At 47.9% G+C, this 119,663-nt stretch overlaps 1 protein-coding gene across 1 annotated transcript; it reads right to left on the reverse strand.

The window, feature by feature from the left end:
- Positions 1-5,639: 5,639 nt before the first annotated feature.
- On the reverse strand, positions 5,640-79,347 carry LOC140429409 (protein limb expression 1 homolog). Its single transcript, XM_072516349.1, has 6 exons — positions 79,195-79,347; positions 58,705-58,868; positions 19,236-19,376; positions 14,275-14,370; positions 10,926-11,003; positions 5,640-9,785 (listed from the first exon to the last, which is right to left on the reverse strand). Exons 1-6 carry the CDS (start codon positions 79,274-79,276, stop codon positions 9,483-9,485), a joined length of 864 nt encoding a protein of 287 aa, XP_072372450.1. The 5' UTR covers positions 79,277-79,347; the 3' UTR covers positions 5,640-9,482.
- Between the last annotated feature and the right edge of the window lie 40,316 nt (positions 79,348-119,663).

Here is a 119,663-nt window from a genome sequence, read left to right on the forward strand (position 1 = left end):
TGACCAGCGGGCGATGGGCGGTCTCGACGGTGAATTGAGGAAGTCCGTAGACATAATCGTGAAATTTTACAACATCAGTCAGAAGGCCCAGGCATTCCTTTTCTATCTGCGCGTAGCGCTGCTCCATGGGGATCATCGCACGTGATGCATATGCAACGGGGGCCCATGATGAGATCTCATCATGTTGAAGGAGCACTGCCCCAATGCCGGATTGGCTGGCATCGGTCGAAATTTTGGTCTCCTTTGCTGGATCAAAGAAGGCTAAGACCGGGGCCGTGGTCAGTTTTGCCTTGAGTTCCCTCCAATCGTGCTCGTGGGCAGGGAGCCATTGGAAGTCTGTCGTCTTCCTGGCCAGGTTCCTGAGAGGCGTGGTATGAGAGGCGAGGTTAGGGATGAATTTCCCTAAAAAATTGACCATGCCCAGAAATCAGAGGACCGCCTTCTGGTCCTCGGGTGTTTTCATAGCTGTGATGGCAGCTACCTTGTCCGCATCCGGCTGCATACCCAATTGGGAGATATGGTCCCCGAGGAACTTTAGTTCTGTCTGACCAAAAGAGCATTTGGCCCTGTTGAGGCAGAGGCCATGCTCATGTATACGTCTGAATACGCGCTGGAGGCGACTAACATGCTCCTGCGGGGTGGTGGACCAGATGATTATGTCATCGACATAGACGCGAACACCTTCAATACCTTCCATCATTTGTTCCATAATCCTATGGAACACTTCTGATGCAGAGATGATCCCAAACGGCATCCTGTTGTAACAATATCATCCAAAGGGGGTGTTAAACGTGCAGAGTTTCCTGCTGGATTCATCGAGCTGGATTTGCCAGAATCCTTTTGAGGCGTCGAGTTTGGTAAAGAGCTTGGCGCGAGCCATCTCACATGTGAGCTCTTCGCGCTTGGGAATTGGATAGTGCTCTCTCATAATATTGCGATTGAGATCCTTGGGATCAATGGAATGTCTCAATTCGGCGGAAGGCTTTTTTACACATACCATGGAGCTGACCCAGTCGGTCGGTTCCGTGACTTTGGAAATCACTCCTTGGTCCTGGAGGCCCTGCAGCTGCTGCTTGAGGCAGTCCTTAAGGGGTGCTGGGACACTGCGAGGTGCGTGCACCACAGGCGTGGCATTCGGTTTTAATAAAATCTTGTAGGTGTACGGGAGCCCTCGAAGACGTCATGGTACTGGTTGATAATGGTGTCGAGCTGCACCCTGAAGTCAGTGTCCTGAAAGGCAGACGCGTCAGCAGGAGAGAGAGAGTGAACTCTCTGAACGAGGTTCAACAGCTTGCATGCCTGCGCGCCAAGCAGGGAGGCTTTCGAGGCGCCCATGATTTCAAAGGGAAGGATGGCTTTGCGTGACCTGTGCGTCTCTTCAAGGTGGCATGAGCCGCTGGAAGGAATGGCATTGCCATTATAATCTAATAGCTGGCAGGCTGATGGCAGGATGGCTGGTTTGACACAAAGGCTTTGGAGGTCAGATTGGCGGAGGCACCGGTGTCCAGGCGGAATCGTAATTGGGACCGGTTGACCGTAAGGGTGGCACACCACTCATCGTCCGGATCGATGCTGTATACCGATAGAGGCTGGATTCTTTGCTTCGGGGAAACCCTGTTGTTTGTGATGATACCGACTCGAAAAGGCGCCTTCGGGTCCTCGGTGTCAATATCGGGTAGCAGGTCCGAATCGGGCTCGGTGACCGTGTGTTGAATGGCCCGGACATCCCTGCGAGGCTGGCTGGAGCGACGAGAGTTGGCAGGCTGAGCTGATCTGCATAAAGCAGCATAGTGGCCAAGTTTGCCACATTGCAGGCATCGTCGGGATTTGGCAGGACATTGCCGCTTTAAATGGGTGGAGCCACAGTTGCCGCACATTGTAGCGTCAGTACGTTCGCTGCGCCATCGCGCATGCGCTGTGCGGTCATACATGGTGCGCACCTGCGCAGTATGTTCGTCGACGTCGCTGTCCCCTCGTTCGGTGCGCACAAGCGCGGGAGTCCGCGAAAAGCGCGCAAAATGGCCGCCCTCATCCAGGCTGAGGTCCTGGAGTTGCTTGATTGCTTGGACCCGTTCTGCCTCGTGGGGACCCTGTCGTGTCGTTTCAGCCGCTTGAATGTGGGAATACCGACTAGTGGCGTGGCGTGTTGATGTACCACGCAGGTCTTGATGGCAATCGCTAGTGTGAGCTGCTTTACCTTGAGGAGCTGCTGGCGTAGGGGATCCGACTGAACACCGAAAACGATCTGGTCGCATATCATGGAGTCGGAGGTGGACCCGTAATTGCAGGACTGCGCAAGGATGCGGAGGTGGGTGAGAAAGGACTGGAAAGGTTCATCCTTGCCCTGCAAACGCTGTTGGAATACATAGCGCTCGAAACTTTCATTCACCTCGATGTCGCAGGGACTGTCAAACTTAAGGAGGACCGTCTTGAATTTTGATTTATCTTCACCATCAGCAAAGGTGAGAGAATTGAAAATGTGGATGGCATGTTCCCCGGCCGTGGATAGGAAGAGAACGATCTTCCTGGTGTCTGAGGCAGGTTCCCGGTCTGTGGCTTCAAGGTAGAGCTGGAAGCATTGTTTGAATATCTTCCAGTTGGCCCCTAGGTTACTGGTGATGTGGAGCGGTGGCGGCGGGCGGACGCTGTCCATTTTGCAGGATGGCTGTATGCTGGTGGAAGGCAGATCACTTGCAGGTAGGTCTAAGAAGTTCTAACTTCTTGGGACCAGAGGGGTACCAATATCCTGGGGGGGAAATTTGCTAATGCTCTTCGGGAGGGTTTAAACCAGTTCAGCAGGGGATTGGGAACCTGAATTGTAGCTCCAGCATATAGGGGGTTGAGAGTAGTGAGGTCTTGAGTAAGGTTTCAAAGTTGTAGGAGTGTACCGGCAGGCAGGAAGGTGGTTTAAAATGTGTCTTCTTCAATGCCAGGAGCATCCGGAATAAGGTGGGTGGACTTGCGGCATGGGTTGGTACCTGGGACTTTGATGTTGTGGCCATTTCGGAGACATGGATAGAGCAGGGACAGGAATGGTTGTTGCAGGTGCTGGGGTTTAGATATTTTAGTAAGCTCAGGGAAGGTGGTAAAAAAGGGGGAGGGGTGGCATTGTTAGTCAATTGACTGGAAATGCTATAGTTTGAGTACTTTAGATGGGTCCGTTTTGGTCCAATGTGTGCAGGAGGGTTTCCTGACACAGTATGTAGATAGGCCAACTAGAGGCGAGGCCATATTGGATTTGGTACTGGGTAATGAACCAGGACAGGTGTTAGATTTGGAGGTAGGTGAGCACTTTGGTGATAGTGACCACAATTCCATTACGTTTACTTTAGTGATGGAAAGGGATAGGTATATACCGCAGGGCAAGAGTTATATCTGGGGGAAAGGCAATTATGATGCGATGAGGCAAGACTTAGGATGCATCGGATGGAGAGGAAAACTGCAGGGCATGGGCACAATGGAAATGTGGAGCTTGTTCAAGGAACAGCTAATGCGTGTCCTTGATAAGTATGTACCTGTCAGGCAGGGAGGAAGTGGTCGAGCGAGGGAACCATGGTTTACTAAAGCAGTTGAAACACTTGTCAAGAGGAAGAAGGAGGCTTATGTAAAGATGAGACACGAAGGTTCAATTAGGGTGCTCGAGAGTTACAAGTTAGCGAGGAAGGACCTAAAGAGAGAGCTAAGAAGAGCCAGGAGGGGGCATGAGAAGTCTTTGGCAGGTAGGATCAAGGATAACCCTAAAGCTTTCTATAGATATGGCAGGAATAAAAGAATGACGAGGGTAAGAATGGGCCAGTCAAGGACAGTAGTGGGAAGTTGTGTGTGGTGTATGAGGAGATAGAAGAGGTGCTAAATGAATACTTTTCATCACTATTCACACAGGAAAAAGACAATGTTGTCGAGGAGAATACTGAGATTCAGGCTACTAGACTAGAAGGGCTTGAGGTTCATAAGGAGGAGGTGTTAGCAATTCTGGAAAGTGTGAAAATAGATAAGTCCCTTGGGCAAGATGGGATTTATCCTAGGATTCTCTGGGAAGCTAGGGAGGAGATTGGTGAGCCTTTGGCTTTGATCTTTAAGTCATCTTTGTCTACAGGAATAGGGCCAGAAGACTGAAGGATAGCAAATGTTGTCCCCTTGTTCAAGAAGGGAAGTAGAGACAACCCCGGCAACTGTAGACCAGTGAGCCTTACTTCTGTTGTGGGCAAAATCTTGAAAAGGTTTATAAGAGATAGGATGTATAATCATCTGGAAAGGAATAATTTGATTAGAGATAGTCAACACGGTATTGTGAAGGGTAGGTCGTGCCTCACAAACCTTATTGAGTTCCTTGAGAAGGTGACCAAACATATGGACGAGGGTGAAGCAGTTGATGTGGTGTATATGGATTTCGGTAAAGTGTTTGATGAGGTTCCCCACGGTAGGCTACTGCAGAAAATATGGAGGCATGGGATTCAGGGTGATTTAGCAGTTTGGATCAGAAATTGGCTAGCTGGAAGAAGACAAAGTGTGGTGGTTGATGGGAAATGTTCAGACTGGAGTCCCGTTACTAGTGGTGTACCACAAGGATCTGCTTTGGGGCCACTGCTGTTTGTCATTTTTATAAATGACCTGGAGGAGGGCGTAGAAGGATGGGTGAGTAAATTTGCAGATGACACTAAAGTCGGTGGAGTTGTGGACAGTGCGGAAGGACGTTACAAGTTACAGAGGGACATATATAAGCTGCAGCGCTGGGCTGTGAGGTGGCAAATGGAGTTTAATGCAGAAAAGTGTGAGGTGATTCATTTTGGAAGGAACATCAGGCAGAGTACTGGGCTAATGGTAAGATTCTTGGCAGTGTGGATGAGCAGAGAGATCTCGGTGTCCATGTACATAGATCCCTGAAAGTTGCCACCCAGGTTGAGAGGGTTGTTAAGAAGGTGTACGATGTGTTAGCTTTTATTGGTAGAGGGATTGATTTTCGGAGCCATGAGGTCATGTTGCAGCTGTACAAAACTCTGGTGCGGCCGCATTTGGAGTATTGCGTGCAATTCTGGTCGCCGCATTATAGGAAGGATGTGGAAGCATTGGAAAGGGTGCAGAGGAGATTTACCAGAATGTTGCCTGGTATGGAGGGAAGAACTTATGAGGGAAGGCTGAGGGACTTGAGGCTGTTTTCGTTAGAGAGAAGAAGATTAAGAGGTGACTTAATTGAGGCATACAAGATGATCCGAGGATTAGATAGGGTGGACAGAGAGAGCCTTTTTCCTCGGATTGTGATGGCTAGCATGAGGGGACATAGCTTTAAATTGAGGGGAGATAGATATAGGACAGATGTCAGAGGTTGGTTCTTTACTCAGAGAGTAGTAAGGGCGTGGAATGCCCTTCCTGCAACAGTAGTGGACTCACCAACACTAAGGGCATTTAAATGGTCATTGGATAGACATATGGACGATAAGGGAATAGTGTAGATTGGCTTTAGAGTGGTTTCACAGGTCGGCGCAACATCGAGGGCCGAAGGGCCTGTACTGCGCTGTAATGTTCTATGTTCTAACATCCCTCAACTACTGGTACCATGATGTGTTGGGTGTTCTGGATCCGTGGAACACATGCAGGTCACCAACACTTAAAATAGTACAACACTATTTTATTAAGCTGGAAACTGTTGAACATACTTTCACTGTGGGTTAACACGATGTTAGATTAAACTAAAGACCTATGCCTGTCCTAACCAGTCTATGCACTCAGCACATGGTGAAGATCTGTGCTGTAAGCTGTAAGCTCTGTCCTTCTGAGAGGCTGCATCCCGAATGAGCGTGAAAACTGTCTTTATAGTGAGTTTGCTTCAACTGGTGATTGGCTGCGGTGTTGTGTGTGTTGATTGGTCTTGCTGTGTGTCCATCAGTGTGCGTGTCTGCACCATGATATACTGCTGTATATTATGACAACCCCAGGGAGTCCTCTCTGCTGCAGAAGACATGTAGGGGACTGGTGTAGCTGGTGAGCTGCTCTGGGGCAGCCAAGTGGCTGCTGGCCTCTGTACAGTTCTTCTTATTAATAAATACCTTTTGTGTTTCTAATGAAGTCTGTGAATGTTCAACATTACAGTCCCCTAGTCCTAGACTCTCCAGTCAGGGAAATTACCTCACAGTATCTACCCAGTCACTGTTGCTAAGATTACCATATATTTCAATGTGATCACCTTTATTTTATAATAATAATAAAAAACTTTTATTGTCACAAGTAGGCTTACATTAACACTGCAATGAAGTTACTGTGAAAGCCCCTGGTCGCCACATTCCGGTACCTGTTCGGGTACACAGAGGGTGAATTCAGAATGTCAAAATTACCTAACAAGCACGTCTTTCAGGACGTGTCGGAAGAAACCGGAGCACCCGGAGGAAATAAATGCAGATACAGGGCGAACATGCAGACTCCCCACAGACAGTGACCTAAGCTGGGAATCGAACCTGGGACACTGGTGCTGTGAAGCAATAGTGCTAACCACTGCTGCCGTGCCACCCTTTTAAACTCGAGAGTAGACAATTTTACTCATAGGGAATTGATCTAGTGAACCTTTGTTGCACCTCCTTTAGGGTGGTTAATAACCTTCCATAGGTACAAGGGATTATAACTATACACAATACTCCAAGGGCAGAATTTTCCCAGGATTTTGTGAAGTGTCAGGCTCACAAAGAAAACTGGTGTGGAACTACCAGTTCCGCTTTCACACAGAATTTTTAAAAAAAAACATTTTACGGGATGTGGGCGGGAAGCGGTATACCAACGTTGAATGTCACTGGGACGGTAGATCAGCAATGAATGTCAGGGGGGTGGAGTGGGGAGGGAAGACGTATGCTGGAAATGAATGGTTGGGATGGAGGTGAGGGGAGAGCCTCGAGACCTCCGTGATGTGGACTGGGGGCCATTTGGCTGCAGAGCTTCAAAGATGGCGCCCTGATCTCTTTGGAGCCAGTTCCCAGCTCTAAGAGATCCTGCCCTGCCAGAGTGAGGTCATAAACCATGCCACTCTGTTTTTTGGCAAAAAGGCTCAGGACTGGCACAAAGGAAGTTGGTTGTGATGGTTGGAGGTCAATCATCTCAGCTCCTGGACATCACTGCCCGATTTCCTCAGGGTAGTGTCCTAGGCCCAACCATCTTCACCTGCTTCATTAATGCTTCCATCATAAAGTCAGGAGTGGGGATCTTCGCAGATGACTGCACAATGTTCAGCACCATTCATGACTCCTCAGATAATGAAGCAGTCCATGCCCAAATGGATCAACACCTGGACGATATCCAGGCTTGGCTGAAACGTGGCACATAACTTTTGTGCCACATAAGTGCCAGGCAATGGCCATCTCCTACAAGAGAGGATCTAGCCATCACCCCTTGACATTCAATGGCATTAACATCGTTGAATCCCCCACAATCAACATCCTTGGGCTTACCATTGATCAGAAACTGAACTGGACTAGCTATATTAATACTGTGGCGACAAGAGCAGATCGAAGTCTAGGGACCCTTTGGCTAGTAACTCACCTCCTGACTCTCCAAAGCCTATCCATCATCTACAAGGCACACGTCAGGAGTATAATGGAATACTGTCCACTTGCCTGGATGAGTGCAGCTTAAGCAACACTTAAGAAGCTTGACACCATCCAGAACAAAGCAGCACAAAAGATTGCTCCCCCTTCCACAAACATTCAACCCCTCCACCACCAACGAAGAGGCAGCAGTGTGTACCATCTTCAAGATGCACTGCAGTCACTCACCAAGGTTCCTTAGACAGCACCTTCCAAATGCACGATCACTACGGTCTAGAAGGAAAAGAGCAGCAGATACTTGGGACCCCCTCCCCCTCACCTGGATGTTCCCCTCCAAGTCACATACCCTGACTTGGAAATATATTGCTGTTTCTTCCATGTCGTGGGCAAAATCCTGGAATTCCCTCCCTAACAGGACAGTAAGTATACCTACACCACAGCGGGCAGCACGGTAGCATTGTGGATAGCACAATTGCTTCACAGCTCCAGGGTTCCAGGTTCGATTCCGGTGCGGAGTCTGCACATCCTCCCCGTGTGAGCGTGGGTATCCTCCGGGTGCTCCGGTTTCCTCCCACAGTCCAAAGATGTGCAGGTAATGTGGATTGGCCATGCTAAATTGCCCTTAGTCTCCAAAATTGCCCTTCGTGTTGGGTGGGGTTACTGGGCTAAGGTGATAGGGTGGAGGTGTGGACCTTGGGTAGGGTGCTCTTTCCAAGAGCCGGTGCAGACTTGATGGGCCGAATGGCCTCCTTCTGCACTGTAAATTCTATGATAATCTATGATAATCTATGACATAGGCTGCAGCGATTCAAGAAGGCAGCTAACCACCATCTTCTGAAGGGCAACTAGGGATGGCCAATAAATACTGGCCTAACCATGGACTATATAGGTGGTTGAGGGAAAAGTGAAGCGAAATTTGAAAAAGATGTGCATGTGGCATTCGAACTGTTGCTGAGGCAGAGGGTAAGCACAGACTGGGGGTACGATTCAATGGAAAAATTTCTATGTCCGGTTTTGGCTGTTGTTTTGGGCTGAGCTTGCCAGTGCAGGAAGAGTATTCGCGGTTCGGGGCACCAATTTTAAAGGCAGCCCCACCTCCCGACCCATCTCAGTGACCCAAAGCAGCCTCCAGACCTCCCCACAGCACCCAACCTACGTCTTACATGAGCATAATGGCTTATTTAAATATGCATATCTGCATCTCGCCCAGTGACAGCGAGATCCCGATCACGACGTCTCGTGAGGTGAGGTTGAATCTCGCGGTCGTGCCACTAAATCGGGCATGATAAGGCCATTAAATTGCGTCTTGGGTGTGGAATTCTGAATGCAATGTGAATCTTTGTTTACCTTGTAAAACTGCTTTGTGCAATGAGAACCGCTGAATCAGGTTTGGACAATATATGGCATAAATATTGTATTATAACCATAATGATAATAATATAAATATTATGGCATAAGCAAATAATATGAGTAGAATCTGATAATATGGATACCAGGCCTTAGGTGGTTTCATTGAGTAGATTATTCCTAGATTAATTATTACACAGTCTTGTACGTGTTCCTGACATTTGCATGTTACTGTCGCAATTGCAAGGTTTTCTAAAGATAATGGTCTCCAGGGTCAGTCGAGGTGTCGGTTCCAGATTGAGTGAAGCAGTTATAAAGGGAAAGCACACTTGATCAGAGCTATTAATTCTGTCTTGAATGGTCAGGCAGCACAGTGGCGCAGTGGTTAGCACTTCTGCTTCATGGCGCCGAGGTCCCAGGTTCGATCCCGGTTCTGGGTCACTGTCCGTGTGGAATTTGCACATTCTCCCCGTGTTTGCGTGGGTTTCACCCCCACAGCCCAAAGATGTGCAGGTAGGTGGATTGGCCATGCTAAATTGCCCCTTTATTCAGAAAAAATGAATTGGGTACTCTGAATTTTTTTTAAAATCCTGTCTTGAATGAATTGTGCTAGGTTTCTAAATTTGTGCACAATCCTAGCCAATTGGGATCACACATGTTCTGTTCACACATTTGGCCACCAACAAATCCTGACCCGATCTGGCTGAGGGCAAGTGTCAGAATTTCTTTCTTTTCTTTGTAGAAACGCAACTCATGGCCAGTTTCCCTGGCCTTCTCTAGACCTTTGAGGGAAGATTGGAGTTCCTGAGCTAGAATTCCTGACATCTTCTTCTCCTTCAAAATCCAATCTAGTGCCATCTGACTTCTCATACAGTCATCCAAAGATTGCTTGGAATAATAGGAAATTACATCCTGTGGAAATGAAAAAGAGAGGGCCCTTTCAGCAAATAGTGCATTTGATATATAATGTAGGCATTGTCACCCATGGTAGAAAAATCAATTAGAATGTTTTGAAATTATTCAGCTTATAATAATAGATTCTAATGTAAAGCAATATAGGTTTCACAATATTTATTTATAAAGTGGTTATTATTGTATCATTTTTCACTTTTGCATTGAGTGTCTTTTTGATAAACAATTATACCAAACTTTATTCATGACTGTTCTGAGTTTAACATGCATTCTGTGCTAATAGGATACTGAACTCCACTTTATGTACTGAAGATTGTGACAAGTATGCACAGATGTGAGAGCCACATTTAGATATATCCTTTGCTGGATGTAGCAGCAACATAAGGATAAATTGTCGAAAGGTGAGGTGGGGTTACTGGGTTACAAGGATAAGGCGGAGGCGTAGACTTAAGTAGGGTGTTCTTTCAAGGGCCAGTGTGGACTCGATGGGCCAAATGGCCTCCTTCTGCACAGTAAATTCTATGATTCTATGTATTGTTCTGGGCTGTTCACCAGTTAAGGGATGATGATAGAAACCAGGGAAAGGATGCAACAGTAAAAAGAAAGTTGAAGGGCTGAATCAGAGGTAAGAACATTAGCAGAGGTCACAGTAAAAGAGCACCAGACTGACCGGGGAGTGAATCAGAAGTGAATAATGATTTAAAGTTGCATAGAATTTACAGTGCAGAAGGAAGCCATTCGGCCCATCGAGTCTGCACCGGCTCTTGGAAAGAGCACCCTACCCAAGGTCAACACCTCTACCCTATCCCCATAACCCAGTAACCCCACCCAACACTAACGGCAATTTTGGACACTAAGGGCAATTTATCATGGCCAATCCACCTAACCTGCACATCTTTGGACCGTGGGAGGAAACCAGAGCACCCGGAAGAAACCCACGCACATACGGGGAGGATGTGCAGACTCCGCACAGACAGTGACAGTTAACGGCTATTGATCATACCCATTATTTGCAGAATGGATATTGAGGTTCCAATGGTTTAAGAAGTGACATGCTAAGCTCTAATCTGTTCAGTTTGGTGGCATGAGCATCGGCAGCTAATCATTTCTTCGTGCCAGGATTGGTAGCTGAAACATTACCTGACGGGAACACTTTCTTTCTCTCAGAATTTTCAAGCTTCCATTCCAGTGTAACAGTTGAAAGACAGTCATCAATTCCTGCAAAAGGAGGAAGATAACAAGTATTGTTTAAATAAGAAAATAACATAAGAGCTGGAGTAGACTGTTCGGCCTTCTTAGCCTGCTGTGCCATCCAACAAGATCATGGCTGATCTTTTATTTCAATACCACCATCCTGCACTATTCCCATATCCCTTAATTCTCTTAGTAACCAAAAATCTGTAGACCTCTGACTTGAATATACACCATCAATCAATATCCACAGCTCTCAGGGGTAGATAATTGCAAAGTTTCTCAAGACTTTGAGTGAAGAAATTTCTCCACATCTCAGTCTTAAATGGCTAACACTTATCCTGAAACTGTGACCCCGTGTTCTAGATTTCTCAGCCAAGGAACTAATTTTCTTAGCATACCCTTTCTAGCCTCTTACGAATGTTGTATGTTTCAATTTGATTTCCTACTATTCTTTTAAACTCCAGAGAATGTTGATGTTAGGTTAACTGGTCAATAGTTCTCTCTTTGTCTCTCTTAAATAGTGGGATTATTTTCGACCTTCCACCCCTTTGGAACTGTTCTAGAAATTAAGGAATTCTGGAGGTCAAAAATCAATGTATCCACTGTCTCTGCAGCAATTTCTTTCAAAGCCTTAGGATGCAAGTTTCAAGAGCGGGATTTGGTCTCAACTTTATTCTATTAATTCCCCCAGTATTGTCTTTACTTACACTGATTTCTTTAAGTTCCTTGTTCACTATTATATTTGGATTTTTTTTTGTATTTTCCACTGTGACGCCAGATACAATCTATTTGTTCAATATCAATGCCATTTCCTTATTCTGCATTAGAATTTCATCCCTCTTGCCTCTGATGGACTCATACCTGTTTTTACGAATCTCTTCCTATTTACATCCCTACAGAAATGTTGACAATATTTATTTTGCCTCTTGTTAATCTGCTCGCGGATTTCTTCCACATGAATTTAAGCACCAGTTGAATATTCCTTACAGACCAACACCAGGCGTTAAATCTGAATCATCATCAAGTTTCCCTGTTGCTCCCATTTGCGTAACCTAAGCTTTGCTTTGTCGAGATAAAACTTTCTTGCTTCTTTTTCTCTCTGCAATTCATGGATTTTCCTTTCAAATTTCTCCTGTGCTCTTTGAAACTCAAGTTTTTGCATTTCCCTTTCTTTTTCTCCTTTTACTTTCTTTCCATTTATAATTCAAGCTTTTGTTTTAAAAAGCTCCTCTGTTTTAAAAAAGGCATTAAATAGGCAGAGATTGTTGAAGTATTGATTCAACATCTGAACCTTGAAGAATTGAAAATTAATCCAGATAGCCCGCAGGTTGAGGTAGCTCGAATTCACTCCAGTACTCCACCCTCACCCCAGCCACACCAGAATAAATCTTCCAGATACCTTTGATTGCCATGGGGTGCAAATAAAATACCTGGAATTGAATTTAGTAAAGCAGAAATTTGAAGAAGAAAAATAAATTTTAAAAGCAGGCTAACCAGTGGTCAAAGGCGGACGTAGCGTTGGCTGCTTGAGGGCTCAGCTGCAGGTGATCAGGCTTGATGTGGAGATCCATCATTTTAAAAACATCTTTGCTCAATAAATTGATTCCTTATCAATTATCACAAAGACAAGAGTAGTGGAATAATCGAGGCTTTATTGAGCCTCCTGTAGCTGGAACCAGAATGGCTGCAGCACCGGCGGGCACACACATATATACGCCACCTACTGGGCAGAGCCAGCAGGCAGGGATTTATCCATGTACCTCTACTATAGGGGCAGAGCCATAATGCATGTAATACAACTAGTGGTGACTACCACAAACATGTCACTGAATTCTTTCCCATTCATTTAACTAGTTAACAGTTAAGCAAATGTTGAATAATTTAACAAGCTGGTACACAAAGAACTTGGATACACAGTACTGTTGCTGAACAACATGAATTCCTGCTGATGTAGGTAGATGTGTTCACAAGTTACACCGGTAAGCAATGTGATTATACTTAGAAGACTAAGGAAATTTGGCATGTCAGCTACGACTCTCACCAACTTCTACAGATGCACCATAGAAAGCATTTTTTCTGGTTGTATCACAGCTTGGTATGGAGCCTGCTCTACCCAAGACCGCAGGAAACTACAAAAGGTCGTGAATATAGCTCTGTCCATCATGCAAACCAGCCTCCCATCCATTGACTCTGTCTACAATTCCCACTGCCTCGGAAAGGCAGCCAGCATAATTAAGGACCCCACGCACCCCGGACATACTCTCTTCCACCTCCTTCCGTCAGGAAAAAGATACCAAAGTTTTAGGTCACGTACCAACCGACTCAAGAACAGCTTCTTCCCTACTGCCATCAGACTTTTGAATGGACTTACCTCGTATTAAGTTGATCTTTTCTCTACACCCCAGCTATGACTGTAACATTATATTCTGCAGTCTCTCCTTCCTTCCCTATGTACGGTATGCATTGTTTGTACAGCATGCAAGAAACAATACTTTTCACTGTATACTAATACATGTGACAATAATAAATCAAATCAAATCAAATTTATTCACATGGTAAGTGTCTGATCCCAGCTGAGACAATTAACAGGAGGTATACCACCAAAGGGGCTGGTTTAGCACACTGGATTAAATAGCTGCTTGTAATGCAGAACAAGGCAGCAGCGCGGGTTCAATTCCCGAACCGACCTCCCCGAACAGGCGCCGGAATGTGGCGACTATGGGCTTTTCACAGTAACTTCATTGAAGCCTACTTGTGACAATAAGCTATTATTATTAAATAGAAACCATCCACAGTCCATGGAGAGAGAGAAAAAGGCCAGATGAATAAGGGGCCGACTGATCTGAAAGAAACCAATCCCAATCTTCCTAAATAATAATAATAATCTTTATTGTCACAAGTAGGCTTACATTAACACTGCAATGAAGTTACTGTGAAAAGCCCCTCGTCGTCACATTCCGGCGCCTGTTCGGGTACACAGAAGGAGAATTCAGAATGTCCAATTCACCTAACAAGCACATCTTTCGGGACTTGTGGGAGGAAACCGGAGCAGCTGGAGGAAACCCACAAAAACACGGGGAGAACGTGCAGACGCTGCACAGACAGTGAGCCAAGCTGGGAATCGAACCTGGGACCCTGGCGCTGTGAAGTAACAGTGCAGAAACCCAGTGTATTGGATCTCTTCCACTATTTTTCTTTATGCTCAGGAAAAGGTATTCTGGGAATGGCAAATGTCAAGAGAACCAGCCATAATGAGCTTAAAAAAATGAGACAGGAAAGACAAAGATCGAATTACCTGGAATTCCAACATTGTTTTGCCTTTATTTGCCTCGAGCATATAGTGATAAGCCCCGATGCTTGTGGTAGGATCCTCTGCATCATTTGTGCTACCCTTATGCAAATTTAAACAAAGGAAGTTACAAAATTAAGAATTTTTGGTATCTGCCCCATCAAAATGTTAACATTGAAGACATTCAACACGTCTGAGTTACCCAGGGGAGTAAAGAGCATGAGACAGGTCTTAGTGAAAACAGTAAACAATCTAGGCAGCAGTGTAAAAACCTGATACTTAAGTGGTCTCATAAATGTGATCAGAATATCTGGTTGAATTTATAACTACCTAACTAGCTCATTTAAAAAATATATAAATGGTGATAGAATTTTGGATACTGGGGGATTAAGAGATATGGGGATAGTGCAAGAAAGTTGAGTTGAGGTAGGAGATCAGTCGTGATCGTATTGAATAGTGGAACAGGTTTGAAGGGCCGAATGGCCTACTTCTGCTCCTATTTCTATTGTTCTTATGTTCTTATAGCATTTCATAGAATCATAGAATCTACAGTGCAGAAGGAGGCCAATCAGCCCATCGAGTCTGCACCGGCCTGTGGAAAGAGAACCCTACCTAAGCCCACACCTCCACCCTATCCCTGGAACGCAGTAACCCCAACCCAACCTTTTTTCTTTGGACTCTATGGGCAATTGATCATGGCCAATCCACCTAACCTGCACATCTTTGGGCTGTGGGAGGAAACCGGAGCACCTGAGGAAACCCAACCAGACATGGGGAGAATGTGTAGACTCCACACAGACAGTGACCCAAGCCAGGAATCGAACCTGGGACCCTGGAGCTGTGAAGCAACTGTGCCCTTTAGTGCGGCACAGTAGCACAGTGGGTAGCAGCACTGCATTTAGTGCATTGTGCTTGCATTCCCATTGGCATTCAAGGACAATGATTTGCGTGTACATGTTTTTGGGGCCACTTGGTGCTGTTGTTGGTCAGCAAGATATTTCGGTTTTGTGGCATGGAACATTTTGCATTACTACACTATTTTCTGACTTCAGTAGAAATAAATTCAGATAGAATGCGAAACAGGTTGCTGATTCACTCTACCCTAGTTTGGGCTACGTATGGAGAGTAATTTTACCCCCAGAAGGAAAAGAACTTGCAGTTAATAGCATCCTGCTACATCCAAATCATTACACAGTCAATGAGTTACTAAAAAAATATAGAGGCAAAACCCTAGATTTCCCTTCTCTTTACATTTTTAGGCAGATTTGGGGTGACTGGAAAAGAGAAAAGGGTTAGGGAATCAAAATGTTAAAAACCCTGCCCATTACAAACTCTGTTGAAATGTTCCTCACCACACAATGTGCTCCCTGAAATATTGTCCACCACATGCAGATCATATTTAAATATCCCTTTAATATGTAGTGTGGAGCTTCCCTCCTCATTGACCATAGCCTGGTTCTTGAAATTAAAGTAACATAAGAAGTACATTTGAGTGGACAACTGCTGACTGCTCCAACTGCTAAAGACTATTCTGAGGTTCTGCACTGGTTGTTCCTTGCTGATAAATACTCTATGAAAAGGAAGACGAGGTGGATTGGAAAATGTCAATCAAATGGAGGCCAGGCTGATCAGCTGCTAAACGAAGCAACTGGCACTCACTCATATGTAGCCATGCCTCTGTACATTTCTCAGCCTCAGCAATTAGCAATGCTCAGGATGCACCACTCTCATGAGAATGAATCTATTTTCCCTAAATATACAAGCCGTCTACAAAAGAGGGACTAGATTACCAGACAATGTTGTTAGAAGCATCGGCCATACTGGCTGTTCACCACTGATGCATTAATTGTTGATACATTACAATTCATAATCTTTCCAATGCATAGAGTGCATCAGTGTTGTGGTGTTGGGTGCTCTGAGGTACAGATGAACCAACACGGTTGCGATTGGTACAACGCAGTTTTATTCCAACTTGTTATTTACAGATCTGTCTTGGTACTCAGCACGTGGTGACTGTGTGAGTGTCTTGTTAATGAGGTCCTGGCCTTGTCCTGTCTCCAGATGGACTGGCCACCAGGTGTCGTGTTTCCTGTCTTATACTGTGTCTGCTCTTGTCTGTGATTGGCTGTCGTGTTATGTGTGTGCTAATTGGTCTGTTGGTCTGTCTATCATGATGTGTGTGTTTGAATATCATGACAAGTGTGAGATATCTATCAACGGACATTGAACGACAGATTTCCCTCAAGAGAAAGTTAACTGCAGCCATAATACCATTTTCTTTTAAGAATGTTATACATTCTCAATAGGAAGGAGTTTCACTCCATCTGTGTACTGTTGAGGCAGAATTTTCTCCCTGATATCGGGATGGGAATGGAGGCAGCTGCTTGCATAATTTTGCATTTTCACGATGGTGAAAGTTTGAGAAATCTTCAGAAAAATTCAGCAACACCACTTTTATTTGAAATATATATTGCTGTCATAACATAATTGCCAGAATTGGGAAATAAATTAGGAAGTAAAAGAAATTTAATTTGCAGTGCTGATCTCCATTGTTGCAATGCAGAATTGGGACTTGTGTCTGCTGATTCACTCTGGCACAGTATAAATCAGCATATTTGCCTACCCACTGGTTACATGAGTGCCACTCATGTAATATACAATGGCAGAAATTTAGCAAGACTCATTAAGTAGCTGCTGCTGAGATTGCTGCCCGAGTCAGGATGGCCAGCACCCCCAGGAGCTGCCAATCTAAGCAGAGGGCCAGCTGTTCAGAAGCCTCAGCAACACCACCAGGACAGGTGAGCACTGTTGTCACAGGCAGGGGCCCTGCAACATTGAGGGAGCACAGTGAAAAAAAAATTATAAGAATAAATATTCAAGCAACGGAGAAGAAACCTCTCTGAGGAAATTGCTCAGGCCGCAGGGGCTGCCTTCTCTCTGTGGCCCCTCTGTAGTTCTAACAATACAATCCCATCCCAGGCTGCCACTGGGTGGGAAGGGGCCCTTAATTGAACACTGCCTGCCTGTGGTAAACCACTGTATTGTATTGTACTGTTGTACTGTTACATGCCTGGGCTTGTCCCTGCTGGGTCCGAACCACTGTAGTATATAATCTGTGCAATGTGGTAAACTGCCACTGTATTATATGTAATGTGGTAAACTACTGCCTGCTGGCTCCGCCTTCCCCCGGGCTCGGTAAAAAGGTGGCTAGTCTCCGCCGCTGCCTCAGTTCAGGATCCGAGGCCAGGAGGCTTTCTGTTTAGTTTATTAAAGCCTCAGTTACGTTCACCACTTGGCGTGTGTTCATTGATGGCATATCACTGCCCTCACTTTTGGGATGAGGGCAGACAGGCCAGCCTCGGCCTAACCCACCTCCGATAACATCAGTGTAACCCTCGCCACTAACTGGAAAGGATTAAATTTGGCCCACACTGCAGTTGGGCAGAAAGCTGCCCTCAAATGGATATTAATTGGCCAACAGGAAGTGGGAAGCCAATTTGAATATACAATGACTCTATTGAGGGACATTTTACCCAGCAGTCAACATTTTGGGGATCAACCCTGTCCCCCATTTCACCGCCCCCACCCCCCACCCCCCCCCCCCCCCCCCCCACTCCAGCCGTGTGGGGAAGTTACCAGGTGAATGCAGGGATGAGGTTGGGGGAGAGGTCTGAGAGTTTAGCCTGTTTCGGCAGGAAGCGTGGGTGTTACCTCACTCACAAGACCCCCTTTCCTGATTGGGCACTCCAGAAGTTTGCCCTCCTGGGTTTCTCCCCCCGTACCAACCTTCAGCCAGGCCCTCAACATTCTACCTCAGGGCTTCCTAACCCTGTCCCCACCAGAAGCCCGCCAGCACTCCCCTACTGTCCCGCCCCTGACTTTCCTTTGTTGGGGACTGAATGTGATGCTGGGACTAGAGAGCTGCTGGCCAATCAGATGGCTGGTAGCTCTCTGAGGTGATACTTCCTCCCCAGATTGGGGTGAAAGGTCCGCCTCTAGCCAATTAATACCCCACAGAATGATAAATGTCTGCGGGGCAACAGTCAGGAGCGATTTGTGTTCCTTGCTGACTTTTTGGTGGTGGGTCAGGAAACCCCAGCATCCAACAAATCTAGCCCATTGAGTTAGGAAAGATGCATAAGCAGTTAGGATTTGGGTGCGCCAATAGCACAGGAATTGCACTTGAATAGGACCAGCAGGCAAGAGAGGAGCTGCAGAATGATGAATGGTTGTTTTGGTGAGCAAGGCACTTGGAAATGAGAAACACTCATCATTAGTTCAGCATGGCCCCACATGCTGAGATTTTAAAACAAAATTCATGAGCCTCTCACACTTGAGATTAAGTGAAGGTTGAGATCTGTGCAGGGGAAAAGGGTTGTGGAAAATTGCTGCCTTTCACTTTCGGTCAAACTATCTGTATTTCTTTAGCTGCACATGTCAGAAGTCATGTATGTACGTCAATGTCTTCTCTTTCCAAACACTTTGCTCTGAATTCCTTGGGCTTGTTCTGCCTCTGGCACATTCCTCTGGAAATCAGCTGGAAGTGGGGTTCCTGCCAGTTATGACAGCAGAGCAGGAGAGACTCCAAGGAAATTCACTGCCCAGATACATGTGGCACATTTGAAACGAACAGCTTTGTAACACAGCATGTACAGCAATAGAATCATAGAATCCCTACAGTGCAGAAGGAGGCCATTCAGCCAATCGAGCCTGCACCAACCCACTCCCCTATCCTATCCCTGTAACCCCACCTAACATTTTGGACACTAAGGGGCAATTTAGCATGATCCACACAGACAGTCACTCAAAACTGGAATCGAACCCTGGTTCTTGGCTCTGTGAGGCAGCAGTGCTAACCGCTGTGCCACTGTGCCATCCAAAACGAAGTTGCCTTGCATTGGCCGGGATTTCTGTGCATAACGGTGATTGCTAGTTAAAGAGAAATCAATGCAAAGTAGTTTACTTACACTGACTGAAGCAGCTGCTTCTTCTATGCTGTTTCTGATAAATTCCATTGTGATTATACGCGATGGCTGTTCATTGAAGACAGAGTTTACCAGGGCTACTCTGGCTGCATCTCGTCTGGCTTCTGCCTTAGTTGAACAGTACTGTACAGAGGAATGATAATGCCAGTTAACAGAACTAACAAGATGACATAAATGCCAGAGGAAAAAAGGTTAGCCAATAACTCCCCTTCCAGCATTCTGAAGGACCATTTCCTTCTTAACACCCTGGTCCGCTCCTCAGTCACCTCCCGCAATGCCTTCCCATTCATGCAAGCACAGTAGGTGCAACACTTGTCATTTTACCCCTCCCACTTCACCATCTGCCACAAATATCCCTTTTGGGTGAAGCAGAGATTTACATATACTTTTGATTTGGCTTAATGTATTTGCTGCCCCCAAAGCTCTATAGTGGGCAGACTAAGCACAGATTGGGGGAGCAATTCTCTGGAAAAAGTGCTGCCTGGGACAAGGTGGATGTGCCGGGGGTGTGATCAGGAGGACTGGAACGACCTACACCGGGTGGCACAAATGAGTAGACCCCCCCCCCCCCCCCCCCGCCCCGCGTCTCATAGTCAGCACACGTGACATGGCGGGGGAGTGGGGAATTGTTACACACAATAAACACCTTTGTGCATGATGCGACCATCAATTCACACGAGACGATTAGTAGAAGTAAACAGTGGTTTTAATAAGCTAGATCTGTGCCTGTCTGCGACTGCTCTGTACTGAGTGCCGCCTACAGGCTGCAGATCTATATACTACCCCGAGGGGGCGGAGCCCACAAGGGCATCAACATAATACAATACAATACAGTGGTGAATTGTAGCAGCAATATGTTCACCTCAGTGCACAACTAGTATGATGCTTCTGTCACTTTCTTCCACAAGCCAACCTTCAAACCCTTGGCCCATCTCTCCAGGCGTCAAAATCTTGTCACCCACATCCTCCACCAGTACAGATTCTCACGCCTCAGCGGGATTGACTAGTAGGCATTCTTTTCGGTCACTCACTGGTGAGCACCTCACAGCTGATGATCCACAGCAGGTGGTGGAAGGAATGTCCCAGGGATCTGGCACTTAGAAGGATGCTGGAGACCAGTATTCTGCTGAGCCCCTGGCTGATGATATTCCTCTGGGTCCGGTTGTCCCAGAGCTGCTGGAACTGCAAAGGCATCAGGAAGGGATGCCGGCATCACTCGGCGGACTGCAAGGTTGACTGCAGGAGCCCCATCGCCTTCTGTCCGAGGAGATGATCTCATCACTCCAATGCAATGAAGCCAACACTGTGAGGGTGGCATCCACAGTGGAGACCTTGGTGCAGTCCACGGGGAGGAATGCCCACTCCATGGCTCAACTCATGACCTCCATAGCTGAGGGTATGAGGTCAATGGTGCAGGGCTTCAATGCCATGGTGAAGGCACCGCTGGGAATACACGACTGTGAGCGCATGAAGCTCTTGGGGCATCTGTATCTCACTCCAGCTGCCCCTCTGTCCCATGGAAGAGCCCAGGAGCCCCCGGACACCCGAAGGGAAGAGAATCGGTAGGAATGCAGCACGGGACCCTCCACCTTGGGGCTCTGGGTATGTCCACCCCATCTGACGCCCCTCCCTGTGAGTAACACATTTCCAGCCCAGCATACTGAGGAGGGAGATTTAAAAAGAGCGGGAGCTGAGAGTCAGAGCGAAGATTTTAAAAGAGCAGTTTTGAATGAGGAGAGCAGGGAGGTAAGCAGGTGGTGAAGATTAAGGGGAAGTAGGAGGGGGAGCTGGGAGGGGAGGTAAACTGGGGAGTATGGAGTGAGGCATTTCGAAGGGTAAATGCAACCTCCTCGTGTGCAAGGATGAGCCTGACACGGTTCAAAGTCCTACACAGGGTACACATGACTCAGGCAAGAATGAGTGGGTTCTTCCAGGGAGTAGCAGATGAGTGTGAGATGTGTGGGCGGGGACCACAGAATCACGTGCATATGTCCTGGGGCTTCAAAAAGTTGGAGAGATTCTGGGCGGGAGAGTCTGCGGCGCTAACAAGGATAGTGGGGGAGGAGGTGGATCCGGACTCTTTGGTGGCGATATTTGGAATATCGGAGAAGCCGGAGCTATTGGAGGGGAGGGAGGCCGACGTTGTGGCCTTCGCCTCTCTGATTGCCCGGCGAAGAATTCTGTTGGAGTGGCGGTCGGCATCGCCACCGGGGCAGCGGCCTGGCTGGGTGATCTCTCTAACTTTCTTTGGCTGGAAAAGATCAGGTACGAATTAATGGGTCCAGCGGAGGGTTTTGAGGCAAGGTGGGGGATGTTTGTGGCTGTGTTTGAGGAGCTTTTCGTGGCAGGGGGAGGGGTGAGAGGTGGAGGGAAAAGGGGGGTGAGAAAGGGAAAAATTGCATAAACTGTATAGTTGTTTGTTGGGAAGTTTGCTCCACGAATTGTTTATGTTTTGTAACCTTTTATAGAAATTTGGAATAACATACATTTTAGAAAAAGAGTTTGAAAAACAATCCAGGAGAGACGTCTATAGGAAAACGATAAGTTAATTGGCTGGTAATTGACTGTAATATGCATGACCTATTTTAAACTGCTTTCAGATTAAAGGTAAAAAAGATAAATATTTTATAGATTTGAAGGCTAAAACTAGCTGGAAGTTTTTAAAAAACAAGTTAAATCTAATTAAATAAAATGGAGATGCAGGGCCAGGTGAAGTGTGTTTCTGCATGATGTGGGAGCGGTGGTTCCCAGTTTCCACATCTGTAGTAAGTGTTGGTTACTCGAAGAACTCTGGCTCAGTGTTAATGAACTGGAGTCTGAGCTTCGGACGCTGCGACACATCAGGAAGGAGGAGAGGTACCTGGACACTGTGTTCCAGGAGACAGTCACACCCTTTAGACTAACTAACTTGAATATGACCAGTGGTCAGGGACAAGAGGGTGTGACTGTGAATGAGGCAGGTAGAAGGATCAAGGAGGTAGGGTTGCAGGAGCCTCAGCCCTTGACCTTGTCCAACAGGTACGAGATTCTTGCTCCCTGTGTGGATAGGAACGGGGACTGCAGGAAGGATGAGCAAACTGGCTGCAGCACCGTGACATAGAGAGCCATTCAAGTGGGGAGAGAGAAAAGAAATGCAGTCGTAATTGGGGATAGTATAGTTAGGGGCATTGGCACAGTTCTCCGTGACCAGGATTGAGAGTCCCAAAGGCTGTGTTGCCTGCCTGGTGCTCAGGTTTGGAATATCTCATCTGGGCTGCAGAGGAATTTGGATTGGGAGGGTAATGATCCAGTTGTCGCGGTCCACGTAGGTATCAATGACATAGATAAAACAAGAATAGATATTCTGCTGAAGGAATACGAGCACTAGAGACTAAATTAAAAAGCAGAACCTAAAAGGTAATAATCTCTGGATTACTACCTGAGCCACGAGTCAATTTGCGCAGGGTCAATAAGATTAAAGGGGGAAATGTGTGGCTCAAAGATTGGTGTTGGAGAAATGGGTGTGAATTCATGGGACATTGGCACCAGTACTGGGGAAGGAGGGAGCTTTTCCGATGTGACGGTCTTCACCTGAATCATGCTGCGACACCAGAGTCCTGGCGAATCGCATAACTAGGGCTGTAGATAGAGCTTTAAACTAAATAGTGGGGGGGGGGTTTCAGTTGTATGGAAAATTAGAAAATCAAAGTTAAAGGGGAAGGTGAGAGTGCAGGTTAATGATGAGACTTTAAAGTAGTTAAAGGGGCCGAGGGCACAGAAGATGTTAGTAAAGTCTCCAGAGCGCATAATAGAGCAGAGAGTGTAGAAAGCAGCAGGAATCCAATTTCAGGCACAGCAAAAAAGGGGACAACGATGAGAAAGGGGGCAGTCAACACAGGACTGAGGGTGTGGTACCTAAATGTGCACAGAATATGATACAAGGTGAATGGGCTTGTTGTGCATATTGAAAGTGGCGGGTCCGATGTTGTGGGCATCACGGAGACATGGCTACAAGGGGAGTCTCTTCACTAAATTGCCTAACCGAGGTTAGTGTCACCGGGATGGTGGAGGGTGGAGACAGCAGTGTCGGGAAGTCAATGTCGTCCCCGGACTGGTGCTGCAGGGTGTCTCGGGCTGTGGTTCGAGGTCTCCCATCGCTGTCCGTGTCCTCTTCCTCGCTGCTATCTGCTTGAGGTTGGCGTTGTGGTTGGGGCCGAGGGCAGGGAACGCCAGAGGGACCTGCCTCATCGCCAGGAAATCCTGCAAGAGACAAGTCATGACGCATGATTGGCTCGCAGGTTGGGGTGGCAGGTGGTGCTGAGGGCAGTGCGGGGGTGTGGGGTCATGTGGGGGTGCTGGTGGAGATGGGTGTGGGGGTGGTGACACACATGCCATGGGGAACCGCAACTCAGTGGGGTCTCGCTTGCTCGCCCGATGCCGACCTCCGCCCCGGTGACAGCCCTCTCTCCAGACCACCAACCAGGTTCAGTGCCCACTGGTCTGCTGTAGTGAGAGGGCCGCAGGTCCGGCAGTCCCCCTCCAGTCTTTCCCTCTCCTGGATTTGGGCCGCCTTCCCTTGGGGGTGCGGGGGAACAAAATCGCAGTGTTAGACAGACAGACGCATACAGCACAAGGGGTGGGTAGCTGGTGGCCTTCGTGGCCAGGGCACCTGGTATGGGTGCTGGAATGTGATGCAGGGTGAAGGTTTGGTCGGACTCCCGTTGGGGAGTGGGGGGGGTTGGCGGTTACGGGTCTGTGGGACGGGAGCTAGTGCCGGGGCATAGTGCTACATTCTCACCCTAGCAAACCTGCGGAGCTTGTGCAGTTTTTTCCAGCACAGGTCTGGTGTACAGTTGGTGACAACCTCATTCTCCCCCCCCACCCCCGGATAGAGGGTAGCCCGCCTCTCCTCCATGGCGTCTAGCAGGGTGTCCAGCTCTGCGTCCGCAAACCAGGGTGGCGCTTTCTGTGCTGCCATCTTGTTGGCTGCGTGTGGGGAGTGGAATGCTTATATGCGGCTGCAGCTTGTCATCCCCTCGATGTGTCAATCCCGACCAGAGCGAATCTGACACCGTTTTTCATTGGAATTGACCGTGTTCCACGTGGCACTGGTGTGGCCCATTAACGGTTGGTGAATTGGTCCGGGAGCAGCACCAATTATGATGTCGTAGAAGTCCACCGATTCTGTCCTGGTGTCAACACTTAGGGTTGGATTCTCCGATCTTGCGGCTAAGTGCCGACGCCGGCGTGGAAACAGTGGCGTTTTACAACGCCAGAATTGGCGCCGAATCTTCGCCAATTCTGGGACTAGTGAGGGGCTAACAGCGGCGCCGGGTGAAACTTCTGGCTGCCCCGCCAAAAATGGCCGGAGAATGGCTGGGTCTGCTGTCCGGTCCTGGCTGTGTGCGAACTGCGATGGCCGCGCGTGGACCCGGCCTGCCAGATAGTGCCCCCCCGTAACTCCCCTCGCCAATCCTGGACCACCCCCACCTGTCCCCCCAGCCCCCGCCGAAGCCCCCCAGCCAGGTGGAACGGCTCCCCCCCCCCGACTCTGGCGGCGCTGGACACAGTCCGCAGCTGCCACGCAATGTCACCAAAAACTGTGAGCACACATGACCGACACCATCAAGAAGTCGGCCCATCAGGGCAGAGCATCGGGGAGGGCCTCAAGTGGCGTCCTGAGGCCGTCCCAACGGCGTGCGGAGTATTCAGCGATTACGCCGTTTTTGAGGGGGTGGAGCATCCGAAAAACAACGCCGCTCCCGATTTCAAAGTAAAAACGGATTCTCCAGCCAATCGCGAACACGATTTTGCCATTGGCAATCGTAGAATCCCACCATGGTCTCTGAAACCGAGAATCCCGCCCACATTTCCACATGTCAATCTGTAACTCACTAATCTTATTAACCATGTATTTACATGCATGCGCATTAACCTGATTTATACCTTAATTTGCCCATGTCTAAGGACAATTTCAGCTTCACTGGTCACTCCACACAACTGGGACTGGATTCTCCGCCCCGCGCGCCACCTTTCTGCCCCGACCCGCCGGCGGGATTCTCCGTTACTCCGGTCAGTCAATGGGGTTTCCCACTGTGGGGCAGCCCCACGCCGTCGGGAAACCCACAGGCGCCGGCAAAACGGTAAATCGCACCAGCGGAGAATCCCGCCCCTGAAGTCCGACATCCTTGGTACCATTCTACTATATATACTCCAAGGCCTTGACATCCTAAATTATGTAAAGTGATTGGACATAATACTCCAGCTGAGCTCAGAGGATGGCATATGAAGGTTTAGCATCACTTCCATGTATTTGAACTTTATGTGTATATTTACAAAGCCAAGCACCCATTTTCCTTAGCAGCTTTATTAAGTAGTCCTGTAACCTTAAAAAAATATCAGTACCTGAATCTCCAAATGTCTCTGCAACTGTTTCAAAATTGTATTAGTTTACTTTGCCCTCCTCATTCTCCCTCCCAAATGCAACCCTTCAAACATCTCCACGTTAAATTAAATCTGCCTGTCCATTTCACAAGTCTACGTCCTCCTGACATTTGTGACTGTATTTTTCATTGTTTACTTTTCTGAATCCTGTGCCATCTGCAGACTTTGAAATTATATTCTGTATACCCAGGTCCAATTGATTAGTATATATCATAAAGAGGAGTAGTCTTAATACCAACCCCTGGAACTGACATACCTGAATAGATCCCTGATAACAACTTTTCATCACACAGGCAGCTCAGTACAACCCACACTAAAGTAACTTTTGGCACATTCTAATTCATTTTTGTTTACAATCTTTTCTTAAGGAAGTACATTTCTTTGCATAAAAATACTTAGGCTAAAGAAATGGGTTTGAAGTTGCACACAGACAAACCGACTTAAGACTTGATTTTTAGGCCCAGCTGGAGCATGCAAGAGAGGTGGTTGGATGCCAATTACAGGGTATAGCTCGTTGACAGGTTTGCCCGGCTGTATCTCGCTCCTGGGTCGTTTTCATGGAAGCGAGATCGATGGATGGCAGGGTTACATGCGCACATACACTGGGTCGCCAATCAGGCTTGTTAAGGATGATTTAAGGCAAACTAAAAGAGGCCAACTGGAATTTTCCATTTTGCATCTAGGTGCAGCAGGCAGCTGGGAACTGGAACCTGGAAGCAGCTCCCAGTGCAAAGTTAAGCTGAATCTTTAAGTAACTCTGGTTAAGCCACAACTAGAATATTGCGTCCAGTTCTGGCCACCACACTTCGAGAAGGATGTGAGGGTCCTTGAGAGGGCGTACAGGAAATTTACCAGAATGGTTCCAGAGATGGGGATTTTAGTCACAAGTTGGAGAAGCTGGAGTTGTTTTACTTAGGACGAAGGAGATGGAGGGGAGGTTAAATAATGGTGTTCAAGATTATGATAGGTTTGGATAAGGTGGACAATGAAAAACTGTTCTCAAACTGATTGTACAAGAACTAGGGGAAACAGATTCAAGGGGCGGGATTCTCCCCTACCCGGCGGGACGGGGGGTCCCGGCGTAATGGAATGGCGGGAGCCACTCCGGAGTCGGGCCGCCCCAAAGGCGCGGAAGTCTCCGCACCTTTAGGGGTCAAGCCCTCACCTTGAGGGGTTAGGCCCGCGCCGTAGCGGTTTCCGCTCCACTGGCTGGCGGGAAAGGCCTTTGGCGCCACGCCAGCCAGGGCCGAAAGGTCTTCGCCGGGCGACGCAGGTCCACATATACGCGGGAGCGTCAGCGGCTGCTGATGTCATCCTCGCGCATGCGAAGGGGAGAGGGTCTCTTCTGCCTCCACCATAGTGAAGACCATGGTGAAGGCGGAAGAAAAAGAGTGCCCCCACGGCACAGGCCCACCCGCGGATCGGTGGGCCCCGATTGCGGGCCAGGCCACCGTGGGGGCACCCCCCGGGGCCAGATCGCCTCGCCCCAACCCCCCCCCCCCCAGGACCCTGGAGCTCGCCCGCGCCATCTTGTCCCACCGTTCAAAAGGTGATTTAATCCACGCTGGCGGGACAGGCATTCCAGTAGCGGGACTTCGGCCCATCCCGGGCCGGAGAATCGGTGGGGGTGGGCCCGCCGACCGGCGCGGCGTGATTCCCGCCCCCGCCGAATCTCTGGTTGCGGAGACTTCGGGACACAGCGGGGGCAGGATTCACGCCAGCCCCCGGTGATTCCCGACCTGGCGGGGGGTCGGAGAATCCCGCCCCAGGTTTTGGATAAGAGATGCAGAGGATTTGATGAAGAACCTTTTGATTCTGTGTGTGATAATGACCTGGAACCACGAGGTTGATGGAAGCGGAGACAATCAATGATTTCAAGGAAAATTGGATGAGCACTTCAAGGAAATAAACTGGCAGGGGCTACAAGGCTTAAGTGGGGGAGTGGGATTGACACAATTTCTCTTCAGGGAGCTGGTGTAGACCTGATGGGCCAAAAGACCTCTTTCTGAGCCAAAAATGATTCTGTGGAAGGAATTTAATACGAAGAGCGCGGTTCCTGGTGGTGAGACCCAAAATGGACATCACTTCTGCTCATGTGCCAGGAGCCAAACGCACGCAATTATGATGCAAATTGCATTGTGTAATTATGCTACATAGTTGGCATGCAGGTGGACGATTTGTAATCAAAGTGATGATGTGGATTATCATCATAGGGCCTCTCATTAGAGGATCTAGTGGAGTGGTGTAACGACAACAGTCTCTCCCTCAATGTCAGCAAACATAAAGAACTGGTCATTGACTTCAGGAAGCAAAGTACTGTACACACCCTTGTCTGCATCAATGGGGCCAAGGTGGAGATGATTGACAGCTTCAAATTCCGAGGGGTGCACATCACCAAAAATCTATCCTGGTCCACCGATGTCGACGCCACGATCAAGAAAGCCACAACAGCACCTATATTTCCTCAGGAAACTAAGGAAATTCAGCATGTCCACATTGACTCTTAGCAACTTTTACCATAGTAAGCATCCTATCTGGCTGCATCACAGCCTGGTATGGCAACTGCTCGGCCCAGGACCGCAAGAAACTTCAGAGAGTTGAGAACACAGCCCAGTCCATCACACAAACCCACTGTGGTGTTGGGTTCTCTGGTGCACAGATGAGCCAACACAGTTGTATGTGGTACAACTCTATTTTATTTTAACTCTTATATACAGTTCATTCTGGATACTCTGCACGTGCTGTCTCCCTGAGTGTGTCGTGTAGCAGGTCTGTCCTGGTCCTCGTCTCCAGCTAATACTGACCACCAGGTGTCGTGTTTGTGCTTTTATATCTTTCTGTGATTGGTTGTGGTGTTGTGTGTTCTGATTTGTCTGTTGGTGTGTCTATCATGATGTGTGTGTTTGAATATCATGACATCCCCCCTTTTTACAAAGATATGTGCCTACGTGGTTATAAATATAATCGTGTCGTGAGTGCATCTAAGAGTGTGTGTGTTGTGTACAGCGTGTGTATATGACGTAACTATTTACATGGGGCGATGTCGGGTGCGTCACACTAACAAGGTTGTACCATAACAAATCATGAATGCGAGAAAAAAAAACAACTTGAACAGTGGTCCGGTCAGACGATATCTGGAACGATAAACAACAACAGGTTATAATACAGAAGTGTTTGACTTTTTGAACGTATGAACAGCGTTATAAGTCCAGTCTAATGGGTGACCGCCTCAAGAATAGGCTGGTCCTCAAGCCGGTTCAGCTGTGGAGATTTGGGTTCACACTGGTTCACCTTGGACTGTTGGAGGTGATGCTGTTGCCGAAGTCTCTACTTTTCCATTTGTTGTACATCGTGCAGTGCTTGGTTTTTCATTCGTGCAAATATACCATTCAACATCTTTGTTAGTGTTGCCTTGGCTGTGGTTTGGTTCTGGTGGCGATGGAAGGGGCATGATCCGTGGCATCTCCACGAAGTCATCCTTGGGAACCAGTGGAGGATCCGGCGTGTGCGTACGGTTCAGTTGCGAGCGTGGAAGGCGGCGCAAAGCTCGCTGATTGCGCCTACGCACCAATCCATCCGCCCTGCATGCCAGGAACAAGGTGGAGTCTTTTTTCTTTTTATGTTTGTGGTGGACGGCATCTTGTAGCCGATGGGTCGTTGCCATCGAAGAAGCACCATCACTAATATCATGCAAGGCGATGACTGTGCCAGATGTGGAAGTTGGCCAAGACCGTGCACGTTGGTTCCGGCCACCTGCTGTGCCGGAAGGGCGACTCCGCAGAGAAACGTCGAAGCATGTCGCCTTGGAGAGAGAATTGTTGCTCGCATCAACGTCTGGCGATGGCGCGAATTGGTGTGTCCATCTTGGACTGCCGGTGCTGGTCGCCACTGCCGACCCAGTGGGACTGCCACGCGATCCATTCCCTGTCGCCGTGGCATCCGCCGTCACCCTGAGCGTGCCATCACCGAGGCCGCGACACCGCCCGTCCGGAGCAAGGTCTGGCGTGCGCGAATCAGAGTCGGCGCTTGGCTGCTCCCCATCTGGAGTCCGGTCTGCCTTCCGTCGATGCTCCCCGTCCGGAGTCCCAACAGGTTCACTGGAGGCAGCCGAGATTCCCTGAAGCTGCACTTCTGGAGTCGGAACATGCAGGAATGCACCGACCAGTGGAGAGGCTCGAGCCATCGAGGGTGGAAGCGGTGCACCGCCACCGCAGTCATCAGTGGTCCCACCGTGATCGTCGAGTGCCTCGGTACGCACTAGGTGAGGTCTGTCACCTTGCACCTTTTGCATGGGAAGTGGGATGCTGTCGTCACTCGTCTCACATCCCGTGGATAGATCCTCATTAGCAGCTTGCTGTTCACTAGGGTTGGGTAAATTGTCAGAGTTTTCATCTGGTGGTGCACACCATGTCGGTGGACTGTCATTGTCTTGCCGTTGTCCTTCATTTGGGCTTTTCTCCTTTGGAATTTTAAATCTTCCCCCAGACATTGCAGAACCTTGTTTATTACCCCCAAATTCTCCCATATGTATGGTCTCGAATATAGGATCCAATGTTTCTATCGACATTGTACTATTTTCCAAAGAACATTCCGTTTCACTTTTCTTCTCAGGTACCTCATATGTATCTTTGTCTAATGTACATGCCTTCATGGTCTCTGGGTCTGATTTTGCTGGGACTGGCATGGTCACAGTCTCTCTTTTACTGTTCTCAATTGCCCACATTATATTCCCCATACATAACTGCTTAATCACTGGGGTTAGTGTGGTACAATGGATAATCGGGTCGACCTTATCTGCATCTTCACCATTAGTGGAAAGCACACTTGGTTCACTTGAAACTGCTGCGGGTTTTAAATTCGTTATCTGGCTACTCGATGTTGATGTCCTCAGGATTCTTGCTCCAATGTTCTGCTCATTTATCAGTGGAGTGTGTATAGGTTCAATGCAATTAATGTTCCCCTCAAGGTTTGAAGAGTCATTACTGACTAACTGCTGGTCTCCGAAGTTGGGACTTTGCGGCGTTGTGTTGAAGGGAGACATTTGTCCCTGCTGTAGATATGATTCAGGTTGTGTTATTTCCATTACCTGAGGATCAATGTCTTGTCCATTTTTTCGATCCGTACTAAAACACTGGCAATTCTCAGTCTGCTCCTTGCAAGTTAAACATTCAATTAATTTCTTTAGCAAATCCTCAGCATCCTTCTGTGACCGTGCAGCATTATTAATCTCTGTTCGGCTATAATGATCCTGAAGGTCAGCGCATAAACCTTTTTTCTTTGGGCTTGGAAGAGGCGATTCCTTTGGCTTGTCTTCAGTTGGGCTTGAACAGTCTTCAGCGCTATGCACTTCATTGTAGCATGAGAGACCGTCATGGTCATGCTGCTGTGTAGTGGAGCATGGTAGGCTGTTATAGCCTTCTTGCTGTTCACGTGAGCATGGCAGACTTGCATCGTCTGCCGCTGGTTGGTCAGGAGAGGTTGCTAGACCCTCATGGTCTTGTTCCTGCAAGGACCGCACATTGGAGTCTTGCATTGCTTCTATCGTGGAGGCTGTCCACGAGCTCTCTGTGGAGGCTTGTGACACTGGAGTCACTTCTTGTTCGTGCAAGGACTGCGCTCTGGAGTCTTGCGTTGCTTCTATCGTGGAGGCTGCCCACGAGCTCTCTGTGGAGGCTTGTGACACTGGAGTCACTTCTTGTTCGTGCAAGGACTGCGCTCTGGAGTCTTGCGTTTCTGCAACTGTGGAGTCTGTCCACGAGCTTGCTGTGGAGGCTTGTGACTCTGGAGTCACTTCTGGTTCATGCGAGGACTGCGCTCTGGAGTCTTGCATGTCTTCTTTCATAGAGTCGGGAACATTGAGCGGGACGTGGACCACGCTCTGTGTGGCAGCAGGGCGCTCTCCGTGTGCTTGCAGCGCTCCCTGTCTGTTAATGTCAGGCTGCAGCATCATCCGGTACTGATAAGTTGGGACGTCATATCTGCTGGGTTGAAGATCCTCAAATCCGAAAAATGAATCCGCATCTGCGTCGGATTCAATGTGGGGGCCGCCAATGTGTAACACGAAAGGTTCGTCCGAGTCATAGTCGTATAGGACCACGGAGCTATCATTGGGCTCGCGAGGTCCGGAAACACTGTAAAGATCGTCATCGAAGTATTCGAGGTCGGAATCATCGGCTTGTGCGTAGGTAACTGCTTGTCGGAGGGTTCTTCGGAGGTCAAATCCATCTCCTGGGTCAATTTGCGGCAATGTGCTGTCATTCCAGGTGAGGGAAGGTTGGTTTACAGCTTTAACAGATTTTTGTTTTTTTTTGATTTGGGACGTTTCCCTTTTAAATTGGATTTGGGACATTTCCCCTTTAAATTGGTGCAGTCTGGGGCCTCTGACATCCTGACGCTCGGTATGTAGCACGTAGGAAGCGACTGCGCATGCTCAGATCGCTGTTCCTTTACCGATGGCCGTTTTCTTGACTGCGCATGCGCAGCATCTCGCGCATGCGCAAACGAAACTTCCGGTTCTGCGCACTGCTCGCGCAACTGTGCTAGCGTGATACCTTTAGCAAGATGGCCGCCGACCTCGACCCAGCCCTCTCTCAGGCCCGGGATTTCGGCCTCTGGGAATTCGGGCTCCGGGATCCCGACCACGAGGTGAGTACTGCCGCTTTTCTTACCTTTACTTGCCGATTGGATTGCGTTTTCTTCACAGTACTTGGAGAATTTGTCCAGGACTGCCTGGTAATCATACCTTTGCTGCCTCCTGAAGAACCTGAACCTTGTGAATATTTCTCTTGCCCTTGCACCGGCGATGGTGAGGAGAAATTCAATTTTTTCGCTATCATCCAGGTCTTGGAGTTCAGCTGCCACCAGGAACAATTCGAACACTTGCCGGAATCGCCGCCAGTTTTCGCGTAGATCGCCGTGGCACTGGAGCGGCTGCGGAACCGGGAGCTCTAACATTTTGCCTGGGCACTGCTGGTTGTCTCTGTACACTGAGGTATGCCGGCAGGTATCGATCCACTCCTGTACCATGTGGTGTTGGGTTCTCTGGTGCACAGATGAGCCAACACAGTTGTATGTGGTACAACTCTATTTTATTTTAACTCTTATATACAGTTCGTTCTGGATACTCTGCACGTGCTGTCTCCCTGAGTGTGTCGTGTAGCAGGTCTGTCCTGGTCCTCGTCTCCAGCTAATACTGACCACCAGGTGTCGTGTTTGTGCTTTTATATCTTTCTGTGATTGGTTGTGGTGTTGTGTGTTCTGATTTGTCTGTTGGTGTGTCTATCATGATGTGTGTGTTTGAATATCATGACACCCACCTCCCATCCATTGACTCTGTCTACACCCCCTGCTGCCTTGGGAAAGTGGGCAGCATAATCAAAGACCCCTCCCACCCGGCTTACTCACTCTTCCAACTTCTTCCATTGGGCAGGAGATACAAAAGTCTGAGAACACGCACTAATAGATTCAAAAACAGCTTCTTCCTCACTGTTACCAGACTCCTATTCAACTCACTTATGGACTGATGGACTTATGGACTGATCTGATCTCTTCTAAGTAGTACTACACTCCTGTATGCTTACCCGATGCCTGTGCCTATGTATTTACATTGTGTATTTTATGTTTGCCCTTTTCATGTATTTTCTTTTCATGTAAGGAATGATCTGCACTCAGAACAATACTTTCCACTGTACCTCGGTACACGTGACAATAATCCAATCCAATCCAATCATGAGGATATCAAGCCAAGGGACTTTGCAAGTGGGGAGAGATGCCAGGCTGGGAAATGGGAAGTGTCCACACCTGACTCAATTTCAGTTGGAGAGGGGGATTAAAGACCCAGATATGCAAGTATCCAGTTCTGCAGGTAGAGAGAATTAGTGCCAACTTTGATTACAGAACCCTTTAGAAAATTTAGTTAATTTCTTTCTGACTCACAGCCTCCATCCCCTTGACAGGTCCCATCAATTAATCCCTGTTATGTATCAGAGAATACATTCCTTCTGGTGAAGCATCACGTAATGTGTAGTGATGTCAGCAGAGTGTTTGCACAGGCTTTGCAGTTCTCCATTTTACATTGTGTGAGCAACACCTAGGGGGCGATTCTCCGATATGGAGGCCAAGTGTTTGCGCCTTTGTGAACGGCGTCGTGTTTCACGATGGCGCAAACAGGGCCCGGGCACGACCTATTCTGGCCCCCAGAGGGGGCCAGCACTGCGCTGGAGCGGTTCACGCCGCTCCAGCGTCCTTACACGGCACCAAATGGGCGCCGCGCCAACCCGCACATGTGCAGTTGGGGCAGCCCAATCCTACGCATGCACAGTTGGACCGCGCCATCCTGCGCATGCACGGGGAACATCTTATGCACGCCGGCCCCTCACCAACATTGTGCCGGTGTTCTGGGGCCGCGCGTGGAAGGAGGTAGGCCCGGGGGGGGGGGGGGGGGGGGGGGAGAGACCGGCCCGCCAATCGGTGGGCCCTGATCACGGGCCAGACCCCAACGGAGGCCACCCCAGTGAAGGACCCCCCTCCCTCCCCCACAGGCCACCCCCCCCAGCGTTCCCGCACAGTTCCCGCTGGCAGCGACCAGTGGTGGACGGCGCCGGCGGGAACCTGCCCTGTCATAGCGGCTGCTCGGCCCATCCGGCCGGAGAATCGTCGCTCGCCGGTTCTCCGAGCGGCCCAGTGTGAATCGCGTACCGCTGGTTTCCGGGGGGTGGGAGAATCGCGTGCAGGGGTTGGGGCGGCATGGCGCGATTCGCGCGGCGGTGGGGGGCACCTACCCTGCATATCTTTGGGGTGTGGGGGTGAAACCCACGCAGACTCAGGGACGATGTGCAAATTCCACACGGACAGTGACCCGGGGTTGGGATCGAACCCGGGTCCATGGCACCGTATGGCAGCAGTGCTAATGACTGCACCACCGTGCCACCCAGAGCAACACCTCTTAATAAACCTCTCATTGTGTTTGAAAGATTCCAGAGTGTGGACACCTCTATACCTTTTTTCTTTGTGGCTACCTAAGATATAATATTCCCACATCACTCCTCCTTTCACCTGACAAATCATCCTCTTTGTCCCCCAGATCCAGCCCCCACTGCCTCCCCAAAGCCAACTTCAACAACACGGCTGTATATAGACAAAGAGCAGCCTCATGACCCACCCACTTGACTGGCCTGAAAGCAAATCATAGAGGAGGTGAGTAGTCATAGGGTCCAGTCATAAACTTGGGTCCACTGCCATAAATAGATGAATGACCTCCTCCAATCAGCAAGGTAAGTGGTGATGTGGATTTGCAACATAGGGCCTCTTATGAGAGAGGCCAGGTTGGGAAATGAATAGCCATCATCAGGATCACATGCAAGAGAGACAAGATTATGTGACCGTTGTGCCTGATAAGGGGATTTGATACGAGGCTAAATGTCAGGCCAGTTCGTGGGACAAGGGAGTTAAGTGTCTCTTGACATGCCATTATGTTGCCACTTTATAATGCAAAATAAGGAGAATTTCAATGCTCGGGAGGAGGCCAAGGCCAAAGAAGTGCCTGAACTGCAAGTTCTAACCGAAAGTCAGTTATTGCAGGGGAGCGAGGCTGGACTATTCAGCCAGCAGAGTGAGAATGCCTTCAACTTGGTGTTGAGAGCAGCACACTTGAAACTGTGGTTTCCTGATAGACATAGCTTCGACTTAATGTATTTTTTGTTGTTCTCCACTGCAGATCATTGCCATAGGCAAAGATATAATGGTTAAGAAGGCATTTGGCATAATTGTCTTTATTAGCCGAGGCTTAGAGCTTAAGAGCAGGGAGGTTATGCTGGAACTGTATAAAACATTGGTTAGGCCACAGCTAGAGTATTGTGTGCAGTTCTGGAACCCACATTAATAATAATAGTAATAATAATAATAATCTTTTATTCTCACAAGTATGAAGTTACTGTGAAAAGCCACTAGTTGCCACATTCCAGCGCCTGTTCGGGTAGGCTGGTATGGGAATTGAAGCCGCACTACTGGTTTTGTTCTGCATCACAAATCAGCTGTCTAGCCCACTGAGGTAAACCAGCCCACTAATAATAACCTTTTATTGTCACAAGTATGAAGTTGCTGTGAAAAGCCCTAGTCGCTGTCCTTATACAAGAGGGGATTATGGAGCTGCATGTCAAGGTAAGTCCAGGGTATTGGCTGGACCTAGCTGGCAGACTCCAGTGAGGTGATGAGGAGGGTGGGGATCAGGTTTGAGAGGCGGAGGGGGTGGGGGAAGATGAGGGGGGGGGGCAAGGGTTAAAAGGGGTATGACCTTGGGGAAGGGAATGCCTCCAATAAGCACAGGGGACCCACCAAAGGAGACTCTGCCCATCCGTGCCTGACACCAGTCTGTACAGTAAAATCTGTTGAGTTACCAATCTGACATGTCCTTCCCCCCCTGCTGGGGGTAAAATAGCAGCAGAGACGCAATGAGGTACTCAGGTGGTCAATAATTGACCACTTAAGGGCCTCAATAGGCCCAAGGGCAGGCACCCACTGTGAAGTTGGATTCAGACCAAGGTCAGCTGGGAAGGCCACATGCTACATTTTACGAGCCCCTGACCTCTGACCTTCAAACCTGGCAGCGGTGTTGGAGAGGTCACGTAAATCCAGCTCACAATTTAAATTGAAATGTAACTTCTGTGGAAACGTGACAAGATAAAAATGTGGCAAATTGGTTTTGCTTCGTGCCGATCTGAATAACGTGTTGCAATAAGTTATAAAGCACTGAATTTCAAATGATAGAGAGCAGATTTACAAAGAAAATGTGCTTTATAAGAATTGGATGCCAGTCCAGTATGATTCATTCATTTGAACAAAAGGTTGTTAGTAAATAATGGTTTTGATACCCATTTTGTGGGGTCAGTTCGCTCAGTTGGCTGAAATGTGATGCAGAGTGCTGCCAACAGCGTGGGTCCAATTCCTGTACTGCTGATGTTATTCATGAAGACCTTCTCAACCTTGCCTCTTGCCTGAGGTATGGTGGTCCTCAGGTTAAATCACCACGGTCAGCTCTCTCTCAATGGGAGAGCAGCCTCTGGGACTGTGGTGACATTTTGTCGTTCACATCAAATACTTCCAGTTCTGAGGTTGTTTCATGATTTATCATTTCAAAGGAATATAATTGGGGATTTACATGGACTTTATTCAAATTTTTGACCAAACTGTCTGGAACAGGTGCACAGTGAAACCTCTCATAGCAGTACAGAGAAAAAAACAGATCAACCTGGGATATTCTACGGTTCATTCAAACTAACTGATGCGACCATCAATTCACTCGAAGACACGTGGAGAAGTAAACCATGGTTTTAATCAGCTTAGAACTGTGCCTGCCTGCGACTGTACAATACTGAAGGCGGCCCTGCAGGTCAGCTGCTGTTATACTTCTTCTAAAGGGGTGGAGCCATGGGCGGAGCCCGTACATGCCCCAACATATCCCCCTGTGGGTGAAGCCACACAATGGCCCATAGGTGGAGCCCACAGGGTTAATAACATAACATAACATAATACTGGTGAATTATCAGTAATTATACATTCACCACACTAACATTTGCAAATGTTAGGGGAAGAATAGTTGCCCTGGTTTTCTCCGCAGTTTGTGTGTGTGAACCCAAATATAAGGTCCGTTTTTAAACAAAATGCAGCATCTGGCATTGGGATGCTACAAGTAGCTTTGTCGCTTTCAGACTGGGAGCAGCAACATTAAACAAATGGCCCACTGCACTCCTGATATTTATCCAATTCCTCCTGCAAAGTTTGGGTGTGCAAATGCAGAGTGAGGACATGTTGAACTCAGCTTTGATCCTCCCCCTACCAAATAACCTTCCAAGCTCACTTTGCCAGGCCCACTTGGGCAGAATTTGCCAGCAGACTGCCGACACAGAGCAACCTGATTACTGATGAAGCCAGCACTTAAGGCGAGGAGTGGAGGATTGCGCAGAATTTATTTTCAAAGAAAGGCAGCTTTCTTTAAAAGTTTAATTGGCAACTTTGACGTTTTCCTTCCTGACTTCAAGTCAGATGTTTTCCTGCAGAATTCAATAAATCATCCAGATACAGGAGCATTGTTTTTGGAGGTCAGAAAATGGGTTATTTAAGTAGCTTGAAATGGGAATTAGTTTTCTTTTATCTTTAGCTGATGGTGTGAACACAACAGAATTCTGCAGAGTTGTTGACTGAAACAATCAGTGAGTAAAGCTCTATGGATGATCTCCTTTGCATTTTCCAAGTAAAAGCTTTCTTCTGGTGTCCCGCTGTTCCTTTCAGAGAAGGCTACATTGTTAGAGGAGCGGAAAACCCCAAACTAAAGCAATCTGCCCCGAGTGTTACTTTTGAAACGTACAAAGAAACTTATTTTGAAGTTGGGTGCACAGCAGATGGGTGGTCTTCTCACTGCCCAAAGGCAACAGCGGAGGGGCTGAAGCAATGTTATGTCTCGGCTTCATTAAAATGTCATTAGTGAGTTGCCAGTGCCAAACCTGCTGGTTGGGCAGCTGGCAGGGAATCAGGGGCCCCTCCACAGAGCTGAGGTGGAAATGATATTTGAAGAGATTGGTGACAACTCTGGAAAGGCATGGCAGGAAGCGCCTGGCAGCAATTGGAAAGATTGTTGCGCAGTCTGGAGGTACAACTGCAAAATTGAATGCTGGAGCTTTTATTTTCAAATTTCTGGGATGGTCTGGAGTTGTTCCCTTCAGGACCCATGGTTCAAATATTACGAGTTCAGTGGAAGAATAAAATTATTTTGAAATCCTGCAAAAGATGTAGGTCACAATTTAAATATTTATTATTCTGCCTGGTTCTGATGATTGCCAAGGCTTGGGCAGCACGGTGGCACAGTGGTTAACATTGCTGCCTACGGCGCTGAGGACCTGGGTTTGAATCCCGGCCCTGGGTCATTGTCTGTGTGGAGTTTGCACGTTCTCCCCGTGTCTGCGTGGGTTTCACCCCCACAAACCAAAGATGTGCCGGATAGGCGGATTGGCCATGCTAAATTTCCCTTTAATTGGAAAAAATAATTGGGTACTCTAAATTTATTTTGAAAAAATGATTGCCAAGACTCAAGTGCCCAGTAAACGGAAAGTCCCTTAAGAAAAATTGATTGTCTACTTTTCAGCATGAATGGCATACTTGGCTCCCAGTGTAATTTATGTCTAATAGATATATGTCGATGAGTACTGATGTTTAGTCTAACATAGAGTAACAAAGGGCAATGATACCAAACTTAATCAAATCAGAACATTTTAATCCCATGGGATTTAATCCCATGAACTAATAAAAATCAGACAACAGTACCATTCACCACATGTAGCACTATCCATATTTATGTTCATAATGCTGAAAACACATTCACTTTCAGCTGTATTTTGCATGTTGTTGATTTAAAAGAAAGTAATAGCCTTAATCTGTAGATTTAGCACTTTCCGTTTCAGGGGGATGAATAGCAAATTAAGAGGATGTATATTTTTTGTGAAAGTATCTTCCTCACTTCTGTAATGGAGATTCTGAAAGCAATCCATCGCAGAATTCAGCACATGTTGGAATATTTGCACTTTGAATGTTTTCATTTTTGAAGTTTTTGACAGAAAGCAGGAATACCAAGTCAGGTAAATCGATCAAAGAGTAGTAGAGTAAAGAGGAAGCATTTGTGCCAAAGAATGATTTGTGGCTCAAAGCATGGGAACACTTTGACCTGCTCAGCCAGCTGTTGTGTCAGTAGGGCTTTGTTGAATAAAACCAGGAAACCAATGTTTCATGAATTGTTAACGTCCTCATTTTCTTAAAAGAGACAATCTATTACTAGGGAGAGAGAATAGTAAGAGGAGCCACATGTGATTCTTTTACCATAATACAATATGATTTGGCAAAGCAATTGATTTCATGATGCTACATGCTTCACAATAAGAAAAGGCTCACAAGATAAATACAAATGATGGAAGCCATTTGGGTAATTTTAGCTCACTACCCAGACGTTTTCCCTTCACATAATAACCCTATCCACGCAATCATTCCAAATATTGATCATGCATGTTATAACCCGCACAATGCCCACGGGGATGGACCAATTAGTCTCCCCGTGACCCTCGTGGAATACGAGCTTCCCTGCTGAGGGGTGGGGGCCCATCAATGGAGTTTAAAAAAAATAAATTTAGAGTATCCAATTATTTGTTTTTCCAATTAAGCGGCAATTTAGCGTGGCCAATCGACCTCCCCTGCACATCTTTCTGAGTTGTGGGGGTGAAACCCACGCAGACACGGGGAGAATGCGCAAACTCCACACGGATAGTGGCCCATGGCCGGGATCGAACCTGGGACCTCGGCACCGTGAGGCAGCAGTGCTAACCACTGCGCCACCGTGCTGCCCTCGTCCATGAATGGAATAAATGGACTCTTAGATAAAAACCAGCACAGTGGAGGAGTGTAGTCCAGGCTGTGACCTGAAGTATACTCTGTAAACAGTTTGTTTGGAATAAACCAGTTTTCTTTACGCCTCTCATCTGGACTCCTCTGTGGCCACTAAAGTCGTTCGTCCATCCGTCCCCCCCCCCCCCCCCCCCCACCCCCCCCCCACCCCCCGGAAGGAAGGTTGGCAGGAAAATGGTGCAAATAAGTTGTCCTGGAGCAATAGAATGCTCGGGGTAGGATAAACAAAGTAAGAGTGCGACTTTAGCACCTCAGTGGGACCAAGATATGTCCACTCCCACTTCCCTGCCCACTCTGTATTATGGTGTGGGCAGAGTATTATCCTGGACAATAGTCTTGCCAACAAGCATAATTGACCTTTCATTATTTACTTATATATGGCAGACAGGCTGCCAATTTTGGTGTCTGCTCAAATTATAGGGAGCAGCTTGGGGTGGGTGGGAAGGTGGTGGGCTGGGTACCTGTTGGAGGTTGTGACCAATCCACTTTCAAGCAGCAGATTGCTTATTTAAAAATGGAAATAAGAGACAGATAAAAAAGACAGGCAGTTTAAAAAAATGTTAAATCTTCAACAGGAATTAAAATTTAACAAAATGAGATTCTGCAATTGTAAATGTTAATTTTCAATAGCACAGAGGTGTTATGTCAGTAATTATGACTCATCACACCATTGAAAATTCAAGTGCACTTGAACGAACAAACACTAACATTTTTTCTGGCATGTTTAATTCCCCACTATCAACATCCCATTGACCAGAATCTGAACTAGACTAGCTATATAAATATTGAGGCTACAGCAGCAGGTCAGAGGCTGGGAATCCTGCAGCAAGTAACTCACCTCCTTTCTCCCCAAAGTCTGTACACCATCTATTAACACAAGTCAGGAGTGCAATGGAATACTCTGCCACACGTACTCAGCCATACGTACAACATAAGAGCAGGGCGCGACCTGCCGAACAATAACAGCCGGGGCAGACCACCCACCATCCGATATCTTGATCCTGACAGTGTCTGCCGGGGATAGCATGGCCAGATCGGTGGCATGGGCATCATAGCCCTGCTTTTGACGGTCTCTAAGCTGCTGCATCTTCTGCAGCACCGGGAGGTGATCCAGGTTGGGCAGGTGTATGGCTGGAAGCTCCGTTTGCAGGTCCCTGTTCATCAGGAGTTGAGCCGGCAACATGCCAGTGGACAACGGAGTCGCCCTGTACGCGTGCAGTACAAGGTGTATGTCGGAAGCAGAGTCCGCGGCCTTGCAGATGAGCTGTTTCACAATGTACACCCCTTTCTCGACTTTCCCATTGGACTGCGGATAGTGCGGACTGGAGGTGACATGCTGGAAATTGTATGACCTGGCAAACATGACCATTCTCGACTGTTAAAGCACGGGCCATTGTCGCTCATGACGGTGATTGGGATGCCATGCCTTGAGAACGTCTCCTTACAGGCTTTGATGACGGTCTGAGAGGTGAGGTCCGGGAGCTTCAGCACCTCAGGGTAATTCGAGAAATAGTCGATGATCAATACGTAGTCGCGACCATTCACATGAAAGAGGTCAATGCCAACCTTGGACCACGGAGAGGTCACTATGTCATGTTGTTGGAGCATTTCCTTGCTCTGCGCTGGCTGGAACCGCTGACAGGTAGCACAGTTCAGGACCATGTTCGTGATGCCCTGGCTGATGCCGGGCCAGTAGACAGCTTGCAGGGCTTCTCGACGCCCAGGTGACCCTCATGAATCTGGCGCAGCACCAAGCTCTGGAGACTGAGCGGAATGACAATCCTGTCCAGCTTGAGGAGGATACCATCAATCACCTTCAGGTCATCCTTCACATTGTAAAATTGTGGGCACTGCCCTTTCTGCCAGCCATTGGTGAGGTTGTGGATGATGCGCTGCAAGAGGGGGGCTTTTGCTGTCTCATCATGGATGAGAACTACCTTCTCATCTGTCGCCGGGAGAGTGCTAGCACACAGCTGCACCTGCGATTCAATGTGCTGGATGATCTCCAGTGGCTCACTGGGCGAGGTGACAGAGCGGGACAATGCATCAGCGATGATGAGCTCCTTGCCAGGTGTGTACACCAAGTTGAAATCATCCCTCCTAAGTTGAAGCAGGATTCTCTGCAACCGAGACGTCATGTCGTTCAGGTCCTTGTGGATGATGTGGACCAGAGGCCTATGATCCGTCTCGACAGTGAATGTCGACAGGCCGTAGACATAATCATAAAATTTGAGGATGCCGGTGAGAAGACCCAAGCACTCCTTCTCAATCTGAGCATATCTGGTTTCAGTGGGCGTCATCGCCCTTGGTGTGTAGGCTACTAGTGGCCAGGATGATGTGTCATCTCGTTGAAGCAACACCGCACCGATGCCATCCTGACTCGCATCTGTGGATATCTTTGTCTCCCGGTCCGGGTCGAAGAATGCCAAGACTGGTGCAGTGGTGAGCTTGGCTTTCAGCTCCAGCCACTCTGTCTGGTGTGCCGCCTTCCACTCAAAGGCAGTTGACTTTTTCACCAGGTTGCGTATGGCCGTGGTGTGTGTGGCCATGTTTGGAATGAACTTGCCCAGAAAACTGACCATACCCAAGAAGCACAGCACCGCCTTTTTGTCCTCAGGGACCTTCATCGCCTCGATAGCCTTGATTTTGTCTGTGTCCGGGCGCACACCGTGCTGTGAGATCTGGTTGCCTAGGAACTTGGGCGTCGATGTGCCAAAACAACATTTGGACCTGTTTAACTTTAGGCCATTGGCATGTACAAGGCGGAATACCTTCTGGAGACGGGACACATGTTCTTCAGGGGTCGTGGACCATATGATGATGTCGTCCACGTATACACAAACCCCTTCAATGCCTTCCATCATCTGCTCCATGATGCGATGGAATATCTCCGATGCCGAGATGATGCCAAATGGCATGAGATGTAGCAGTATCTGCCAAAAGGCATGTTGAAGTGCAGAGCCTTCTGCTGGACTCTTCCAGATGGATTTGGCAAAATCCCTGTGATGCATCCAATTTGGTGAAGAAGCGCGTGTGTGCTATCTCACTCGTGAGTTCCTCCCGCTTCGGGATGAGGTAGTTTTCCCGCATGATATTCTTATTGAGGTCCTTGAGATCAATGCAGATACGCAGGTCCCACGAAGGTTTCTTTACGCACACGATCGAGCTGACCCAGTCAGTCGGTTCAGTGACCTTGGATATGATGCCTTTTTGCTGAAGATCCTTGAGCTGTGCCTTCAGGCACTCCCTCAGCAGAGCAGGGACACGTCGTGGTGCGTGGACCATTGTCTTGGCATCAGGTCGTAGCAGAATCTTGTATCAATACGGCAGCATGCCCATCCCGTTGAACACATCTGGATACTGGGCGAGGATGTCGTCGATGCCGGCCTGAAGATTCACATGGGAGGATGTCATGGTGTAAACCCTTTGAATGTGGTTCAGCTGCTTGCAGGCGTGCGCACCTAGTAGGGATACCCTGTCCGGCTTAACAATTTCAAAGTGTAACCATGCTTATGTGTGTCGCTTGGATACGTGCAGATGGCAGGATCCCAGTGCCGTGATGGCATTCCCGTTGTAATCCAGGAGCTTGTAGGCAGCTAGAAGGATTGGATTGGATTGGATTGGATTTGTTTATTGTCACGTGTACCGAGGTACAGTGAAAAGTATTTTTCTGCGAGCAGCTCAACAGATCATTAAGTACATGAGAAGAAAAGGGAATAAAAGAAAATACATAATAGGGCAACACAACATAAACAATGTAACTACATAAGCACTGGCATCGGATGAAGCATACAGGGTGTAGTGTTAATGATGGCATTCCCGTTGTAATCCAGGAGCTTGCAGGCAGCTAGAAGGATTGGATTGGATTGGATTGGATTTGTTTATTGTCACGTGTACCGAGGTACCAAGGACCGTGTGGGCCTTCTTGATGCGTCTGAAGTCTGCCTGTGAGAGGAGGTTGGCAGAGGCACCTGTGTCCAGCTTGAACTGGATGGGGCAGTGGTTGACCTTCATCACTGCTCGCCATTCGTCCTCGGAGTCCACAGCTAGGATTGACTGGACTTGCGATGAGTCCGGTGTGGTATATTCACACGTTGTAATAATGCCCACACGGTAGGCGTTGTCCAGGTATTCATCATCTGGATCCGTTGCACTGCCGGGATCAGAATCCTGTCGGCGTTGTTGCACACTCCGGATGCGCCGTCGTCGGAATTGGGAGCGCTGGTTCCTGACTGGCGTTGCAGATTTGCACAGGGCTGCATAATGACCTGGCTTCCCGCAGTTTAAACAGTGTCTGCCTCTTGCAGGGCAGTGTTTCTTTAAATGGGCGGTGCCACAGTTCAAACACGTCATGACGTCGGCATCCTGACGCTCCGTACGTCGTTGCACATGCGCAGAGCGGTTCTCAGACGTCTGCACCTGCGCAGTGCGGGTTTCGGCCACTTCGTTATCCCGTTCGCATCGCGCATGCGTCGGACCCCGGGAAGAGCGCGCGAAATGGCCGCTTTCGTCAATGTTGAGGCGCTGAATCCGGGAGATAACCTGGATGCACACTCTTCGTCTCGTGGGAGGCTCATTTTCTGCCGTTTTGTACTGGGAATAGCGATTTTCAGCGTGCTCATGTGTGCATGTGCATGTTTCAATCACAACTGCTTGAATAGGCAGCGCTCGAAGATTTTGTTGGAGTCCACCTCACAGTGGCTGTCAAACTTGTCCAGGATGGTCTGAAACTTTGGCTTGTCCTGTTCTTCGGCGAAGTGAAAGGAGTTGAATATTTCCAAGGCGTGATCACCTGCTGTGGTGAGGAAAAGAGCTATCTTCCGTGCATCAGACGCAACATTGAGGTCTGATGCTTCGACGTAAAGGTGAAATTTCTGCTTGTGTTATGGGTCCGGGTTTACAGAACCCCAAAGTGTTTCATGGAGTTCAACCGACCCACAACTTGTAATAGATTATGGTGTGGGAAGCACACAGCGTACTCTCCAGGTGTGATACAGCAGAAATGGATAAATGGTTTTTAAAACAAAACAATGTTTATTCTATGAACTCAAGTTAGCCTTTTAAAAAGAAACATTGAATATCTGAACACCCATTACTTCAAAGATAACCCCAAAAGACTACAACACTAAATAATCCTTCAAACTGTTCCTTTAAACATCCAAAAGACTTCAAACCTTCAAAAATTGGAACACATTAGGTTACATTCAATATATTTATAGTCTTTGGATTTCAGAAATCAACAGACCAGCTCTGTGTTTTCTTCCTGCAGCTCTCAGCAAAACACACAGCTGCCTTCTCAAACTGAAAACTCAAAAAAGCAGAAGTGAGCTCAGCTCCCCCACCCTCTGACATCACTTCAGTAATATGATCAGCTCCATTTCTTAAAGGTACATTGCTTAAACATCCATTTCTTAAAGGTACTCTCACATGACACTTGAATGTCCGCCAGTTGGCACTGAGATTGTCGGAGGTCCTGAGCTGGTGAGGAGCCGGAATCTTTTCTATTGTGCCGGTATACGTTTGATGGTCGTCACGGACCTTGCCGAGTTGAACTAACTAGATTGAACAGACTCCTGGTATCATGTTGTGTTATGTAATTTGGAATAACACAAGCTGCCACTTGATGCAGCTTTGAGTAAAAGATGCTCCAGACTTTGAAGTGAATTCAATGTGTTTTATTGAACTATTAGCACAGTTCTCAATGAGTTCGACTCTCTGCTAATCTAAATGTAGTAACTCAGTCTAACTGAACCAGCCTTGCTCTAAGCCATGTGCTGGGGTGTGATGCTGAGGATACATCCTGTCTCACTCTGTAGATGTTGGTATGTGGAAAGAGGCGGGCTGTGAGTGCCTCATCCCTTTTATAGTGAGACACCACCCCTGAGTGTCCAGACTGCTCATTGGTCATGTCCTGTTATATGTGTTCATTAGCTGCATGTTTGCATATCATGACAGTGAGCACCACACAGTTACAGATGTACATCAGGTGGAGGCAGTAATGCCCAGGCGAGACAGCAGTCAGTGGGCTGCTGGATCCCAGCCAGATGCTGAGCCTCTGGAACAGGTTTATCCGGAGCTGAAGCAGACAATATGTTGTAGCCGTGAAATTCAGAGGGGGTTGTCAGCGACAATCCAGCAGTCCATCGCCGATTGGAAGAGTCCCAAAGGCTATGGGCACAGGAAATGGCACCGGCAATGCGTGGCACCGAGGCCTACACTGCTCAGGTGGCAACTCCAGTGGAAAGCCTGGTGCACGACGTCAGCACCATGAGTGGAGGTGTCCAAGGCATGGTTCAGTTAGTGACGGTCATGACTGAACGCCTCAACAGCGTGTCCCAGTCGCTGGGGGCTCTCCCCCTCTGGGTTCCTCCTTGATGAGGCGCTGCAGGGCATGTCCTAGTCACTGAGTGACATCGCTGAGATCTTCAACACTGTGTTGCAGACATTGGGGAGCCGTCAGGTCTGGCAGAGCCGGATGATGCAGGGGCAGCCGGGGCTCAAACTAGCTGTCCCCATGTCCTGAGATGAACCCCAGGGCTCGATGGGCACCGACCAGGAGGAGGGGGTACTGGGTGTCAACATGGTAAGCAACAGGATGCCTCTACCTCTGATATGCATCCTGGGGAGAGGGCGATTGACGGACAAGGTCACATTCTAGGTGAAGCGGGCGAGGATGAGGGCCTCCCTGGCCCTCAGGGTTTGCCGGACCCCCTACGCTCCCACCTGTATCCATCCTCTGGCTGGTTCTGCGGGTCCTCCCCAGGCTCGTCTTCCAGTCTCTCCTGGTCCAGCAGCTCCTTGCCCTCGTTCAAGGTGGCCACATATTCCTTTCCCTCCATCTCAAGCACATCACCCCGCTGCTGGGCCAGGTTGTGGAGGATACAACAGACCACCACAAAACGGGCGACCCTTTGGCGATGTGTACTGCAGGGCACTACCAGAACGGTCGAGGCATCGGAACTGCATTTTGAACATTTTTCACCGCTTATTGACAGCACAGGTGGCTGCATGGGCCTTGTTGCATCTGGTCTCCGCATTGGTCGCTGACCTCCATACGGGTGTCATTAGCCAAGTCCTAAACGGGATACCCCTTATCCCCCAAGAGCCAACTAGCCACCCCTCGAAGAGGTGGTCCTCGAAGAGGTATGGGATGTCCACCTGCCTCTGGATGTAGCTCCCTGGGAAGCATGCACACACATGTGTGATCTTCACGACTTGGATGTTCAGGGAATGGAACCCCTTCCTGTTGATTTAGGGCACTCCCCGATGGCCAAGTGAACACAAGGTGACATGCGTGCCATCTCAAAGTTTATATAGTTTTCTGTCCGGGCCAACAGGGCATCCGTGATTACACTTGTGGGTTACGGCTTGTGAAATGCCACACACATCCCCGGAAATCCCTGGAAATCCTGAGGCATGGAACTTCAGGGCTGTGGTGATCTTGACGACCAGCGGAAGCGAGTGTCCTCCTCCTCCATACGGTGCCACGTCCACAAGGACTTGGCACAGGTGCTACACCGTCCCCTTGTTGAGGCGAAGCCTCTTGCGGCACATGCTGTCCGTCATCTGTTCGAAAGACAAGTGAAGCCTGTACACCTTAAGCCGTCACAGACCTCCCCCTCTGGATTCCTCCCTGGCCTTATGGGCAGCTGGGTCTTCAGGGAGTGGTCAGGGTTCAGCACATGGGCAGCCGGCTCGAGCCTCTGTTCAAGCTGCTGCCACCTCCTCCAACATCTGCTGCTTGGCCTGCCAGCAGCACCAGCAGGTCAAGTTCTGCGGGGTCCAAGATATCGGCCATATTGTGGATTATCTATAAGGAATTGGGAGAGGGTGTGAGACCAACAACCAGCGGTATCTTCCACCCTGGAACCCACATGCCCCCATGGCTCCCCCCCATCCCCACACCCCCTGCCATCTGACACGCCCTGCCCACGCACCCCCAGCCACAGTGGTGGCCCTGCTCACTGGACCCCACACCATGTACCCTAGACAGTGCACATAGCATTACCTGGATCAGGCGCTGGTCCCATCCCCGGTGCACTCACCCACCTCCGGCCGCAGAAATGTCCCCGGTTCTGGGACCCAGCCAGTGGGTGTTCGGATGTTGGCCGCTGTGTCCATGGTGTTGCTTCCTGCAGTGTCCAGGCATCACATCTGACTGCAATGCTAGACAATAACCCCTACATGCTACACAGCATGCCTACCAACGGGAATCCACTTGGGAGCTGTGAGGTGCTCACTTAACTATGATTGACAATTCCCAATTAGCAAAAACATTCAGCCGCATGGCCAGAGGCCTCCACGGTCAGTGGGAGTTAAGGTGGTCGGTGGGTCAGGCTGGCTGGGGCTGGGGTTGCCCCCGAAACAGAACCATTTGGTCCAGAGGTTGGCATGGTGCACCCGAGAGCACTGAGACACCCACCCACGCCCCTCCACCAACCCAGCCATGGGCGACCAGCCCTCTGCTCTGCAATACGACCCCTGATGGTGGATCACCCCGACCGAGGCTGAACCCCCAGAGCCTCCCCACACCCCTCCGAGCACCAGGGCAGCAACCCAGTGCCCCGGTCTCTTGGCCTGTGAGCGAAGATGGCTCCTCACCTCCTTGGGTCCTCGCAGCAGCCCTGCCGACCAGCTTCACGTTTTTTTTAGAAAAAGAGTACTAATCGGCGACTGCGTTACTCCTTCCTGGGAATGCTGTTAGATCATGGGAGGCCGTTGGATAGGGGATCGCTCCCATTAATTGTATTGGGATTGGGCTTAATTATTGGTTTCTCGCCACTTTACGGAGGCATGCTGATTTCGCCAATGGGAGTGGGCTGATTCGATCACAAACAGATTGACGCCTGGCGTGTTTCTTGTTTTTTGCCTCTCTTACGATTTACAGCTTTGTGCGCTCTCGTTTAAGGGCGACGCAGCCATAAAACCATGCCTGATAGTTCTGAGTCGGCATCTTGTGATTTTGCTACTTACCCACCTTCATTTCGTAACAGTTTGTTTTATTGTTTCCTAATATTGAAGAATTGTTCAAAGAAATGTCCGGCAATTGTATCAGGATGATTAAATGTACATTGTGGCACCGATCAGAACAGCAAGATGATAGCTCGCTGCTTTGCTTATGTTGCTCCAGTTTCCAAAGCGGTTGATGGCTATTCAAACTAGTAAGCAGATTCAATCACTGAACTCAACGAGAAAAATTGGCAGTCGGGGCCTCGAGCAGGAACTTTTTGTGTTGGCAGCAATGTGAGTAGAAGCTTCAGTGAAAATTATGGTAGTGAATTTCTACTGGGAAAGGTGACAGTTCTCTCACTTGTTCCAACTTAACTTCACCAGAAGAGCCTCAAAACTCCAGAAAATTCCATTACAAATGGTTTTTCTGAGCTTTCCTTGGCTTGTTTGTCAAAGTTGCATTGCATAAGCAAGAGAATTCCTGCAGAAATCGATTTCTCAACATTTCAGGTGGGAATCACATTCACAGTAGACAGTAAGGTTGCTTCATCAATCATATTTCCACTAATACTGGGCTGTCCAAGATATTGCTGCACTTTAAATGAGGTATCAATTGTAATATTTGTTTACATATATTCAAATATCCCCGAACATGAAACATAGCCTCAAAAAAGTGACTTTCTGTAAAAATTGCAGGGAGTCACATTTCTGCTGCTACCTTTGATAACCTCTAACTCTCATCTGTTTAAAGTTAATGTTCCTTTAAGAACATGTGCAGATTATTCCAGAGTTTACTCTTGAACTGAAACCCACCTACATTATCCATGCAAAGTCCATCATCACATCTGAGTTATAATATCGCATTTCATTTATCAAAGGTAATAGTCAAAACAAAGCTACTGAGTGTTCATAAAACATGGATTAAGTTGACCTAGCTTTGAGATTCCTTTCACTGCTAGCCATTCAGCATTTAGGCAATTGTGGGTGAGAAATCCGGAGCACCTAAGAGAGTTATCATACCAGTGTTTATTTTGGCGAAGACAAAACTAAATGCTAAAGCAGACAATGGGAGCAGGGGAGAAGGGATTAAATGCTGCCAAGAGTTCATTATTACTGCTAACGTTCTGGGCATCTGCAATTCTGAGAACATTTAAAAGAACTAGTCTCATTCTGTCAAGATTGTTCAGGCAGCTCGAACTCCTGAAAAGAGGTAGAAATTTAAACTTCAATTCCATAGCAACGACTTTGGTTAAGATAGTGCGAGTTCACACAATAGCAAATGCAATAGGTACTGCAGCACAAATATTTCAATAGTTTTCCCCATCAGTTCATGGTTAGTACAGCTGTTTAACATGTTAAACGTCTTTAACATGTTAAACTTGCTGCCTGTAAAATTGGTCATTTCATAGTGAAAGCGTTGATGCTTATGTGAGAAATTCAGTGGTAGAATATCTTAACTTATATCCATAAACCAATGTGTTCATTGTGCTGTGTGTTTATTCGCCTGTCTTCAGTGAAAGAGTAATAGACGAATAAGCATATAAAGGCACAGCATTTGCTTCAGAGGTTACATTTTGTTCCATTCCACCTCTGAACTTATTTTCAAGAGAAAGAGGACAGACAGACAGTGTTTTTCAAACTTTTTTTCTGGGGACCCATTTTTACCAACCGCCCAACCTTCAGGGCCCACGCCAGCCAGCCTTCGCGACTCATGCCGGACGGCCTTCGCCACCCATGCCAACCAGCCTTCGCGACCCATGCCAGCTGCCATTCGCGACCCATGCTACCCGATCTTCGCGACTCATATGCCCGAATTTCGCAATGCACCATTTTTGCTTATCTTTTTAAAAAAAAATTTTTTTATTCTCCTCCTTTTTCACATTTTCTCCCACATTTACATCCATCAACAATAAACAATAATCAGCAAGATATGTCAGTCCCCATAATAACAACGATCCCATCTACCCACCAACCCCCAAACCTCAACCCGCATGTTTACATAAACAAATGACAAAAAGGAATCAGGGATTACCCGTAGTCACCCTTAATCTTACACAGCTCTCCCCCCCCCCCCCCCCCCCCGGTCTCCAGCTCCTCACGTCCACTGCCTCTTGTAAACCTCCTCCTCCCAACCTCGGTTCCTTCCCCCCAACTTTCCACCCCGGCTAGACCACTCGGACCCTGTTCTGCCAGGCTCCAATGGCCGCAGCCCCTCCCCCCACCTCACACCCGTTCACTGGCCGGCTTAAACCGGCCAGCGTGGAGGCCCCCGCCCGGGTCCCTTTCCCACTTGCCCGGCCCAAGGAAAGCCCAAAGATCCCCTTTTAGCACACAAACCCCATATATACACCTACACCTCAAAGAACCCTCATTTCGCATGAAAGTCCCGTCCCTTCCCTTGTCCAAATATATACCACATTGGCTCCTTTAATCTCTACACCCGCACGCATTGATACAAAAAAGAAGAAAATACAGTCATGAGGTTACATCGGCACATGGCCATTCCTCAATTTGTCAGTTCTGTCACAGTCCTTCTGCTTTCGCAAACTCCTCCGCTGCTTCCGCCGTTCCAAAATAAAAGTCCCTGAGCTTGTAAGTCACCCTCAGCTTCGCTGGATATACAATGCCTCACCACACCTTGCTAATGTACAGTGCCCTCTTCACCCGGTTGAAGGCAGCCCGCCTCCTTGCCAGCTCCACCTTAAAGTCCTGGTATACATGTATACCAACTCCAGCCCACTGCACCACCCGCTTCTGCTTGGCCCAGCTCAGGACCTTCTCCTTCACCCTGTACCTACGGAAGCACAGAGTCACTGCCCTTGGCGGCTCATTCGCCTTTGGTACAGGCCTCCACGACCGATGAGCCCGATCCAGTTCATATCAGGAGGGATCCTCCCCCTCCCCCAATAGTTTTGCCAACATCGCGGCAAAATACTCAGTCGGCTTCGGTCCTTCAACTCCTTCGGGCAGCCCCACAATCCTCAAATTCTGTCGCCTGGATCTGTTTTTCAGGTCTTCCATTTTTCCTCGCAGATCCGCATCTCTTTCCCCATCGAGGCAATTTGATCACCGTGCTGCAATAACGTCTCTTCCACTTCCTTCAGCGCCTCCCCTTGCTCTCGCACCTCCGCCACTGCACTCGCCACCTCCGTCCTCACCGGGAAAACCGCCTCCTCCACCAGCACACTCAAAACCTCCCTCATCTCCTTCCTCACCGTCTCCATGCATTTCGCAATCTGCGCCAACTGCTTTTCAAATTCCGCAGCCATCACCTTAGTTATTTCTTCAGCCGTAAGCAGTGCGGCCTTCCCTGGTGCTCCAGCCTCCATTTTCCTTGGTGACCCCGCGGTGACCTTTCCACTCCCCGACGGACCTTCAGCTGTTTTTTTTCCGGCCGTTTTCTTGCTCACCCTCGACATTTCTCTTTGTTCTTTTTTTCCTCCTGTGTCTTCACTGTGCCTCCTCCGTGCCTTCTCCCTGCTTCTGCCGCCTCCGCGGACCCTGGGACCGGGCTTAAAGCCCCGAAAATGGCATTGCCGAACAGGAGCCCTCCATTGTGCGGCCGCCTCCCGCCCGCCGTCACCGGAAGTCATTTTTGCTTATCTTTAATGCGACAGATGAGCCTACGTGGTCCTCACGATCTCACTTGCTTTGTCATTCGATCTTACATTTCTGTATGGGTTGTTCATCAGAGGTTCTGGAGTTCACACCAGCACTGTTTGTCCTGCCGTGGACTCTCTTGCAAAGCTCTTTGCAGCAGATTCAGTTGTGAGATCATGGCCTGTTTGTGTCTCTGGCCCTCTCTTCCAAAAAGATCCATCTTCAGTTCATCACGTAATCCTGTTGCTTGCTTGCTGGCAGTTACCAAACGGAGGAAGTTCTCCTCAGTAAGTCGTTTCTGGCGGGAAGATTAATTGATTTTTAAAAAGTCTGCTCCTGGAGGAGTATGCTGATGCATGGAGGAGCCGGTTTGCCCCGCTGGGCTCTGAGCCTGCTCACTGCTACATCTGGCTGAGGGGGCACGCATGCATGGGACGACCGGCATCCTTGAAAGCCAATCGCGGCCAACATTTTTAAATGTTGGCATTGTCTGCTGTCTTTGAATTTGTCTATATATATGTTTCTGGAACATACCTCTTCATTCACCTGAGGAAGGAGCAGCGCTCCGAAAGCTAGTGACATCGATACAAACCTGTTGGACTTTAACCTGGTGTTGTAAAACTTCTTACTGAACGTTTTTAAAAGCAGGTCGCAGCCCTTGGGCACTTCTTCCTGCGATGGGAACGCCACGACCGATCGCTCTGTGAGCCTCCCGACACCCACCCATGACCCACCCACAGATCGCGACCCTTGAGTTTGAAAATGACTGTAATAGGATATATTATTTCCATTGTAATGTGATCATTCTTTAAATTTCTCTTTCAGCTCTCTCCCCTCTTCAACCAAGGACAATTATCTATTAAATTGTCCATATTTCTATCACTCTGAGTTTTAATTAAACCTGCAAATTCAGACCTCACCTGTATGCTGCAATCAATGACCCTCTGAAAAGATATATTGAACTTGGCAGGTATATACAGTAGATTTATCAGAATGACAGAAGGGCTTAAAGAGTTAAATTATAATGTTGTCTCATCGTGATGTGGGGATGGCTACAGAAGTAACAGGGAGCGGGGCTCTAATAGAAGCTTCTGATGTGAAAGGATTTAATTCTTCTTCTTGTTTGTTACTGTTTGTTACTTTCTCCTCCAGCTGTTCTTGGCATTCACAGTTGCTACTGTTCATCTCAGAGAAAACTGCTTTGTCACTCTTTTATCATGATATGGAGATGCTGGTGCTGGACTGGGACGGGCGCAGTTAGGCAAAACCAGGTTAAAGTCCATCAGATTTATTTGAAATCGCAAACTTTCGGAGCACTGCTCCTTCATCAGATGAAGTGGAGGCATTCTTCACATTCCAATCAGTAATTATCTTGCAATTGTGTCTCTCCTATAAATGCTGTGGTGGGGCTTGTTTAGCACAGGGCTAAATCGCTGGCTTTGAAAGCACACTAAGGCAGGCCAGCAGCACGGTTCAATTCCTGTACCAGCCTCACCGAACAGGTGCTGAAATGTGGCGACTAGGGGCTTTTCACAGTAACTTCATTTGAAGCCTACTTGTGACAATAAGTGATTTTCATTTCATTCACCTGACGAAGGTGATTTCAAATAAATCTGTTGGACTTTAACCTGTTGTTGTGAGACTTCTTACTCTTTTATCAATAGCACCGTGAACACTGCTCACACTGTTACCCACATCAAAATCTCCTTCACAGTCCTCTTGCTTCTGTAATTTCCCTCTCCAATACTGCCAAAGAATCCCCATGTAGAGACATCCACACACATTTCCACCATCGTCATAACCAGTACCTTGCCACCAGTGCCCCACAGCCTAGGAACCCTCCCCCACACCCAGGAAGTTAATAAGAACAAAAATGCATAAAAACACCAGAGTTTGATACACGCTTTTACAATTCTCTGGAGGTGAGTATTGTTGGTGGGGGAGGTTGGATCAGTATGGGGGTGGAGATTTGTCTTGAGATTGGTGAGCAACATTGGAAGTGTTGAAAAGTGTTGGGAAGTGGATGAGCAGTTATGGGAAAGGTGCAAGCAGTGATGGGAAGGGGGTGAGCTGTTTTGGGAAAGGTGCAAGCAGTGATGGGAAGGGGGTGAGCTGTTTTGGGAGGGTGTGAATAGTGCTGGGATGGGAGTGAGCCTCTTTCCACACTGCTCACCCCCTTCCCAAAAAAGCTCACCCTTCCCAACACTCCTCACCCCCTTCCCAACACTATTGAATCCCCTGCAAAAACAGCTCACACACTTCCCAAAATTTCTCACCCTCTCCAACACTGTTTTTTGAGGGGCAAGCTTTTTTGGTAAGGGGCTGACCTGTTTTGGGAGCAGATGAGCGGTGCTGGGAGGGGGAGTGAACTGTTTTGGGATGGGGGTGAGCTGTTTTGGGAAGGGGTGAGCTGTTTTGGGAAGGGGGTGAGCTGTTTTGGGAAGGGGTGAGCTGTTTTGGGAAGGGGTGAGCTGTTTTGGGAAAGGGCAAGCTGTTTTGGGAAATGGGGTGAGCTATTTTGGGGCGAGTGAACAGTGTTGGGAAGGGTTTGGCTATGTCCGGAGTGGGGTGAGCTGCTTTGGGAAGGGGTGCGCTGTTTTGGGAAAGGGTAAGCTGTTTTGGGAAGGGAGTGAGCTGTTTTGGGAAAGGGCGAGCTGTTTTGGGAAAAGGGGTGAGCTATTTTGGGTTTGAGTGAACAGTGTTGGGAAGGGGTTTGGCTATGTCCGGAGTGGGGTGAGCTGCTTTGGGGAGAGGTGAACAGTGTTGGGAAGGGGTTAGGCTATGTCCGGAGTGGGATGAGCTGCTTTGGGGTGGAGTGAACAGTGTTGGGAAGGGGTTGGGCTATGTCCGAAGTTGGGTGAGCTGCTTTGGGGAGAGTTGAACAGTGTTGGGGAGGGGTTTGGCTATGTCCGGAGTGGGGTGAGCTGCTTTGGGGAGAGGTGAACAGTGTTGGGAAGGGGTTGGGCTATGTCCGGAGTGGGGTGAGCTGCTTTGGGGAGAGGTGAACAGTGTTGGGAAGGGGTTGGGCTATGTCCGGAGTGGGGTGAGCTGCTTTGGGGAGAGGTGAACAGTGTTGGGAAGGGGTTGGGCTATGTCCGGAGTGGGGTGAGCTGCTTTGGGGAGAGGTGAACAGTGTTGGGAAGGGGTTGGGCTATGTCCGGAGTGGGGTGAGCTGCTTTGGGGAGAGGTGAACAGTGTTGGGAAGGGGTTGGGCTATGTCCGGAGTGGGGTGAGCTGCTTTGGGGAGAGGTGAACTGTGTTGGGAAGGGGTTAGGCTATTTCCGGAGTGGGGTGAGCTGCTTTGGAGAGAGGTGAACAGTGTTGGGAAGGGGTTGGGCTATGTCCGGAGTGGGGTGAGCTGCTTTGGGGAGAGGTGAACAGTGTTGGGAAGGGGTTGGGCTATGTCCGGAGTGGGGTGAGCTGCTTTGGGGAGAGGTGAACAGTGTTGGGAAGGGGTTGGGCTATGTCCGGAGTGGGGTGAGCTGCTTTGGAGAGAGGTGAACTGTGTTGGGAAGGGGTTTGGGCTATGTCCGGAGTGGGGTGAGCTGCTTTGGGGAGAGGTGAACAGTGTTGGGAAGGGGTTGGGCTATGTCCGGAGTGGGGTGAGCTGCTTTGGGGAGAGGTGAACAGTGTTGGGAAGGGGTTGGGCTATGTCCGGAGTGGGGTGAGCTGCTTTGGGGAGAGGTGAACAGTGTTGGGAAGGGGTTGGGCTATGTTGGGAGTGGTGAGCTGTTTAGGGAGGTGGGATTCTGTTTTTTTAGGAGGGAAGAAGTTACAATGAAGCACTGATCAAGTCTTGTGTTTGAATGAGGTTCGTGGTTAATGGCGTAGACAAAGTAGTCTATGATTGTTTGGTTTTAATGTTTTTAAAAATCAATTCAGATTAACGCAGCAAAGGCTACATGGAAAATGTTGGCTTTGAAATGAAATGAATTATTGTGACTATAGGGAATAACTTTTGAGAGCGACATAAGAATATTTTTTCATAAGTCAACTGAAGAAATACTTCAACCGTTACAGTGATGAGTGAGTTATAACCTGTATGGAGAAAGGTACGTTTGTACAATATGGAAGATAATACAATTCTGTGGAGCAATCGTTCCCTATATATGAGAATCCCTGACATCTGTAGAAAAATATATTAAAACTGTTTTCCACAGGGACACAAGAGAGGTGACAGATGAGTCCTCATATCCTGGTAACAGTAAATTAACAGCCTGGAGGCCCAGTGTCTTCTGAATTGAGGGAACAACTCCAAAGTTGGGAGAGATTGCATTAATATTCAAATACTTGTAGGGATTACTTACATCCTTCCTAAAGCCAACCCAGCATCAACTTTAAAATTATCAATACATAAGTGCATTTACACATTTGGCATTTCTGCATTACATGGCATGTGCCAAACACAACCAAAGTTTAACTACTTTAACTTCTATTTAGCAAAGGAAATTACAATTACACTTCCTCCACACTGCCCTTAATATTTTTATTTATGTAAATATAAGCAGATAAATTATCCAGAATGTATCGGTGAGAATGGACCCAAACTCACTGGATTAGGGTATGGTTAAAATCATTCACCCTAGTGCCAATGCCGATGTGGAGAAGGCCCCAGGACTGCTCCAGAAACATCCTGTCACAAATTTTGAAGGGGAAGGTGTTTCTTAAACCCAGTTCCTTTATTTTGGGGATCTGTTGAGGACAAGCGAGATCTACCCAAAGCTTGTGAGCAAAGAACACAGATTGAAGGTAATTGACAAAAGAACCAGTGAAGAGATGCAAAATGCGATTGAATGACCTTGTCGCGCTCAAGTCGGTGATGCAACAAGGCCATTAAATCTCGCGAGAGTTATCACATGGCATTTGTGACGCTTGGGACACCTCGCAAGATCTGACAAGATCTCTCTGGGTGTGATCCAAATTAACATATTTAAGTGAGCCGTTAAGTTAATTTAAATATGTCGGTGCCCGATTTTCCTGAGGCCGGGAACTAACGGCATCGCCTGGGAGACTTCACCATGGCGCCATTTACTATTGGTCCACACAATCGTCAACCAGGCATAACAGAACCCGGGGGGGGGTCACAGGCCACAGGAGTTTCCAAGGTGATCAGGCTCTGGGTAGGGTGGTACTCTGGCATTCCCACTGGCACCCAGGCACCTTGACACTGCCAGCCTGACACCATGGAGGTGCTACCCAGGCAACCTGGCAGGGTGACCCTGGAATTGCCAGGGTGCCCAGGTGGCACTGCCAGCCTGGCAGGGGCATGACCAGGGTGCCAGATTGGCAATGCCAAGGTGCCTAGGTGCCAGGTTGCCCATGCCAGGGATCGGCCCCAGGGGTGTCCTGGCCTTAAGAGGTGGGTGATGGGAGCTACGAGGACCCCCTGAGAGGTAGGTTAGGGCAGTGGGGTGCCCGGAGTCCATGGTGGGGTGTCCAAGGGGGGAACAAAAGATTGGGGCAGCGTTTAAAAATGGCACCCCGATCGCCTCCTGCACTGGCGAACTGAGCCCATCAGTGCAGGAAGTGAGGTACGGGCGGCCTCGGTGGGATGTTCCCAACCAAGGCCTTAAGAGACAAGAGGGACTTTGATTGCATGATTTTTCTCAGCACTGCAGGCACTTAGAAAGACCATGCTATACATGCCCAAAATGGACTCTGAGAACATAGAACATACAGTGCAGAAGGAGGCCATTCGGCCCATCGAGTCTGCACCGACCCACTTAAGTCCTCACTTCCACCCTATCCCCGTAACCCAATAACCCCTCCTAACCTTTTTGGCCACTAAGGACAATTTATCATGGCCAATCCACCTAACCTACACATCTTTGGATTGTGGGAGGAAAAAGGAGCACCCGGAGGAAACCCGCGCAGTCACAGGGAGAACATGCAGACTCCTCACAGACAGTGACCCAGCGGGGAGTCGAACATGGGACCCTGGTGTTGTGAAGCCACAGTGCTAGCCACTTGTGCTACTGTGCTGCCCACCTTGTTTTTTTACACGGTACGTCATGCCCATAATGTAAATGAGTGTTACCTGGAAACTGCCAAAGCAACTGCCTCCCGGCAGAGTCACATAACATACATACGGAGCAAGAGGAGATGGCACTGATTCGTACACCACAAGACTTCCATTCTTAAAGACAGCTCCTTGCTTTCTCTTCTTCTCCCAAAACTCCTGCAATGTTTCTACTACGTTCACTGTGTGAAAACAAAAACAGGGCAATTAAAATGTTTTGGAAAGTTCAGCCAATATATTTCTGATCGCCTGGCAATGAATGTTTTTCTTGGTAGACCAGTTAAATAGGAACCAATATAATTTATTCTTCAGCATTGAATATTAAATAACATTTTAAGACCAAACAATGCAAAATTAAGTTTGCATAATGCATGCTTTCCAAACCTGAAAAACTACTTCAAATAATGGCTGGATGTAGTGACAAATATTTACACTCTGGTCCCGTGCCAGTTTTAAACAATGGCCATGGTTGTACTTTAACATAATTCATTAATTCATGAGCTAGTTCATCACAGAGAGGGGGATAAAGGTTCATTCCTGTGATTCCTCCACATAGTACTGGGATAGAAATTGGCTGGGCTCAATTTTAGGCACATCATCAGCACACGCTGAACCAGGAGTCTCAAGGCCAACCCAACTTCACCTTTTGACTTCAATTATATTATCTGGGCAGATTGCCCTGGTCAATCCCACCTCCACAGGCAACTCAACAGTTTTAAATCGGTGAACAAGCTCTTCTTAGCTCTAAAGCAATGCTTTAGTACACAATTTCACGGAAATGAAACAAAATCCTGTGTGGAGAGCGTTTAGCCAGGCGTTTCACGTGGCCTGCTATTAAACAGGACTCTGCTTCATTCTGGGGCCTCAGCGAGGAACACCCCACCGAGGCTGCGCTCAGTCTCATTTTCAACATTGAGAAGCTTCGCTCGCCAATGCAGGAAAAGATCGGGATGGCGCCCCGATTTCTCGATCCCCCAAGTGACGCCCAGAAACCCCCTCCCATGCACGAGCTTACTCCTGGGGGGTCCTTGAGCCCCTGGGTCCTTGAGCCCCTAGCATCACACCTCATGAGGGCAGGGAAGCCCCGGGTCCAATCCCTGTTGTGAACAAAATGCCACCTTGGCACTGCCAGTCTGGCACTCTGGCAGTGCCCCTGCCAGCCTAGCAGTGCCACCTGGACACCCTGTCGGTGCCCCTGCCAACCTGGAAGTGCCACCTGGGCTGGACGTTAGGTTTTGCCCCTAGAATTTATTTTAAATACCTTCTGTTGACACCTGCTGCTTAGGATGTATGTACCATTGAAGAAATCTGAGAAGTGCCAGCCTGGCTCACAATCCAATCCAATTTCTACAAGCGTGTCTGAACAGGTGATAGGTCACTCATTCACATGTCTGCTCAAATGTCTTTCAGGTGTTTTTGAAATGCAGGATATTGGCTCCCAAAATTGACCTACGTTGCGCCCATTTTATGCTTGTAAAATAGATAAAATGGTGTTCAATTTCTACACCACCGAGTTACCAAATACAGTCATTACAACAAAGATGAAGTATTCTTGAGCATAGAGAGAAGCTAAATTGGTGTCAGAGCCAGTTCCATGCTTCCCTTGTATGCTCCCCTTAGCTAGTCTGGAAGGTGTTTTTTTTGTTCAAACATTTTGTGCATTTATTGCTCAAAAGGAGAAATAACAAATTACGAAGATTTCCATTATTGAGATGTGGCTGAATTATAATCACACCTAAATCTCTTTTCTTTTTCATCTTCATGTAAAGTCACTCTTGATCATGCATTACCTTAGTTTTTTTTCTGTTCTAACTTGCATTAATATTTATTAATTGATATTAAAATCTATCTCTATTTCTGTGCCCATGATTTTATTAAGGCATTTATATATATACACACATCGAACACAACCACAACCAAAAAAAGAACAAATTACATAACAAATAAATAACTAACACTCCACCGCCCCACCTTCCCTGCCGTTATCCTCCACCCACCCTGCCTCCTTTTATAACCCCAGAGCCCCCTCCCCCCCGCCCCCCCTCCCCCTGCTGACTTCTTAACTATCCTTGAAGAAGTCGATAAACAGTTTCCATTTCATGGCATACTCCTCCACAGTCCCACTCAAGGCGAACTTGATTTTTTTCCAACTTAACGAATTCCGCGAGGTCGCTCACCCACATCTCTGGTTTCGGCGACCCTGAGTCCCTCCATTCCAGCAAGATCCGTCTCCAGGCTACCAGGGAGGCAAAGGCCAAGACGTCGGCCTCTCTCGCCCCCTGGACTCCTGGGTCTTATGCCACTCCGAAAATCGCCACTTCTGGACTCGGGGCTACCTTCACCTTCAGCACCTTGGACACAATGTCAGTGAGCCCCCGACAGAATTCCTCCCGTTTCGGACAGGCCCGAAACATGGTTTGCGGTGCTTCCCCCTGTGCACAGTCCACACCTATCATCCAACCCATCAAAAAACCTGCTCATTCTGGCCACTGGCATATGCGCCCTGTGGACTACTTTAAATTGAATAAGGCTAAGCTTAGCACATGAAAAAACGCAGTCACTCTCCCCAAAACCTCCGCCCACACAGCCTCCAACTCTCTCCCCAGCTCCTTCCCACTTCCATTTAACTCCCAGTCCATTCATTCCTTGTAGATCTCCGACACCCTACCCTTGCCAGCCCTGTTTTCGACACCACTTTGTCCTGCAATGCTGGGCAGCAGGTCGGGAAAGGATGGCACTGGCACCTGTTTCCTCACATAGTCCCGCATCTGTAAGTACTCAGTTGCTGCTGCCATTGTCTCCACACCCTCAGTACCGCCACCCAAATGGACTTATGGAGTATCTTGCCGGTGAGAACGGCAGAGGCACTGTCAACAGTGTCCTGAGCTAGTGTCCTTACAAGAGGGCTGCCTCCATCCGCTCCCACACCAACCCCTCCCTCACTACAGGGGCTGGTTTAGCACAGTGGGCTAAACAGCTGGCTTGTACTTCAGAACAAGGCAGCAGGGCAAGTTCAATTCCTGTACCGGTCACCCCAAACAGGCACCAGAATGTGACGACTAGGGGCTTTTCACAGTAATTTCACTGAAGCCTACTTGTGACAATAAGTGATTATTATTATTATTACCCACTTACTGACCATGGCTATTATTTGCTGGCCAGTGTAGTAGTTCATCAAAATTGGCAAAGCCAGCCCCCGCCCCCCTCCGCACTGCCCCGCTCCAGCAGCACCTTTCTTCACCTTTGGAGCTTTCCAAAAAACACATTAATCTTCCTAAGGAAGGTCTTTGGCATAAAAATCGGAAGGTTCTGGAACAAGAATAAAAAGCTCGGGAGTACTGTCATCTTCACGGACTGCACCCACCCCGACAATGACAGCAGGAGCGCGTCCCACCTTTTAATATCACCCTTCATTTGCTCCACCAAGCATGCCACGTTCAATTTATGTAGCTGCTCCCATCCCCGCGCCACCTGGATTCCCAGATCCCTGAAGCTCGCCCCCACTATCTTACACGGCAGCTCGCTCAACCTCCTCTCCTGCTCCCTCACCTGGATCGGGGAGACCTCACTCTTTGCCATGTTTAATTTATACCCAGAAAACTGGCTAAATTTCTCCAAAATGTCTATGACTCCCCCCCATACCTTCCAATGGGTCCGATATGTAAAACAACAAATTGTCCGCATATAGCGAGACCCTGTGCTCCACCCCCACTCCCCACACTATCCCCTGCCAACCCCTTGAAGCTCTGAGCGCCATTGCCAGTGGCACTATCGCCAAGGCAAAGAGCAATGTGGAGAGTGGGCATCCCTGTCTCAATGCAGCCTAAAATACCCCAAACTCACCCAGTTCGTCCTTACATGTGATGCCGGCGCCTGATGGAACAACTGGACCCAATCCACAAACCCTTGCCCGAACCCAAACCACCCCAGTGCCTCCCACAAATATTCCCATTCTACCCAATCAAAGGCCTTCTCCGCACCGATAGCGACCGCTACTTCTACATTCCGTCCCTCCGAGGGCATCATTATATAACGTTCAATAAACACCTAAAATTAGCCGACAGATGTCTCCCTTTTACAAACCCTGCCTGGTCTTCCCCTGTCACCCACGGCACACAGTCCTCAATTTGCGAGGCCAAGATCTTTACCAACAACTTGCTCCGGGTCCTTATACGTCTTCAAAATTAAGGATAACAAGGCCTGCAAAAACGTGGGGGGTGTTCCCGCTTCTTCCTCGCCTCATTGAATCAGGGGCCCCAGGTCTCCCAAAAACTTTTATAGAATTCTACCGGGAAGCTATCTAGGCCCGAGGCCTTCCCTGCCTGCATCACCCCCATACCCTCCATCACCGCCACCAGTCCAATGGGTGTTCTCTATCCCTCTATCAGGTCCTCCTCCACCTTGGGGAACTCCAACCCATACAGAAAACGTCTCATTCCCACCCCCGGCTGGGGTCTCCGATTCATATAACCTGTCCTCGCAAACCTCATTCACCTCCACCGGGTCTAAGACCACTTTTCCCCTCCTATTCTTCCCCCTTCCAATCTCCCTCGCCACCTCCTGCTTCCTCATTTGGTGAACCAACATCTTGCTCCCCTTCTCTCCATACTCATAGACTGCCCCCCTAGCCACCCGCAACTGCCCACTGCCTTACCCGTAGACACCAGCCCAAATGCCATCTGGAGTTTCTGCCGCTCCTTCAACAACCCAGCTTCCGGGGGCTCCGAGTACCTCCTATCTACCCGCAGGATCTCATCCACCAGCCTCGCAATCACAGCCCGTTCTGTCTTGTCCCTACATGCCTGGATTGATATAAACTCCCCCCTGACCTTTGCCTTGAGCGCCTCCCATAGCGTGGTGGCTGAAACTCACCTGTATCATTCAGCTCCACATACCCCTGAATAGTGGTCCTCACACGCTCACACACTACGTCATTCGCTAACAACCACAAGTCTAATCTCCACTGCAGGCACTGGCCCCCCCCCCCAGTCCATTTGCAAGTCCAATACGGCGTGTGGTCCGAGACCACAGTAGCCAAATTCTCCCAGGCGACCACCCACGCCAGCAGAGTCTTATCCATCACAAAGTAATCGATCTGGGAGTATACCCTGTGCACGTCGGAGAAGTAATAAAATTCCTTCGCCCTTGGCCTCCCAAACCTCCACTGTGTATGTTCCATGGTTCCCCCGATGATGAAGGCACACACAGAACATAGATGTGATCAACCAGAACGAATATTTATTGTTTGGCATGTGGGATGGCAACTAACAGATCTATATCCAAACAAAGTTACTCAAATCTCTAGGGAGCTACTCTAAGTGCGACTTTCGTCAGTCACGGGATGCATGTCTGGTGCCTCCCACTGGCAGGAGGTCATACCATGAGTACATACATTGATAAATGGCTTTGTACATTTGTACAGTTATGTACAGATATGCATGTACGCATGGGTCCACTCCTCCCATGCACACCATAAACCCCTTTAGATCCCTCGCCACCGCCAATACCCTTCCCAACCGCGGACTCGACCGGTCCAATCCTGGCTTGATGACCGTATTAAAATCCCTCCCTTATTAACCGGTGCAAGTCCAGGTCTGGGATCGTCCCCAGTACTCGCCCATGAATTTGACGTCATCCCAATTTGGGGCATAAACGTTCACCAAGACCACTGGCATCCCCTCCAATTTCCCACTCACCATCACGAACCTTCCCCCCGAATCTGCCAACTATATTCCCCATCTCAAACGCTACCCACCTATTTATTAGCACCGCCACCGCACGCATCTTCATATCCAACCCTGAGTGAAAGACCTAGCCTACCCACCCTTTCCTTAGCCTAGTCTGGTCGGTGATTTTCAAGTGTGTTTCCTGTAAAAATGCCACATCCGCCTTTAAGCTCCTCAAGTGCACGAACACGTGTGACCGTTTGACCGGTCCATTCAGTCCTCTCACATTCCATGTGGTCAGCTTGTCGGGGGGCACCCCGCCCTCCCACCCCTGCCGATCAGCCATAGCCCATGTTGAGCCAGCCCCCGGCCCGCGTCACGCGCCCATCCAGGCGCGCCCTTGGATGCCCACCATAAGGGACCCCCTCGCACTTCAACAGCCCCAACCCCATCAGCAGTCCGCCCCCCACCCCCCCGCCCCCAGGCAATACAACAATCCCAACCCCCTCTAAACTCTAATCACCTGCTCACTCTCCACTGTGGTCCCATGAACTAGCTCGCCCAGCTAACCTAGCAGCCCCCGCCCATGGCGCCAAACATCCTACCCCACACTGATTCCCCTCGCCCCCGGCTCGTGCATTTCCCTGGTGCAAACAACAATAACAAAAAGAAAAAAGGTGCACTCACCCAGCACGATCCTCCAGCATCCCACCAAAGAACCCCACAAAAAAGAAAAACGACACCGGAGTGAAAGAGGTTCTCCTCTGACCATCCCCCCAAAAGAAACAAAGCAATAACAACTAAAACAAAACAAAAAGGGAGGCAGAGAGAAACAACATCCCCTCACACCTCCTCCAAAGTTCAATGTCCACCTTCTCCTGCCAGTCCATTGTCTCTCACAAACTCCATTGCTTCCTCCGCTGTACAAAATAATACTCGCGGGCATTGTGGGTCACCCAGAGGTGGACTGGATACAGCATCTTGAACCTCATCCCCTTCTTAAAGAAGGCATTGAATCCCGCTCTCCTCTTTGCCAGTTCCGCACCCAGATCTTGATATTTACCCGGACCTAATTAACTTCCCAGGTACATCTCCTCTTCTGCCTGGCCCATCACAAGATCTTCTCAATATCCAGGAATCTATGTAATCTCACCACCATCGCCCTCGGCAGTTCATTCGCCTGCAGCTTCCTCATCAGTGCCTTAGGTGCCCGATCAACCTCCAGGGGCCTATCAAAGGCTCCCACCCCAATAGCTTTTGCAGCATATTGGCTAGAAAAGAGCATGTGTCCGTTCCCTTGATGCCCTCTGGCATCCCCACAATTCTCAAATTCTGCCTTCGGGAGCGGTCTCCAAATCCTCCAGCTTCTCCTTAAGCTGCATCTGGCTCTCCCGCATCATCCCAATCTCGGCCACCAACAAGGTAAGCTGCTCCCCCACTGCCTCCTCAACCTTTTGTATCACCTAGCTCTGGGTCTCCAACCTCAGCCCCACGCGGTCGATCCCCACTCTCAGCGAGTCTACCACATTCGCCAAGTCCTCCAGAGCCTCCCTCCTCTGCTGACTGAACTTTTTGTTCAGAAAGTCCACCAGCTGCTCCGTCGACCTTTGGGCTGGAAGGGCCGATACCTTGCTCTCCGCCATCTTTCCTGTGTCGCACAAAGAGTTTTTGCTCCTGCAACTCCTTTCTTCTAAACCCAATTCTGGTCCACAAATCCATTCACTGGTGGAGTATAGTCTTCCTCCACCCTTTTCCTTCAAAACATCTGCCCGGCATCCGGGGAAAAGGACTGAAAGAAATGCCTCTAGTGGGAGCTGCCAAATGTGCGACCACTCACTCCATGGCTTCCACCTGAACTCTAATCTGGAAAGTGTTGGCCTTTGAACAGTTCATATGGTCACTCTCTCAGATATGGATAAAATGTAACTTTTATTAAACAAAATTAATTGGGAGAAAAGTATCTCAAAAAAGAAAGATTTGCATGTATCTAGTGCCTGTTACAACCCTGGAATGTCTCCCCATTCAATGGCATTATTATTGCAGAATCTCCCCCCACGCCCATCAACATTCTTGATCAGTAACTGAACTGGACTAGCGATATAAATACTGTGGCTAAAAGAGCAGGTCAGATGCCGAGTAACTCAGCTCATCATTCCCCAAAGCCTGTCCACATTTACAAGGTTAATCCAGAGTGTGATGGAATACTCTCCACTTTCCCAGATGAGTGCAGCTCCAACAACGCTCAAGAAGCTGGACAGAACAAAACAGAATGCTTGGTCATCTACCATCCTACAACTTCATTCCCGCCACTACTAGTGCACAGTGACAGCCTATGGCCCATCTACAAGATTTATTGCAACAAACTCACTAAGGCTCATTCAACAGCACCTTCCAAATCCACACCCTTGACCACCCAGAACAACAAAGGCAGCAGGCGCATGGAAACACCTGCACCTATAATTTCCCTCCGAGTAACACACCACCCTGACTTGGAACTATATTACCCTTTCATTCCAGCTTTGACATGAGTTATCCAGACTCAAAATGTTGGGCGGGATTCTCTGTCGGCCATCGCCGAAATCGGGAAAGGCGATTAGGTGGAGAATCGGTCTTTACGGCAAATCGCAATTCTCTGGTGCTTCGACAGTGGCGTCAATGGTTCTATGCAGCACGTACAGCAAATGCCGTTTGCATATAATTAGCAGCCTAACCCGGTATTCTCCAGGGCCTCCCGCTGGGGAATTCCCGATGGCGAAGTTAATTTGTGCTTTTAAAAATCAAGAAACAGGCGCCGTGGCTGATGAGAAAGAGAGTGGAGGTTGGTGACGCAGAGGCGCGATTGTGGGTTGCCAGACCTGACACTGGCTGGGCTGTTGGGGGCCCTGCCAGGGCAGGGGGGTGATGCCATGGCAGGGCCCCATGGCCTTCATCCCTGCTCTGATCTCGACCAGGGTCTGCACGCTCGTGGCCATGGAACACAGGAAGTTGACCATCTCCGACTGGGACTGCGCCACATCACAGTGACTGTGCCACCACCTTCTCAGTCTGGGCCACATCAGCCAGTGACTGTGCCATCTCCCTCTGGGACTGGGTCACCTCCCTCTGGTTCTGTGCCATGTCGGCCAGCGCCTGGGCAATGCCAAGACCTGTTATGACTGGGCCACGCTCAGGAGCACTGCTGCAATGTCCACGTGGCTCTGGTACATGGTTGCCTGTGATAGGGCAGCCCTATGTGGGGGGAGGGGGTGTGATGGGGGGCTGACAAGTGCCATGGGCAACGGTAACTCAGCGGGGTCTCACTTCCTCGCCCGATGCCAACCTCATCCTGGCGACTGCCCTTTCTTCAGGCTCTCAGACCACATCCAGTGCCCTCTGTTCTACTGCGGTGAGGGGACGCAGATCCAGAGAGCACCTCCAGCCTTCTGCCTCTCTCTGCAGCCTTCTACTGAGGGGTGGGGGGGGCAAAGACAGTCTGACGCATGCAGCTCAGGGGGTGGGGACCTGGTGGCTTCAGTGGCCAAGGCCCCCGGCCATGGCGGCTGCTATGGGTGCCAGCATATGGTGCAGGGTGGGGGGTGGAGGCGGTTATGGGTGTATGGAACAGGGGTTGGTGCCAGGGTCACAGTGCTGCCTACTCACCCTGGCCGCCCTGCAGTTTGCATCAGGGGAGTATAATCTTGGACCATTGTGCCCGCGACTCGGGGGGGGGGGGGGGGGGGGTGCAATTGGGGCAGGGGAAGTGGAGGCCCACTGTGAAGATTAACGAGACAAAGACTGTACATGTATCAGGTGTAACATGATTCAAAAGTGCACAATTGACATATCCATTGCCCCGAGCTACAGAGAGTGAACAACACCCTCGCCCCCAGTGCCCACTCATAATCCTCAATCTTCTTGATCTTTCTAGTTTACTGCTACATCTAGGTGCGTCCTCAGGATGCACATCAGAGCAGCCTGCTGTTTTCCGCAACCTGTCTTGATGCCCTTGGAGGACGTCCTTTGGAGGGCGTGGGACTGAAGGTCTCCGGCAATTTACTGGTGTCGCTGGCGTCGCCTTGCCACCTTGTTCTGCTCATTGCCCTTGAAATGTGCCAGTGTCAGGAGGGGGGGATTCAGGAGAACTGGAGCCCATCGTCATCTCCTTGGTGACTGGCCCCAGGCTGGTCTCCAGCACTTCCTCCTCCCTGATGATGCCCAGTGGGCTCTGTGGGTCTCCATGGGACAGAGGGGCAGCTGGAGTAAGTGTCATCTGGCTCTGCTAGTTCTGGAGGCTCCGTGTTGTCTGCACCATGGTGAGGAGCGATGCTCCTCTGTGACTTGGCTACGCTCTCCAGTGCCTTGGCAATGTCCACCTGCATATAGCACATGTCCCTCAATATGATGACGAGGCCCTCAGCTATGGTCGTCACAGACTGAGCCATGCCTTGGACACCAGCAGTCAACACACTGACTTTGTGCTGCAGGCTTTCCACTGCAGCCGCCACCCGAGCAGTGTTGGCCTTGGTTCCACGCATTACCGGCATCAGCTCCTGCACCAGGAGCTTTTGGAACTCCTCCAACTGGCTATGCACCCACCGGAGTGTCATTGACATCCTCTCCTGAATCTCACAGCCGTGTCCTAGCATCTGCATCAGTTCTGGGATAACCTTGTCCAGAGGCTCGGCATCTGACTGAGATACAGCTCGGTCCTGGAATCCAACAGACCTCCAACTGCTGACTCCCTTGGATGGTCCGGCCTCCACCTGATGGGCATCAGCAGTTGTGTGGTGCTCACCAGATTGTGCCCCTGAAGCCTGTCCACTAACATCGCCCACTGAGGTGTGCGTCTCTGCACTGGTGGTAGGTGGGGATGATAGCTGTGACGTGTCGATGATGGTCTCTTTGGAGCTCTCTTTTGTAACAGGGGTGGGGCGGCTCTGGATGGACCGGCCTCATCAGATGGAGATCCTGTGAGAAAATGAACATGTGCTCAGTGCGAGGGAAGGATCATTTTGTCTGACATGAACAACTCACTTGAGCCAGGCCATCTGAGTGAAGGGGCAATGGATACCCACCTCTGTGGCGCAGGCCAATCTTGTTGTTGGTACCTGCTCTGTCCTCAGACAACACCAGAATCTCCAGGGCCCATTCATCATTGGGTGTGAGGACGCTGATCTCTGGTACTCCACTGCCCGTCTTGGCCCTTTCGCGCCTATTATGGGCAAACTTATCCTGCGGGGACAAAGAGGGACATTGTAAGATGCATGCTCAATTGATTGGGGGGGCCTATGGCAGGTGCCATGTGTGGGCACCGCAACTTCACATGAAAGGGTTGTGCTGATGGGTGCCAATGGGTGTTGAGGAACATGCATGAAGACCGGATGTGGGGAGGGTGCAAGGTGATGGCCAATGATTTGTGGCAGTGGTGTTGGGAATTTGCGGCATGGCTGGCAGGACTGATGCCAGGAGAGAGGTGTTAACTTACCCTTACAGCTTGGTGGAGGTCGTTGGTCTTCTTCCTACATTGGATGCTAGACCCCTGGTCATGCTGCCCGCACTGATTGCTGCTGCCACTGCCTTACAGGCGACATTGATGTCCCTGCTGCTGGCCCTCTGACCACCTCGGGGGAACAGGATGTCCCGTCTCACATCCACTGAGTCCAGAAGCCTGGCCAGGTCGGCATCCCCAAAACTAGGAGCAGGTCTGCGTGCTGCATTGCCTGTGTGTTGACTGGGAGTGAGTGGTGAGGGAGCGTTTAAAAGCAGCTCCCCCTTGTTATCAGTGAGACACTGAAGTGCGAGTCTGGCGAATCAGACAGCGAGACAGCCAGTAATGGTGAGAAGCTAATTTCCAGCACTAAGTGCAGTTAAATAGGGGCTGCAGTCTCATTGGCATGGCCATTGGGAATCGTGCCTAGACAATCGTGCCCGAAATGACACTTGGAACTTTTTCCGTTAAATCGCACCTGATGTTACCCTTGTGAGGAAGAGCATAACTAGAGGCCATCAATGTAAGATGGTCACTAAGAAGTCCAATCGGGAATTCAAACTTCTTTACCCAAAGAGTGTGAGAATGAGGAATTTGCTGCAACGGAGAGTGTCTGAAATGAAGAGTGAGGTGTTGGGTACTCTGCTACACAGACGAACCAACACGGTTGCGAATGGTACAACGCAGTTTTATTTCAAACATCTATTTACACTGGAAAACTGTTTACTGAGGTTCGATCATGACCCCTGATTCTGTGGACCTATTCCTAATTCTATCTTGTAGTGGCACTCAGCACATGGTGGATGTCTGAGTGGCTTGTAATGAGCTCTGTGCCCTGAGCCGTCTCCTGCTCGAGTGCCCAGGAAGTGTTGTGTTCCCTGTTTTGTACTGTGTATTGGCTGTCGTGTTGTGTGTGTTGATTGGTCCATTGATCTGTGGCACTCAGCACATGGTGGATGTCTGAGTGGCTTGTAATGAGCTCTGTGACCTGAGCCATCTCCTGCTCGAGTGCCCAGGTAGTGTCGTGTTCCCTGTTTTGTACTGTGATTGGCTGTTGTGTTGTGTGTGTTGATTGGTCCATTGATCTGTCCATCAGTATGTATGTATGTATGTGCTATGATGTTTACCTGAATATCATGACATCCCCCCCTTTTTACAAGAACATGTGCCTACGTGGTCATAAATAGAGATGTGTACTGAGTGTAGCTAAATGTGTGTGTGTGCAATATTTACAGCATGTACATGGCGATGTCGGGTGCGACATAACAACAAGGTTGTACCATAAACAAAGAACGAGGAAATGTTGAACGACAAAACGAATTCCTGTAACGATAAGAACAGAAACATATTAACACAGTGGTAGTATGAGTTCAATGTACAAGCAGTCTCATAAGTCCAGTCTAGTAGGTGGGCGACGAATTCGGGTTGACCGCCTCAAGGGTAGGTCTGGAACCACCGGCTGAGGAATGGGCCTGGCCATGGGCGACGACGGAAGGGGCATGGTGGCAGGCAGCTCCACGAAGTCGATATCAGGAACAACAGGAGGGCGCGGTGTCGGTGTAAGGTCCCGTAGCGAGCGTGGAAGTAGGCGAAGAGCCCGGCGATTGCGCCTACGAATGGATCCATCAGGCATGCGAATCAGGAACGAGCGGGGAGCCACGCGTCGGAGAACTTCGGCAGGTGCTGACCAGCCACCTTCTGGTAGGTGGATGCAGACTTTGTCTCCAGCGGCCAGGGCGGGAAGATCAGTTGCCCGTGTGTCATATGCCCTCCTCTGGCGACTGCGCTGCAGTTGCATTCTGTGTAGTACCGGAGCATGGTTGGTTGTGGGTGCCAGAATGGAAGGCACAGTGGTCCTGAGGGCGCGACCCATCAACAGCTGGGCTGGTGAGAGGCCAGTGGATAGTGGGGCCGAGCGATAGGCCAGCAGGGCTAGGCAGAAATCCGATCCGCAAGCAGCAGCCTTACAGAGGAGCCGCTTGACAATGTGAACGCCCTTCTCCGCCTTTCCATTGGACTGGGGATGCAGAGGGCTGGACATCACGTGTGTGAAACCATACGAGGCAGCAAAAGATGACCATTCCTGGCTGGCGAAACAGGGCCCATTATCCGACATGACAGTCATCGGAATGCCGTGGCGAGTGAAGGTGTCTTTGCAGGCCCTTATGACAGCGGACGATGTCAAATCGTGCAAGCGTATGACCTCTGGATAGTTGGAAAAGTAGTCAATGACGATGACATAGTCCCTGCTGAGCGCGTGAAAGAGGTCCACACCCACCTTCGCCCAGGGGGACGTCACCAGCTCATGGGGCAGAAGCGTCTCAGAAGGTTGCGCCGGTTGAAACCTTTGGCAGGTGGGGCAGTTGAGCACCATATTGGCAATGTCATCACTGATGCCCGGCCTGTATACCACCTCTCGGGCCCTCCGTCTGCACTTCTCGACCCCCAGGTGGCCTTCGTGTAGTTGGTCGAGGACCAGCTTATGCATGCTGTGAGGAATCACAATCTGGTCCAGCTTTAGAAGGACACCATCAATGACGGCCAAGTCGTCTCGGACATTGTAGAACTGCGGGCACTGCACTTTGAGCCACCCTCCCGTCATGTGGCACATCACACGTTGTAGAAGGGGGTCAGCCGCAGTCTCTCGGCGAATACGGGCCAGACTGTAGTCGTCAGCTGGCAGATTTGCCGATGTGAAAGCCACCTGCGTCTCGACCTAACAGACGAACCCCTCCGAATCTGGCGGTGTGCTCACTGCTCTAGATAGAGAATCCGCAATGATAAGGTCCTTACCTGGGGTGTAGACCAGTTGGAAGTCATACCTCCTAAGTTTAAGTAGGATGCGCTGGAGGCGAGGGGTCATCTCGTTCAGGTCCTTATTTATGATGCTGACCAGGGGGCGGTGGTCAGTCTCAACGGTAAACCGGGGGAGACCATACACATAGTCATGGAACTTGTCCAATCCGGCTAGCAAGCCCAGGCACTCCTTTTCGATCTGCGCGTAGCGCTGTTCTGTGGGGGTCATGGCCCGTGAGGCATAGGCGACCAGGGCCCATGACGCAGTGTCATCCCGCTGTAGGAGCACAGCCCCAATGCCGGACTGGCTGGCATCAGTCGAGATTTTGGTGTCACGAGATGTGTCAAAAAAGGCCAATACCGGTGCTCTGGTGAGCTTAAGTTTGATCTCCTCCCATTCCTGCTGGTGTGTGTGTAGCCACTGGAACTCCATGGACTTCTTGACAAGGTGGCGCAGAGCTGTCGTGTGGGAGGCAAGGTTGGGAATGACCTTCCCCAGGAAGTTGACCATGCCTAGGAAGCGTAGCACTGCTTTCTTGTCTGCCGGCTGCGGCATGGCTGTAATGGCGCTCACCTTGTCTGCATCCGGACGGACCCCTGACCGAAAAATGTGGTCCCCCAGGAACTTCAGCTCGGTTTGGCCGAAAGAACACTTGGCTCGGTTGAGGCGCAGGCCGTTCTTGCGTATGCGCGCAAAGACGCGCTGGAGACGATAGATGTGCTCCTGTGGTGTGGTGGACCAGATGATGACGTCGTCCACGTAGACGCGCACCCCTTCGATGCCTTCCATCATCTGCTCCATGATCCCGTGAAAGACCTCGGATGCCGAGATGATGCCAAATGGCATTCGGTTGTAGCAGAACCTGCCGAAAGGGGTATTGAAGGTGCTCAGCTTTCGGCTGGACGGATCTAGTTGGATCTGCCAAAAACCCTTCGAGGCATTCAGTTTCGTGAAGATTTTAGCCCGGGCCACTTCGCTTGTGATCTCTTCCCGTTTGGGTATGGGGTAGTGTTCCCTCATTATGTTGTTGTTGAGGTCTTTTGGATCAATACAGATCCGGAGCTCGCCGGAGGGCTTCTTAACACACACCATGGAGCTGACCCATGGCGTGGGCTCCGTGACCCGGGATAGGACCCCTTGGTCCTGGAGATCCTGCAGCTGCTGCTTGAGGCGGTCTTTGAGTGGCGCTGGGACCCTGCGAGGTGCGTGAATGACCGGGGTGGCGTCCGGTTTGAGCCGAATTCTGTGGGTGTAGGGCAGTGTTCCCATGCCCTCGAATGCCTTGTGGTTGTGGGCGAGGAGCGATTGGAGCTGTGCGCTGAACTCGGCATCCGGGAAGTCAGATGTGCCGTCTGGAGAGAGAGAGAGGACTCGTTGCACGAGGTGGAGAGCCTTGCATGCCTGTGCGCCTAGCAGGGAGTCCTTCGATGATCCGACTATCCCGAATTAGAGTGTGGCTGTGTGTGTGTTGTGTATCACCTGGAGCTGGCAGGGTTCCATAGCCAGGATAACGTTCCCGTTGTAGTCGACCATCCTGCAACGGGATTGCCCAATTGGTGGTCTGACCTTCATGGCGTAGAAGGCTGACCATGCTATGAGGTTGGCGGAGGCGCCAGTGTCCAGACAGAATGTTATCGGTGATCGGTTGACCGTTATGGTGGCACACCGTTCATCATCCTGATTGACAGTGTTAACTTGCACCGGCTGGTGGGTCCTGGCTGGAGACATTCGCTTCCCATCAATGACCACAACACGGAAGGTGTCCCGGTCGTCTGTGTCACTAGTCTGGATATCGTCTGGACACGACTCATAATAAGGAGGCTGAATGGTCCGCACGTCCCTGCGAGATTGTCGGAGTTGGGGAACAGGTTGAGCTGCTCGACAGCAAGCAGCGTAGTGGCCCACCTTGCCACAGCGGAGGCATTGTCGGGTTCTTGCGGGACATTGCCGCTTTAAATGTGCGGCTCCACAGTTGCCGCACGTCGTGACGTCATGGCGTTCGTTGCGCCACTGCGCATGCGCAGTTCGGTCTTGCGTCGAGCGCGCCTGCGCATCACATCCCTCAGTGTTGCCGTAGTTTTTGGCGCGCACAAGCGCAGGAGGCCTCGGAAAGCGCGCGAAGTGGCTGCCCTCGTCCGGGCCGCGGGCCGGGAGGAACTCGATAGCCTGGACGCGTTCGGCCTCGTAGGGCGCCTGCCTCGCTGATCTGGCTGCGTAGGACCCCTGCCGCGCCGATTCGGCCACCTGAAATTGGGTATAGCGGCTAGTCGCGTTTTCGTGCAGGACACAGGCTTCGATTGCGGAGGCTAAGGTGAGGCCTTTTATTTTTAAGAGCTGTAGGCGTAGGGTGCCCGAGGTGACCCCAAAAACAATCTGGTCCCGAATCATGGAATCGGAGGTGATGTCGTAACCGCAGGACTGCGTGAGGATGTGGAGATGCGTAAGGAATGACTGAAAGGGCTCATCCTTACCTTGCAGGCGCTGCTGGAAGAGATACCTCTCAAAGCTCTTGTTGGCCTCGATGTTGAAATGTTGGTCGAGCTTGAGAAGGACCGTCTTGTATTTGGTCTTGTCCTCACCTTCCGCGAACACCAGGGAGTTGTAGACATGGATGGCGTGTTGACCTGCCGTGGTGAGGAGGATGGCGATCTTTCTGGTGTCCGAGGCGCTTTCCTTTTCGTTGGCTTCCAGAAAGAGCTAGAAGCGTTGTTTAAACAGCTTCCAATTAACGCCGAGGTTTCCAGCGACTTGCAGCAACTGTGGTGTGTTGACGGTGTCCATGACGCAGGATGGCAGATCCCGGAGGATTTGTAGGTAGGTACCAAAGTCACTCCTGGTACTATGAAGTGTTGGGTACTCTGCTACACAGACGAACCAACACGGTTGCGAATGGTACGACGCAGTTTTATTTCAAACATCTATTCACACTGGTAAACTGTTTACTGAGGTTTGATCATGACCCTTGATTCTGTGGACCTATTCCTAATTCTATCTTGTAGTGGCACTCAGCACATGGTGGATGTCTGAGTGGCTTGTAATGAGCTCTGTGCCCTGAGCCGTCTCCTGCTCGAGTGCCCAGGATGTGTTGTGTTCCCTGTTTTGTACTGTGAATGCTCTTGCCTGTGATTGGCTGTCGTGTTGTGTGTGTTAATTGGTCCGTTGATCTGTCCATTAGTATGTATGTATGTGCTATGATGTTTACCTGAATATCATGACAAATAGTATGTAAAGGGCAACTAGACAAGCATATGAGGGAGAAGGGAACAGAGGGTTATGAGGGTGGATTTTAATGAGGAAAGATGGGCGAAGGCTCAAGTGAAGCATAAACACCAGCATGTACTGGTTGGGTTGAATGGCCTGTTTCTGTGCTGTTTATCCTCTATTCCTTTGTAAGACTTACGGTCCGATCACCAGACCAGTAATCAGGTAATTCAATTACAATCTTTCTCCGGGTAAATTAAATGAAGAATGGCAAAAGTAATAAAAAGGAATTAAAGTAAAAGATGGAATAAAGAGGACAAAATATTACAAGAGTATATTTCATTAATCTTTAAAAATTGTCCAAAAGAATAGGAAAGAAACAAAATAGTTTGCTACATTTCTGCAACCTTTTCAAAGTCTTTTATCACTTATTCGCTGGCAGTTTGCAAACAACTTAATTTTTATTTGCAGGATATCTCCAAAACCTGGCTTTAAAGGAAATTAGCATATTGCTTTCCAATGGTATTCTTCAGATTCTCTTTCTCCTGCACTCAAGTTTCAAGTTTTCTGAAAGTAAAAAGGTGTTCAAATATTCAAAACAATTTCTCAGAGTTCATGTCAATGAACACATCAAATGCAAGAAGTCAGATCTAAGACAGGATACTGGCAGCTGAAAAAGCAGTATTTTTGTATATCAGGCTCTAAGCTTGATGTATGGAAAGTCATAAATACATACACAGCACATGTTTCCCATTGCTGGCTCTATATTTTAAATCTTAAGTGTTCTGTGATTGATAAAATTGGTGCCCCACTAGGCTATGGACTTCATCATCATTGAATATTAGTTACATAGTTAAAAAAGAATGGTAGCCATTTTTACAAATACAGTGAGCTTTTGTTTAAAAAATATGGGATTCATTCATACAGACTCCTTTGTTAATCTGTATGTGCTAGGTTTAGAGCTATTGGGTGATCCAATCTAAACAACATCCTGCATTACTTATCTTGCCATTCAATCAGTAACCAAGTATTATAGATGTCAGTAGGATTGGAAACCTCAACTAACACTATGCTTGTCTTCATAGAAATGTCTCTGCAATATCAACGGCAGATATTCAATTAATAATTTTAGTTGAAAATTGCAACTTCAGTCTAGAAAGATAACACTACTATGTATCAGTACAATGTGAAAATTAAATGTAAAATGAAACTCCAGCAACATCCTCGTCTTATAGCCCAGGCTTATAACGTTTGTTTAAGTTTAGGACCTGTCTGAGGCTAATCATAAGAAACTTGAAAAGGAATCTAAGTTATGACTGTAATATCTTTCGAGATAACCATATGAGGCTAGTTACAAACTAAAATTGATTCTTGGTATTTATCAAAGTGAATTGTTCAGGGTACTTCTCCTGGTGGTAGTAACACTATGCAGATAACATTGAGACTGAGCAGAAAATGAAAAATAGAAAAACAAATAACTTCTTCAATTAAATCCTGTTAATGTCCTCTGCAGTTAGCTGAATGTTTAACTTCTGTGCTGATTGGAACTGAGGCATGGAGATTACAAAACTACTTTACACATCTTAGGAATGGATTTCATCAACATGACAAGATTCTCAACACCAGGAATCAGTTATCTTTTATCTTATCAAGTACCACCCAAGCAATATTATCACAATATATGCAGCAGGCTAAAGGTTGAGCCTTTCTCTGCTGCATGTTGTTAATAAATATTTCCATGAGATATTAAATATGGCAGTATTTCTGGTTTAGTTCAGTTGGCTGGATAGCTAGTTTGTGGTGCCGAGCAAGGCCAACAGTGTGGGTTCAATTCCCGTATCGGCTGAGGTTATTCGTGAAGGCCCCACCTTCTCAACCTTGCCTCTTGCCTGAGGTGTGGTGATCCTCAGGTTAAATCACCAGCAGTCAGCTCTCCCCCTCAAAGGGGAAAGCAGCTAATGGTCATCTGGGACCACGGTGACTTTACTTACTATTTCCAAAGATAAATAAGACATAAACGTTTTCAATCCATACAAGTAAGAAAAGAAAAGTAAATATTGCAAATTGAGGCACAAATCCAAAAAGCTGGCAATACAACACAGGGCTAACTATAAACTCAATTCTGAGGAGTTTTATCCTGGAAATGCTAACCTAACTTTATAGCTGCTGACTGACCTACTGTATACTTCTAACATTCTCTGTTTTTATTTCTGATCTTGAGTTTGCAGTTTTATTCTATTTTTTGTACTGATGATTTCTTGACATTTTTCTTAAGTTCTAGTCTTCATGATCATCAGTTGCCTCTCTCACCCTGTTTACCAGCATTCTCTGGAGTGCATTTGCCTGCATTCAGTTGTTTTTCTTTAACACCATTAACTTATTTATTAAAGATATGGGTAGAATAGTGAATTGTGTTCTATATTCTGAATTCATATACATACTAATATCGAATTAACATGAGTGATAACTGCACAGTTTAACACAAAAAGCTTGATTTGTAATGTTCAGTTTATTTTGGCTATTAAATAGGCACTGCATTATTTGAAAGTCATGGTGCCACTTATAATGAAAACACAGTGAGGAAAATTCTGTCAGCACTCAACTGCCATACTTCTGAAGTTCATTGTGTGCACTATAAGGACTAGTCAAATACCACAAACTGAATTTATGGAGCCCCTTGGTGCTAGCCAAAGTGTTGTCCCATATAATTAGAAAACAGTTATTTCTATGAATTTTAGAGAGCTACAACATTTCAAGGAGGCAGAAACTGTCATTATAAAACTAATGAATTTATATAACTTTCCTTTGTTTGCCTCTGACAGTTATATGTTTTATATTTCAAATGAAAAATTGCTGGAAACTCCACCTCAATTGATTGAACACATTCACTTCAGGCAACAACAGACCTAACTACCTTTATACAACACAATATTATTCAGACTTATTTGAAACTGAACATGTTTGGTTCAAAATAGGCTATATCTTGCTTACACAGAGTCAGTTCATGAAATAATACTTTCGATAAGATCTTGGAGGTAAAGCAAATCAGTATGAAACGTTGTTCCTGATATATGTACAACTCCATTTCACAAGAATTAATTTATTTACAAAATAGCAAAAGGAATAAGAAGATATAAAAAAGAAATATACAATAATTACATCTTTTTATGAACTAGCTCAAAATCAAATGTATTTTTGATTTACTAGTTCTGTTAAATATTTCATATTACCATAGTAGATATGTATCAAATTTTCAAACAAACACAATACAGCATACCATGAGCATATAGGCCTGCTGAAGTAATTTACCTTTTTCTTATTGACATATGAATAGATTTAAACAGTTATCTTTCAAATTCTATACAGAGTTCACTCACGATCTTGAAAGACAAATGCTGGATTTTTGTCAGGCAATAATGAGTAGACTATATCTTGCAGGGATTTCATTCCATTATCCATCTTGTGCCGGTGTTCTCCAGATTACAAGCACACAGTTCCCTCATGCCTGAATTATTTTAGCTTTGCACTGAGGTGCTGTGGAAGTCTAATGATGCAGTATGGACTAGTAAGGCTTGTTGTATATATCTGCCAATCAGGCATCGGGTTGTCTGAAAAGCCCACTAGGGGTCCTTATCCCTGGCTTGCTCACCTTTGTAGTATGGTGAGATAATTAGCTGTAAGGCTATCTGACAAGCGTCATTTCTATTTGATGTACACACCCACTGACAGCCACTTAATCATGTGAAAGAAATTCCTTGTCAGATGCAGCAGTCAAATACTTCAGTTGTTTCGGTGTTTTGAAGCACACGTATGTGTCTGTTTAGTGGGACTTGAACATCCCAAACAACCTAATTTTAATGGTCATGTAAGTTAACATAAAATCTCTGTATCTGCAGGAAGGGAATGATGTTAGCTTACTAGAAAGATGAATCTGATCTGTTAATTTAAGTCAAAAAAATGCAGTGAATGTTATCAATAAGATTAGACTAGGCATTGAATCCTTTGCTTTCACAAGGCCGAAGACTTATGTTTCAATAGCTGACTTCTTTTTGAGAAAGCTTTTGCTGATCTGGATGAAAGCATAGGCGGCATGGATCATCTCCATTTCATTCTGTAGTCCCAACCGCCTGCACTAGATCTGGAATGAATGATGTTTTTAAAACCTTTCCACCCATGCCTCAAAAGTACAACAGGACATCAACCTAGAAAGTTCACATCCTGACTGAGGGGTTAAAAATGTCAACAATCATTGTCCAGAATCAAGCCTTGACATTCACGAATATGCTCTGTGTAATTTTGAAGAGGCAGTTGGATATTTTTTTAAAAATCATACAATCTCTACATAATTTTTGAAATTGAGTGTTATGAAACAAATTTAGAGAAATAGAAATAAAGCATAATATTTAGTTCATAGTTCAGTATTAATAAGATAAATTACGATAATCTTTTTCTTTAAATTCTAAGCAGAAATGCTACTGACGTCAGTCCTCAAGTGATTACATACTTTATTTCTTTTAAGTGCAATTAGCATTACTGATGTTCATGAACAATTATGAAATAAAACTGCTCATTTGCAAGGTCATTGACCTGAACGTTAACTTTCCACAGATGCTGCTGGACCTATTGTGTTTTCCGGTATTTTCTCTTTTTCTTTTATGTATGGAGGTACAATGACAACCCCTCTTGAATTAACAGTTAGTTGCAATATTAGGCAGTACTGGTGTTGCTGTAGGGATGGATTTGTCTTTCACGAAAGAGTGTGCTCAGTTACACAACAATATAAGACTACGGACGCGATTCTCCGGAAATATTTCAAAGTATTGTAGCGAGTGGGAACTGCCATGAGTTTTCTGCCGTTCGGCCCAGCGAGGCTGCAACGCTATTCAACATTAATTGTCCCATTTAACAAGACCGCACGGGCTTCTCGACGCAGATTAGGGCTCGCCAGCTGATTTGCTGGCACCGCGCTCGCCAGCCCCCCACTAACAAGGTCGATCAGTACTTAAGCAGCACTTGCTCAGCCAATCCAAGCCAGTTTGCAACAATGGCCGATGTTGCTAACTTGCTGTTGTCTCTTAATTTGGCTCTGTTTAATTATGTTTGCTCAAGAGTCGCCAGGTATCTTTCGACACCGCCACAAGGTTCTAAACCAAATACTGATCAAAGACTCGATACACCAGTTAGTAAGTTCAAAAGCAATGCTCATTTAGTTACACACAGTCAAATCTACTCATGCATAAAACTCTACAACCTAAACTATCACTATTACGAAAAGCCTATACTTAGCTTCGGGTGCCCACTCAGTCAGAGGAACAATGGCCGTTGCTCGGTTCTGAGGCTGCTGGGTTGAGCTGTTTACAGGATAGCAACTAGGTGCGTCTATCTCGTAGCGTGCGTTGACTTGGAACTTACTTGGCCTGGCGTAGCTGCTAGGCAGGTCTCTCCTCGCTGAGAGCCAAGGCCAAGAGAGCGATTCTCTCTTGGGGAATCCTTTTTATACCCAAAAGGGCTTTGCGCAGTTTTGGGTGGGCCTTGAACTTGGCCCCAATTAATTGGGCCGTTTCCCAATCGTTCTTATTGATTTTCCTCCAATAGAGGGGTGGGTTCCCTGATTGCTGGGTGTGTCCTAGGTGGCCGTTAGTCTGCTTTGTTTTAGTCTCCTCTGGCATGTTGCCTTTTATTCCCGGGGATGGCTCATTAGTATGTAGATGGTTCTGCAGTACCATTCCTGTCTGAGAGCTAAGGCTCGAATCAACAGACAGACCTGGCACCTGCTTGCTTTTTCGGTATTGTCCAATTTTCCCTGCATTCTTTGCAAGTGTCCATTTTGTAATCAGGACGTGGCCATCCCAGATGGCTACACTCACTCCTTGTGATCCTCAACACGAAGCGCGAAGGATCACATTACTGCGTCGTCTTCATCCTCTGACCAAATGGGGCACCCAAAATCAGGCTCTACTCTGTCCTATCCTATGAAACACAATTTTAACTAAATCATTTTAAACACATACATTATTATAAAACTCTACAGGGCGCTATGACATTAATGCATGCATTACAGAAAAAAAAAAAAACTGGAACCTTTAACTATCCTCAATAAACTATCCTCATTCAAACAATCAAAAATAATCTACAACATTTGAAATGTACAAAATAGCACAAAATAGCAGCACACAAATTTCTCTGGCCTGGCAGTCAGACACAGAGGTTTACATCTCTTTATTTCACAGAATATATAAGGAGAAATGGATGCACTTTAATCCGTCTCAATAGGTTCGGGGGTCTGGTGAAATCCGAAAATGGGGGATCTAAACCTGTATACCGGGGTGCGAGAGCGGTAGGCTCTCTTTCGCCATTTCCTGACTCTAAGTGTCAGCACGACACTGCAAAGTATCGCCAGTACTAAGAGGGCTTCGACTACATGCGATAGTGAGTACCAGGTGATAAACTTATCACACCAGGTCGGGGTATTGTTACCTGTCCCTGGGCTAGTTATCTGTGTATTCAGTGTATTGCAGGGGTGGGAATCATTTACGGCTTGTGTGGTAGGGGTCAGCGGGGTAGCGTCCGTGCGCAACTGAAGGGATCCCGCTACGATCCATGTGAACACGAAGGCTGTCTTCATCTTTGTCGGTCTTCTTCTTTGTATTCCTCTGGGCTTCCTGATGTTCCGGAGTTCTGTGAACACAAGCATAATGTCTGTTATTATCTTGCTTAAGAGCTCGTATGCCTGTCTGTCTGTCCTTTGTTGCCAATTTCCCTTTATAATTGGTCACCATCTGTGACTCCCTCATTTTTTTTTTAAACCAAATATTTGGACAAGACATCTGAGAAAAATACTGACATAGTGCGAGCTGTCTCGCAGCCTGTGCGATCTACCATCCTAGAGTTTTAGGATGTAAATAGCATACGGAAGCAACCTAAGGGTTGTCAAAACCAAACAAAAGAATTTTGAACTGAAGGTGCCAAAATGGGGTGCGTGTGGGCCGCGGCGGGTAAGGAATGGGTGGAAACCCCAGGTAGGACGGTGATCAATGCCGTTAGTGCTCTACCCAAGCATAGCTGACCAGAGGGGGTGTCCTCAGGCAGGGCGGGGACCAGTGCCGTTTCTCCACTGCCTGAGCAACCGGCAAGAACGGGTAAGAATGTGGTCGTCGTGGGGGCTTCCTCTCGAATCAGGAGAGTAGCTATGAGTCGTGTCTGTCGACAAACTAGTTCCTCTGAACGGTTGTCTGCGGACAAACCTGTTCCTCTAACAGGCATTGGGCGTCAAAGGAGTGGTGACGTGGGGCCGTGAAAACTTTCGAGTTTACGAACAACACTTAACATTAACACTAACGAACAAACATACAACAACATGGTGCAGGTTCTATCAGAAAGGACACCGTATCTCTCCATCGGTTCCTTTTTCTCCATCATCTTTACACCTCACTGTTCAATAGTGAACAGGGTCGCAAAGGGATTTGTTTGGTGGGAGTCAGACTCTATGTCATCACATTCGCCCGGCTGCCAAACTCTTGACTGTACTAACCGTGCAAAAGCTGCTTGGGGCGAATTTGGGTCCATCTCATCATTCCGGATGAGCCTGAACGAATTGACTCGGGCCAGAATCGTGTGTCGAGGTTGGAGCTACTAGGTTTCAATCCGTAATCGTTGGGCGATGGGTCTGGGTCAGGGGCTTTGATATATGTAATCTCAAAGGGGTCATTGGAATCATGCTTGGAATCGTTCTTTTGTTTGGTTTTGGCAACCCTTAGGTTGCTCCCGTATGCTATTTACATCTTAAAACTCTAGGATGGTAAATCGTAACGTGGTGTGCTGTGGCTATCGTCATCGTGAACACTATCACTGTCGCTGTCGCTGCTGGTTGAAGGAAGGGAGAGGCGGAGTCGTGCCTCTGGGGGTGGAGTTGAAGCCGTGTCTGAGGGCGGGCTGGACTGGTTGGGGGAGGGTAGGAAAATGTCATCTGTGGGCGGGGCGTGCTCGTCTGCTGCTGTGAGCAGGATATGGTATGTGTGGTTATTCTGCGAGCCATAAGCCTTGAGCTGGTTTATGTGAAATCACGCAGACTTACCATTGGGATATGTAATCTTATACTGAGGGGCTGACTTTGTCCGAAATGGAGTACGGTCCGGAGAATTTAGGGGAAAGGAATGAACTGGGGTTGTAAAGGGAAAGCATCACTTGCTGCCCTACTGCAAACTCAGTGGCGTGTCGAAAAAAGTCTTGCTCTGTTTCTTCCTGGTTCCAAGTCTCACAGCTGCTGTGGGTTGGGCTGCCTTCATGTTCTGTATCAATTGTTGAACTGCATTTTCCTGCGTGAGGGCTGTGACTGCGGGGCTGGCCAAATCCAGTCCTAATAAATACTCAGTGCCTTTCATGGGGCGTCCGGTCATGAGGGTGTGGGGGGTTATCCTGTGGACGTGGATACCGTGTTTATTATAAACATGAAAGCAAATGGGAGAACTTAATCCCAGGTGCTCTTATTCTGCTGAACCATTTTCCTGAGGGTGGCTTTCAATGTTCTATTCATCCTCTCTACAATACCACTCGACTGGTGGTGGTATGCGATATGAAACTTTTGTCGAATGCCGAAAATCGGGAGGACGTTTTTCATTACACGTCCTGTGAAATGGGAGCCTTGATCGGACTCTATACTGCGGGGGAGTCCCCATCTTGTAAAAATGTGATGTTTTAATATTTTAGCCGTTGTCTTGGCCGTATTAGTTCGCGATGGAAGTGCTTCCACCCATTTTGTGAAGGTGCCTATGACCACCAACACAGACATATACCCATTTCTGCAAGGGGGTAGGGGTCCTATATAATCTATCTGGAGATTCGTCCAGGGTCCATTAACGGGGTGGGTATGACTAAGTTGAGCCTTTTTCGCATATCTGTCCGGATTGTTCTGGGCACAGATCGAGCAATTCTCTATGTAGTGGGTAACATCGGCTTTTAAATCAGGCCACCAGCAGAGCGGTCTGAGGTGGGCTAGGATGGGTTCAATACCTTGGTGTCCATGATTGTCATGGAACTGACAAATGATCTGGTTCCTGTCCTGGCTGGGTACTATATAAATGCCATTCTTTAAAATCACACCGTCATGTGTGGTTATTGAGTTTTAAACTTGTCGTACGGGGCTGAGAAGGTTCCATTTAAAACTTCCCTGAGTTTCTCATCTTCTTTCTGTGCCTTCGCTAGATCCTGAATGTTGGTCTGTGAGACCTGAACTGCATGTACTGGGGTGCTTTCTGGGGGGCGGGGGGGGGGGGGGGGGGGGGTTCCAAAAATAACCATGCCTGGAGCCTGCCTTCGCTAGGACGTCTGCTTTAACGTTACCAGGGGGGGAAGAACGGTGATGACTGCGAACCTTAATTATTCTGTATTTTTGATCCTTCGCTGTCTCTAAGATATGGCGGAGTAATGGGGCTGAGGGTAGGGGTTTACGGTCCACAGAAACAAATCCTCTAGTTTCCCACAGGGATAGGAATTCCGTCAAGCTATTGCATACATACAAGCTGTCTGAATAGATGTCTGCTGGGGTCGGGAACGAGTCGGGGTGGTCTTCAATGTAAGCGATTGCTACCAGCTCTGCTGCCTGCGAGCCTAAGTGTCCTGGCAACTTTACTGCAATCTCATCTAGGGCGCATCCCTGCACGTCCTCTACGTAAATACCGCAACCGGTAATTATTTTTCCATTTAACACTGTGGAGGAGCCATCCCCATAAATCTTCAGGGGTGCGCAGGTGTCTGGCAGGTGTCTGTGGGCTGGGGTCTCTGGGGTGTACTACCTGTTTTCCTGGGAGGTGTTTTGGGAATAAATGGGCCTGTGTTCTGCTTTGTGGTTATGATCTCAAACTCATGAGGGGTGGTTGAATATTGCAAATTGTTGGACAGGAAAGTGTGGGTCTTGGGTCTTTCAACTGTAATGTCCCGTCCCTGTAAAAGAAGGGTCCAACTGGCTGCGCGGATTTGGCTGACTGCCATCTTTTAAGTCGGCCGTCTAACAATAGCTGTGTTGGGGTGTGTTCTGTGAGGATGGTGATGGGGTTGAGACCTGTAATGCTGGCAAAGTACTGCACTGCCCAAAAAACTGCGAGCACGTGCCTTTCACAGGCAGAAAATCCTTGCTCTACGGGGTCTAACATGCGTGAGGCGTATGCTACGGGGCGTAACTGGTCGTGGCGTTCCTGGAGGAGCACGGCCGAAAGGGTTCACTTGGTGCTTGCTACTTCAATAGCGTACGGGGAATGTGGATCTGGGACCTGTAGTGCGGGGGCTGTGCTGAGTGCTCTTTTTAAAGCATCCACGGCATCTGTATGCTGTGGAAGCCATTCCCAAGGTGCCTGCTTCTTGAGAAGTTTGGATAGGGGCGCTGCTTTAGTGGCGAAACCGTCAATATGGTTTCGGCAGTAGCCAACCAGTCCTAAAAATGACCGGAGGGCTGAGACATTGTGGGAAAGAGACAATTTGACGATCAAGTCAATACTCTTTTGCTCAATCTCGCGTTTACCATGTGTGATTACTGTTCCCAAGTAAATCACTTGTTCTTTCAAAATCTGGGCCTTCTTGGGATTAACTTTGCAACCAATTTCTTTTAGGAGTGCTAGGAGTTTGGCGAGAAGCAAAATGTGCTCTCCCTTTGTGTCTGTCTGTGGTAACAAGTCGTCTACATGCTGGACCAGACAATCGGGGCGGGAAAATTTTGCCAGTTCATTTGCCAGCTTTCGGTGGTAAATGAAGGGGGAGTTGTGGAAGCCTTATGGAAGGCACGTCCACGTATATTGTTGTCCCTGGAATGTAAAGGCGAATTTGTACTGGCATGCTTTAGCCATTTACATGAATAGGATGGGAATAGAGGGATACGGACCCAGGAAGTGTAGAAGATTGTAGTTTAGTCGGGCAGCATGGTCGGCACGGGCATGGAGGGCCGAAGGACCTATTCCTGTACTGTACATTTCTTTGTTCTTTGTTCTTTGTAATGGAATGGACCAAATGCCGTTACTAATGTGCAAAACCAAAATCTTTTTTGACTGGAGTCCCTGTTTGAGCATTGTCTCGGGACCCGTGGCAATGGTGGGGGCTGCTGCTGGGGTTACTTTGTTCAGTTCCTGGTAATCAATGGTCAGTCACCATGATCCATCCGGTGTCCTGACGGGCCAAATTGGTGCGTTGTTTGTGGAGGCTACTGATCTGAGTACACCTTGATCCAACAAACTCTGTTACTTTGGAGATTTCTCCCTCTGCTTCCTGGGGAAATCCGTACTGCTTCTGGGGTTTAGGGTCAGGACCTGTAATGTTCACAAAGCCAGCCAATTTGCCACAGTCGTGCTTGTGCTGTGCAAATGCTGCTTTATGTTCCTGCAGGACTGCCCTAACTTGTTTGTCTGCACTAATGGCTCGAGGGTTGAACCAGAAGTCTCCTACAAAGCTAATCCTGTTTACATACTCTCCTACTGTGAGCATGGCGGGGGCTCGTGCTGCCTTTGCCATTTTCCAAACACGCTTGTTAACTGGGTCAAAAGGAAGGTTATGGGAGCTCATGAAATCGATCCCGAGGATATGTTCTGCTGTCTGGGCAGATCAACCAAAACTACAGGGTGCTTAGTTGTGATGTTTCCTATCTGTATCGCTACAGGGGCTGTGATGTGTCCCTGTTGTAAATGGCCTGTAAAACCGCTAAGTGTGATGGTGTCTGTTGTGGGCCACATGTCTCGTTGAAACATCGTGGAGGAATTGAGTGTGGTGCGGGATCCTCCTGTGTCCCAAAGAAATTCTACGGGTTGTCCCTGAACTTTGCCTGCCACTACCGATCTACCGGACTTGTCCCAAAGGGTGTCGCAGACCCAGGTTAGGGAGCCCGAACACCGTCAGTCGGTGCCGTTCATGGCTGCATTTCCTGAATGGGCGCTAACGCTATGGATCAGCTTCGCCCTATTCCTGTTTAGGGTGCCTGTCTGTTGGTTTCTCTGCTGCTTCTGGGGCGCTTGACACTCTCATGCAAAGTGTCCTAACTGTCCACAGTTGTAACATTCTTGAGTTTTGGGCTGGGGTGGGCTGTTCCCGCCCTCATTTACCCATGCAGGGTTCTGGTGTGCTTTAACTGGGTTCATCTCTGCCTGCTCTTCATTGGGTGCTATAAATGCGGTTTTGCCTTGGACGGATTGTTCCCAAGTGCGGGACAACCTTTTCAAAACCCATTTTTCATTGTGGTCCTCATCTGAGGCATCATAATTTGTGCAAGCTTTCTGTCCTGCGTCTGTCGCATGAGAGACTAGGATTCGAGCCCATTTGGCCATATTATCTGGGGACAAATGGGCGCGGGCTAACTCTCCGGAAACTGCTGTGAGATGTATCCACAAGTGTCCAGCAAACGCTGTGGGGTGCTCTGTTTTCTTTTGCCTACACTTACTTAGGCCTTCTACGGGGTCTCCTCTGTTGTAGCCGATCGTATCAAGGATCGCTGTGTGTATCTCTTGGAGTGTGCCTCCTCCTACATTCTGTGGGTCGGGCAGGGCTGCCATGACTGAAGGGTCAAGGCTTAAAACTGTGAGCTTCACTTGCTCCTTTTCGTCCAGGCCATACATGTGAGCCTGTTGTTTGACTTTCGTGAAAAATTGGTGGGGGTCTGATGTGGGAAGGAACGGTGTAATTTTTCCACACATGTCCCATAATTGGGTCACGGTTAAGGGGGTTGTATAAAGGAAATCTGCGTCTCCTTCTGCTGCGGCCCTGCGGTGTGGTTACAGGGTTCATGGGGGTGTGTTCTGTCTGTTCGGTTGGGGGTTGGGGCGCTTTCCTTTTCTGGGGTTTTTCCTGCGTACATAGAACATAGAAAAATACAGCACAGAACAGGCCCTTCGGCCCACGATGTTGTGCCAAACCTTTGTCCTAGCTTAATCATAGATTATCATTGAATTTACAGTGCAGAAGGAGGCCATTCGGCCCATTGAGTCTGCACCGGCTCTTGGAAAGAGCACCCTACCCAAAGTCAACACCTCCACCCAACACGAAGGGCAATTTTGGACACTAAGGGCAATTTATCATGGCCAATCCACCTAACCTGCACATCTTTGGATTGTGGGAGGAAACCAGAGCACCCGGAGGAAACCCACGCAGACACGGGGAGGATGTGCAGACTCCGCACAGACTGTGACCCAAGCTTGAATCGAACCTGGGACCCTGGAGCTGTGATGCAATTGTGCTATCCACAATGCCACCGTGCTGCCCTTAAGAACAAATAAATCTACACTATATCATTTTACCGTAATCCATGTACCTATCCAATAGCTGCTTGAAGGTCCCTAATGTTTCCGACTCAACTACTTCCACAGGCAGTGCATTCCATGCCCCCACTACTCTCTGGGTAGAGAACCTACCTCTGACATCCCCCCTATATCTTCCACCATTCACCTTAAATTTATGTCCCCTTGCAATGGTTTGTTCCACCCGGGGAAAAAGTCTCTGACTGTCTACTCTATCTATTCCCCTGATTATCTTATAAAACTCTATCAAGTCGCCCCTCATCCTTCTCCGTTCTAATGAGAAAAGGCCTAGCACCCTCAACCTTTCCTCGTAAGACCTACTCTCCATTCCAGGCAACATCCTGGTAAATCTCCTTTGCACCTTTTCCAAAGCTTCCACTTCCTTCCTAAAATGAGGCGACCAGAACTGTACACAGTACTCCAAATGTGGCCTTATCAAAGTTTTGTACAGCTGCATCATCACCTCACGGCTCTTAAATTCAATCCCTCTGTTAATGAACGCGAGCACACCATAGGCCTTCTTCACATCTCTATCCACTTGAGTGGCAACTTTCAAAGGTGTATGAACATAGACCCCAAGATCTCTCTGCTCCTCCACATTGCCAAGAACTCTACCGTTAACCCTGTATTCCGCATTCATATTTGTCCTTCCAAAATGGACAACCTCACACTTTTCAGGGTTAAACTCCATCTGCCACTTCTCAGCCCAGCTCTGCATCCTATCTATGTCTCTTTGCAGCCGACAACAGCCCTCCTCGCTATCCACAACTCCACCAATCTTCGTATCGTCTGCAAATTTACTGACCCACCCTTCAACTCCCTCATCCAAGTCATTAATGAAAATCACAAACAGCAGAGGACCCAGAACTGATCCTTACGGTACGCCACTGATAACTGGGATCCAGGCTGAATATTTGCCAACCACCACCACTCTCTGACTTCTATCGGTTAGCCAGTTCGTTATCCAACTGGCCAAAGTTCCCACTATCCCATGCCTCCTTACTTTCTGCAGAAGCCTACCATGGGGAACCTTATCAAATGCCTTACTAAAATCCATGTACACTACATCCACTGCTTTACCTTCATCCACATGCTTGGTCACTTCCTCAAAGAATTCAATAAGACTTGTAAGGCAAGACCTACCCCTCACAAATCCGTGCTGACTATCCCTAATCAAGCAGTGTCTTTCCAGATGCTCAGAAATCCTATCCTTCAGTACCCTTTCCATGACTTTGCCTACCACCGAAGTAAGACTAACTGGCCTGTAATTCCCAGGGTTATCCCTATTCACTTTTTTGAACAGGGGCACAACATTCGCCACTCTCCAATCCCTTGGTACCATCCCTGTTGACAGTGAGGACGAAAAGATAATTGCCAACGGCTCTGCAATTTCATCTCTTGCTTCCCATAAAATCCTTGGATATATCCCGTCAGGCCCGGGGGACTCGCCTATCCTCAAGTTTTTCAAAATGCCCAACACATCTTCCTTCCTAACAAGTATTTCCTCGAGCTGTCCAGTCTGTTTCACACTGTCCTCACCAACAATATGGCCCCTCTCATTTGTAAATACAGAAGAAAAGTACTCGTTCAAGACCTCTCCTATCTCTTCAGACTCAATACACAACCTCCTGCTACTGTCCTTGATCGGACCTACCCTCGCTCTAGTCATTCTCATATTTCTCACATATGTGTAAAAGGCCTTGGGGTTTTCCTTGATCCTACCCGCCAAAGATTGTTCATGCCCTCTCTTAGCTCTCCTAATCCCTTTCTTCAGTTCCCTCCTGGCTATCTTGTATCCCTCCAACGCCCTGTCTGAACCTTGTTTCCTCAGCCTTACAGAAGTCTCCTTTTTCCTCTTAACAAGACATTCAACCTCTCTTGACAACCATGGTTCCCTGACTCGACCATCTCTTCCCTGCCTGACAGGGACATACATATCAAGGACACGTAGTACCTGTTCCTTGAACAAGTTCCACATTTCACTTGTGTCCTTCCCTGACAGCCTATGTTCCCAACTTATGCACTTCAATTCTTGTCTGACAACATCGTATTTACCCTTCCCCCAATTGTAAACCTTGCCCTGTTGCACGCACCTATCCCTCTCCATTACTATAGTGAAAGTCACAGAATTGTGGTCACTATCTCCAAAATGCTCCCCCACTAACAAATCTGTCACTTGCCCTGGTTCATTACCAAGTACTAAATCCAATATTGCCCCTCCTCTGGTCGGACAATTTACATACTGTGTTAGAAAAGCTTCCTGGACACACTGCACAAACACCAACCCATCCAAACTATTTGATCTAAAGAGTTTCCACTCAATGTTTGGGAAGTTAAAGTCACCCATGACTACTACCCTGTGACTTCTGCACCTTTCCAAAATCTGTTTCCCAATCTATTCCTCCACATCTCTGCTACTATTGGGGGGCCTATAGAAAACTCCGAACAAGGTGACTGCTCCTTTCTTATTTCTGACTTCAACCCATACTACCTCAGTAGGCTGATACTCCTCAAACTGCCTTTCTGCAGCTGTTATACTATCTCTAATTAACAATGCCACCGCCCCCCCCCCCCCCCACCTCTTTTACCACCCTCCCTAATCTTATTGAAACATCTATAACCAGGGACCTCCAACAACCATTTCTGCCCCTCTTCTATCCAATTTTCCGTGATGGCCACCACATCGTAGTCCCAAGTACCGATCCATGCCTTAATTTTACCCACCTTATTCCTGATGCTTCTTGCGTTGAAGTATCCACACTTCAACCCATCTCCGTGCCTGCAAGTACTCTCCTTTGTCAGTGTTCCCTTCCCCACTGCCTCATTACATGCTTTGGCGTCCTGAATATCGGCTACCTTAGTTGCTGGACTACAAATCCGGTTCCCATTCCCCTGCCAAATTAGTTTAAACCCTCCCGAAGAGTACGAGAAATTCTCCCTCCCAGGATATTGGTGCCCCTCTGGTTCAGATGCAACCCGTCCTGCTTGTACAGGTCCCACCTTCCCCAGAATGCACTCCAATTATCCAAATACCTGAAGCCCTCCTTCCTACACCATCCCTGAAAAGCCACGTGTTCAGCTGCATTCTCTCCCTATTCCTAGCCTCGCTATCACGTGGCACCGGCAACAAACCAGAGATGACAACTCTGTCTGTCCTGGCTTTTAACTTCCAGCCTAACTCCCTAAACTCATTTATTACCTCCACACCCCTTTTCCTACCTACGTCGTTGGTACCAATGTGCACCACGACTTCTGGCTGCTCCCCCTCCCCCTTAAGGATCCTGAAGACACGATCCGAGACATCCCTGGCTCTGGCACCCGGGAGGCAACATACCTTCCGGGAGTCTCGCTCGCGACCACAGAATCTCCTATCTATTCCCCTAACCATTGAATCTCCTACAACTATTGCTTTTCTATTCTCCCCCCTTCCCTTCTGAGCCCCAGAGCCAGACTCAGTGCCAGAGACCTGGCCGCTAGGGCCTTCCCCCGGTAGGTCATTCCCCCCCCAACAGCATCCAAAATGGTATACATGTTTTGAAGGGGAACGGCCACGAGGGATCCCTTCACTGTCTGCCTGTTTTTTTTTTCCCCCCTGACTGTAACCCAGCTATTCTTGTCCTGTACCTTGGGTGTGGTTACCTCCCTGTAACTCTTCTCTATCAACCCCTCTGCCTCCCGGGTGATCCAAAGTTCATCCAGCTTCAGCTCCAGTTCCCTAACACGGTCTTTGAGGAGCTGGAGTTGGGTGCACTTCCCACAGGTATAGTCAGCGGGAACACCGGTGGTATCCCTCACCACCCACATCCTACAGGAGGAGCATGCAACTGGCCTAGCCTCCATCCCCTCTTACCTTACAGAATATAGCTGCCCTGTGGACCAACTGGATCTCCGCCCTCCGACTCTGCTCCCAGTCAGCTGCACTCTCTGTAAACTCCTGGCTCTCTTCTCACTCTTTGCGGAAATGTAGGAAACAAAATGAAAGGAGCACCTTGCTCCCTCCTCACCTAACTCCCTCAGTCACCAAACTCTCACTATCGCACTCAAATGCACCAAATTCAGCACTCAGTGCCAACAAAGTCTGCACTGTAGGGGATCACTTTTATACTGTGAATCTAGCCTCTGAAAACTGGCCTAATCCAATTAACTAATTAACAAGCTCCAGCTGCAAGTGCCTACAAGTAGAAGGTTTGTTTCAAGCTGATTGCAAATCCACCTTCTTCTAAACCAAACAGCAACTTTAAAGTTAATTAACTAAATAAAAGAAAGACTAGTCTTTAGATAAAAATTAAGCCTTCTACTCCCTCAGTCACCAAACTCTCACTATCGCACTCAAATGCACCAAATTCAGCACTCAGTGCAAACCCATGTCCCATGTACGTATCTATGGACAGTCTCGTTCAATTCTTGCCAGTCGGGGCCGTTTTCCTGATCTAATTGCGGTCCAAATGTGCTTTGAAACCCATTTTGAATGGAAAGCAGAGGTTGCAATTCTGCAATTTGCTTCCGGCACTTTGCGTGGTCTACGGAGCTCTGCCTTTGTTCCGTCGTGGAAGTATGGAGTGCTCGTAGGGCTGCTTTCAGATCATTGCACTGTTTCTGCAATTTCTCAACTTGTTGTTCGGTCTCCTGTCTTACCAAGACCGCATGTTGCGTGTCCTGGTAGGCCTTATCGTATTGCGTTTGGCAGCTACTCAAATGCGCGAGACAAGACTGATGTACCCCCTTGGCATCATCCACCTCTCTGTCCCTTGCTGCTAACTGCTCTTTCAAATCTCTATTCTCCTTCTCTACTTTGCTCACGTCTACCTCACTACTTCTGTTTCTCTCCTCTATCTCTCTACGGAGCGTCCTAACGACCTCCTCTGTGCCTCTCAATTGTGCCAAAAAGGACACTATTGCCATCGGTTTGCGAGCTTTCACTAAGCTCTTCTTGTGGATCTCTGACAGGTTCTCCCACCAAGTATGTCCTACACTCCCGGGACCTGTTTCATCATTCGCGCAGAATTCATTCCAAAGGGGCCATCCTTTCCCTTTGAGATATTTCCTGATCTCATCTTCCCAAATGGGACACTGTCCTACTCTACTGGTCGCTACGACTTTGAATTCCTGGGGGTTCATAAGGCGTTCCATTGCCTTCATTGCCATTCTCTCTATCTAGGTTCTCTACTGAATTTGGAACAGGGGGTGATAAAGCGGTGATGTAAACACAGGTACGGCTGACGCTAATTTCCGGCCTACAAAACACCCGACAGTTTTACACAACAAAATCTCTCATGTTTACCTTATATCCCTGTTAGTACGCATGCATTAACACACTTCCGAATCTCGGAGGTTTGATCAGTATTGTTCTCACACTTGTGGTTTTTCTGTTTCCAATTGGATTCCAATTCAAATTTAGGTTCTCGCGGAGTGGTTAGGCCACTTCTAAATCGAGTCCCGTCAGATGCCATCAGTAAATGTTGCTAACTTGCTGTTGTCTCTTAATTTGGCCTGTTTAATTATGTTTGCTCAAGAGTCGCCAGGTATCTTTCGACACCGCCACAAGGTTCTAAACCAAATACTGATCAAAGACTCGGTACACCAGTTAGTAAGTTCAAAAGCAATGCTCATTTATTTACACACAGTCGAATCTACTCATGCATAAAACTCTACAACCTAAACTACCACTATTACTAAAAGCCTATACTTAGCTTCGGGTGCCCACTCAGTCAGAGGAACAATGGCCGTTGCTCAGTTCTGTGGCTGCTGGGTTGAGCTGTTTATAGGATAGCAACTAGGAGCGTCTATCTTGTAGCGTGCGTTGACTTGGAACTTACTTGGCCTGGTGTAGCTGCTAGGCAGGTCTCTCCTTGCTGAGAGCCAAGGCCAAGAGAGTGATTCTCTCTTGGGGAATCCTTTTTATACCCAAAAGGGCTTCGTGTGCTTTTGGGTGGGCCTTGAACTTGGCCCCAATTAATTGGGCCGTTTCCCAATCGTTCTTATCAATTTTCCTCCAGTCGAGGGGTGGGTGCCCTGATTGCTGGGCGTGTCCTAGATGGCCGTTGGTCTGCTTTGTTTTAGTCTCCTCTAGTGCCGGGGTGTCTGTCTTAGCATTGTTTACCTAAATTATGTCTTTTGTTCCCGGGGATGGCTCATTAGTATGTAGATGGTTCTGGAGTACCGGTCCTGTCTGAGAGCTAAGGCTCTAATCAACAGACAGACCTTACACCTGCTTGCTTTTCAGTATTGTCCAATTTTCCCTGCATTCTTTGCAAGTGTCTATTTTGTAATCGGGACGTGGCCATCCCAGATGGCTACACTGAGAAGACCGGCCCCAAGATTCAGGGGTGCAGATCTAGGGAGGCTGCTCGACACTGTGAAGGCCAGGAGGGTCAGCCATAAGCAGCCAGTGCTGCCTGGGATGAGATGGCGATGGCTGTGAGTGCTGGGAATGTGACCAGGAGGACTGGCCTCCAGTGCAGGGAAAAGGTCAACTACTGATATCGGCCAGCACGAGTGAGTAGCCCCCCCCCCCCCCACCCCCACCCCGCCCCCCAACCACCTACCCAAGTCCTTTCCGCCCACATGGGAGCATCCACTCCCCCCACATGGGAGCATTCACTCCCCCCCTTCTCTCCAAGCATCCCACAACCCACCTCCACCCGCTTCCCCTTGATTCCCCCCCAACCCTTCCTTCACACAACCCCTCCCACCACAGTGAACCACGCTTATGGCCAACAATGCTGTCTCTGTGCCTCCTCAGGAAAATCTCTCCCACAATCTCCGGGTGAGTGCCCAGACTGGCGGTGGTGTTCCGGACATCAGAATCCTCACCACCTTTGGGGAGTGTGCCCTGAAGGTGACAGGTGTGACCGAGGACAGATCGGTCACCAACGCGGAGGCTGGCAGTTGCCGTGGCGGTGAGGAATCACCAGGCTCCACCCGGAGGACCTGTCAAATGTGAGTTGTTATTGCCTTATTGGCTGACCCATTCTTCCCACTGACCACATGAACATTCTCCGCAGTCCTCCAGCTGATGGCGCTGGCCCATCCTGTGTGGCCCCCTCTCCAGTCTTGCATGAGACCACCTTGGAGGAGAGCTCCGAGGATGCCACCGTAATAGTCGCGTCACAGCTGTCATCCCCACCGTCCACCAGCGCTGATACACGCACATTGGTGGGACATGTTAGTGGTTAGGCTTCTGTGGCACAATCTGGTGAGCACTGCACAACAGCTGATGTACATCAGGTGGAGGCAGGAGCCCCAGGCGAGCCAGCAGTCGGAGGTCTGCTGGATCCCAAGGCCCAGCTGGGTCCCAGCCTGATGCTGAGCCTTTGGAAGTGGGTTACCTGGAGCTGATGGAGGCGATAGGGTGCGTCCGTGAAATTCAGAGGGAGATGTCAGCATCACTACAGCAGATCCAAAGCCGCTTGGAGGAGTCTCAGAGGCTGTGGGTGCTGAAGCTGTCACCGGCAAATTATGGCACCGAGGCCAACACTGCTAGGGTAGCGACTGTAGTGGAAAGCCTGGAGCACGATGTTGGCACCACTGGTGAAGGTGTCTAAGACGTCGCACAGTTGGTGATGGCCATGGCTGAGGGTCTCGGCATAATGTCCGTTTTGCTGGGGTGTGTGACCCAGTATCAGGCCGGCCTTGATGAGATTCTGCAGGACCTGTCCCTGTCACAGGTGGGCATTGCCAAGGCGCTGTGGAGCTTGTCCAAGTCTCAGGTGGACATTGCTGAGGTGCTACAAAGCATGTCCCAGTTGCTGAGGACCATCGCCGAGGGGGTTGACACGATGGTGCAGGCCATGGGGAGCCACCAGGGCTGGCAGAACCAGGTGATACGGGGGCAGCCATGGCTCGAACCAGCTGCCCCGCCATCCCAAGGTGAACCCCAGTGACATATGGGCACCGACTAGGAGGAGGGGGCCAAACAGGGGCCAGTGGCAACCCGAACCTGTCCCATGGCAAAGGTGGTCACCAGCTCCCCGAGTTCCACCCTTCTGATGTGGCCGCATCTCACAGTCCGCACATAAAACAGTGCGGCACGGCTATGCATATGCAGCCAACAAGTGAGCCAGGGTCCTCTGGCCTCACAGCCCCAGAGGACGACCGCCAGGGACACCGAAGGCCATGGAACATGGTACGCAGCTGGCTGCATCCACCTCTGATAGGCATCCTGGGGGCACACCTAGACGTAGTGGGAGAGCTAGGAGGGCAAAACACATCGAGGATCTCTGAGGGGACTCGGGAATATGTAAAGGGTGAGGGGGCTGAGGGTGGGGGAAAGAGCAGCACCATCGGGAGGGTGAGAAATTGTAAAACACAATAAACACCCTTGTGCACAACTAATATGATGCTCTGTCACTTTCTTCCGCAATCTACGTCGACCCCCGAACCGTTGGCCCATCTCTCCAGGTACCTCCCCCTCCCCGTGGCACTCACTCACCCTCCAGCCATGGACATATCCCTGGAGCTGTGTAGGATCCCCTGGGTGTCCGGATGTTGGCTGTTGCATGTGTGGTGCTGCCTCCCGCAGTGTTCAAGCACAATGTCCAGGCGTCAAGGTGTGATTGGGATGCTAGGCAATGACTCCCACATGCTACATGGCCGCCCACCCACGGGAATTCACTTGGGTTGCGTGAAATGCTTACTTAACCACGATTACCAATTCCCTATTAGCAATAGCCTTCGGCCGCACGACTATAGGTCTCAGCAGTCTGTGGGGTTGTGGGTGGTTGGTGGCAGATGGGAAGGGACTAAGGTTGCACCCGGAACTGGTCGGCATGATCCAGGGATTGACTTGGTTGTGTAGCCTGGTTGCTGGGAGGTGGGTAGTGGCGGTGGGGGGGGGGCTGTATAATTGGGCCCAAAGGTACGGTGTGGAAGTCTCATCTTCTTCTTCTTCACTCCTCCGATTAAGTTCAAGATGGGAACGGTAGAGGACTCTTTCTCACCCAAAGGCCAATTGAGGCCCTTAAGTACCAAGACACTGGGTAAACTCTGCCAGGCATTCAGATTGAAAGGGAGAATCTCCTATACTTGAAGAAGATGCCCAATAGGGAGACCTGTCAGCAGCAAGGGCCCCATACATGAAGATCCCCGCCAGTCCTTTAAGCTAAACTTTCCTGACTGGCCCCAGCATCTCACTCAATCTACCTTCACTCCAGGCTCCAGCAACGATTTGTAGTCTGGGTTTCCTGCAGTACTGACATTGACCTATGCTCCCAATGGCGCTGTTGGTACTGGAGAGCCACTGGCCCCTGATTGGCTAGCAAGTCTTGGAAACCGGAAATTTGCCTCACCACGATGTGGGCCCCAATGCAGACTTAACAAGTGGCGTTAAATTAAGTTGAAGGGTGGGGAGCTCAGACTGGCTGCTGTGAAATTATCACCTGCTCTCTCGTATTAAATTCCACCCATAGAAAGTTACTGCACAGAATCATGATAGCGTAGAAGAGGGCTATTTGGAGGAAGTCCTTCCACCTAATGCTGACTGAAAATGAACTATTCAGCCAAATATGATTTCCCAGCTCTTCGTCCCAGCCCTATTGGTTATTGCTATTCAAGTGCAATTTTTAAAATGTGCTGAGTGTTTTTGCCTCCACCATCTTTTCAGGCAATGGGAACCAAATCCCACTACCCTCCAGGTGAAATAATTTCTCTTTTAGTTTTCTCTAATTCTTCGACCAATTACTTAATGCCCCAGATATTGACCACCATGTTAAGGGAAATAGATCCTATTACTCATTTTATCTGCAGTTCCTCAGAATATTATACAACTCCATTAAATCTCCCTTCAGTCTCCTCTGTTCCAACGCAAACAACCACAGCCTATCCAAACTGTTCCCATTGACAAAATAGTCCAGTCCTGGCAACATCCTTAAAAGTTCTCTGTGCCCTCTCAGGTGTGCTCACATACTTTCTGTAATGTGAGGCCAGTACTGTACAGAGTACTCTAGCTGTTGTCTGACTAGTCTTTTACCCAGTTTGAGCATAACCTCCCTGCTAATAGAGGAAGTATACCGTACACCTTCTTAAGTACCTTATCTATCTGTCCTGCTTGATATCCTCTGGGATCTGTGGACATACACTCCAAGAACCCTCTCCTTTTCTACACTTTTCAGTATTCACCCACTTATTGGGTATTCCCTGCCCATGCTTTCCTTCCCCAAATGCATTACAACTGTTATGGGCCAGGGTTTAGAAACTCCAAAGTATATTCTGACTTACAACTTTTATGTTGAATTTGGCTAGGATGAGCACAAGAGCCTTCCCTTCATGTGTGATTCAACAGTCTTCCTAGACATTTTAATCCTGAAAACTGAGTTAATTTATATATATATAAACAAACAGCAAGAATTCTTATCAATTACAAACATAAAGTCACCCCACAGCTACAGTAATCTATGTATAACACTTAATGAATTCCCCCTCAAACATTACAATTTTAAGTTACCAAGCAGGTAGCCATAATCAATGTTTTTTTTTCTGGAACAACTCTTAAAAATGAAAATAGAGAGAGACAAACCAAAACATTTATTTTCTGTGTCTGTAGTCCACAGCAGCCATAAATTGAAAGCAAAAGTAGAAACAGCTTCACCCACAAAATGACATCACTGAAGCCATGTGATAAGACAAAAACCTTTCTTAAAGGGACACTCCCATGACACCTCCCCAAGAAAGAAAAAATATATAAACCACCGACGTCATAGATAGTTTCATTTTTCACCTTTTCACTTGCCCATTCCTAACACTTGCCAATAAACATACGTTATAAACATTAAGACAGGCAAACATTTCCAATAATATAGTCCATTTTTGTTCTTGGTCTTCCACCATCGAACCTGCTTCTTTTCATCACATTTGTGACAAAGCATCGGCTATCATGTTTTCTCGACCTGCCACATGTATACGTTTTAAATTAAATGGCTGTAATAATAAACTCTATCGAAATAGTCTGGCATTTTTATTCTTAAATTTCTCAGAAAACATCAATGGATTATGATCAGTATATATAATTGTTTCAGACGAATTGCTGGTAATATAAATGTTAAAATGTTGCAAAGCCAGCACCAAGCTCAAAGTGTCCTTTTCAATTGTCGAATACTTCCTCTGGTGATCATTAAATTTTTTGCAAGAGCACAGCACCTACGTCAAACATCACTCGCATCGATAGCCACCTTGAAAGGTTCTGTGTAATTTGGGTTGGCCAACACAGGAGCAGTGGTTAACACAACTTTCAGGCTATCAAATGCCTGTTCATACTCCGGCGTCCACTGAAATTTGCTACACTTCTTCAGCAAGTCTGTCAGTGGAGCAACCACGTTGCTAAATTGCGGCACAGATTTACAGTAAAAAAAAACATGCGAAGAAATCCCATTATTTCCCTTTGTGTTGAGGGTATTGGAAAGTCCCCAATAACTTTTGTTTTCACATCCTGTGGGACCAGAAAGTGTAACTGGCAGTCTGATACCACTTTCCCAACAACCCCTTTCCTAACTACCCCCACTCTCTACACACACCCAGACAAACAACACATAGGGGAAAGGGTGGTTGAGAGGGAAAGGAAATATTAATGAAATAAAAGGATAAAGAATCTTCAATGAATTGGGATGACTTCCAGTTAATATCATTCTGCCTTTCATTTTGGCTTTCACTTTGATACTTCTCGGCTTGAGATGATTTTATCTGGCAAGGTTGTCTACTTTCTCTGCAAGTTACACATCATTTCAAGTTCGCAGCATAGATGCGCCAGGCACTCACTGGTTTTAGAACAATAGAGCAGTTCTTTCACTTCAGGAGAGAGAGAGAGTGTTCCTGCTCCCTCCAAGGTCTAAACAATTCTGCTAAGTTCTCTCAGAAAGCATCATGCAGGAACCAATCACTGACTGTTGTCAGGCGGAACATGTCCCTGGCCAACCCACTGGTTGCCAGTTGATCAATCGAACCGAGTCCCTCCAAAGCTGGTTCCGAAGATTCACTCAGCATCGAAGAGTCTGGTTTCTCCTCTTCCAAAATACAAAACCTGGGAACACAGTGTCCTGACAAGCAGCCTGTTTTAACTTGGTCTCCTGCTTAAAGGCACATCCCGATTATGGGTCCACAGACTAAAAATAAGAAAATTTAGAAAGGAAATAAACAGGAAGGGCTCTTACAAGAGGCCAAATGCCAGCTCATAGTAAAATTCTGTGTTCTTTTCCGTCATATTTAATTGACACCTGCTGAAAGCAACACAAAATGCTTTTGTGCACATGTTTGTTTAGTAACAATGTGCATTAGAAATTATACCCCATATCCTTCAATTCCATTTATAATTAAATTTTACCCAGCTCCTTTTAAGCTTAAGATCATTAATACAGTATACATTCTGTGGGAATCCATTACACATAACTATGTGCCCATATAGAAAAAGAATTCCAATCAACTGTAATTTTACATAGAAGCAGTGTGCCCCCACCCCCCCCCCCCCCCCAACCCCCAGGCTGAAAGGTTGGCTTCCCAGTTATGCGGAGGCTCTGACATTTGGCCAGTTGGCTTGGGTCGTGACTTCCATTTCCACCTGTGTGGGGAGGGGGGAGGGGGGTGGGGGGGGGCGGGGGGGGGGGGGGAGCGGGTGACTCAATTCTGTGTGCTGCTGACCAATCAGATGACCAGCAGTTCTCCAGTCCAAGCAGCACCACATGGAGCAGTAACCCTCAAATATCTTTCGTAATCTCACTGGAAAACTAACAATGTATGGTGCACTGACTTCATTTTAAGACATCAAATTCTTGTACAAATCAGCATTAAATTTGACAAAATGTTTTAAAGTGCAATTTGATGAATAAATTCATAAGATTTGATTCCAGTAAGGCACTTTGGTTGAGGATGTAGAGAGCCTTCTTGTCACAAACTTTCAAACACCTGAAGGATATATTCTGTTAAAGTGCAGAATGTTTAAAAGACTGCATTCAAAATATAAATTTGGAACTGTCAATGCAGTTGTTACATAAACCTTTCATGACCTTTGATGACACAAGATAAGGTTGGAATCCTGTCAATGATGTATCTTAAGAATTAATTGTCCATTTCCATTGCCAATAATGCAAAAGTTAAAACAAACATACCTTCCTAAACGTTAATTTGTTTATGTTTGTGCTGAAATATAGAGCTGCAAAATGAGCAAAGGTTCACCTTTGAACTGCTATATGAGAGGTTTTCTTATTTGGACAGGCTTTTTCAATCAGCCTGTATTTATTTTACAATTGTTGTAGTTATGTGGAAAGTGTTACTCACTATCTGATTATGTAAGAAAGGAAGACAAATATGAACTTAGTATTAAAGGTGTAACTTTTAAATTTGTAGCTATTGAAGATGATTTCCCTGCACTACGAAAGAATACTACATAAACATTACTGTATAAACAAGACTGAGATAAAACATACCTGTAACCAGAATGAACACTTTTACTCCGAAGTATAAAACTTGTTTAATATGAAATTTTATAGACTTTTCTGAAGGCTTCTATGCCTTACACCAAAAATATGCCTGACCTTAATTTCAACCTGTCCTAATAAGTGGATTTTCTTGAAAAACAAAATAAGTGTATGTGGAGATGGAGGAGTGGAATAGTTAATTTCATATTTTTCTGTTAAAGTTTTAAGAGTGTTTTGTCCATGTTAACTGATTTCCCATGATGTTGGGTGTGAACCCACAACATGGTTGTGATGTTTAACAGCCAAAAGGGAGCTGTGGTTAACATGAAAACGATGGGGTTGCCAGCATTGAATTTTAAAGTTTAACATGCTTTATTATGCGGATTATTTTTGTCCCAAAGCCTTCATCGCTAGCAATACACTATATACAGGTACTGAACTGTTGTATCAACAGAAAAGTGGGCTGACAGCAGGGGCACAGTGCCAACAATTTTTGCTGCTGTCATTGTATTTTATTAGCAGCATCTGCTATTTCACTCGTCAACTAGTAGTGACACAAAGGGAATAGAACTGTTTTCTTTAACCAATTTTGGCTCACTAGCATTGTTCATGCCCCATAGCAAGTGATCACAACCCCAAAACCCAACAAGTCATTTTGCAAAACAATGTTTTTCACATCCTACAGTGGACCAAACAGGGTCAGTCAATGTAATTGATGAGAACCCCCTTGAAGAATTATTTTTCGTTGATCTGATTTCAACCAGGGACACGATGAGTCCGAATATGAAAACTGAAGAAGTCTTACTGCCCAGTTGTAATAACAGTGATGATCCAGCTGGTAACGTTGAAAACAGATAGAAAACTCTAGTGCTGCTGAACGACACATTGATAAAATGTGTACTCAACATGGAAATGGGGGCCAAACTTCTCAGTCTGTTCACTTTGCACGGGCTGCAGGTTAAACCAAAAGTTGTCAATCACCGAGACTGCCGATACTCTACGGTGGGAAGGAGATTGAGACTGGGTCTATGTGACCTCGAATTATGGGTACACGACAGAACTAACATAATACCACTTTCCATTGTGGACACGAAAAGCGAGTCCATCATAGGAGCAGATGCGTGTGAGGCCTTGAACTTACTTGAGTGGCTGTATGTTCCACTCAGCGAGATGCCAGACGATTACTGCAACTGTCAACGAGACATGGTGGGGCAGTTATTCAATGAGAAACAAGCAAAGGTTAAGGTGGAGGATGACAAATCAGATGAAGAAATGGAAGAGCCAAAGGGAATTCCAGACTTTTGATTCACAGCCTTCAAGAATGTGCATTTACTCAGGGTATGGTACAGGAGCATGCTGAGCCCAGATTAACAAGATGTGAATGTTAAATTTTCAGAGCGTGAACAGCCAATGAGCTGGGGTGCCAGATCGACTAGAAGAAAGGAAAAAATGTCACACTGAAAACCATTAAAACAAAGCCAAAGAATAAGGGTCGGAGTGCTCATGAATCAGTTAAAAAAACTATACCCAATGACTTTTTTTTCAATTTCTTCAGTCCTCCTGAGGTTCCAGAGCATGGAGTGTTGAGTAAAAATTCTGCAGCGAGCTTCACTGATGATTTTGAAATGGATCACCTGTTGGTGAACACATACATCCATGTGCAATGTCGTATTCTGTGGGAGAAGCCTTTGCAGATGATGATGAATCTGATGACGATTATTACGATGATAATTACAAGGATCATGAGTACGGTGAGAAAAGCGGAGACTCAGATGGTGAGCTAGGTGAGGAAGACTATGAAATGCTATATCGGTGGTTTGGTGGGAGTGACGAGGTGATCACAAGGGATGCCCAGTCTGCGCAGGATACCAAGAAATGTGAAAGCTCCAAGATGGCGTATGCAGAGACTGAAAGTGAGATTGCAGTAGCAGACACTTCAAATGAGAACAACTCAGCAAACAGAATAATAACGGAAGAAATAATACCATTTGGATTTGGATTTGTTTATTGTCACATGTACCGAGGCACTGTGAGAAGTATTTTTCTGCTTGCAGCTCAAACAGATCATAAGACCATAATACATAGGAGCAGAATTAGGCCACTCAGCCCATCGAGTCTGCTTAGCCATTCAATCATGGCTGATATTTTCTCATCCCCATTCTCCTGCCTTCTCCCCATAACCCCTGATCCCCTTATTAATCAAGAACCTATCTATCTCTGTCTTAAAGACACTCAGTGATTTGGCCTCCACAGCTTTCTGCGGTAAAGAGTTCCACAGATTCAGCACCCTCTGGCTGGAGAAATTCCTCTTCATCTCAGTTTTAAAGGATCTTCCCTTTAGTCTGAGATGATGTCCTCTGGTTCTACTTTTTCCTACAAGTGGAAACATCTTCTCCACGTCCATTCTATCCAGGCCTCACGGTATCCTATAAATTTCAATAAGATCACCCCCATCCTTCGAAACTCCACGAGTATAGACCAAGAGTCCTCAACGTTCTTCATACGACAAGTTCTTCATTCCAATGATCATTCTTGTGAACCTCCTCTGGACCCTTTCCAAGGTCAGCACATCATTCCTTAGATACGGGGCCCAAAACTGCTCACAATACTCCAAATGGGGTCTGACCAGAGCCTTTTACAGCCTTAGAAGTACATCCCTGGTCTTGTATTCTAGCCCTCTTGACATGAATGCTAACATTGCATTTGCCTTCTTAACTGCCGACTGAACCTGCACATTAACCTTAAGAGAATCGTGAACAAGGACTCCCAAGTCCCTTTGTGCTTCTGATTTCCTAAGCATTTCCCCATTTAGAAAATAGACTATGCCTAAATTCCTCCTTACAAAGTGCATAACCTCACACTTTTCCACATTGTATTTCATTTTCCACTTCTTTATCCGCTCTCCTAGCTTGTCCAAATCCTTCTGCAGCCCGCCTGCTTCCTCAATACTACCTGTCCTGTGGTGATGTGCATCAATGTAAATGCATGTAGGCTAGCTAGACACTAGAGGGAGCACAAGAGACATCACACACACACACACTCAACTAATAGATCAGTTAGATAGGACACGACCAATGGACATTCACGATACACACAGAGGTGACACGATATATGGGCATTACACTAACCCATATATAAAGGACACCACACACACGATCTGCTCTTTCCAATGGAGACAGTCAGTGAGTAGAGACACAGGGTTGATTCAATATTACACCCACCACATGGATTGCAGCAACTGGTTAGTCAGTCTGGGTAGCTATAGTAGGATTAGCAGTAGTGTCAAACCCGAGTAATAGAAGTGTAAATAGTTTAATAAACGTGTTGAAGTGGATGCCTTAGTTACAGCCCAGGATTTGCTGCACCCCAGCCTGGCCAGATGGCATATTCCTATCAGATGCAAGGTTCTAGTTTCACACTATCACCAGCTATTTATGCAAGCAGCAATTCTGTTTCCAATTCAACAAGCTTCAACGGTTCTCAGCAGGATCACCCTTCCTGCACAGCATGTAGCCAGAACCAGTATGTACAGTCTTATCCAACTTCAACATATAGCACATCCATGACTTCGAATGATACGGTTGATGGTACCTCTTCAACGTCAACACCTTATTAGCTACAAGGTGCCATCCGACAGCACCATCACAAACATCGAAAAAGAAAGGGACTCCAAATCAGACAGCAAAGTGATTTGACCACTTCTTGGTCCCTGTGGCACAGGGACGTTGATGGCGTTCATAACCAAGAGAGACATTTGACCATGATGATTGATGGTTTTTTGACTCACACGAATGATTTGGACTTATTGTTTAATCACTGTTCCCATGACTTGTATATACCTTACTTTATCTACCTGTTCTTTGTTCAATTTTCTCAAAGTGTACAGAAAATATGTAACATATAAAAAGGGGGGATGTGGTGATGTGCATCAATGTAAATGCATGTAGGCTAGCTAGACACGAGAGGGAGCACAAGAGACATCTCACACACACATTCAACCAATAGATCAGTTAGATAGGACACGACCAATGGACATTCACGATACACACAGAGGTGACACGACCACAGGGGGGCATTACACCAAACCATATATAAAGGACACCACACACATGATCTTCTCTTTCCAGTGGAGACAGTCAGTGAGTAGAGACACAGGGTTGATTCAATATTACACCCACCATGTGGATTGTAGCAACTGGTTAGTCAGTCTGGGTAGCTATAGTAGGATTAGCAGTGGTGTCGAACCCGTGTAATAGACGTATAAATAGTTTAATAAACGTGTTGAAGTTATCTCCACGTCTGAACCTTCCTTTGTCAAGTGCACCACAAGGAAGCTGCTTATGTTACACCTAGAACATAACAAATCATGTCCCTCTACAGATCTTTGTATCATCTGCAAACTTAGCAGCAGTGCCTTCAGTACCTTCTTCCAGATCATTTAGATCATGCAGGGGCTGGTATAGCACAGGGCTAAATCGCTGGCTTTGAAAGCAGACCAAGGCAGGCCAGCAGCACTGTTCAATTCCTGTACCAGCCTCACCGAACAGGTGCTGGAATGTGGCGACTAGGGGCTTTTCACAGTAACTTCATTTGAAGCCTACTTGTGACAATAAGCAATTTTAATTTCATTTTCATTTCATTTATGTATATTGTAAAAGGTTTTGGTCCGGCACAGACCCCTGAGGCACACCACTAGTCATCTGCTGCCATCCTGAAAAAGACCACTTTATCCCCACTCTGCCTTCTGCCAGTCAGCCAATCCTCTATCCAAGCCAGGATCGTACCCTTAATACCATGGGCTTTTAACTTATTTAACAATCTCCTATGCGGCACCTTGTTAAATGTGCTTGTCACTTAGTACAAGAAAAGAAAATACGTAAAAGGGCAACACAAGGTACACAATGCACCGGCATTGGGTGAAGCATATAGTATTAATCAGATGAGGCCTTAAGCGGGTCATTTAGGAGTCTGGTAACAGAAGGGAAGAAGCTGGGCTGGTGATGTACCATCAATGACCACGAGACGAGATTGGTGAAACAATTGAGGCTTTATTGCACAAGATGTTGAGCCTCCTGCAGCTGGAACCAGAATGGGAGCAACGCAGGAGAGCATAAACTTTTATACGCCGCCTGCTGGGAGGAGCCAGCAGGCTGGGATTACTGTGGTACCTGTAATACAGTGGCAGTATCGTAATACGCATAGTGTGTTACCAGTGGTGTTTGCCACAGCTGGATTCTCCGATTTTGTGGCTATGTCTGGAGGAAGCGTCTGGCCTTGAGACCAAAAATTCGGCGGCGCCCCCACACCGATGATCTGCCCGGTGGGGGACTTGCAACCGAGCCACGTAAAGCCTCCGGCATTACTTGCCGATACGGACGCAGAATGGGCGGGTCCGTGGCCGTGTATGCGCATGGTGGCAGCCACGCCGTACAACATGGTGGCGGCTGCGTGCGGACCTGGCCTGCCTGATAGTGCCCCCCATTATTCCCCTCGCCATGCCCGGAACATCCCGCACCAGTCCCTAGCCCCCGTCGAAGACCCCCCCCCACCCCTGCCAGCGGAACGGCTCTCCAACCCCCGACTGTGAAGGCGCTGGACAGAGCCCGCAGCCGCCACGCCAGGTTCATGAAGGATGAGAGGATACATGTCCCACGCCGTTGGGAAGTCGGCCCATCGGGGGAAGAGCGTCGGTGGAGGGCCTCAGGAGATGTCCTGAGGCTGTCCAATTGGCGTGCGACGCCGCACCCGATTTTGGCATGAAACGGATTCTCCGGCCAATCACCGAACGCGACTTCGGCGTCAGCAATCGGAGAATCCCGCTGCTTTGATTTGATTTGACTTATTGTCGCATGTACCCGAGTACAGTGAGAAGTATTTTTCTGCGGCCGAGGGAATGTACACAGTACGAACATAGTAGAGACAAGAATAATCACCAGAGAACATTGACAAATGGTATATCGACAAACAGTGATTGGTTACAGTGCAGAACAAGGGGCCAAACAAAGCAAACGCATGAGGAAGAGCAGCATAGGGTGTCATGAATAGTGTCCTTAAAGGGAACAGATCAGTCCGAGGGGGAGTCGTTGAGGAGTCTTGTAGTTGTGGGAAAGAAGCTGTTCCTATGTCTGGATCTGCGAGTCTTCAGACTTCTGTACCTTCTGCCTGGTGGAAAGGTCTGGAAGAGGGCAATGCCTGGTGAAAGGGGTCTCTGATAATGATATCTGCCTTCCTGAGGCAGAGGGTGATGTATACAGAATCAATGTGGGGGTGGCAAGTGTCGTGTCGTTCACCCTGGGGTAACACGGACTGCACACGATGCAGTTAACTGATCAAGCATACACCAAACGTGGGCGTTGGTTCAATATAAGATTTATTGAACTTCAGTAACGAAGCACACAGCTGCCTGTGGGTTGACTCTACTACTCTAAGTAAACTAACTCTAACTATCTAGACCAGGCTATCTCTGATCCACGTGTCGAAGGTGTTGAATGATTTGTACACCCTGACTGTCACTACAATTGTCACCAGTGGAAAGAGGCAGAGTGCTGATGCCTTGTGTGTTTTATAGTTGGAAGCCCCCTCTGGTGTTCTGTCTGGTGATTGGTCGTGTTCTGTTCTGTATGTTGATTGGCTCATCTGGGTATCTGTCACTGCCTGCCTTTACCTCATGATGTGCATGGGTACATATTACGACATCCCCCTTTTTAAAAAAAGAATTATCGGCTGCTTAGAGCATATATAACATATTTACAAAAGTAACTATATACAGCAATTGGTGAGTGAATGGATATGTACATGTAAGATGTCTGGTGTGCAGAAACATAACAGCATATATACAAAGGAAATATTTATAAGTCCAGTCGTTGGGGCTGTCGTCAGATTCTTGTGGACCGCCTGGGAGGTGGATGCGGGGATGATGGTGTCTTGACCGGTTGGCATGCAGCCAGATTGGTGGCCTCGTGGAGCGAGGTGTCCGGATAAGGCAGAATGACATCTGGGAAAGTGAGATCAGTGGTGGCCAGGCAGGTTTGCGGAGTGCCCTTCTGCTGCACCTTATAATAGATCCGTCAGCCATGCGAACCACTAACGACCTGGGAACAGCCTGTCGAACAACAACAGCTGGAGCTGACCAGCCTCCACCAGGTAACTTGATGCGAACAGCGAACTTCGGAGAGAGCACGGGCAGATCAGTAGCATGAGCATCATATGTTAGCTTTTGCCGGGTTCTGATCTGCTGCATCTTTTGCAGCACTGGAAGGTGATCCAGGTCAGATACATGAATGGCCGGAACAGTGTCCGCAGATTATGATTCATAAGGAGCTGTGCCGGAGACAGACCGTTGGACAGAGGGGTTGCCTTGTACGCCAGAAGAGCAAGATTAAAGTCCGAAGCTGAGTCCGCAGCCTTACAGAGCATCTGCTTCATGATATGGACCCCTTTTTCGACCTTCCAATTAGATTGTGGGTAATGAGGGCTCCAGGTGATGTGCTGGAAGTGGTATTGCTTTGCGAAGTTGGACCATTCTTGACTATAGAAACCGTAATCGTTGTCGCTCATGACCGTGAGCGGGATTCCATGTCTGGCGAATGCCTCTTTGCAGGCCTTTATGCCGATCCTGGATGTTAGGTCCGACAGTTTCACTACCTCGGGATAACTGGAAAAGTAATCAATTATTAGAATGTAGTCACGCCCGTTGGCGTGAAAAAGGTCAACTCCGACCTTAAACCACGGAGAGGTCACAATCTCATGCTGTTGGAGCGTTTCTTTGTGCTGAGCAGGCTGGAAGCGCTGGCAGGTCGCGCAATTGAGGACCATGTTTGAGATGTCCTCATTGAGACCAGGTCAATAGACAGCCTGCCAGGCCCTGCGCCTGCACTTCTCAATATCGAGGTGTCCCTCATGTATCTGCGTGAGCACCAAGCTCTGGAGGCTGCGCGGAATGACGATGCGATCCAATTTCAGGAGGATCCCCTCGACAACAGTTAGGTCATCCTTTACATTATAGTATTGGGGGCATTGCCCTTTCTGCCAGCCATTCGTGAGGTGATGTATGACCCGCTGTAGCAGAGGGTCCTTGGCGGTCTCTTCTCGAATGATGCCGAGTCGTTCGTCGGATGTCGGGAGGGTGCTGGCACACAGTTTCACCTGCGCCTCAATGTCGTGTATGAAGTCTACCTGCTCACATGGTGAGGTGATGGCACGCGACAGGACATCTGCGATGATTAGCTCCTTTCCAGATGTGTAAACCAGTTCAAAGTCATACCTGCGGAGTCGAAGGAGAATGCACTGGAGCCTGGGTGTCATAACAATTAAATCCTTGTGTATAATGTGCACTGGGGGTTTGTGGTCCGTCTCTACTGTAAAGGTCGGGAGACCATAGACATAATCGTGGAATTTCACGATGCCAGTGAGAAGGCCCAGGCATTCTTTCTTTATTTGAGCATATCGTTGCTCAGTGGGGGTCATGGGCCTTGACGCGTAGGCCACTGGAGCCCAGGACGAGGTGTTGTCCTTCTGGAGGGGCACCGCCCCAATGCTGTCCTGGAGGGCGTCTGTGGAGATTTTGGTCTCCTTTGCTGGGTCAAAGAAAGCTAAAACAGGAGCAGTGGTTAGCTTCGCTTTCAACTCAAGCCACTCTGCTTGATGTGCGGGCAGCCACTGGAAAGTGGTGGACTTCTTCACCAGGTGTCTGAGGGCCGTGGTGTGTGACGTGAGGTTGGGAATGAACTTCCCCAGAAAATTTACGATCCCAGGAAGCAGAGGACCGCCTTCTTGTCCTTTGGGATCTTCATTGTGTTGATTGCCTGGACTTTGTCTGAGTCCAGCTGCATGCCCTGCTGGGAGATCTGATCACCCAGAAACTTAATTGACGACATGCCAAAGGAGCATTTGGTTTTATTTAATTTCAGGCCGTTGGCATGTATGCGCCTGAAAACGTGTTGCTGACGAGAAATATGTTCCTCCGGGGTCGTGGACCAGATGATGACGTCGTCAACATAAACCCGCACACCGTCAATGCCCTCGAGCATTTGCTCCATTATTTGATGAAAGATTTCGGAGGCTGAAACAATGCCAAACGGCATGCGGTTGTAGCAATATCTTCTGAAGGGTGTACTAAACATGCAGATCTTTCTGCTGGACTCGTCCAGTTGTATCTGCCAGAAGCCACGCGATGCATCCAGCTTTGTAAAGAATTTGGCATGTGCCATCTCACTCGTCAGCTCTTCTCTCTTTGGGATCGGGTAGTGTTCTCTCATAATGTTGCGGTTCAGATCCTTGAGTTCGATACAAATGCGCAATTCTCCAGAGGGCTTCTTGACACAGACCATGGAGCTGACCCAGTCAGTTGGTTCCGTCACCTTGGATATTATTCCTTGATCCTGGAGCTACTGCAGCTGTGCCTTTAGACGGTCCTTGAGGGGCGCCGGCACCCGGCGTGGCGCATGGATGACAGGTGTGGCATCAGGCCGGAGCAGTATTTTATCGCAGTAGGGCAGCGTACCTATGCCACTGAACACATCCGGGTATTGCAATAGTAGCTCCTCAATATCGGCCTGAAGAGTGCTGTCGGCAGAGGACACGGCATGTACACGCTGGACGAGATGGAGTAGCTTGCATGCATGGGCACCAAGCAGAGAAGCCTTGCCGGGCTTGACGATCTCAAACCGCAAAGTGGCCTCGCAGGTGACAGGACCCTAACGCAGTGATGGCATTTCCATTGTAGTCAAGCAACTGGCAGGCCGGCGGAAGAATTGTTGGCTGCCTTTAGATACGAGCAAGATCTGCTCGGGATATTAGATTGGCTGAAGCACCAGTGTCCAGTTTGAACCGGATGCTACAATTGTTGACTTGAACTGTGGCACGCCACTCGTCCGCATAATCCACATTAAGGATGGGTGTGTGTGTTGCTGAATGCGAGGAGGCCTTGTCATACGTGGCCATGATGCCCACTCGATATGGGGACTCCGGGCAGTCGTCCTCTGGATCGGTGACGGGATCCGGTTCCAAATCCTGCAGCCCTTGCTGCACACTTCAAACACGTTTTCGTTGGAACTGGGATCGCTGGTCCCCTGTTGGAGGTGCAGATCTGCACAGAGCAGCATAATGGCCAAGCTTCTTGCAGTTGAGACATCGCCTGCCTCTTGCAGGGCATTGCCGCTTTAAATGGGCGGTGCCGCAGTTGGGGCACGTCGACGTCGTGATGCTTGGTGCGTCGTCGCATATGCGCAGTGCGGTCAGCCGCCGCTCGCACCTGCGCAGTGTAGTCTTCGGCCGCTTCATTATCCCAACCGTGGTGCGCATGCGTGGGACCCTGGAAAAGCGAGCAAAATGGCCGCATTCGGGCGATGGCCTGTACACTCGCAGCCTCGTGGGAGGCGAGTTGGTTCTGCTCTGCCGACTTAAGGCGGGAATAGCGACTTTTCGCCTGTTCGTGGACTTTGCACGTCTCGATGGCCACTGGCAGGGTCATATTTTTTATTTTTAGGAGCTGCTCCCGCAGGACGTCAGAGTGGATGTCAAACACAATCTGATCCCTGATGAGGGAGTCAGCGGTGTCACCGTAGTTACAGGATTGCGCTAGGATGCGAAGTTGAGTGAGAAAAGGCTCATCCTTACCCTGAAGGGGCTGCTGGGAGACATAATGCTCGAAGCTTTCGTTTGTCTCGACCTCACAGTGACTGTCGAATTTGGCTAAGGCGGTCTGGAACTTGGTCTTGTCCTCACCGTCGGCAAAAGTGAGCGAATTGAAGATTTGGATGGCCTGGTCCCCTGCAGTAGACAGCAGCAGCGCGATTTTTGGGGCATCGGAGGCACTTTCGAGGCCCGAGGCCTCAATGTCTAGACTGAATTTCTGCTTGAAGACCCGCCAGTTGGTGCCAAGGTTCCCGGAGATCCGGAGCTGCGGAGGTGCCTGGATCTTTTCCATGCCACTGGACGGCAGTTGCTAGTCGTCAGTGAATTTTCGTAGGTAAATTACTTAGAAGCAGTAGACACTTCTGGTATCATGTCGTGTTGTTCACCCTGGGGTAACACGGACTGCAACACGATGCAGTTAACTGATCAAGCATACACCAAACGTGGGCATTGGTTCAATATAAGATTTATTGAACTTCAATAACGAAGCACACAGCTGCCTGTAGGTTGACTCTCTATTACTCTAAGTAAACTAACATTAACTATCTAGACCAGGCTAGCTCTGATCCACGTGTAGGTGTTGAATGATTTGTACACCCTGACTGTCACTACAGTTGTCACCAGTGGAAAGAGGCAGAGTGCTGATGCCTCGTGTGTTTTATAGTTGGAAGCCCCCCTCTGGTGTTCTGTCTGGTGATTGGTCGTGTTCTGTTCTGTATGTTGATTGGCTCACCTGGGTGTCTGTCACTGCCTGCTTTTACCTCATGATGTGCATGGGTGTATATTATGACAGCAGGCTTATGTGATACGTTGGGCTGAGTTCACCACACTCTGCAGTTTCTTGCGATCTTAGACGAGCAGTTGCCACACCAGGCTGTGATGCAGCCAGATAGGATGCTCTCTATCGCACATCTGTAGAAATTTGTGAGAGTCGATGCAGGCATGCCAAATTTCTTTAGCTTCCCTAGGAAGTAGAGACGTTGTTGGGCTTTCTTGACTGTTGCATCAACGTGAGTGGACCAGGACAGACCGTTGGTGATGGTGACCTCCAGGAACTTAAAGCTATCGACCATCTCCACTTCGGAGCCATTGGTGTATACGGGTGGGGGTGGTGTCGTGCTACGCTTCCTGATGTCGATGATCAGTTCCTTGGTCTTTCCAACATTTAGAGAAAGGTTGTTTTTGGTACACCAAGCAACCAAGTGATTTATCTCCCACTTGTAGTCTGATTCGTCGTTGTTTGAGATACTTATTCGTTGAGAGACAATTTGGCGTTTTTGAATCTGTTAGTGCGTGTTCTCAGACTTTTGTATCTCCTGCCCAATGGAAGAAGTTGGAAGAGTGAGTAAGCTGAGTGGGAGGGATCTTTGATTATGCGGCCCACTTTCCCCGGGCAGCAGGAGGTGTAGATGGAGTCAATGAATGGGAGGCAGGTTCGTGTGATGGACTGAGCGGTGGTCACTACTCTGAAGTTTCTTGCGGTCTTGGGCCGAGCAGTTGTCATACCAGGCTGTGATGCAGCCAGATAGGATGCTTTCTATGGTGCACCTATAAAAGTTGGCAAGAGTCAATGTGAACATGCCAAATTTCCTTAGTTCCCTGAGTAAGTATAGGCACTATTCTGCTTTCTTGGTTGTAGCATCGACGTAGGTGGACCAGTACAGATTGTTGGTGATGTGCACACCTAGGAATTTGAAGCTGGCAACCATCTCCACCTCAGCTCCGTTGATGCAGACAGGGTTGTGAACAATACTTTGCTTCCTGAAGTCAATGACCAGCTCTTTAGTTTTGCTTGCATTGAGGGAGATTGTTGTTGTTACACCATTCCACGAGGTTCTCTATCACCCTCCTGTATTCTGTGACTCGTCGTTGTACGACATCCAACCCACTATGGTCATGTTGTCAGCAAACTTGTAGATGGAGTTGGAGCCAAATTCTGCCACGCAGTCATGTGAGTATAAGGAGTATCGTAGGGGGCTCAGTATGCAGTCTTGTGGGGCCCCCGTATTGAGGACTACATTCTGGAGAAACTGGCTCCAGAGGCATACAGTGAATCATCTCAGGCCTACAAAATGGTTCCGGTAGTGGACTCCCCAACACTCGAGGCCACTCCATCAAAAGACGATTAGAGGAGCAGATGGCTGTATCTGTATGCAGCTCCGCAATGACAGATTATACTTACATCATAATACCAGATGAAGGTGAGCCACTACTTAGTTCTTCAGGTAACGATGACCCATGCATTATCATTCCAAAAAGGCTCCAAGATTTTCAGCCTACTCCTCACACTCTCAAATGACTACTCGTGATGAAATATAAAACAGCACTTATGAACAAACCTGGCGATGTCTTAATACATTGGCTCAATAGTTGAAAGCAATTTCAAGCAGACCTTCCAGGCAGTTGGTAGCACATCCTCCACAACCACTTTTACTTGTTTCACCTTAATCAATCTCAGTGATTCACTAGATTCTCTCTCCTGTCACTCAATTAACTGACTCTTCTGAAATGGATGTATCTGTATGAGTTGGGAATTAGAGAGCTGTGGGATTGAGATCAGATATTGATCTCTGTTACATCTGACTCTTGGCCACTTATAAAAGCAGAAAACGAAGATGTTTTTCAATGCTGGCAGTAAGTCAGACCTTGAAAAAGAGCTTACAAGACAAGACATTTTATTCTGTTCTGCTGGAGTGCTTAAGTGAAAGCCTATGTGTGAGATACTGAGTACAGAGAGAAAGCATTAAAAACAAAGAATGGTATTATCCATGTCCTTCAGGGAGCCCCTGCCTTTCTTTCTATTCCTGAACACCCTCTATTTCCATCAGGTCCAGATTCTCCAGTGCTTTCTCTTCATTGAGTCATTGATCTTTGATGAAGTGAAACCCCTTCAGTCTGCATGTGCTGCTGCCTGTTACATGTCTGCTTCTGGTGCAAATGGAAACAAGTGAGCAATGTAGTTTTTGAACATTCAGCAATGCGTTGCCAGTGTACTTAGTTTTTGATGCTTGCCACATTTAATACACTGTCCCGTGTAGACGAGCATTAATATCATCTTGTAAAGTAGAATGGCACAATTTATTCTTCTGTCCATGTTAAAGCTAACTATGGTAATCCCATGATTCATGTCCTATCCTCTACTTTAAAATCTGGATAGTGTAACCATATTTCAGAGTTAGGAAGGACCACAATATTTCTGAGCTCCTGAAGATATTAGCCGCAGAACCTAGCTTATTTTCTTACTCTTTTCCTTGAGGCTTCTGGAATTCAGTTGACCTATCAACCTTTAATGCTTTGAACTACGGTGTAACATATGCTTTATTGAATTCTGCATTTGTTGGATTCCCAAGCCATTTTGACTGGGTTTGGAATTTCCCTGTCCTCACTCCTAGACTGATGTGAAGAATTAATTTAGCACATCTGTTATTTCCTCATTCCCTACTATATTGCTTCATAATTTATCCCTTGAACGGCCTATCTGTTCTTGCTCTATCTACTTCATATATGACTTGAAGATTCCTAATCTATCATTGTCTTTTAGACCGAGGAGAGCAACATCTATAATCTGTGTTTCTGTTTTCCTCATTATCTTTCTCTTTCCTTGTGCCTTGTAAAATTGATTTAAAAAAAATAATACAATGGTAGAAGTAAAAAAACAAGATGACGTGTTATTACAAGCAATTTTACTATCATCTTACTTTATTTGAAACCATTATTGCACTATATTTGCACAAAAATATCTCATAGATACAACCTAGATCTAAAATGGTTTTATGTGTGAGACAAAATATATTTGTCGAATAGGTTAGATGGTGATTCAAGGCTTCATTATTTTAAATTACCTACAGCCAATAGCTAACGTCTTTGAAAAAAATGTTGATAGAATGTTTGTACAGCAAACGGGTAGTTGGTGAGGCTTCTTTTGTCAGGGTGATGGATACAGCCTAGAAAGTGCAGTTTGTGTATTATTCAGGGCGTAAATGTAAATACATAACAGTTAAGAACCACACTGAGTGTATAAATGTTCCATGTTGTCCTGATGTCTTCCTGAAAAAGATTGAACACCTCTATCAATGTTTCCCCACTAAACTTTAGCCTCCTGAGGCACCTTTCTACTTTCAGAGCAGATAACCATGGCGGAGACCTACTGCGTTGCAGGACTTGATGTTATGATATGCATGCAACTTTTATGTGGGCTCACCTCTCCTGCCTTTGCTGATCTTCGTCTGCTAATACAACAATAATTGCAACTATACATGTCTTTAATGTAGGAAACATTCAAAGATTCTGGTGGATGGGGTGCAATTGGGAGCTGAAGTTAGAATACATTGGATTGGATTGGATTTGTTTATTGTTGCATGTACTTTGCTGAACCAGTGGGACAGTTAAGAGACAGTTTTGATTTTGAGAAGATTTTTAAAGGTGGAGCAATAAGCAGAAATTTCCAGAAGGTTGAGGTGACTTGAGAGTCTGTCACAATTAGTGGCATGAAGGAAGAGCAAATAAAAAAAAGGCCAAAACTGGAGGAGTCAAGATTGAAGTGAAGGACATATGGCAGAACACAGTTTCAGAAATAAAAAGAATCAAAGCCATAAAGATATGAAGATAAGGATTTAAAATATAGGTTAATGGAGATGGTGATTATACAAAAAGGACATATTACAGAGCATAATGCAAAATAGAATACGGGTAGCTATATTTTAGGTGAATCTGTGAAGACTGGGAAACCAGTCAAAAGGGTAATTAAGAAATTACATTTAGAGGCTGACAAACAATTTTATGCCTTAATACAGGCTTGATGAATATAACTTAATAATATTTGGATAGACAGGAAGTTGATGCAATGCAGTGTGCTCAACCACCAGTTAGAAGCTTACAAGTTGTTTGTTTGACTTCCTTAAACATAAGGCTGATCGTTTACTGCCAGGGCTGTTGGAGCGGAATACCAGATGGAAGTCAGTTGTTCTCTAGCAGCAAAAGTGGCAAGCAACATTCACACCATTTAAGTGCCAGGCAATGACCTACTATAGCAAGAGAGAATCCAACCATCTCACCTTGATATTCAGTGGCATATCAGTGAATAATTAGTGAATCTTCCACTGTCAACATCCTGGGGGTTATCATCGACCAGAAGCCCAACTAGATTAGCCATATCAATACTGTGGCTACAAGGGAAGGTCAGAAGCTCAGAAACTTGGAGAGGTTAACTAACCTCCTGACTTCCCGAAGTCTGTCTACCATCGAAAAGGTACAAGTCAGGAGTGAGATGGGATACTCTTCACTTGCCTGGATAAGTGCAGCTCCAACAGTACTTCCACTTGGCACTATCTTGGACAAAACAACGTCCTTGATCAGCACCCCATCCACTACCTTGAACATTCACTCTCTCCACCACTGACACACTGTGGCAGCAGTTCTTACCATATACAAGATGTACTGCAGCAATTCACCAAGGCACCTTTGACAGCACCTTTCAAACTCATGACTTCAACCAGCTAGAAGGACAAAGTCAAGATGCATGAGAAACCTACCAGCTCCAAGCCACTCACCATCTTGACTTGGCAATATATTGCTGTACCCTCACTGGAAAACCCTGGAATCTCTTCCTAACAGCACTGTGGGTGTACACACACCACATGGACTGCAGTGGTTCAAGATGGTGGCACACCAACATCTTCTCAAGGACAATTAGGAATGGGCAATAAATGCTGCCGCAGCCAATGACACAGAAAAAAATAAATTAGGAATATAATTGATCTCTGACTCATTCCACTTGTCATGTTTGCTGTCAGCTGATTATGGAATGATGATGACTGCCATGCAAGTAAAACTTTTCGACCCCAAAAAAACTTGATTCTGTGTGGTCTGTAAAGAGTAAAAATATTAGCGCAAAGCATACAGAGAATTCTTTTTTTCAAATGGATTTTGTGCGTCGAAATAGTAAGATGGAAATGCACTGAATCATTTTTATTCAAATTTGTGGAAAGCTCTGATGGAGAGCTTTCTGTCTGTGAAAAAACATAGCCTTAAAATTCCACACAGTGGGTTATACTGTAACGTTATCAATCTTCCAGAAGTTTATGGATCAGGTTATTTGCATGTTCAATGGAAAAATAGTACAACTAGTTTGCACCCTTCTGGGTTAGTTACTAGCATCCTCATTCCAAATTTCTATCCAATGAGACTAGCTGGAAAAACAGGTAATGACAGGAATGTGCTTGATGCTGTTTTCCTCCCACTTAGAGTTGAATAATTTGCTGACAGGATTATAAAGGGCAGAGAATGGCAATTTCTTAGTTTAGAATCCCGAGTACCTGAATCTGAGACAGCAGATCTGTAGTTGTGTATTGTGAAGTGTATTATGTAATGTATTCATGTTTTAACACTATTCAACTTGGACAAAATACTTGCATTTATACAACACTTTACATAACTAATGGAAAACTCAAAGTGTTTTACAGCCAGTTAAGTCCTTTTGAGTGTAGTCATTATTGTAATGTAGGAAATGTGGCAGCCAGTTTATTCACCACAAACCCCCATAAATAC

This window comes from Scyliorhinus torazame, chromosome 9, assembly GCF_047496885.1.
Source record: "Scyliorhinus torazame isolate Kashiwa2021f chromosome 9, sScyTor2.1, whole genome shotgun sequence".
NCBI lineage: Eukaryota > Metazoa > Chordata > Chondrichthyes > Carcharhiniformes > Scyliorhinidae > Scyliorhinus > Scyliorhinus torazame.

What these genes read in the sequence shown, in the direction of transcription:
- LOC140429409 (XM_072516349.1), bottom strand. Translation starts at nt 79,276, where the DNA reads ATGGATAATGGAATGAAATCCCTGCAAGATATAGTCTACTCATTATTG. An exon ending in GTTGCTTTGGCAGTTTCCAG is followed by an intron (nt 19,377 to 58,704) that starts GTAACACTCATT and finishes TCCTCTGTACAG; the next exon opens with TACTGTTCAACTAAGGCAGA. An exon ending in AAGCAGCTGCTTCAGTCAGT is followed by an intron (nt 14,371 to 19,235) that starts GTAAGTAAACTA and finishes AATTTGCATAAG; the next exon opens with GGTAGCACAAATGATGCAGA.